At 35.3% G+C, this 129,531-nt stretch overlaps 2 protein-coding genes across 4 annotated transcripts in view; both read right to left on the reverse strand.

The window, feature by feature from the left end:
• The window catches only part of LOC136026924 (capon-like protein), a 235,660-nt gene extending 223,216 nt beyond the window's left edge, over nucleotides 1–12,444 (reverse strand). For 2 of the 3 annotated variants that reach the window (XM_065703771.1, XM_065703761.1), the window contains exon 1: nucleotides 1–92. This exon is cut by the window's left edge and continues 153 nt beyond it. Coding sequence is in view for 1 of the 3 variants with exons in the window: in XM_065703760.1 (XP_065559832.1) it covers nucleotides 12,279–12,401 (123 nt within the window). In the remaining 2 variants the exon portion in view is untranslated. Of the gene's footprint in view, nucleotides 93–12,278 lie in introns of those variants that run through there. The other variant, XM_065703760.1, reaches the window with a different exon arrangement.
• A 13,113-nt stretch (nucleotides 12,445–25,557) lies between these two features.
• Nucleotides 25,558–101,573, reverse strand: LOC136026926 (uncharacterized). The gene is made up of 10 exons (XM_065703772.1): nucleotides 101,428–101,573; nucleotides 93,440–93,562; nucleotides 90,564–90,713; nucleotides 87,585–87,686; nucleotides 55,492–55,803; nucleotides 50,236–50,446; nucleotides 43,559–43,740; nucleotides 38,235–38,506; nucleotides 32,126–32,230; nucleotides 25,558–25,792 (listed from the first exon to the last, which is right to left on the reverse strand). Exons 1-10 carry the CDS (start codon nucleotides 101,464–101,466, stop codon nucleotides 25,750–25,752), a joined length of 1,539 nt encoding a protein of 512 aa, XP_065559844.1. The 5' UTR covers nucleotides 101,467–101,573; the 3' UTR covers nucleotides 25,558–25,749.
• Between the last annotated feature and the right edge of the window lie 27,958 nt (nucleotides 101,574–129,531).

Here is a 129,531-nt window from a genome sequence, read left to right on the forward strand (position 1 = left end):
TTTAATTCACAGACACGCTATTTATTGAGTAAATTATTTCAAGACCACCCGAAGGAGTTGTTAAATTCCTCCGTGTCTCGCAAAAGACTAATTTCTTTAACAGAAACTGCCGAAGAGTACAAGCAGTGAAGAGACACAACGTCCTCGGGGAGATTCAGGCGCTCTGTAGATCATCGGAATTTTTGGAATTAATTTGTAAAACTCGATAAAAAAAAAGAAAGGGGAACAACCGATCGGGAAACAGTGAAATAAATTTCCCAAGTAAACAATGAAATATTGACTTTACGACAGTCACTAATCTTCTGGGTTTGACTAGTAAGTTTAACGATTTTGTGAGAGATGATGAAAGTGCTGAATAAACACTAGCTGGCCTGAGCGCTGAATGGTAGCTCTGGGTTAAACCCTATCCAAACTCACGATTTTGTCGATTTTTCTATTAGTTTTTTCAACAATTTTCCCATAGTTTCTGGCTGTTCTCGCAAATTGACAACTCACTAAAGATAAAAATTTGGTATGACGGAAATATATATTTCGGAAAATGGGGCAAAATTTCAAAGAGAAGTTCTGTAGAACAATTAAGAAATTAAAGTAAATTTCGTCCCCTTATATTTCAAGGGTGCTCAAAGACCACTCTTCCCTGGTACCCACCTGATGCCTACTCCAACCAGTATTTTTTCTAGATGGCACAATAGGTTCAGAAATTATAATTCCGTTGTTATATTTTACCCGTGGGTCAGCTAATTCAGGAAGGCTATTTGGGCAAAGCCGCAGGGCTCTGGTCCCTTGAGGTTGAAAAATACCAAAAATATGAGCCTAGATAATTCCACCATTAGCTAGTAATAAGGTTTTTTTCGGCAGGTTAGATCTTTTCGGAAAATTCTTCGATCATGTCCCTCCGCCATCTTAAACAAAATCTGGGTTTCTATCTAAATAGTTTGTTAAATTAGAGCCTATTCTCAAAATACAAATTTTAGCTATACTCTGTGTATTTTTAGAGCAGAATTGACTACTTAAAAATCTGGTGATCCTGGATATGTTAGAGTTATTAAATTTAAGGCTACTCACCAAAATTTACGAGCCTGAGGAAATTTGCCTGGTTTTATAAAATGGGGAACCTACCTCCATCCCCCCTCCAAAAAAGTGATCTTAATAAAATTACGCCATCAAATTCAGCATATCAGAGAGCCCCTTTGCAGAGGTTTACAAAAATGTAATTTTCGCCGAGAAGAATGATCACAGGGGTAACTGTACGGAACGAATGGTCCTATAAAATCGAGAAAGCATCATTCAAACGGCAATTAAAAGCTCTAGTGTCCCTTTAAAGTATCCAAAAAAATTGTGCCATAGCTAAGTGGCGTTTACTGCCATTTATTTATTTAAAGCTTCACTTAACTGAAGTGATTCATTTGAGGATTGATAAAAGTATACAGTATTGAATAACTGTGCATTGACTGCTATGCAGGAGTACTGGTGGATAAAGGGGCGGGGGGATCCACCCAAAAAATTTTCTGGCGTCCTCATTTCTTTTTTTCTGTTGTCAAGCTTTTTAAAAATAAACTTGTCATTTTGGTCAATTATCAGCACCCTTGTCACATTCCCCTCCCCCAATATTTTGCTTATTGTTACCCTTGTCACAGTGGACCCCCTCCCCCAAGATTTGCTCTAGATCCACCCCTTAAGGAGCACCGGTGTGTAGGTGGGGGAGGGGGTCTCAAATAGAAGCAAAAGAGTTTTTTGGCAGGCTAAGGGGTTAAACTTGGTCTCTAATTTTCATTCATCCATGGAAATATTAATAATTAAGCTAATTAAGCTAATTAAAATAATTAAATAATTAAGGTAGTTTGGGCTGAAAGCTCCTCTCTTATTGCAGAAAACGTGTCTATGTAACACACGCTATTACATTCTTGTGCAAAAAAAAAAAAAAAAAAAAAACAGATGCAAGTGGAATGTCGCAAGCACCAGGAAATTTTACTAGAGGGGGGAGAGGGAACTTATACCATAAGCTTCGTTTTATCGAAGTTTAAATGGTAATTTTTCTCACTTTACTAATTATATACTTTTTTCAAAATGTGTTCTGGCTGCCAGAGGGCATTGACGCTATACCCCCTATCGACACCCACGAAAGAAATTTTCTATAAACAAAAGACTCATTAGAAGATCTCACCTAAAAAAATTTTAAAAGGATGATATTATAATTCATTGATAGTGCTGACCCTCAAAATATTTGTAGGGATGGACTTTTCAGAGAGGATTATCGTCTTGAAGTATTCTTAGTGAATTTGAACTAGAAAGTAAAAAAGGGGGCTGAAGGAGGGAGTAGCAGCAGTTCTCAAATTTAAGAGAGCATTGGAGTAACCATTTAATACTAAGAAGCTCAGGGAGGTACCTTTCGATACGTGCCTGAACAGATGAAAAGTCTCGATATGTCACGGGGGTACAAAAGTGCTTACCCAACGAAAATGTTTTTCAAAACTGGTAAAAGGCACTGGTTTCAGAAGTTACACCTCATATGTTACATTTTGCTCATGAACATGTCTCTTCAGAGAGGCTAATTGGGAGAATCTCGAGGGCTATTATTCCCTAAGGCTGGAAAAGTGGTAAAAAAGAAAAGTTGTAAGAAAAATAAACCATCAACTAGATTTAATTCACATTATTAGTGCACAATCCTAGAACTCCCTCCCCATCACCCCCATGAAACCAAAAAGGTACGGGTAAATCAAGTCTTAACTTAAATCTTTCTTTCCCCATTAAAAGTTTTACTGACGATTTTATATTTTATTGACCCAAAATGACTCTCTTTAGTTGTAAGAGTTAAATATAAGAATAAATTCATTTTTAATTAAAAAAAATTAAGTAAGCAAAAAGAAACAGTGTTTTAAAATCTAAATAAAAAATTTTTCGAGACTTGACCAGAATTTTATTTCGGAGAGTACTTTACTCAATTTTGCGGCAATTCCATTTTGGGTAGATTTGTGGCAGAGGTATTAAATTCATATAAAGGGAATATAAGCATGTAAATTTTCCAATTTGGCTCCAAGTATTCTCCCTTTAAAATCCCCAAATTTGACCTTTTCATTACCTTTTTCGCTTTTTATATCAATTAAACAACCGCCACCATCAATAGATGCTTGCGGGCATGGTTGATCTGAACCCTCAGAATTTTACACCCCCCACTCCTGAAATCATTATCTGACAACGAGCAAGAACATAAAAGGATGATATTTTTTGTTAAAAGAGGAGGACGATAAAGAGGAAAAAACTTGCAAGAGGAAAGAGTGAGGAGGGCGAAGACTTTAAATATGGTAGTAAGGATAAGAATAATTTGGACACCTTTGGTGTCCAAAGGACACCAAAGGTGTCCTTTGGAGTAAATCAGCTGTTAGGATCTTTTCCTGCGTGCAGGCACTGGTTCATGCGTCATAAACCAAGCTGATAAAGAAGAAAAAAATTTTGAAAAAGAATATAAAAGAAGGAGAGATAGGTGAACTTATTTAACAATTTAAATTTAAATTAAATCAAAACAGCTAAACAAATCAAACTATTATACACCACCCACTACCCCACCTCAAGGCCCTTCGTCTGGGAATGTTGGTAGAAGAAGGTAGCACAGGGCGAATTAGTTTTTTAAAGGAAACGACGATTAGTTACTTATGCGGCAGAACAATTAACTCATTTCTCTGCTGTAGATGCTTAGCCTAGTAAATGTTCTTACTTCTTTTTGGGTCTCAACATGTTTAGAAGTTTTTTTTGTGTTTTTTAATATGTTGCATCAGTAGTGTCCCCCAATTACTTTAATGACAGCCATTGGGAGTGTATTATTGGAGCTACTACCCCCTCAAGCCTTAAGTACGCACACTTGGGTCTTGCGTAATACCAGAATGCACCTGTTTGTTATGTAATTGTATAACAAACCTGGCTGTTACGCAATAGGAATTTTTGTTTGTTTACTTATGCAAGTGTTTTCTCCAAAATATCTTTGGTTGCTGCATAACAGGAGTTGTTAGAGATCAGAATACACTAATCAACTGGGGAAGTCCCAGTTGCAAAAAAAATGATCTTGGTCCAATATTTACAAGTAATGATGATATAGTTTCACGTGACTTGTTTGGTTCCCATGGACCGTTACAGTCCAGCAAAACTGGTTTTGAAGGTCAACGACACGTGACATGATAGGTCTTATTGTTCACTCCCCTCAGTATTGAAAAAGAGATCAGTGCGTCAACATCGAGGATATCATTCTTGGCATATTCTTTAGTAATTGATGTTTTTACTCTACTGTATATTGAAGGCACTAGCAATGGCGAAATGAAACTTAGAGTGCCTAACGTAGTTGTAGAAATTACAAATGGTTGTCAGCTAGCCCTAGAATGGGACGAGATGTTTGCTCAATATTTAATAACTTTGAGAAAGTCCGTGTCGGAAGAACAATTATGTTTTGCAGCAAAAGTTAATATAATGCATATACAAATATTACAAGACGGATTAAATGCATTAGTGAAATATACTGAAGACAATGATCTAAATCAATCTTTATAAAATGAATTACTTCGCTGAATTTTGTTATTGGATATTTTACTAGCGGGAATGAATCTTTATTCTTTGTTAGTCTATAATTGGTAGTGAGAGTTTCTGCATTAAAAATGTCTAGATCTGAAAAACAAAATCATACGAAATGGAGTGACTTTGGAAAATTATTTGATTCTAGATGATGATTTTGCAGTTATCTCTTCAAAGGAAAATACTTTCTCAAAGAGTGCTTAACGATATAATGAGAAATGATGCTCCGTACTTGGGCTATTGTATAAAATAGTTACTTCATTGGCAGGATGCGTTTTCTCTATTTATTGACTTATTGAATTATTGAATTATTGGAACAAAACAAAATGATATTGTGGATTCGGTTTTAAGCACTAGCAAGACATGCCTGGAAGGATCACTTCTCTTCACTACTAAACCTGGATTGTGTTAGCCAGCCCGACCCTGACCCTCTTCAAGTTGCATCTAACACCCCTAAGGCCCTGTGTGAGAGTAAGCAGCACCCTTTCACCTCTACAGAAATCATGAAATCACCGAAACGGATGAAAAACAACCAAACCCCTGGAGCCTGTGGTATCCTTGCAGAACTCCTGAAATATGGTGGGGCAGCGACCCTTCTCTGGCTCTAAATAGTGTTCTTCATAGTATTTCATACAGAATGGATTCCAAAAGACGTCGAGGGGCATCATTCTGCCTCTTTGGAAACGGAAAGACAGTCATAGAATCTACTCGAACTATCGGGGCATGACGCTCCTCTCTGTGCCCGGGATGCTCTTTGCTATGACCCTCTTGGACTGCTGTACCACTTTCCTCAGAGGCCAACGAAAAATCCAACAAGTTGGCTTAATGCCAGGAAGGTCTACCATGGAGCAAATATTTACTATGCGTCAGCTGGTAGAGAAGAGTCGATAATTTCAACAAAGAGCATATGTTGCCTTTGTGGATTTCAAGGCTGCTTTCGATTCTATCGACCGGCAATCACTCTGGCTCGTACTGAAAATAAAGGGACTACCAGCGAAGTACTGGAGCCTTTTCGAGCGGCTCCACAAAGGGACAGAGAGCTGCGTGCAAGTCAATGGCAGATGCAGCACATCTTTTGAAATCAATACTGGAGTCCGTCATGGTGGTGCTGCTGCTGTAGAGCTCTTTAATTGTGACATCGACTATATTAGGACTTGGACCATAAACCAGCTCCAGTTTGGGTTGCAGTACGGTGATAGAGTACTTTCAGATGCTGACTATGCCAATGACCTTGCTCTTGTCTCTGATTTACTATCGAAGCTCACAGATGCCCTACAGATCCTTGCTGATGAAGCCTGAAAGTTGAGGCTGTCGATTAATTGGCACAAGACAAAAGCGATGTTTGTTGAGCCCCGTGCCGTAACTCACCACGTCCCCCACCAGTGTTAATGGTTGGTGTCACATCAGCTGAGATTTTTAAGGAATTTAAATACCTTGGCTCTATCCTCTCAAATGACTGATCAATCCTCAAAGATCTAATGCACCGAATCGTGAAATCCTCAGCAGTGGCGGAAAGACTAAGTGCCTTGTGGAGGAAACCTTCTATTAGCCATAGGACCAAAATGCGCATATAAAATGCTTCGGTGGAATCCGTGATTCTTTGCGGAGCCGAAACCTGGCCAGCCACTCAGTCTGTGCTTAGAACCGTAAATATAGCCCGAATAAATATCTTTGCCACATTGAAGGACTATGCTGGTACGATTTTGTTAGCAACGAGAACCTCCTGGAGTCAACTTCTCAAACACCCTTCTCAGTCAAACCCGCCCATCGAACACTATGTTTGTACAGACATCTGCTTCTCATGCCTCCCGACACTCCCGCACGAACTATTTTTAACTTTGATCCCGTGCTGCACGACAGAGAACGCCCAAAAGGTCGTCCCCAACCAGATGGAAGGACATGGCAGGGGTCTTCTTAGCCATTAAAAATACTCAGGAGGATGTCCACATCCTTGCAAGACACTGGTCTAAATGAAAACACCATGTAACATCACTCTCGACACCGGAAGCATTTCAGCAGGAGTATTAAGTCAAGACTAGCTAGATATTCGTTTAAGACGGCCATTTTGCAAGGCTACAGCAAATAAGTCAACATTTAAAAAAAATCCTGTTTAAACAGGATTGATTGATATGATTTGTGACGTAACTCGATTACTCCTCCTCCTAGAAGACATTCATTTTATCAATCGTGTGTCAGATCTTTTTTGGCAGTGAGACAGTCAATATTGAAAAATGTTTTACACATGTCTATTATGTTCGTATGCATCGGACATCTGGCCATCCTGTAAGAGTTGTACTATTGTTGATGACTATAATGAAAAGCATAGACTATGCAATCCAAGCAAATTGCATAGAAGATACGCATTGAAAATTAAAGACTGTACTTCCTGCCTTGAAGATGTCTGTAACTCTCACACTAGAGGTTTCCCATGCTCAGATTATCACTATGATAAACGTGATCAATGGAAAAGTACTTACCCTTTTATTATTGGAAAAAACCCTAATCGTGATTTCAGTTTATTTTTAAGAGGCTAGTATCATCGTTGTTTTAAATTATTTTGGAAGGAAGAACCTGTTCTAAGCTTCAATTGCTGGAGTAATAAGAGTCTCAGTTTTACGACATCGCTCTGAAGATTCGGAGTACCATTATTATAAGCCTACTGACTTTCATTTGATTGTTATTGAAGGGATTCTTCATATGAGAATATCGTATGTGATACTGCTTCAAATAGGCAACACTGAAACATCTGAATTTTCAAAATAGTATTACTGACTTTACGAAGAGACAATAAAAATGAAGTTACATTATATTGTAGAAAATGTGAGCCTGACTTTTCATGTCAAGATGAGTACAAGTTGAATCCTGACGATCTGGCACCACTTATCATTAACAACAGTTAACTATACGTAGAAAAAGAAATCACCTATACGCAGAAAAAGAAATCTAGAGAATGAAGATTCTTTTGTTCACACAAGTCTTTTTTATAAACCCATTCACAAACATTTTTAAAGCATTTTACTCTTGGGGCATATAAATTTATATTATACAGGTAGGAAAGAGTAGTTTCAACTAAAAAGTCGTTCAATCGAGGATTGTCCGCAAAAATACTCAGAAATTCAATGTAAGTATATCCGCGACATCGAAAAATAAAGTATAATAGTGCACAAAAGCCACAGCTTTTACTCGAGAAATCTAGTAATTGCTTCCAATTTTGAATAACAGATTTTCCACTTTGCTCAAGAAAATGTTTGATATAAGGTGTGTGGAATGCAAAGGGTAGGCCAAGAAAATTGAAAAATTCAATATTCTTCGCTATTTGAAAGATGAATAGTCAATGTACCGTTTTTACAGTTTTTTGGGCCACTATTAACAGTTTTAAGAGCATTGTTAACACATTGAATGTGGTCGAAGAAATCCAAGTTTGGACATGTGGGATCTAAACTGAATACATTGATCATTTGACTAGTGTTAATGGTACCAAGTCTAATAGAACGCTGCCTCCAGGTGTAATTTCCCAATATGTTTCAAATTGAATTAGCGGGATTAATGCTATACACCTTTTCAACGGTTCGGTAAAGGTAAACTATAAGCGTACTGTGCACATTCGGACATTACTTATATCTTGAGTACTGGACAAATCATACAAATCATATCGGATAAATGATACCATGAGTTTTTGCAATCATTTCATCGGTTATACGAATAGCTGCGAATTATGATCTAGGGATTGCATTGTCAATTCATATGGCGTCCTGTAGAATTTATCAAAGGATAAATTGTAGTGTGGAATTCCATTTACTTTAAATACAAGGGATGAAAGTCCAAACATTTCAAATTTATTTGCTAAGTTTGTCCATGATCCTATGGCACAGGCAATTTTTACAAAAGCCAAAGAAAGTTTTGAATGAATTTGGCCATTGATAAGTGCCAAATCCGTGTCGGTATGTGAAACCGTAGCAATATGTCGTTGATTCGTGATTGTATGCAGAACAAGCAGTTTGATATTATTTACACTAGCTCTTAATTTTTCAATTACCAAAGCAACAGAGCTCATAACCTGTTGTTTTCATACATGAAGTGTTGCCGAGGTGAAAGAGGCTTTTACATCACATGCAGCGGCAACTACCAGGCAAGTCGTAGCTTTATATGCATCTTAACATTGGGAGACATCCATTGAGGTATATTAAATATTTTATGATTTATTTCGCCAACCAAGTGTGAATCTTTATTTGTCATATCTCAAAGTATATTGCTAGTGCCCGTGTCCGTTCTCTATTCATCTCAAATGGGTAAACCTCTCAATTTCTTATAAGACATTGGAGTCATCAGCATGGATTGTATAGAACTTGAATAATTTGAAAGATTGTTGCTTAGCTTACCAGCGTTCCATTTATGTAGACACTGATTTGTCTAAGAAAATTGTGTAGTACACAATTTTCATATGATAGCCCTTTTGCTACACTTGGTTTTTCACTATTAGATTTTTTGACAATCATATGCAAATTCATATATGTGAACTTCAAATTCATGATATAGTCTTCACTGAAATATATTTGAAAATGAACATTTTCAGAAAGCCGTTGTTGCAGATAAAAATAGTTCATAGTAAACAAGTTTTCCAAGCAAATAAATATTTTCTGCATAGAAAAGATTTAGAGATGAGTTGAATGAAGGATGAAACTCTTTATGTGGTAGCTATGCCTTTTCTAGAAAAAGAAATCCTTTTTGGATCTAAAAATATTTAATCTTGATTTCTTTTTGTTTTCTGTCAAGAGTGATGTTTTTCACTACCTGCCTGAGTTGAGGCAGATGAGTGATTAGGTCTTTCTTGACCTTTTGGAACCTTTTCCACTTTGTCTGAATTTAAATCGCTCTCCAAGGGATCGCGTGAAGAACTTGAGATTCTGTGAAACACTTTCTTTAAAATTCTTCCCAAAGCCCCAATCGTTTAGTGTAGAGGACGCAAAATCTGTAGGAACCGGAGCAATTTATTTTTTAGCAAGAGGAAAGCAGTGCAAAAAACTTAGCAAACCAATTGCTGAGACTGCATCCGGACATAGTAGAGCTACCTTTGTGATGTTCTATTCCATGACCCAATTGTCTTGGTCTAAGAGTAACAACATAGCAATCAATATCAAGGCCAACAAAAGTGTTTTTATATTAGCCATCCCGTAATTGAATGGATCGAAAATGACATGTTAGTACGGCCAAACTGTTTTTTATTCCTAGATGATCGTCCATTTCACTTCTTAATGTTAATTGACAGAGTTCCGAATACGAAGTGTCAACTGGAATATATTGAAGATGCTTTATACTGTATTGGGGAATGTATTTCTGAGTTGTTTTTCGTTCAAGTACATGCAGGAGGGGGATATTGGTATTACTGACTCTCGATGTCTCAAAAAGAACGCATAATGAAAATAGAACTATGAGACGAGAAGCCGGGGGGACAGTCTGCAAAAATAACACAATCTATATCGCTGGTGCTCCAAGCAGTTTTACCATTGATTACATTTTGTTTAAAACAAAGAACATATCTCAGATTATCGTTGAGAATACCTTCTTATTGACAACGGGAGAACTATCTTAGATTTTGCCGTGGTCTATTGCATAGTTAAATTGAATGGCACCATGAACGGAGATTCTTCTGGTTTTAGCACAACACAAACAATTTTTACCGCCTAATTTTTTGAATGGTAATGTCATGAAGGGGCATTCACCTGTTGATTCTATCCATTCCTCGGTAGCGAGTGGCCAATCATGTGGTCTAACTTTTATGTCATGTATACGGTCTTTTCTCGGGAAATCATATGTATTTTAAAGAATACAATCAACAAGAGCAACTTTAAACATTCCCTCTAATTTTATAGCTGGGGACAGTTTTGTCAAAAGTCACTTGTTTTATTCAAATCAATGTATAGTGGATCAGAGACATAGGACATTAATGTCACATAGAAATCATTAGTCACTGTGAACCTCTTCAGCGGCAATCCAAGAATCAAAATCAGAGCTCTACCCTGACCAGCGAACATGAAACTTGCTTTTACCCTTGCGAGTTCGACTCTTTAATATTTTTTCAATTTGGTGCATTCCATTGTTTTTAACTTTTTGGAATTAATACTCGTAAAAGCCGACAAGAATCTCTTCGTCTTTCATATCAAGTAGATTATATGTTATAATTTTAGTGTCTAAGACTTTTGACTCTTTAAAAAGTTCAGTGGACCCCAAGTAATTCCGCTTTTCAAAAGTATTAGTTGTTCAATTAATTTGAACTGTATCATCGCAACGAAATTTCTTCTTTTTGGCTTGCCTCCCTTCAGTGGAATACTGATAGAGAACATTTAAAGTGTATTTTTACCGTGGTGAACTTCAAGAGGACTAAGATTGGACAGGAGTCGATGTGGACATTGGTTATAAATCAAGATTATTTTATAGAAATCTTGAACAAAAGTAGCAGTATTTTTCAATGTACAATATCTCGAAATTAATCGAACTATTATCTGACTATGACTGCGATAAAGTGTTGCATTGTATTTCAATAGGATCTTTTTTACTTTTAGATTAAAAAATTCACTTCCCCGATATGTTTGGATTTTTCTAAAAGAATCTCGTTCAAAGGTATATTCAAGGGCTCTATCAACTTCATCACCTCTCTTTCTGCGCAATGGAATGGCATATGCGAAGCGACTAAAAACACTGAGTGTAAGCAACACAACTAAAGACTGTAGTGACGTCTTTGAATCCCATAAAAAGCTAAAAGATCTGCTTGTAATATATGCAATGGAGAAAAGACTATAGTCCTTTGGCAATGACTTCCGCGAACTTTGTGATTTTGATGAAGAGCGTAGCTGGACTCACTCTGTAAATACTCTGTCCCTAACTTCATTTCAACTCCAGCGACTCGAGCAAGTGTGGGTGGGGAGCTTATACTTTTCCGCTTCGCCAATATTTTCATAAACATGTTTCAAAACTTGAGGATTTTTGAATGTAAGCGCGGTGTAAAGGGTCCGCTGCCCTTTTGCATACTAATAGGTGATGCACTAATATTAAGACGCCTTTGATTGATACTTTTTAAATCATAACCCCCCACTGGGCGTGCTAGTATTTTCCCAAATCGATTTTAAACATTTTTTTATATTGGACCATATTCTCTTAATCGATTTAAAATATGTTTACTCCCAATAAAACATTTTGGAAAGTTTGATAAGTAGCGTTTTGCTATTAAAAGTGGGCTATGTACCCGTCTCTAAAAAGGATAATAATCGATAAACGAATATTTTATTTTCATTGTTGTGAAAAACCCATTTCTTTGGGGCCAGGGGCCCCCAACAGTGGCATTGAACTAAGGAGCTATCTTTAACAGCCTGTAACTTTAGGCCAGTTTGGACTCTCGATGTTCTTATAGAGTGTAAAATTTACCTCGCATAAAAACCTATTTTTCACCGTTAAATAATGATGAAAAGTCCATTCCTTTTAAACCTAGGTGTTCCTCAAAACCCCTCAAAATTATCGACAGGACACCCTGTTATTTTCTCCACTATAAAGCTGAAAAGAAACCTATTTTATAGGATGGGCAATACCATCAAACCTGCCTCGAGGGATAGCGAACAGAGGTCCTCAGCATCTTAGCTGTTTCACCATACCATAAAATTAAGCTTTTTACCGCTAAGAAATTAAGCTTTTCAAATAATATCATGATTTGTCAAAGAATTCACGCTTACGCTGAGGGTGATCATCTGCGCATCATCGCATTGCATGGGGGTCGAAGGGGCAGCATTCTTGCCGCTTTGTTGGATGACCACAGAAGGGCCCACGTCATGGCCTTGTAGAGCAGAAGTGGACATATTCTCGCAGCTTCGGTGGGAGACTGCAGAGGGGGCTGCAATTTCGCCATGTATTGGGGACGCATTCTCGCTACTTCGCCTAATCCTCGGCTTCTTTGCTGGAGGGGCCCCTGAAATTAAGATAAAATTGTGAAACAATATTCATTTGAAGATATCAAAAAAGGGCTGCTTCCTCATCAACGCCGCTCTTTACGCTAAATTTTGACTCTTTCTCTTAACTCTATTCTTTAAAACAGAAAAACTTTAGCGTAAAGAGCGAGGCGTTGATGAGGATGCAGCCCCTTTCACATACGAAGTAATTTCTGTTCGTTTTAAGTTTTAATGTCGCTCCTTACTTTCCGTTAAAAAACTTATTTTTTTTTAAATGAAAATGAAAATGAACAAAAAAAAACGTTAAAAAACGTTTTTGAATCAATGCACGTTTGATTTTGGCTCTCCGCAGATGAATAATTAAAACGAAATTCGCATATTTATATTTTTTTTTTGGCTAAATGGCTTTCTCATAATTTTGATCGAATGATTTTGAGAAAAAAGGAGCGGGGAAGGAGGCCTAGTTTTCCTCCGATTTTTTGGTTTCTTAGAAAGGCAACAAGAACTTTTAATTTTTTACAAATGTTTTTATTAGTAAAAGATATACATAGCTCATAAATTAGCTTACGTAACGAACTGCTGCATTCTCATGTGTCTATTACGTATATGAGGGGGTTGACCCCCTCGTCAGTACCTCGCTCTTTACATTAAAGCTTAAATTTTGTCCCAATTTCTTAAGATTGACCCCTGAATCACAAAAGCCGTACAATAAATAGTTGAAATTACTAAAAAATGCTTTAAGGTAAAGAGCGAGGTATTAGGAGGAGGTGAGCCCATTATATGCGTAGTAATTTCTGTTCGTTTTAAGTTTTGATTCTGCTCCTTACTTTCAGTTAAAAAACTTTTTCATATTTATTTTTCATTTTTTTTAAATAATACTAGAAAACCCTGTGCTCCTTTCATGGAAATTTTCTTCCCCCATGATAAATTCCTCCAAGGAAAGTTCCCCCAGCATTTCCCCTATTCTCAACCCCCCGACCAAAAAATCCCCCTGAAAACGTCTGTACACTTCCAAATAACCATTACTATATGTAACTTGTTGCTTTGAAACTTGTAGCCCCTCCCACGGGGACTGTGGGGGAGTAAGTCGTCCCCAAAGACATAGTTATAAGGTTTTTCGACTACGCTGAATAAAATGGCTATCTCTGAATTTTGATCTGGTGTCTTTGGGAAGATAATTAGCGTGGGAGGGTGCCTAGGTGCCCTCCAATTTTTCTGGTTACTTAAAAAGGGCACTAGAACTTTTCATTTCCGTTAGAATGAGCCCTCTCGCAAGATTCTAGGGCCACTGGGTCGATACGATCACCCATGGAAAAAAAAACAAAAACAAACAAACAAACAAATAAACACGCATCTGTGATCTGCCTTCTGACAAAAAAAATACAAAATTCCACATTTTTACGATTCTATGACTTTTAGGGGTTGTTTCCCTCTATTTTCTAAAATAAGGCACATTTTCTCAGGCTCGTAACTTTTGCTGGGTAAGACTAAACTTGATGAGATTTGTATATTTAAAATCAGCATTAAAATGCGATTCTTTTGATGTAGCTAATAGTATTTAAATTTCATTTTTTAGATTTTTGGTAACTATTGAGCCGTGTCGCTCCTTACTACAGTTCGTTACCATGAACTGTTTGATTATATTATGAATAAATAAGATAGGATACCCATTTCCAAAACCTATGTCCCTGATAAAATTAGTTCTATTGTTATGTGGGAATCAGAACAAATGTCTAGGCCACGGTAGACGAGAGAGATTACGACAGCTCTTTTAGCTCGGAGGGGGGGGGGGGTAGTTTGATCTAAAATGCAAATTGTTATTGTTTTGTGTTGGTTTTCTGTAAATACTAAAATTGAGTTTATCTAAGGTACGAATAATTAAAACATCTAAGAATGAAATTTAATTTGTAATTTAAACATCTAAGGTAAATTTCTATCACATGTATTAAGGTGATCTAAAAAACCCCCACGTTTATTTTCCCCATAATTTCAAAGTCAATTTCGTCGCTATTTACAAATTATTGTATAACGGGAAACCTTTGTTCATGGAAAATCAGTATAGGATTACTCCTTGTTCCTGGAAATAGCGAGAAATTCCTTTGTTTGCCACGAACAAAGAGATCAAAGGCCCTGTGCATGAAACAGAAAAATATTGGGTTAAGAACAATTTGGACAATGTCACTACTTGGGAGGATTCCGAAGATTTTCCATACATCCTTAGGTTTGTAAACAACCAAAAACACTTTGCTTTAAAGTTTACGTTTGCACCTATACTTAGCGGGGACATGAAGGTATTTTCCTGGCCTTCGTGGGTTTTAAACATTTACCATAGCAACCGAAGAAATCTTGAAGAAAGCATTTGCATAAGTAAAAAAACAAGCATCTATTACGGAACAACAAAAGAAATATTGATTTGGCAGAGCCCTTGAAGGGTTTACCTTGCCCTTGAGGGTTTTAGACTTTATTCTACTGTGGCTACTAGCAGAAGTAGAACATAAAATTGACCCTATGCAGTTCGATTTTCGTCGAGGGCACAGCACAACATAATATCTGGTCAGATTACTTCATGATCTACTAGAGCACCTAGAAATTTCGGAGGCCCTTGTTGATATAATAATTTCTTATTTCGTCAAAGCTTTCGATCACCTTGACTACGAGACTGTTATCAGTGAAGCCCGTGCCCTGGAGGTCTCGCAGTTTCTGCTGTGCATTAGCGCAAGTTTCCTTTCTGGTCGTCAACAGTGCGTACAACTTTAAAACGCGGAAGCATCCAACTTCCAAGACATCACCTGTGGAGCAGCCTAAGGAAGCAAGCTAGGTCACATCTTATTTCTAATAGTAATCAACCAACTGATAAGACAACATAAACAAAGGTACGAGTTCGCAGATGATTGTTCAATAAGTCTACTACGATTCCTGTCACAAACACACGGCCAACTCGAGCCCCTGGTTGCAGAGCTTCGGGATCAAGCTGATCAAGTGAAGCTCCAGCTAAGTCACGAGAAAAGCTGTGTGTTGCGTGTCAACTTCTTTAAGAAGAAGAGCATTGACGAATCTGCACCTCTCCAAACAAAAAAATCAGTCAAAATACTCGGCATCACACTAATTGACGATCTTACGTTCGAAGATCACATCAACCAGATCACAGCAAAAGCAGCTGGTCTTCTAAAATCCTTCGCAAATCTCAGAAGGTTTGGAATGACAGAACAAATCCTTCTTTCGTGCTACAAAACTTATATAATGCCCATAGTCATGTACGGCTGTCCTGTCTGGCTCCCATCGCTCACAGAGAAACACAGAAGTCAGCTTGAAACAATTCAGACAAGAGCCTGTAAAATAATTCTTGGATCAAATTACAAAAACTACGAGGAAAGCTTGAGCGAACTCAGGCTCCCAACCCTGGATGAAAGGAGGCACGAAACGCTGATGAAGTTTGGAGCTGACATCCTGAAGTGCCCAACGCAACGAGATATCCTGCCTCAGTTTACTTCAGTGACCCACGCACACAAGACGAGGGTGGCAACTTTTAAAGAGGGAAAAGAACTGTTAGAAAGCCCGCCTACACACTCAACGACAATATTTTTAAACTCCTTTGTTCCATACTACGTGAAGCACTACAACGACAATATCCTCAAATCGAAGTGATAGCTCATCATGTGTGTTCTTTATGTTGCCTCTTTTTGCGCTTTTCTCTTGTTTTGTTTGACGATACCCATGTTATTGCATCGTGATAAAGGGAAAGAATAAAGATTATTATTATTATTATTACGTAAGTCCTACACTTAAATATATATTGATTTATGTACATATATAAGAAGGGAAGTGCAACTATTTATTCTTCAAATAAAACAGCAAACATAATAATCATTCTGAAAGACACGAGCAATTTTCTCCTGCCCGTAGTGCGTTCGAGCGTGTCTTGTCAGACTTATTGGTATAACATTTTCTTCCTTGGTTATTTTTAACAGATATAATCCGTTAAAGATAACAACAAATACTTATCCGATAACTCGTTAAATGAAACGCTATCGACAACGAGGCGTATAATAACATTAATCATTTGTACTCCACTGCAAACACAGCTTATTTGTAAATTTTAAATGTGTTCCAAATTTCAAAGCTAATGTCCCTTTTTTGTTTTCTGTGCATGATTTCGTGTTTTTTTTTTCATTTTTGAAAAGATTGTAAACATAAAAATACAGGAGTTTTATTCATTTCCAAAACTAAAAGGATATAAAGCAATAGGATATAAAGCATGCAATATGCTCAATGGATGCACTGCTTCGCATCCAAAAAGTGGCGATTCGCCACTTTTTCGCCACAAAAAGTGGCGATCCAAAAAGTGGCCTCATCCGATTCGCTTCGTATCAATTCACATTGCATCCAAAAAGATTATTCAAAGCAGTGAGGGATGCTTAATTGCATCATAATCTGAAATTTGACCAGTATTTTTTTTTTAATGTTGTTTTCTTGTTATTCTTAGCAGAGAAAGCTTCCTTTCCTCAATGGATCAACAAGGTCAGATTCGCATCTATATTAAGCTGTGATATCATTTTTGATATCACTGTGATATTTGTGATATTGACTGTGATATCATTTTTGCCGAGTTGATTTTTTGACGTATTCTAATAGCATTTCTATGTCTTTTGATGTACGTTTTTCAACTTTTGGTTAGTATGGGCTGTGATTTGCTCTTTACTGTGGCAGCTACTGCCACAACCATGATAAGAAACAAGTGCTCTGACCCACCCTGTATGCGTAAATTTATCTGGAGAGGACACAATATACCCCCTCTTTGTGTTAACTAGTTTAATTTCTAGATAAATTGTACTAGTTTTTATATGCTTCTAATGTTTCTGACATGTCAACTAATAAATCTGTCTTTTTTTCTTGATCAATATTACCGTAAGTTTCTTTTTTTGCTATGTTTGTTTTACTCTGACAATTGAATTGCATATCTTGATTTATGACAAGTCATTTTCTTGGAAATAAATCTTATCTAAGTCAAAATATACTCAGAGCGTTAATACATGAAGCTATAGGAAGAGGGAGGAACAACGTATGATTCTCAAGCCTATGGGGTAATTTTGTTGTTTTTTTTTAGTCTTTTTCTAAAAAAATGCCAAAAGAATATTTTTCAGAGAAAACACCAAAAACGGGTATTTTCAAACTGTAAGTGATTCAATCGCCCATGCCCCCCCCCCAAATTGGTGCATCTAGCACGATCCATCTTTTAAAGGGTGGGGGGAGCTTAACTGAGACAAAAGCACAAACAGATGCTTTGAATTGTGATTTTCAATAATTTTGGGAAAGCACTCCCATTCGTTTTGAGTGGGATCAAATTTGCCAAAAGAGGAAAAAAAGCTGTTTTCCAAAAAATATGAGGAAATTTGTAAGGATCTCTTTTTTGGTGACTGAATCTCAGTAATATGTTTGTCTTGAAACTTCTATGTTTTTTGGGGGTGAAGGTTCTTTAGATTAACCAGATTCAAAGACCAATTGAGGGGGAAGGGGAACAGGTCTAGGGACATCCAAATAACAGCAAATTATAGAGCATTACGGTTTAACCTAGATAAACATAATTACCTTGGCCTTGTTTTGTACTTAATTTTTCTACTGGAAATACATAAATAAAGTAATTTCAATAAATTAATGAAGGATACAAAAATAATAAGAAAAATGATATAAATAATATTAGTATATATACATACATATACATTATTAATAATAAATAATATTAATTATAATAATCAAATTAAAATTAACAATTACTAATATTAAGGAACTGATATTAGCGAAATGCTTTTATCGAAACGATACAAGGCCCAGAAGCTTTTAAGTGATTCAATGCGCTTAATTGGATTTATTTGGGCATTGAGATATCTAGTTTCACATTTCTGATTTTAGTTGCTAGTTGCAATTAATAGTAAAAATAAATAGATTGCACATCATTGTGGATAATTCTTTGCTATCACAGACCATAACCTCTGACAAATCTTGATTTTAGTTTCCCAAAACCTATTTTTAGATAAACACCTTTAGCTGATTCATTTTTTCTCAAACTGAAATCTAAGTTTCTAACGAAATTAATAACATCTACTACATTTTAAACATTGTTATGAAGGTCCTATGATTGAAATGATACCGGCTCAAACACTTATAATTGGTTCAATGTGCTTAATCGGATCTATTTGGACTCTTAGATATCTAATTTCATTTTTCTAATTTTTAGTTGCTAGCTGAATTCAATAGTAAAAATATTCTGAATTTTCCCAAAGAAGAAAAAAACTTCAACTTCAGTCCTGAATTTTTCCCATAGAAGAGAAAAAGTTAATTGTTCTTTCGTTTGGTCATACCTCTACTGTTGCCATCTACTCATCTGAAGTCATGGATGGTCATATTTTTGACCACCCCAAGTGCTACCATCTATAATGGCTACCAAGGAATATTCCTGACCGTGACCAGTGTTAAAACATAGTAAAAAACACGCTATATCATGATACCCCCTTTTGTGGATGCATAATAGTGAACTTTAAGCATTACTTTTTATATAAATCTGTAATATTGTACGTGCCATTATTTCAATTATAATATTTAATTGAATTAATTTTTTATGTTTCTAATATTTTTTGTGCCCCCTCCCCCTGTGGTTCTCTATGGTTGGTCATCGACAGTAGGTCTGCTTGTTTTATTGTATGTTTTTGATCAATATTAATTGTGCGATGGAAGGATAAACTCTTACATCTTATTTAAAAAGGTGAAGATAGAATATTTCAAGGTGTGTATACATGATAGTGTTAATATAGCATTGAATGCTGACAAATCTAAATGTTTGAACTACAAAACAAATACTAATGTTTGACACTATTGGCAAGGTATGCGTGTATTGTCATGACAGTGAGAGAACAAATTCCTTTGGAGGATCGACAAAATTCATCTCTAATGAAGATGGATATGTGAGAGTGAGGTCTCCAGAGATAGTAGCAATCAAAGTAAATGCAAGCATAAAAATAATAAATGATGACGAGGGGAAACCTCTTGTTAGTGCTTGTAGTAACACGTTAGTCGGTGATAAATCATACCACCATCTTTTGGTTACTAGCATTCAACAGAACGTAAAAAGAAAAAGAGCGTACTTTTCTATCAATATCATAAACCATATCTTGTCAACGTACCGGAACTTTTAGTTGTGTAAAATAATGTGGTAACAGACAGTGAAATCACAGGCAAAATAAAAATTGCATTGGCAGATAATATCGACAAGAAAATTAAAGGCAGTTCAACAAAAAACAAAGAATCGGTGAGCATTAATAGCATCAATGGTAGTTTTCCAACATGTACCATCATTGTACAGAATAATAGCAATGATGAAATGTATGATGAGCTTGTAGGTGAAACCGTGTTAAAAGTCGCGATTCCGAAGTGAAATAAGCGCAATTTTAAGATAAAACATGATGAATTCAGAGAATATCTTTAAATCCCATGATTATTTTGAAGCTATCTTAGTCAATCCATCACAAAAGATATGGATGTTCGACGGAACAGCACCCTTACCATGATAGAAATCATATTGCACCTGGAAATAGCCATTGTGCAACTTCTTAAACCGAATATTCGTGACACTAAAATCAGAGAGCTCGAACTTCATTTCAGAGTAATGAGTGATCCATTGTGGGAGCTGTCATTAGGGTTCTTCGCCCGTTTAAACAGGCGACGGTGATAGCTCATGATTATGATTATATTTCTGCAAGGAAAGTTGCGTTGATGATTGATGGGTTTCAGTAGCTTTACAGACACCAAATAGTAGTGCTATGACTGATTCAGTCAATGGCATGAAAGAATTATTTGCAATTCAGCCCAGGAGATGTTTTCTTTTACCAGTCCTAGGTTTGATATGCTACTCCACACACGAGCTGGCTATTTTCTACCCTGCAATTTATGAAAAAATTATAAATGAAAAAACAAATATTCAGCTCGTCAGGCCGTCTCCTCTCTTCTTCAGTAATTCATTTTCTAGCAGAGAAGTACAGAAGAACTCGCTCAATTCCAGTCGAACTCTTTTCCGATTGACGTCCTTCCTATCAAGAGAGAGACTAACCAAAATACATGTACAGACCTTTCACATACGGAGTATTTTCTGTTCGTTTTAAGTTTAATATCGCTCCTTACTTTCAGTTAAAAAAAACTTGTTTATTTTATTTAATTTCTAAACTTTTTTGAATTAATGCATGTTTTGATTTGGCTCTCTGCACATAAATAATTAAAACGAAATTTGCATATTGATTTTTTTGGCTAAATTGCTTTTTCATAGCTTTAATCGGAAGATTTTGAGAAAAAAAGGATCGGGGGAGGAGGCCTAGTTGCCCTCCAATTTTTTGATTACTTAAAAAGGCAAATAGAACTTTTAACTTTTTACAAACGTTTTCGTTAGTAAAAAATATACGTAACTTAAGAATTAACTTACGTAACGAACTTCTTTATTAGTATATATGAGGGGGTTCAATACCTCGCTCTTTACACTAAAGCTTGAATTTTGTCCCTAGTCCTTAAGAATGACCTCTGAATCACAAAGGCCATAGAATAAATAGTTGAAATTACTAAAAATACTTTAGCGTAAAGAGCGAGGTATTACAAGAAGGTGAACCCCTCATATGCAAAATAATTTCTGTTTTTTTTTTTTAAGTTTTAATGCTGTTCCTTACTTTCAGTTGAAAAAACTTTTCATATTTCTTTTTTTTATAATGCTTGATTCCCCTACGCCCCCTTCATTGAGATTCTCTTCTCCCATGACAAATTCCTCCGTGGAAAAATCCTCCCACATACCCCCCCTCAACCAAAACCAAAATAAATCAACCTGAAAACGTCTCTACCATTAACGATTACTATATGCAAACACTGGCCAAAGTTTGTAACTTGCAGCCCCCCCACAGGGACTGTGGGGGAGTAAGTCGTCCCCAAAGTCATAGTTATTAGGGTTTTCGACTATGCAGAATAAAATGGCTATCTCAGAATTTTGATCCGGTGAGTTTTTGGGAAAAAATGAGCGTGGTAGGAGGCCTAGGTGCCCTCCAATTTTTTGGTCATTTAAAAAGGGCACTAGAACTTTTAATTTAAGTTAGAATGAGCCCTCTCGCGACATTCTACGACCACTGATTCGATACGATCACCCCTCAAAAAAAAAAAAAAACGCATCCGTGATCTGTCTTCTGGCAAAAATGCGAAGTTCCGCATTTTGTAGATAGGATACGCTGAATCTGATGGTGTGATTTTTGTTAGATTGTGTGACTTTTAGGGGGCGTTTCCCCGGCAAATTTTCTCAGGCTCGTAATTTCTGATGGGTAAGACTAAACTTGATAAATTTATATTTTTAAATTCATCATTAAAATGCGATTCTTTTGATGTAACTATTGGTATCAAAATTCCATTTTTTTAAGTTTCGGTTACTATTGAGCCGGGTCGCTCCTTACTACAGTTCGTTACCACGTATTGTTTGATATGCATAATAATTAAATATATTATTGATAAAATAAATTGATCCCTTTATCAGGAATCCTTGTCGTTTAAAATTTACTGGATTTTGTTTCATTTTGCATGCAATTTAATTGCTCTTTTTACTTAAGTTTTTCCCTAAAAGTAATTAAAAATAAACCTATTCTTACAAAAAAATTCCATGAGACATATTCCCTGTGACCCAACCACCACTGAAATTTTGGCCTTTGCCCTCCCCCCATCCCCTTGAAAATTTTCTGCCGGCGCCCTTGAGCAATGGGCAAATTTCATGACTTGCAGGCCTTTCCCCAAAGGCTGTGGGGGTCATATTATCCATAAGACATAGTTACTAGACTTTTCAACTAAGCTGAATAAAATGGCAACTCAAAATTTTGATTTGACGACTTTGAGGAAAATAGGAGGGTGGGAAGGGAGGCTAATTGTCCAGCAATCCCTCCGGTCATTTAAAAAGGGCAATAGAAATCTTAATTTCAATTCGAGTGAGCCTTTTCTCGATATTCTAGGACGATTGGTTCAATGCGATCACTCCTGAAGAAAACAAACAAATAAACATCCATCTGTGATCTTTTTTCTAGCAAAAAAATACAAATTTCCACCTTTTTCAGTTGGAAGCTTAAAAATTCTACAATAGCGTTATCGGATACTCCGAATCTGATAGTGTGGTTTTTGACTTTAAGTGTATTTTCCCCCTTTTTCCAAAATCAGACGAATTTTCTAAGGTTCTTAGCTTTTGATATATAACATTAAGCTTAATAATTTAGATAATAGATAATTAGATAATTAATAATAATTTAGATAATTAGTTATAATTAGTTATTTATTAATTAGTTAATTAGTTAGTTATTTATTATAATTAGTTAGTTATTTAGATAATAACTTAATAATTTAGATAATAGATAATTTGTATTCGTGTTAAGCTTTAGCATCGCTCGTTACTTTCATTTAAAAGATGACCTTTTTTCTTTCTTTTCTATTCGTTTTCAGTAGCATACAAAACGTAATCCAAATATAAGGAGCCTTAGAGGGAGAGAGAGCGAGAAAGGTTTATTTAAACAACAATCGTAGCTCAAATGGCTAATTTGATGTTGAAATACAAAACATGTTATTATGCACTATATATATTGACGTAAAAAAATGTTCATGACTTGCAGGCCTTTCCCCAAGGGCTGTGGGGGGTCATATTATCCCTAAAGACATAGTTACTAGACTTTTCAACTAAGCGGTTTGTCCAAGCAAGCACAGGCACAAGTTTCAGCTTCTGTCTTGTACGGCTGACTATCAAGGCTTCTGGGGGTAAAATGTCACGGTGAGCAGGGTTAGACAGCAGCATTTTGTCAATCCTCAGGGTAAGATTACCCAAGCGAAGTTCCAAACTTTGGAGGTCAAGGGTTGCTAGGGCATCGTGGTAGGAAATGTCTTAGCCAACTGCCTTTGACCTTTATGCTAAACTTTTGCATGATAATGTTGGACCCTTGGGATTCTTAATGGGGGGGGGGGGGGGTACAGCTATAATTTTTTCAGTTATGTTGTTCAATAACAAATTGACATTTTGTCAGCATAAATAAGTTTGCGTAAAAGATATTTGACAAAAAAAAAGAAGAAAAACAATAAGAGTGATACAAGGGTAAAGTTCAGCCAATGGAAGAAAAGAAGCAACGAAAAGACAAAGCAGATGTTTCGGCAGGTATCTCCACCAAGCCGTCAAAACAAAGAGAGCTAGCTATAGAAAAAAAATTAACCATTTGAAGAAGACTGTAACAACAAAGAGAAATTAATTTTAATTACACAAAAGCCAGCCTACAATGCCCATCAATTTTCAATGTGCTCCATTCCCGAGGAATCTACCAACTGCCTAGGGGTATCATAGTATATGTAACTTTAATATTTAATTTTCCCCTAAAAAATATCAGCAACGATAGGGGAGTCCTTCCTTTGGACTCTATATTCCAAGTCCATCCAGTATATACTTATTCCAGTACCATCTTATTCCAAGTACATCCTTCCAAATGAGGGCACACTAGAGGTTAAATCAGATCTCTATATCACGGGAAATGGGGACGGAGACTCAATCCCTATCCAATTCAATATTCAATTTAACCACATTTCCCGTTGGCGCATTTAACACAGCTGGTGCTATATATATATATACTGACAGTGACTTGTTGGGCAAATAATAGAGCAGGTAATTGGTTGTGTATGGCCACTTCTTAATGCAGTATGTTATTTAGATAAAAGAACTCCATTGTAGATTAATGAATTAACACGAACTGACTGTTTGAAACATTATAAAAAAATATGTTGCATTAATTGCGAAGCAGCAAAGTTAGCCTGAAACCTCTGGTGTCACATGGAAATGAAAACTGCATTGATTGGAAGGGTTTGTCGTAAACACCTGAACAATTTGTCACTAAAGATTCAATTTAGATAGTTTGTACACCCTTTTCTACAGTAAAAATACCCACTGTTTGTAAGCAATACTGTATAACCGTTAATAAAGCTACATATACGTTCTATACAACAGCCCTTCATTTTTTCCGAATTGTGTATATGTTTAAGAACGAACGTGGCACCGTATGTCAGTATGACCCTTGAAACCGGGAAGCTGTGTCTAAATTTCTGACAGCTCTAAGCCGATTGGCTATCTTAGAATTTGTTGGAGCATAATCGCTCGATATCATTCTGGCACATCAGGCGATAATTTTGACTTTTGCACCACAAAATGCATAAATCGGCACCGTTTTGCGGAAAGATCTGGAACTGCCAGGTTATGTACAAAGCTTCCTAATTATTCTAAACCAATTAGTTAACCTCGGATTCATCATCCGATAGATTTTTGAACCTGTTTTGGAAGTAAATTTTCATTTGCAACACAAAATAGCAGAAAATTGGCAAAAGCAGAAGAGTCCAAACATGTTGAAACTTGAGGTTTCCATTTGAAGGAGCCCTCTCTCGATATTGTATGACCACTACTTTGATACGATTACCCCTATAAAAACCCCAAATTTTACGCGTTTCTTTGAAAAATGCGAAATCTTGAGTTTTTCTATGTAGGAACTCTTAATCTTCACAATAGTTTATATAAGCTTGAAGATGGAATTTTCATTTAAAATCGCATCTCATTTAGGGGGTATTCTCTCCCTTTTCATAAATTCAAATAAATTTCTAAAGCTCTCAACTTTTCATGTCTGATTTGATATTGACTGAAGCATCGTGAAAAGTAATTTTTTTTACATATTTATTGTTGTAAGAGATTCGTTTTTCAGAGTTTCGGTTATTTTTACCACCATTCAATCTTCACTTACGGCTCGTTAACAAAATGTTTGATCATCCATCATCATTATTAATTTTTTAAGGCACCCAAAAATCCCTAAGGCAACAACAATGACTTGGTTTTATGATAAATCGGTAGTGGTGGCAAACCTGGGTACAGCTATACTTAGCACATCATAATAAATAATTCCTGATTTCAGACTTTGGTGACCGGAGAAAAATATAGCAAAAGCTCCATAAAAAAATAAAATAATAACAAACCTATGGAAATAACAGAAAGAGCAACTTCAAGAACTAAAAACGTATTTTATATGGCTAAATTTTCGACACTAAAATTAGAATAAAAAATGAGCAAATTTCTAAGAGCTACAAATAAATACATCTCCAAGGTGGGAGGGCCCTGAACACATCTTTACACAGTAGAACAGTCAAGCCAAGATGGAAACTATCACATGTATTACAGGTCCTTTGCAATACGTTACGAAATCATCAAAGGTCGTGCTTCTTCGTTTTCACATAATCTAGAAAAAAACGAATTTTTTAGGAACTAGTCGGAACCTAATAGGCGTTTCTTGATAATCTTCATAATGGTATTTTACATACTTTTGGAATCACATCTATAAATTCTTAGTGCTTCCCTCTATCACTCTACCACCAACTAAACCCTCTCTAAAAAACTCATCCCCAGCGCCACCTCTTCCCAACTTTTCTGGCCGATGCCCACCATTTCCAGTCGCAATAGGAAAATCTTGGCTCTGAAAGATCAAGAATAACATAGGACAAAAGCTATAAGATTGCCAATTTTTAGTTTAGTATTTTTGCTTATTTAAGTCCTCAAGATATATATGGGAGCAATATTACGTGTCAAGTCATAGGTTAACAATTGAAAACGTATACCTCAGCCCTCCTTCCTCCCCCAGCAAGCTCCTCTCCTCCACCACCCTTCTTGCGTTCTTTTGCCATAAGGTTCACAAGCTTCAGGAGCGCTTTAAACAGAGTGCAACGCATTACTAGCCCCCTCTTGATCTTGGTAGAAAGGGTAACTTTTGCCTAGTTTCAGCGTAATTGGTCAACTCGTTTAGAATTGCGTATTAAACAGAAACACGAAAGAATTCATAATTATAGAAAAATAGTCACATAGAAAAGAAGTCACATTTTTGGCCACAAAACTGCCATCATTAGATAGAGGAGAAATTTTTTTACCTATATTTTTTTTTTAGGTTAAAAAATATGACATGATAGAAAATATAAAACTCTTCCTGTTTTTCATTTTTAAGTTTAGATCATTCCCTACAAAAAAAGTATGCAATTCTGACTCGATGAATAGATGGATCTGAAATTAATCAATCCCATAATATAGGTATCTTCTCTTCCAGGTTCGAGGTACAACTGCAGGCCTATCGTAAAATTGCATATTTCACAAGGAACATAAACCTTGCAGTTCCAAGAACACTAAAAATGAAATCTGACTCTTTGAATGGTTAAAGTGGACATTTACACAAACAAATACGTCTTCAAAAATTAGGAGAATCGAGAAACTGCATTTTTAAAGAAAGACCTCCATATGAAGCTAGGTTTTACACTTAGTGGGCCCCACGTTTAACAATAAGGAGCGTGCGTGAACACCCATTTGGGTGAAAACCCAGCACAAAATGAGCAAAAGAATATATAATCATGGATATCTAGAAGAGAGATCCAGAACTTAAAAATAAAGGGCGTATGTGGAAACCCAGCACAAAATGAGCAAAAGAATATATAATCATGGAGATCTAGAACTTAAATATAAGAAGCGTGTGTGAAAACCCAGCACAAAATGAGCAAAAAAATTTATAATCATGGAGATCTAGAAATGAGATCTAGAACTTAAAAATAAGGAGTGTGTGAAAACCCAGCATAAAATGAGCAAAAGAATATATAATCATTGAGATCTAGAAGTGAGATCTACAACTTAAAAATACTGAGCTTATGTGAAAACCCAGCACAAAATGAGCAAAAGAGTATATAATCATGGAGATCTAGAAGAGAGATCTACAACTTAAAAACAAGGAACATATGTGAAAACCCAACACAAAATGAGCAAAAGGATATATAATCATGGAGATCTACAACTTAAAAATATGGAGCTTATGTGAAAACCTAGTACAAAGTGAGCAAAAGAGTATATAATCATGGAGATCTAAAAGAGAGATCTACAACTTAAAAACAAAAAACAGATGTGAAAACCCAACACAAAATGAGCAAAAGAATATATAATCATGGAGATCTAGAAGTGAGATCTACAACTTAAAAACAAGGAGCATGTGTGAAAACCCAACACAAAATGAGCAAAAGAATATATAATCATGGAGATTTAGAAGTGAGATCTACAACTTGAAAACAACGAACATATGTGAAAACCCAACACAAAATGAGCAAAAGAGTATATAATCATGGAGATCTAGAAGAGAGATCTACAACTTAAAAACAAGGAACATATGTGAAAACCCAACACAAAATGAGCAAAAGAATATATAATCATGGAGATCTACAACTTAAAAATATGGAGCTTATGTGAAAACCTAGTACAAAGTGAGCAAAAGAGTATATAATCATGGAGATCTAGAAGAGAGATCTACAACTTACAAAAAACAGATGTGAAAACCCAACACAAAATGAGCAAAAGAATATATAACAATGGAGATCTAGAAGTGAGATCTACAACTTAAAAACAAAGAGCATATGTGAAAACCCAACACAAAATGAGCAAAAGAATATATAATCATGGAGATCTAGAAGAGAGATCTACAACTTAAAAACAAGGAGCATGTGTGAAAACCCAGCACAAAATGAGCAAAAGAGTATATAATCATGGAGATTTAGAAGTGAGATCTACAACTTGAAAACAACGAACATATGTGAAAACCCAACACAAAATGAGCAAAAGAATATATAATCATGGATATCTAGAAGAGAGATCCAGAACTTAAAAATAAAGGGCGTATGTGGAAACCCAGCACAAAATGAGCAAAAGAATATATAATCATGGAGATCTAGAAGTGAGATCTACAACTTAAAAATAAGGAGCATATGTGAAAACCCAGCACAAAATGAGCAAAAGAGTATATAATCATGGAGATTTAGAAGAGAGATCTACAACTTGAAAACAACGAACATATGTGAAAACCCAACACAAAATGAGCAAAAGAATATATAATCATGGAGATCTAGAAGTGAGATCTACAACTTAAAAACAAGGAGCATATGTGAAAACCCAACACAAAATGAGCAAAAGAATATATAATCATGGAGATCTAGAAGAGAGATCTACAACTTAAAAACAAGGAGCATGTGTGAAAACCCAGCACAAGATGAGCAAAAGAGTATATAATCATGGAGATTTAGAAGTGAGATCTACAACTTGAAAACAACGAACATATGTGAAAACCCAACACAAAATGAGCAAAAGAATATATAATCATGGAAATCTACAACTTAAAAATAAGGAGCGTATGTGAAAACCCAACACAAAATGAGCAAAAGAATATATAATCATGGAGATTTAGAAGTGAGATCTACAACTTGAAAACAACGAACATATGTGAAAACCCAACACAAAATGAGCAAAAGGATATATAATCATGGAAATCTACAACTTAAAAATAAGGAGCGTATGTGAAAACCCAGCACAAGATGAGCAAAAGAGTATATAATCATGGAGATTTAGAAGTGAGATCTACAACTTGAAAACAACGAACATATGTGAAAACCCAACACAAAATGAGCAAAAGAGTATATAATCATGGAGATCTAGAAGAGAGATCTACAACTTAAAAACAAGGAACAGATGTGAAAACCCAACACAAAATGAGCAAAAGAATATATAATCATGGAGATCTAGAAGTGAGATCTACAACTTGAAAACAAGGAGCATGTGTGAAAACCCAACACAAAATGAGCAAAAGAATATATAACAATGGAGATCTAGAAGTGAGATCTACAACTTAAAAACAAGGAGCATGTGTGAAAACCCAGCAAAAAATGAGCAAAAGAGTATATAATCATGGAGATCTAGAAGAGAGATCTACAACTTACAAAAAACAGATGTGAAAACCCAACACAAAATGAGCAAAAGAATATATAACAATGGAGATCTAGAAGTGAGATCTACAACTTAAAAACAAGGAGCATGTGTGAAAACCCAACACAAAATGAGCAAAAGAGTATATAAACATAGAGATCTAGAAGAGAGATCTACAACTTAAAAACAAGGAGCATGTGTGAAAACCCAGCACAAAATGAGCAAAAGAGTATATAATCATGGAGATTTAGAAGTGAGATCTACAACTTGAAAACAACGAACATATGTGAAAACCCAACACAAAATGAGCAAAAGGATATATAATCATGGAGATCTAAAACTTAAAAATAAGGAGCGTATGTGAAAAACCAGCACAAAATGAGCAAAAGAATGTATAATCATGGAGATTTAGATGTGTAACTTCCCTGACAGCTGGAGTCAAAGGCAACACTGCCATAAATCTAAGCTATGCATCAATATGAATGTTATTAATACTATTCACGATTAAAAACTTCAAATTACTAGTTAATTGACGTACCTAAAAACAAATCTTTTTAGAAGTAGGTTATGCTATTCTGCTATATATATCTCTTTAGTTACTCTTGTCATATAAATAGAATCACAACTTTCTTTTGATTTTAAAATAACACTTTTATTACTTAATTTTTGTATATTCCCACTAGTCTATACTTGTTCAGTAGCCCCTATTACCATTATTACCTTATTACAATATTAACATAATTGTTATATTACCCCATTGATTGTTTACCCGAAGATCAGCTGCAGATAAGCCGATATCAATATATCAATACATATATATATATACATATATATATATATATATATATATATATATATATATATATATATATATATATATATATATATATATATATATATATATATATATATATGTATATAGTCTAAACTTGTCTATAGTCTATACTTGTTATTAGCCCGAATTAACATAATTGTTATAGTATCTAATATATGTAATAATTGTTATATATAGTAAATTACAGTAGAATATCAGTCAAAATAGTTTAAGTGCAATTAATCTGCATATTATTAAGTAAGAATTTTTTTCTTAACACATTTCCTTCTGAACACCCCCAATTCTAGCCTTTTATCAATATATATATATATATATATATATATATATATATATATATATATATATATATATATATATATTATATATATATATATATATATATATATATATATATATATATATATATATATATATATATATATATATATATATATATTGTCTATACTTGTTTATTAGCCCGAATTAACATAATTGTTATATTACCCCAAAGATCAGCAGCAGATTATTTTGGCATTACAAACCTTTGTTTGGGCTTGCTTGTGAACAAAAAGCTTCCATTAGCCTCTTTCAAGATTCAGTTGTGGCAACAACGGAGAGAATTTACGCATCGAAAAAATCTTAATGTATTGTTTAACAACCAAAAGAAATTATTAGGAAAATCCTGGTTTTGAGGTATGAGTAGACCGAAGATGGAACAAGGGGGGGGCAAACAATGTTTGCCTTTTGATCTTCTAGGTACTTGAAAGTCACAAGAACAGCTTTCAAGATATAGGGCTAAACACTAAACAAACTTAAATCATATTCCTTACTTTTATTATAATTTTGTAATATAATAAAACACCATGTGTCAGTAAACCCCATAATTCAAAAAATTATCTACGATACTAGCAGGAACACCAGCTTAATTATTTGTCAATCTTCTTTTAATAGCTTCTCTAACCCCTCCTTAATAAAAAAAAAAAAAAAAAAAAAAAAAAAAAAAATCAGAATCGTAATTTTTCAAAATTTATAGTATCACTTCTACGTCGTTTTCGCTATTTCAGTTGAACATCTCTTTAAAACGTCCAAACCTTTAGCAACCTCAGAACTCTTAACATCATCTCTTAAAGATGTCTTTATCAATAACTGAAGTCACATCTTTATCTATTATTAAAGATAAAAATGGAGCAAAAATCGATATTTAGATGAATTCATAAATACTTTTATTTAATAATAAAAAACGTCTAGTCAAAAGTGGAGCTATGTTGGTATTGAAAATCTGTATTTTTCGAACATTGAACGCAGTAATCGAGGGATCAAGCCACTCATCTCAAGCCCCCAGACATGAGTTCACAATTAGGACTAAATTGTCTATATTTGGACTAATTGGACTCATCAATTTGGACTAAATTGTTTGAATTTTCCAGCTCATCGAGGTCTACTACCCCACCTTGAGAGCCACTGTACTGAAGGACCAGTCACTAAGACAAATAAAAAATAATTATCCCTATTTAATGACTTACCCAGTCTCTAGTACCGAAAGATATTGCAAATCATTTGTCCCTAATTTTAATCGGTATTTTAATAATATTACCTTAACAAACATTTAATGTTTGGTGGACTTGTTTCAGGTATTTGCCCGTGAGAGCTGTTGAATGTACCAACCATTTATATATTTAATATTCTAATTTATTCTGTATAAATGTTCACTATTTTAATCGTAAAAATCGATTCTTTACTTATGTAAATAAGTAAGCTTTATATCCCCTAGCCAGGCATAGTGGCACGGCTACCATACGTAGGGTATCCCTATCATAGGTGAGACTTGAGAGTAGTCTCAAAAAGCAGAGATACAAAAGAAGACCAGAGGCATCTTTCATAGTTTGAGGGCCTGATCTCCCTCCTAAATCAGACATACTTGAAATTTTTCAAGTCAGGATAAAATTGGAGTTAGCCTAAAGAACTTACAACTAAAAATCTTACCCGTGAAGGTGGTTGACTAGAGATATCAAATGTTGCGGTAATGAAAACAATGTAAAAGGGCTAACAAGGGCTAAAACGGGCTCAAATGATGTACCATCTGAAAACCTAAAAAATACAATTAATATGATTATTTACGTTATATTTTTACATTGTATTTTATTTTTGAGTTTTTATTTGGCGACGAAAACATGCCCCACCTCCTGCATTCATCCCCAATTATTTTTATCTGACAATAAACATGATTAATTTGGATTCTAATTATTCATTATTAGTTAGTTTAATAATTGGAAAGTGTCTGAATCAAAAGACCCCTTTAGACTTCAGTTCCATAGATTTGATTCGGTTAATAGGACCATAAGAAAGACAGTGTTTCCACTCTTTTTTTCAAAAAATTTGTAAAGACTAGGTGTTTTTGGTAAAAATTTGATATAGGGTTTTCAGGGTTCGGTAAAGCTTATTGGTCAAATATATACCCTGAATTACAAAACCCAAATAAATTTTCTATACGTGACTCTTTTCTTCAAACTGATTAAACGGCAAACAAGCAACACCAAAGTATAATCAGCGAATGAGCAAACCAGTCAGATTTATTCTTGTTTGAAAAACCCTTGCAAGACATTACCAAACCCTTTGAAAAACATTTGCAAGACATTACCAAAATGTTTTTTTTTCTTCAGTTTATTCGCTTATCTTTTACACATACATTTTGAGAAAAATAAATAAATAAAAGTAACTGCAGGGCAAAACATTTTCGTTCCCAGGCGGGGATTGCTAGTCTACTATTTATTTTTTAGCTAGTCTAGAAAACTACGACAATTTTCAGTAAAAAATTTGGTAGATGGCTCTCAATATTCGATAGGTATTTTTGAAGACCACACTGCCTTTCCTGATGATGGTCGCTGTTTATGTGATCGAAACAAATAGGAATTTTTATCATCGTTTTCACTGTTTAATAAAAGGATTTTTCCCTATTTGAACTTTTATTAGTACGTATTGTTCGGTAGAATTGTCGGTAGGGCTGTTTTTTATTGTATTTTTTGAGTTATTTGAGCAATTTGCGAGTAAAGTATCATATTGTAAAAGCTCAAAGAGCAGATCTACAGGGACTCTATGTAATTCAAGAAAGGAAGGTCGTCAACCAATTTTTGGCGGTATTGACTCAAACTGTTAAAAATGACCACAAAATATTTTTTTTTGTAAATTCAGATATTCTCGTTTTTTTTTTTTTTTTTTTTTTTTTTTTTTTTTTTTTTTTTTTTGTGTGGGATGATGGATTTAGACCTTATTAGATCTTCCAAAAAGTCGATAGAAGTGGAAACATTAAGCAAAAGTGGTTTATACCGTGTTTTAAAGGTTTTGTATACAAGTTCTACTTTTTACTAGTTGCATACCGAATAAGTAAATAAAAGTGATTAGTGATATGTAGGCAAACAATTTTGCGTCGGTTAAGATAGGTGACGAGATTGACTGGTTTGGTATTAAATCAGGAGTTAAGCAAACACACGCCCAATCCCCATTTATACGGACCTAATCCTGAAGAACATGGCAAAAGCTATAGGAGAACATAGTATCCAACGGGAAGGTGAAACTCTCCCAAACTTAAGTTATGTAAAATATTTGATTGTCCTAGACAAAAATGTTAAAAAAGTGAGTGAATATTTGGAGATTATCAGAGTTCATAATACAGGAGCAGGCTTCAACATTAATGTTATGGACATTAATGTTAATTAATTAACATTAATGTTGATTAATTTTAATTAATTAACATTAACAATTAATTAAATTAATTAACATTAATGTTAGTGGACAGTGCGGCTTAAATTAGAAATAAATGACGAAGAAGTGAAGCTAGGTAACGAAGTAGACAGCTTCATTTAATTGGGAAGCATGATTAGACACCTGATGGATGCATTAAAAATATAAAAAGTAGAACTACCTAGGCACAGGGTGGTTTTTCGCGGTTTAACAAGAATAGAAAAAAAGAAAATAAACCTGCGAACTAGGATGAGAACTTTGGAAGCCAAGTTAACGACAGCAAATGTGGCTTTGAAAAGCGGGCACTTCGAGATCCCGAGGAAGGGTTCAAGGTTCTTTTATTATAACCAATATATACAAAATATTAGGTAACTCAAGGCTGAGAGTATAGCTCGAATGCAATTGAGCTACCATTAAGAAACACTAAATATGCACAAAAATTAAAAACTAAATAGTTCTCTTAACCAATCTTGGCAGAAATAAATAAAAAACTTATCCCGTGCCGTACGATACCACTTCCATCCTCCGCGCACCATCCTGAGACACAATTAAATTTACAACTTAAAACCAAGTGAGTCATAAGACATCTGGAGGCCTCATGGGCGAACCCCGGAGACCAACCCAATACTTAAAAAAAAATAATACACATCCTTAAAAGAAAAAAAAACATTTTTTCATATTATTTAGATCTTTTCAACTTCCGTCTTATAGCATCTATGCTTACATTCAAATCAATCTCATTTTTCAATCTTTCCCAATGTAGAGGGATCAAATACCTCAGGCATTTGATTCCGGTGTTGTTAACACCAGAGAGATTTTTAAGGGTAGTTTTAGATGCTCGTTTGACTGAACACAAATCAAATAACAAAATGTTTGGGGAATTCGGTTCAATCTCACTTTTATGGCGATAATGTCATTTAATAGCTATTATGTTTGGTAGTTAAGTACCAAGGACAATGAAAAAGAAATATTCTTTAAATAGAAACTAACACACCATTAATATACTTAATAATTAAAAAAAATCCGGGAATTCAGTTTCTCATGAGAGTTTATTTTCCAGTTTTTAGGAATTCAGATTTCTAACTATTACTGTTATTAACTATTATTGTTAACTATTTACTTTATATTAGTTTACATTTTACATTACAATACTACATACTACAATACTACAATACAATACTTTACATTATATTACTGTTAACTATTACTGCTAAAACTAACAATTCATTGCAGCACCAACACATATGAACTATATTATTCTTATTTTTTAATTATTCTTTATTATTCTTTTATTATTTTTTATCTATTATTTTTTTCATTATATTTTTTATTATTTATTATTCTATTATTATTCTTTATTATTCTTTATATTATTTTTTTATTATTCTACATTATTATTCATTTACTGCCCGTCAAAAAAAGTACAATAGACGGAGCAATCACTAAAGAAAATAAAATAAAAAAAAGACACAAACGAACATTGAAAATTCAAATACATGATAAAAAACAAAAAATTCTTCAATACATATATTACATTATATCTTTCACAGAATCTTATACAGAATAAAAATAAATATCTTATACAGAATTAAAAGGAACAAGTGTTTCAAAAAAAGGAAGATAAAGGATTTAGCTTTCTAAGACTAAGGCTTTGTTTGGACTGCTATCAAGTTTCAATATCAAAAGTAGATATATAAGCCCATTTATTTCACTTTCAGTTTTTTACAGAGACCTCTCTATGAAGTTTTTGGTTGTAGGAGGAGCCACAATAATACCAAAGAACTATGGGTAAAAATCAGCAAACAATATGAGACGAAAACATAAGCAATTCTGACTATAGAGGTAATTATATCTAGCTACCTGAATGTTCTAAGGTAAAAGACCTCTTTCGGGAAATACGACTTTTCTTTTGCATTCTGGGAAAATAGATCCCCCCTTTTCACAACAGCATGATGCAATTTAAGCGAAGTAACTAGAGCCCTGCCTTCTCGGTGAAACTTTTACCAAAAACGTGACAGTATAAATTAAAAATGCGATTTCTGTTTTGACAAGAAATTTTAAAAAAAATTATTGAATATTTGTGCTTTTTAAAATAAATATCAAGCAATAAAAGTTACACTTATAGAATCAGAAGAAAATATGCTTTCTGTTATTATGTGAAAAAATTGAAATATTGAAAGGATATATAAATCAAAATAGTGTGATTGATATTTCCAAAGACCTAGTTCTTGTAGGTAAGTCAATAAACTAATAATTTTAAGTGTTTGATCTTAAATGATTTTAGAAATAACTAACTTGACGCATAGCTTAGATTTTTAGCTATTCATTGACATTCACAATTCTTCTCAATTCAACTTTGGTAACAAGGTGTGAGGGCTTTAGTGTTTACATAATTTCGATACTGAATTTGATACTGTTTCTTTTGCCCTATTAATATAGGCCTTACAAAGAAAAATTAAAAACCGAAAATTAAGGTAAATTTCGTTTTTTTCAAAATTTCAATAGGTATAGTTACCTGTCAAGTAGAAAAAATTTCTAAGACATATGAATCAGAAGAGGGTTAACATAGTAGCTTGGCGATACCTTCCCAAAGGGTTTTTGGCCCTAAATTCATTAGTAAAGGTTTAAAAAAAGACAAAAGGAGAAAAGGAAGACTTTTTTCCTAAATTAGTGATTAATATAGACCAGCACTTGAATGAGGCCTTAACCCTACTCATCCATACAATCACATAGGCATAGCCATAGCCATACAACAGCATAGCCATACACAATCAACCATAAAGAATAATCCATGGACAGGCAGTCATGTCGTCAATAAGTATAAGTTGTCATTTACCAAACAATAAAAACAATACAATAAAAAAAAGACAAATAATTCAGATGCAACAACACAACACAAGGGCTCATCAGGAGAATACACTTGCCTATAGGGTTTCGGCACTTTAAATTCTCTACCCAGTCAAGTGGTGTGCCTACCACAGAATACCTATGGTATCCCCGTGTATATATATATATATATATATATATATATATATATATATATATATATATATATATATATATATATATATATATATATATATATATATATATATATATATATGATATTACAATATATTACTTTATCCAGTGCAACGAATTGTTTGAAACTATACAAAAAACATTGAAATTTCACCATTTGGGTGACAAAAATATCCCTACAGAAGTTTAAAGCTAGGTTCTCAGAACAGAAAAGAGCCAAATTTCGCTTTGGTAACCCGACTTAACGTCGAATAAAAAATAATTTAATGCAGACGAATATTTGATCCGCGTCTTTTTTGCTCAGTTGAAAATTTTCTTTATTTTTCTGTTCAGTTGAAAAATTCGCTTCTTTTTCTTCAGTTGAACCATTCGCTTCTTTTTCTGTTCAGTTAAACCATTCGCTTCTTTTTCTGTTTATTTGAACCATTCGCTTCTTTGGCCGGCAAGATCTCGTTTAAGATATATAAAACCTCCCCATTCTACGCTTTTAAAAAAGATCTAATTAGCTATTTAAACCAGCTAACCATATATTTTCAATCTTTTTCAAAAAACTTCCTAAGAAAGCTTCCTTTCTTTCTAATAAAAGATTCTCGTTCTATGCTTGTAATAAAAGAGCTCATAAGGTTATTAACTACCAAACTTTTCCATCTTTTTCGAACGCTTTCTAAAAAGACCTTTGACAATATTGTTTTAAATCAGAAATATCAATCTGAATTCAAATATAGGAGTCACTGAGTTGATTCCAAAAATCGCATATATATATATATATATATATATATATATATATATATATATATATATATATATATATATATATATATATATATATATATATATATATATATATATATATATATATATATATATATATATATATGTAAAACTTAATAATTAATATTTTAATAAAACTTAGTAATTAAGTTTTAGGATTTTGATAGCTGATGATAGATGACATTGGTTTTTTCAGACACAAGCTTGAATCTACTCTTTAATATCTCCTCTCTTATAGTCTAATTTTCTTTCTCTTCCTTCCTTTCTTCTTATAATTTCATAATTTTACAAAGTTTAATTTTCTTTCTCATTTTCCTCTCTTTCTTTTTCTCTTTATCAGTTTTATCCGACCACTTACTTTATTTCTTATAAGATTTTAAATACTCTTCAGAAACAGAAACTTTTTTTGGCAACTCTATTTCATCTCTTAAATTTTTAATAAATCCAATTTCTTAATTGATCCTCTTTAATTTCTTTGATTTTCTTCTTAATTTCTCTTGAATACCAGCTTTTTTTTTAAAGGGGCAGTTTCAAAACACAGGAATATATCTTGAATTACAACCTGGCAAGAAAAATCCTTTCGTAGTCACCGCCATCTGTACCAACCAACGCCATTATTTCCTTCAGTGCCAGAGCAAACATGAACTCAAACGGATGTGGCTCACCATGCCTTATCTGTGGTCTTCCTTGAACAAGGTTTTTTTGAACAATCAGAGCAGATGGGGACGAGATGATAATAATGCGAATTGAAGGATTAAAAATTTTTGAGTTAACCCAATCGCCACCAACAACGGCCACTTCTTCATAGGCATCTTCGTCAAAGAAATCAAAAACCTGAAAAGATTAAAAAAAAAAAAAGATTGAACTGGGTACTATCACCTAGAACCTGTGAGCTGACGGAGGATTAAAAATGTCTTTAAATAATTCAAATTTTTCAATCAGATTTTTCAACAAGCAAATTTTAAACTGCCTTAAATTTTCTCGATAAATTTTCAACGAATTATGAAAATTAATGAAAAATAACAACCTTGAAGCTATGTATTAGCAGTATTATATAATGTATTGGGGAATAAGAAACATTAAAAAATGTCTATAAATAAGAAAATGAGAATTTTTCCACTTAAAATATCGACAAAAGCAAGGTTTCCGGTCCACATAATACTTGTCCACCACCAATTTCCTGGCAGTGCTTTTGATGTCCTCCATCCTTTTACTTTTTTTTGCCGGCTAGAATATGAATCTGATCTTTTAAGTTTAGACAGAATATTTTGTTGTCAAATTTTGAAGGTATTCTCCTGCTATTCTAGGATACCTCATAAATGACAGTGTGTCGGGTATCAGTCGAGGCGATTTTAAGAGGAATTATTTTAAAAAGAAGATCTAAATATACTCTGGACGTGCCAATTTACAGCAAACAAAAAATAGTAGTATTTTAGGGTCCATATATTTTACATCTTTTGTATAAATGCAAAAGATATTAACAAATATTCAACTATTCAACAAATTTTTACTAGGCTGCTTTAAATAAAAGCCAGCAGATCAAACAATTCGTGGCAACGAACTGTAAGTAAGCAGCAATGCGGCTCAATATTACCCGAAAGTTTAAGGACAGTCTTGATAACAACAGATACATCAAAAGGATCAAATTTGATGTTTATTCAAATATGAAAACCTATCAAGTTTAATGGTACCCATCAAAAATTACGAGCTTGAGAATATTTGCTAGATAGTTGAAAAAGGGAGAAAACACCCCCAAAACATCAAATGATCTTAATGAAAATCACACCATCAAGTTCAGCATATCAGAGAATCCTATTGGAAGTTAGAAGATACAAAAATGTGGGATTTTGCATTTTTTCCGAAAAAAAGGTCATGGACGCGTTTTTTTGTATGTTTTACCCAGGGGTACTCGTATCAAACCAGTATTCCTAGATGATTGGGAGAGGCCTCATTTGATCGTAAATAAAAAGTTCTAGTGCCCTTCTTAAGTTACGAAAAATATTGGAGGGCAGCTAGCCCTTCTCCCAAGCCTTTTTTTCCCCAAAGTCACCCAATCAAAATTTTGGGGTAGCGATTTTGTTTACCATGGTTGAAAGATCTAATAAATATGTCTTTGAGGATGACTTGAACCCTCACACTCCCCGGGGGAATGTCTGCAAGCTATGAGCTTTGTCCATTTTTTACATATAGCTTTGGTTGTTGGGAAGTATGCAGACATTTTTCGGGGGGGGGGTGTGTCTGACAGGGGGTGGTACGTGGAAGGATCTTTCTAACTAAACATTCCAATGAGGTTTACTCATCGAACTTTTTACCATCGTGTAGCAGTAGTTTGTTTATTGGCGCATCTTATGGTCAAAAAGGTTTGCAGGTTGCAGAGCAAACCCGCATAAATCTTTCCATTAATGAAGGATTAAAGATAAATGAAAATACTTTATATGCACGAAGAACTTTGTAATTATAAGATTGTAACAGCGCATCAACAATTTAAAAATTCAAATTTTCATTTGAATTCAAATTGACCCAATTACTATCCCAAATCAAATCATTAATCCATATCATATCAAAGGTCAAGGATGCGTTTTTTTTGTATATTTTCTCCAGGGGTGCTCGTATCGAACCAGTGATCCTAGAAGATTGGGAGAAGGCTCATTTAATCATAGATCAAAAGTTCTAGTGCCCTTTTTAAGTTAACAAAAATATTGGAGAGCAGCTAGCCCCTCTCCCATGTCCATTAGGCATGGAGGGAGAGGTAGCATCTCCCTCTCCCGTTAATCCATATCTTAAAGTAGATATAGCATTGTGCATAGCCTGCAAGATCCTTCCCACAAGGCAGGGCAATTTTAAAGTTAGTTTGTAAGCATTTTTCAGCGCAAAATTTTACTTTTTCATGAAAATAGTTCTCTGATAAACTTTACAAGGCTAGGTGCGTTTCAGCTCTCCTGTCCAACCCTCTCCCAAAGTTTGGCGGCTATGTATAGCCAATTCATAGGCATTCACAGAATTAGGAATTAAAATCTGCTGTTTGTCATTTTTTGGGTGACAGGGTTGCTACTTGTCCCTGTAAAAAAAGACCAAAAAACTGAAACGTCGATTTGTCACCGCATGCACCAGCAATGGCTGTGTAGGATCTTTTTTTTTCCTTTTGCTTTTTTTTAATGGTTGCTGGTGCCATTCAACCACAATGAGAACAATTTTTTTGCATGTAAGTAAAAAATTGTAATAAAAATAGAAATTGTACGAAAAATTGTAAATAAAAATGTAAACAAAATATAAATAATAAAACTTGGCTAAGAGCACTGACAATAAAAGCTATAAAAGCTTTCACATGACGGTATTTTTTATATTTGGGTGTTTTGGGCAAGGACATTTCGGTAGAAAAATCTTTCAGTAACTTTGCTCATATTTAGTAAAAATCTGTTTGTAAAAAGCTGTGTAGGATCTGTTTTTTTTCTTTTGCTTTTTCTTAATGGTTGCTGGTACCATTCAACCACAACTAGAACCATTACTTTTTGCATTTAAATAAAATTGTAATTAAAATAAAAACATTGTACAAAAAATTGTAAATAAAAATGTAAATAAGATATAAATAATAAAATTTGGATAAGAGCACTGATAATAAAAGCTATAAAAGCTTTCATATGATTGTATTTTTTGTATTTGGGTGTTTTGGGCAAGGACATTTTGGTAGAAAAATTTTTCAGTAACTTTTCCCATATTTAGTAAAAATCTGTTTGTAAAAACCTGTGTAGGATCTGTTTTTTTTTTCTTTTGCTTTTTCTTAATGTTTGCTGGTGCCATTCAACCACAATAAGAGCCTTTTATTTTGCATGTAAGTAAAAAATTAAATAAAAATAAAAATGGTAATAAAAAAAACAATTGTAAATAAAAATGTAAATAAAATATAAATAATAAAACTTAGCTAAGAGCACTGACAATAAAAGCTATAAAAGCTTTCACATGACGGTATTTTTTGTATTTGGGTGTTTTGGACAAGGACATTTCGGTAGGAAATCCTTCAGTAACTTTTCCCATATTTTTTAAATCTGTTTGCAAAAAAACTGTGTAGGATCTGTTTTTTTGTTTTTTTTTTTGCTTTTTCTTAATGGGTGCTGGTGCAATTCAACCACAATGAGTAACATTATTTTTTATATGCAAATAAAAATTGTAATAAAAATAAAATTGCAATAAAAATAAAAATTGCACAAAAAATTGTAAATAAAAAATAAATAATAAAAATTGGCTAAGAACACTGACAATAAAAGCTATAAAAGCTTTCACATGACGGTATTTTTTTGTATTTTGATGTTTTGGCCAAGGACATTTCGGTAGAAAAATCTTTCAGTCACTTTTCCCATTTTTAGTAAAAATCTATTTGAGTTCATTACAGGCATAGAGATATAAAAAAATATAACAGAGGGCCAACGAGCATCATTTAACACTAAAATATTTGCACAGGAGAAAACCGATGGCGGTAGCCGTTCAGGAAGTTTCACATGTGTAGTTTTAGCTTAAGATGAATTCATAGTGAATAATAAATTTGTTAATAATAAATTAGCTTGATAAACACACAGCGATAGATAATTTTGGTTTGCGAAAATGAAGCAATGTATTGGAAAGAAGCAAACGCATAGAATTAATCTTGTTTTAGGCCATGACAGATTCTAGAAATATATAAAATATCATTAGATACTATTTGATGCAATTGGTAAATGACATTTTTTTTTTTTTTTTTTTTATCAAACTTGTGAGCATGAAAGATTTTCCATCAGCGTTTTTACACCTTATAAGACAGCAGTATCACACAATTCTAACGCAAGTAAATACTTCAAATTTTTGCGGGACACGCAAGCATTTTGCAATGGTTACCTTGAAACCTCCTGGCTTGTTAAGAAAAAGCGTGTCAATACAAAAAAAAAATTGTTTTGATTTCTTTCAACCTCGAGTTATATTCCTGTATGTCACGTTATTTCCCTATTAACTTTTTAGATTTTTTTTCGATCCAGGAGTTATCTACCTGTATGTCATGTTATTTCCCTGCATGTCATGTTATTGCACTATTTTTTTTTTTTTCGATCCTCCAGTTATTTCCCTATATGTCATGGTTAATTTTTTTTTGATCCTCTAGTTATTTCATTGTATGTCATGTTATGGGCAGTGACCTGACAGTCAACTTAGTTTAGAAACCAACTGAAAGGCCTGTCAGACAGGCAATTTTCTACAAACTATGGGAAAGCTTGAAAACTACGAAAAATTGTCAGACGTGTGTCCAAGGAGACTTGCCTAAGGCACCTTAGACTACCTCAAAATGATCTTACCTTACCTTAAATTGAGCTAGTTATTAGCGCTTGCCTATTTATCTATTGGAAAACTAAAGCATAAAAATAATATAAAAGTACAGAACGTAAATAAACAAAACATTTGAAACAAAAACAAACATTTAAATTATTAACAATGACAATAACATGCAAGCATAACGTTATACGACAGAAGAAAAATTGAAAACTCCAAACACGAAAACTCTACAAACATAAGAGCTCAAAAACACGGTTGAACAATTCGTTTCTTTGTATGTTTTGTTCTTCCTACTCGAAAAAAGTGTGCGGATAGTTGATCCCTCAGTTCTAGTTTATGAGAGTCCTTTAATTTAATTTAACTCTTATGGGGCTTTTTATACTATACTAGCTAAAATTCGAGAGAGAGAGGAAGAGGGAAAGAGAGAGGGAAAAAGAAAGAGAGAGAGAGAGAGAGAGAGAGAGAGAGAGAGAGAGAGAGAGAGAGAGAGAGAGAGAGAGAGAGAGAGAGAGAGAGAGAGAGAGAGAGAGAGAGAGAGAGAGAGAGAGAGAGAGAGAGAGAGAGAGAGAGAGTAGAAAAAAGGGATTTCCGTACCTGGCACTTTCCTTCTTTACTGAGGAATCGTTTCAGAGATTCTACTTGGTCCAAAAATCTTCTATTTTCTCTAGAGTATAAAAGCAAGACAGGAACTAACTTAATATTTTCCCAAGCGGATACACAATCTTGAGTTGTCTTCCTTTCAGCCTGAGCAACTGACGTTGGTCCAGCATTTGAGGCTAAAAAAAAAAAAAATTCTTTTCAAAGTTCTCTGTAAATTAATTCGTATTAATAAATCTATAATCACCTTTCTTATCTAAGAAGTTTAATTCAACTAAATAAATAATTAGCATAAACAAAGAGGTCAAGTTATTCCAGGGAAACGTTCCAAGAAATCCAAAACATGGTCCCTGCAAAACCCATTTATCACTGATAGTAATTTACTTTAAAAGTAACAGAGTATAGAATAATAACAAATTAATGGATTAACATAATAGAAAAAAAAAATACTAGAACAGAACAATAATAGAAATTGCAAATGTGGTAATGCAGTGAAGATGTTAGAAGTAGAATGTCCAAGGCACAGGGTGTTTTTATTTCTAGAGTTGGAGAAAAGAAAAGGAGGCACAATCAGCAATACAAGATTGGAATTTTGGAAGCTAAAATGATGACAGTGGTTAAGTGCAGTTTTGAAACGTGGGCATTCCGAAAGACAGAGCAGGATTTATTTAGATGTTTTCCAAAACAATTGTATACAGATTGTTTTGGGTAGCCGACTGACTGACAGCATTTCAAACAGTAAGCTGGACGAGAAATGTGGTTCTATCCTGCTTTCCATCATTTTTAGAAAGGTGGAGATGGCTAAGGCACGTTTTTCGGATGACATTGTTGGCCAAGATCGTCATTGTTGGCCAACTAGCCAGGGGCAAACAAAGAGCAGATCGTCCCCAAAAGGGGGTGGGAAAAATCGTAAGCAAGGACCTAATGGGAATTGAAACTTCTTGGGAGTGTGTAAAGAGGGAGGCTTTGAGTAGATTGGGATGGAGGAGCATGGAGAAGCCACAAAACTAAATATTAGCATTAAAAATTTGACTCATAGAGTTGATAATAGACTCTTCCCAAGACCAAAGAGGATGCGAATTTTCTAAGAGTCAATTTTTGGCTATTTATCACGATAACACCAAAAATTTTGCAACGCCAGGATTCAAATCACCTAACACCATTTACAGTGTATCCTTTGGCCACTCCAGTAAAAAGTAAAAAGTTTCAAAGAAAATTGAATATTTAATAAAATAGCCAAATTTGATTTCTCCGATACAATAGGATTAAACCTGAATTATTTTGTAGGTGATAATTAATCAGCTTTTTTTAAATATTTTTTCATTATTTAAGTAAGAAACCAGCCTGCACAATATAGACTTAGGCTAGCTTGGAAATATCCTAGAATACTAAGCAGGTTAGTTGACTTTCAGATGGTAAGCCTATTGGGGATAGAATTATGCCTTCTTACCCTTCTCTGCATTTAAAGTACTCGAAGAAAACGAAATGCAATAGTTTTTGGCTCAAACAAAGCCGCCAAATACTAGATGACGTTGGTAATTTTTGCCAGTTTCAAATTTTATCAAGTTTCTGATATTCATTGGGCTAGACGTAAAATATTTAAGTATAGAGGACATTAGTGAGCATATGTGTGAGCCTAGAGTAGCTAATTTTATCACTGAGGCTCATCATAAAATCAAAATAGAACTTGTTTGGCCTGAAAAAAAGAGGAATATAAAGCTTGTTTAAAAGAAAATGCTGTTTTACATAAAAAAATGGAATGTGATGTTTTTTTTCAAAAGAAAAGGAAACGTGATGTTTTTTTTTTAAAGTAAAGAAATACGATGATTTTTTAAAGGATAAAAGATTTGAATAAACGATGTGTTTGAAATTAAGTTGTATTTTATCAAAAAAAAAAAAAAAAAAAAAAAAAAAAAAAAGACTGGGACACTTTTTAAGAAGAAAGAAATGTGAAGCTTATTTGGTGGAGCAGTCTTTTATAAGATTTAAATAAGCGACCTGTTTGAAATTTAGCTGTGTTTTAAATTTTAAAAAAATATGGACTGGGATACTTTTTTAAAGAAAAAAGAAATATGAAGCTTATTTGAAGTACTCTTTTTTAAGATTTAAATAAGTGACGTGTTTGAAATTAAGTTGCATTTTAAATGAAAAAAATGCAATATGAAGCTTTTTCAAAAGAAAAAGTAAAGTGAAGCTTATTCATAAAAACGGCCTTTTCTAAGATTTACATAAGCGAGGTGTCTGAAATTAAGCTGTGTTAGAAATGGATTGGGATATTTTTTTTAAAGAAAGAAGAAATAAAGCTTATTTGGAGGAGCATTCTTTATTAAGATTTAAACAAGCGAAGTACTTGAAATAAAAAAAAAAAAAATGAATTGCGATACTTTTTTAAAGAAAAAAGAAATATGAATCTTATTTGAAGGAGCAGTCTTTTTTCAGATTTAGAAAAGTGATGTGTCTTAAATTTTGCTATGATTCAAATAAAAAAAAAAATAAAGTGTAATGCTTTTTTAAAAGATAAAATAAATGTGAAGCTTATTTGGAGGAGCAGTCTGTTTTAAGATTTAAATCAGCGGGGTGTTTGAAGTTGTTATGTTTGAAAAAAAAAGGATTGGGGTACTTCTTTAAAGGAAAAAGAAATATGAAGCTTATTTGGAGTAGTCTTTTTTAAGATTTAAATAAACGATATGTTTGAAATTAAGTTGTGTCTTAAATAAATTTAAAAAAAAATGGAATATGAAGCCTTTTTAAAAGAAAAAAGAATGTAAAGCTTATTCACAGATACGGTCTTTTTTAAGATTTACATAGGTGATGTGTCTTAAATTTTGCTACGTTTTAAATTTGGAAAAATGAAATGCTTTTTTAAAAGGTAAAAGAAATAAGAAGCTTATTCAGATGAGCAGTCTTTTTAAGATTTAAAGGTTAAGGAAAAAACCTACTCCAGGTTAGACTGAAACATAATTAGCGTGAACGACCTACAAGGGAAATAGAATTTAGGACACTTTTTGTTGGCTTTAGAATATTTATTTGGGCTTTATACTGTGAACTAGTGGTAATCCTAAGTCTTGAAGGTATTTCCAAGCTGCTTTTTATGTGGCTTATTTAGAGGGAAGAGTGGCTAGAGACGTACTTCGTTGAGAATGTGAAAAAGTGTCCATATTTAGGATATTAAGTTCCTGGACGAACAAAGTGACGAATCATTTAATTCATTCAAGTCGCTAGAGACGCTAGAGTAGCTAGAGACGATGCTTTAAACAGGTTGAGAATGCGAAAAAGTGTCCATATTTAGGATATTAAGTTCCTGGACGAACAAAGTGACGAATCATTTAATTCATTCAAGTGGCTAGAGACGCTTGAGTGGCTAGAGACGATGCTTTAAACAGGTTGAGAATGCGAAAAAGGATCCATGTTTAGGATATTAGGATATTAAGTTCCTGGACGAACAAAGTGACGGATCATTTAATTCATTAAACTGGCTAGAGATACTAGAGTGGCAAATAAGTGGCTAGAGACGATGCTTTAAACAGGTTGAGGATGCGAAAAAGGGTCCATATTTAGGATATTAGGATATTAAGTTCCTGGACGAACAAAGTGACCAATCATTTATTTCATTTAAGTGGCTAGAGACGCTAGAGTGGCTAGAGACGATGCTTTAAACAGGCTGAGAATGTGAAAAAGGGTCCATATTTAGGATATTAAGTTTCTGGACGAACAAAGTGACGAATCATTTAATTCACTTCAAGTGGCTAGAGACGCTAGAGTGGCTAATAAGTGGCTAGAGACGATGCTTTAAACAGGTTGAGAATGCGAAAAAGGGTCCATATTTAGGATATTAGGATATTAAGTTCCTGGACGAACAAAGTGACGAATCATTTAATTCATTCAAGTGGCTAGAGACGATGCTTTAAACAGGTTGAGAATGCGAAAAAGTGTCCATATTTAGGATATTCGGATATTAAGTTCCTGGACGAACAAAGTGACGAATCATTTAATTCATTCAAAATGCAGCAGAATTTCTTAAACAAGCTGCGTCGCAAAGACATGACCGAGTATTATAACAGGAAGTTTGAAAAAAAAACAAAGGTAATATAAAAGAAACATGGAATGTTATACGTGAATGTATTGGTGGAAATGAACTAATCCAACTTGATGGTTGTGATTGATCTGATGAAGAGGGAATTGTAAATTGTATATAAATTCAAGAATTTGTTTTTCTAAAATTGGTTTAAATGTACAAAACAGTGTAAAAGACAGACTTAAAGAGCCTGGTGATTCTGGAACTGAAGACCGATGTAAACTGCTTGATTTTAAATTTGAACCCTGTACTAGTGAAGAGCTTGTGAAAATTCTTAAATCTTTGAAGCAAACACAAATTCTGCAGGAGTTGATGGATGGTGTCTTAGTGCATTCAAAGTTGATGCTCGATATATACTTCCTTGTCTGCTTTTTATTATTAATCTACCACTAGAAGAGGAACATTTCCAGAGCAACTAAAGACAGTCCTTCATAAAAGTGGTTGCAAAAAAGAAATCAAAAACTGGAGGCAGATATCTATTCTTCCCTTATTCTCAAAGCTACCGGAGAAAGTAGTACACAGTTGGCTTTATACTTCCCTACAAAATAATGAATTATTAAGTGAAAATCACTTTGGCTTCCGAAAAGAGCATTCTACAACAAAAGGTTTGCAACATCTTGTTGATTGTGTGAATAATGTGTTTGAAAGAGGGGATAAACCAATGTCTATTGTCATAGATGTCAGTAAAGCTTCTGACACTGTGGATTTTACAGGGTTGATTAAAAGGTCGGAATCGCTAGGTATTTGCAGAAATTGTTTAGGACGGTTTAAAAGCTACCTAACAGGGAGATCGGTTAGAGTTGTAATTAATAATGTTATGTCTTTGGCGTTGTCGGTTAGGAGCGGAGTACCTCAAGGATCAGTGCTCGGTCCATTATTATATTTATTACATGTTGATTCCATGCGTTTTTACCTGAAGAAAGCCTGCACATCATTTGGTGATGATACAGATTTCAATTTATTTGGAAAGTCTATAGATGAGTTGGTAAGTAAACCAAATCGTGTACTGAAAAGACTCGAAGTGTTCATGAATATAGGCTTTCTGTGTGTTAATGTTCTCCTGTTGATCTAAATGACCTGGTTACACTGTATAGAAAGCCTGTTCAGCAGGTTGGTAAACTGTGCTACCTAGGATTCATAGTGGATTGTCATCTGTCGTGGAGAAATTATAGTGAAGCTATTTCTGCTAAGATTGCCGGTGGTGTAGGCATACTTCGATGTTTTAAACATATCCTGCCACAGAAGATTTTTTTTACACTTTATCATTCATTAATTTACCCGTACATAGCTTATGAATAGCTTAATTTACCCGTACATAGCTTTATCTGGAGTAGCATTTTTTTTTTTTTTACTAATTGTAAGCGAATGCAAGTTCTTCAGAATAAAGGGATTAGGATTATTGGTAAATATGCTAAAGAGGTCCATGAAACTAGTGCCTGTTATAAATCCCTGAATTTATTAAATATTGGACAAATTAGAAATTTTCAAGCTTCTATATCTGTTTATCAGTGTATGAATGATCTAGCCCCTGCAATTTTTAAGAAGTTTTATTGTTTGAATAGCCAAGTGCGTGATTATGAAACGAGAAATAGTTATGATATAGCAATTGAGTCAACGGGTACAGTTACATCAGCATCGACGGTAAGATATATGGGTCCGCTTATTTGGAATAAGTTGCCAGTGAGTATTAGGATGGTCCTACTTAAATGAAAGCAGGACCTGCTTTCATTTAAGAAAAACAGATCATTTGTTAGAAATTAATTTTTTTTATTTGTCTTGGAGGGGGGGGGGAGGGCAGGGGTCTGTGGAATGTGGTATAGGGCGATTTTCGGGGCTGTCAAGTGTTTTTTTTTGTTGGGGGAGGGGGGTGAATATTGTGTTGTTTGTTTAAATGAGAGAGATTGATTTGAAGTTTGAGTTGATTATGGTCACGTTGTAATTTGCAATGGAATATATATTTTTACTTGTTACCGCCGTACGTCTACAAAACTATAAAGTTTTTCTTAGTGCGGCAGCATTTTTTAAAGTTGTTTTGGTTTTGTATGTGAAGAAAAAAAAAAGTAATAAGTCACAGACTATTAACACTAACAAAATTACCAACTTTGTCAAATTTATGTCTACAAGTAATGTGTTTCTAGTGCTTCTAAACAACAAAGTAAAATGTAATTGAAGCACTACGCAATTCAGAATTTAAAAAATATTGGATTTTGAAAAACGTATTGAAAAAATACTGAATATTGAAATATTGAAAACAATGAAAAAATATAAGCAAACTCTTAATAATATTTATATAGTACATTAGATAGAAAATATTAATATATTTAAGACGCAAATCCTAAGACCAGGGGCAGATCCAGAGGGGAGGATGTTTGGGTTTGACCCCCTTCTTCTCTGCCCCAAAAATATTTCTCTGGCCCGTAAAAAAGGTGGTAAAAAGGTGAAAAGAATACTTGTTTCTCCTAAAACACACAAAAAATTCTCCGATTGGTAAATTGTTCTTAAAAATGCAGGTGAAAAAAAAATCTGCTCCATCCCCCCAAAAAATTTCTGGGTATGGCCTTGTATAAGACTGAAAAAATAAAATAAAAATAGGACCTACATCGATTAAAGACAAACAAATTCGTTCTCGTTACTATATAGTAGAGTATCCCAGACAAAAGAAGAAGGAGAGAAACTAACAAAGCTGCAATGATAGAGGTGTCTCGTCCATTTGTGTTGCAATCTACCTGTGCCACGTAGTCCTCAACACCAGGTGGGGGCAGTTCATATGTGATACTGTGACGTAAACATGATTTAGCATCGCCCCAAATCTAAAAAAAAACAGTAATAAAAAAAACTCGTGTCTTTTTATAATTCTTTAAGAGGACGCTATGACAGCACTAATTCGAACGGTGTGTTATGTTCAAAGATATACACTTAAAGGAAAGCAGGAGCTGAAAAACCCGTTTAGGGTTTACAATTACCTCTTTTTAAGGTGTCAAAAATGTAGCAAAAAAAAGGTTATACCAAAACTCTATTTTTAAAAATGGGATACAACTCAAGTTGGAAACAAAGTACCAAAACTTCAAAGTAACTTAAAAGTAATTTGACAGTTAAAAGAAGATACGGGAATCAGACTAAACCAGTTGATAAAGCGTGGTGATTTTAAGCAGATAGACTATGAATATTAGTCAATCAGAAAGTCCTCTGGTGGTGAACCAGGATTGATACCTGCTTGGTAGTTCGATCTTAGCTACAGCAACCCTTCAGAGGGCCCGGAATTTGATAATATCATTCGAAAGCGTCTTTATAAAAATCCAATGAAGAAGAAAAAGAAGAAAATAAGAAAAAGTAATAGCTGAATTGTCAAAGCTGATTACTGATTAGTATATTCATGTATAAAATGCATCAAATTAAGCATACGATTGAACTTTTTATAGGGATGCTGCTTATGGTAGTATATACTTTATTGCTAGACAACAAAAACTTGTTATAATATACATAGAAACTTTCAAGTAGGTTAATCGGGTTGTTTTTTAGTTAAGATCACCTGAGTGACAGCTTTGTCAGACATAACTACGTGAAACAAGGAGTCAAACAGTTCGTGGTAACGAACTGTAGTAAGGAGCGACCCGGCTCAATAGTAAACAAAACTCTAAAAAACGGAATTTCGATGCTAAAAGATATATCAAAAGAATCGGATTTTTATGCTGATTTTAAATATATAAGTTTAATCAAATTTAGTCTTTGTCATCAAAAGTTAAGAGCCTGAAAAAATTTGCCTTATTTTGGAAAATAGGGGGTAACACCCCTTAAAAGTCATAGGATCTTAAAATTTTCCTTATTTAAGAAAATAGGGGGAAACACCCCCTAAAAGTCGTAGAATTTTAACGAAAATGACACCATCGCATTCAGCGTATCAGACAACCCTATAGAAAAAATTTCAAAGTCCAATCTACAAAAATGTGGAATTTCGTATTTTTTGCCAGAAGACAAATCACGGGTGCGTGTTTATTTTTTATTTATTTTTTTTTTCCCCAGGGGTCATCGTATCGACCAAGTGGTCCTAGAGTGTTGCAAGAGAGCTCATTCTAACGGAAATGAAAAGTTCTAGTGCCATTTTTAAGTGACCAAAAAAATTGGAGGGCACCTAGGCCCCCTCCCACGCTCATTTTTTCCCAAAGTCAACGGATCAAAATTTTGAGATAGCCATTTTGTTCCGCATAGTCGAAAACCATAATAACTATGTCTTTGGGGATGACTTACCCCCCACAGTCCCTGGGGGAGGGGCTGCAAGTTACAAACTTTGGCCAATGTTTACATACAGTAATGGTTACTGGGAACTGTACCGACGTTATCAGAGGGATTTGTTTTGGTTTGGGTGTGGGGTTCAGGGGAGGGGGCTATATGGGAGGATCTTTCCTTGGAGGAATATTTCATGGGGAAAGAGAAATTCAATGAAAAGGGCGCAGGACTTTCTAGCATTACTATAAAAAAAAAACAATGAAAATATAAACATGAAAAAGTTTTTTCAATTGAAAGTAACGAGAAGCATTAAAACTTAAAACGAACAGAGATTATTACGCATATGAGGGGTTCTAAAAATACTTTAGCATAAAGAGCGAGGTATATAGGAGGAGATAAATACTTCGCTCTTTATGCTAAAATTTTTTTAAGTGATTTCAACTATTTATTCTACGGCCTTTCTGATTCAGGGGTCATTCTTAAAGAATTGGGAAAAAACAAGATTTAGTGTGAAGAGCGAGGTATTAACGAGGGGACCAACCCCCTCATATATATAATCAAAAATATAAGAATATAAAAGTTTGTTACGTAAGTTAATTCTTAAGTTACGTATTTTTTTTACTAATAAAAATATTCGTTAAAAATTAAAAGATCTAGTTGCCTTTTTAAGTAACCGAAAAATTGGAGGGCAACTAGGCCTCCTTCCCCACCCCTTATTTCTCAAAATCGTCTGATCAAAACTAAGAGAAAGCCATTTAGCCAAAAAAAGAATTAATATGCAAATTTCATTTTAATAATTTGTGTACCTAGAGCCAAAATCAGACATGCATTAATCCAAAAACTTTCAGAAATTAAATAAAAAAAAAACAAGTTTTTGAAATGAAAGTAAGGAGCGACATTAAAACTTAAAACGAACAGAAATTACTCCGTATATGAAAGGGGTTTTTCCTCCTCGACGCCCCGCTCCTTGCGCTAAAGTTTGATTCTTTCTCGCAACTCTACTTTTTAAAACAATAAAAAACTTTAGCGTAGGGTTCGTAGCTATAGAGGCAAAAAAAAGAAAATAATAACCTACTTTTACGATGTCTCGTGAAAAAGTTCTATGATCATTACCCTCCCCCTTTCCTCCAAAAATCAGAACTATGAACACCTATTATCTATACTTAATTATATTGATACTATCTTGTTCAATACATAGAATTTTTTTTTGAATTAATACCAAATATCGCAAGAATTCATTCCATGATGCAAAATGTTCATAGAACTACAAAAGTTCCATGATCAATCCCCTCTCCCTTTCCCCAGAAAATCAGAAATATGAACACTTATCACCTATATTTAAGCGCATTTTGTGTTGTTTATCGGAAAGTTATTTTTTGAGTCAATACCAGACTACATAGGGATGTCATTGCATGATGTAAATCATAACTCTGGTTGACAAGTTTAGGCTTCGTAAACATAGAAAAAAATATCCTGTACAGATTCTTGTGAACACCTGTTTTGACGACACGGTAGGAAGAGAGTCCATGAAAATAGCTACATGTAACAGTTTAAATAGAATCCTAGGGCAGAAATCAGACAAGAATGGAGGGCTTTTCGAGTTGAGCGGTCATTAAGAATCTCGTAGCAGCCAGCGAAGATAATCCTTGCAACGTAGGGGCTACAAAGACGTACCTTTTTCTTCAGCGTTTGAAAAATGAACGTGTGAATGGTATGTTGGCTTTTTCAAAGAAAAGGAAGCATGCTTGGTGAATTAATTTAATTTGTAAAATATGTACACTTTGAGACGAAAATGTTCTTTGAATCAAGCTTAAATAAGTCAGCAAAAAAACGCCAAAAAAGAGCGTTTTGGAGGGTGATTGCATGGGTATATACTTCGACAGCAGGCATTAAAAATATACAGTTTCGTCACAAAAAAACCCTCCATAAGTCAGCACAAAAGAAAATATAATTAATATAGAAAAGAAAAATATAATAATAAAGAAAATAAAATATAATATAAAATGAGTATTAAGCTAGAAAAATCACTTCTAACCGGTGGTTAGCAATGCCCAAGGGGATCGACATTGAATTAGGTTCAACAAAAAATTTTTTTTCGCCACGATGGAAGTCAACATCTATCGTTACGATTCTTCGGCAACGTCGCACTTTTCTCATATTGTCGGCCAACCATCCAGGGCCAAACAAAAAGCAGGACATCCCCGAAAGGGTTTGGGAGGAGGTCATAAGCAAGGACTTCAGGGAAATTGGAACTTCTTGGGAGTGTGTAAAGAGGGAGGCTTTGAACAGATTAAGATGGAGGAGCATGCGTAGCTGTTGGCCTCAGACGGCTTGGCGCTGCAGGGAGTTGTTAGCAGTAGTAGTAATAATACGTTCCACTTTTTTCATACTGCTTTCAATCCATTTGGAAGATAACCATTTTTGTTTATTCCAAAAATATATTGTCTGGCCCTTCTATTTTGCGTTTCATTTATTTAACATTGCGGAAAAGAAACGGGGATCGCGAATATATTCTAAAAATCTAAAAGGAATAGCATCAGGGAGATATCGGATAGAACGGGTCTAGAAAGAACTCCTAATTCAAAAGCGGGCATAAAATATGCGTTTTTCAATAAAAATACAGCCGTTTTTAGCTAGAAAACGCCGTATCTGTCAATGAGCTGCACGCTCAGTTGAGCGCATAGCTGAACTGATGGAGGATTCAATTTACAGGCGTGCAAGTGGAAGCTGGGGCTAGCGTCAAGGCGAGAAATCACTAACGCCATCTAGCATTATACGATTCTATCCTTTCTTTTTAGCCTACCCTAAACTTCTCTACTTTTGCCATTTCACCTACTTTAGGATGTAGGGGAGGCTAAAAAAAGCCAGTCCTTGGCAGACCTACCAGCTGAATGTATACTTGCCTGTTAAATTTTTCCATACAGACTGCATGGAGACATTTCTCTATGCAGACTGGATTTGACCAAAATAATTCTTAAAAAACAACAACTTATTAATAATGCCTCTCGATTTACCCAATTTGAGTGTCTTAAAATAATATAAACCAGCACATCTAAATCCAAGGCTTTCCAGCCTTTTTTCTGTAATCTTGTAATCCAGCGTGACACAGATGAGGTAGGGTGATGAGGGGAAGAACAATGAAATCTTTAGGCTTCGCCACTACACTAAGACCAATCTAATATAACCTCCATTAAATCACAAAAAACACAAAGATAACTTTTAACCTCAATATGGCAAAATTGAACCCTCTCGAGTTAATATAGAGAAGTTCAACCCTTTTGAGTTAATATGAAAGACTCAAAAACGGGAAACCCAGCATACACCTACGAAAAGCCATATAGTCAACAAATTTTAATCTAACTAAAGCTAACTCAACCTGTGAGCCTCTCAAAGTTGTCCATAGATTGGCTCACAGAAACCCTGAAAGGGCATGGAATAGGTCTTATTAATGGTTTAGAGTGAACCCCCAAAATCTAAGACTTTTGCCTCCCAGATTTTCTATTTTGAGGCTATCCCAGGAACAGTGTCTGCAAAGAGTAAGAGAACAACTTTTACACTTAAGGAAACAATCAAGGAGATCGGGCTTATTCCTAGCCATATTTTACTAAATAAACGAAAACTAAAGAAATACCCAGTCTGGATGACATCTTTCGTCCAGAGGCTGAACAAAAACGCAGTAGTTTCCAGGAGCCAGGTTAGTAAACAAAACGTCCATTTTATCGGCTGTAGTGTCCTTGACGATTTTAACAGTTCCAGACTCAATCTCTTCACAGGAATGAGTCACGTGTCTAAGATAAACACGGTAGTATTCAAAGTCGATATGTGGCGGACCATTCGTAAAACGTGCACGGATAGTTTGCTCCTTACTATTAGTCTCTATGAAAAGTGTTGTATTCCATTTGGCAATATCGGGAGATACTAAATTGGTTTGGAATTCTTCAATCTGAAAAGAAGAAAAAAATGTTATCTGCAACTTAAAAAAGGTATAAACTCCCCCTCTGGATGTCCCAACAAGTCACTCAGGAATGATCGTGGCCTATACGTAACCCTTTCCTGCATTGGATCTCTCTCCCCAGAGTTTAAAAAACACCATATTATACTGGGGTTGTCTTCTTCAATTTCTAAAACAAAATCGATCTAAAAAATAGACTATCAAACTACAAAAAAAAAAATCCTTTTTGAGACTTTAGGCGTCTATGTAATACTACCCATACACTAATGAAACCTCAAATGAAACAACTCACTATGAAGCTTAACGAATTGTCTATAGCAACCTTTCATTTTGCATTAACTCCATACACACTTGCAACACAATGCGGCATTACTACTTTAAAACTGGGAAGTTACAGAAGAAGTTTCTTCGGTGGTTCTTACTCGATTGGCTACTTCAGGGTTTTTAATCGTTAGCATTTTGGTCCTATTCTGGTAAAATTCTGGTAATTCTGGTAAAATCGTTCTTTAGCAGCACAGTGCCAGAAATCGGTTATTTAACGTGGCACAACCTGTTTTATTACTTAAAACACTAGAACTCGATTTTCATTCAAATGAGTTCTCTCTCGATATTCTAAGACCACAGATTCAAAACGATGGCTGATAACTGGTTTGATACCATATTCTCCTTTGCATGTTCTTTGTGGTAATTACAATGGTAACTGTTTCTTTGTTTTAAGCTATATATTTTCTATAAATTAAATTTTCCTCGTTTTACAGTAAGTATTACTTATCTCTTTTTGTTGTAAAACTTATGTTTCTAAATTTAATAACAAGCCAAGAGCCGCAGACTTTCACACAAAGTCTAAAATTTGCTAAATATATAAATGCAATGATCAACTTATATGTTTATACCAATAAGGGGTAATTCTTCCCTTCTCTAAAGATACTTCTGAAGGACCGCCATCCGGGAGAAATGTTGGGGTATAAATGCAGGGTCCACTTTTACAATTCCTTAGCCTGTGACTCCCCCTCTCAAATATATGGGCAAGTAAGCCCACCTTCTTTAGAGTGGAGCCAAGGCAAGGCATATATATATATATATATACCAAGTTAAAATTTTACGTTAGCCTACCTGATTTAAAATCCAAATGAGATCCTTGCTGGAAAAACTCAAGGATCTTTAGATGTTACCAACTCTAATATTCGACTTTTACACAATAGCAGTTTCCATATGAACAATAATTTGAAGTAAATACAGTCAGGAGACTCAATCTGCGTCGGGTGTTTTTGATATCCTTTTAGATACGGTAAGACCCACCTTTATTGACATTGTTATGATTGGGAAACATAGACAAATAAACACGGGATTTTCCCTAAGGACTAATAGCTATCATAACTACAAATTTAGGGTATGATCTGAGAACAAATTGCGCGGGGTTGCCACCCCTAGTGATTTATCACTATTTCTAGTGATTTTTTATGCTACCTAACGCAAGAATCATTAAATTAGCCCATAAATCACAAGATTATTGAAGAAAATAATTAAATAAACCAATATATCACTAAATTCTAGTGATTTTTTTTCTTCACCGGGTGGCAATCCTGGTTCTCTGTCCATTAGTTTGGAATAAACAACCATGAGAATTACTCATTTTCAAATACCTTCCTAATTTTTTGTTTTAAAGACCCTTGCGTAAAACCACTCATAAAATAGTTTTTTTTTTCACTTTAGACAAATCACTGTGACTCTGAGGCCTTGATTCCCAACGTGGGACGCAGGCTCCACCGGTGGGACATGGTAATATTTTCGTGGGTCATGTACAAAACGTGCACCCTTTGGGTGACTATATTTTAGAGCTTTTATTTAGGGGAAAAAAAAAAAAAAAATTTTCATGTGAGTGAAGTCATATTCAACAAGAAGGTACATTCTACAAGTGTCGCATTCAGACAATATTTTTCATTAACATAAAATATGTCTCGAGGACCAACCAAAAAAACTACCAAGTACATAACCTTTTAAGTTTCCTTCTGGCGAATGCACAGAAAATTTTGAATAACAAAATTTAAGTACCACGAGGGCTTCAGGATTTTAGAAATGCCTAGGTGGGACATGGCCTATAATCAGCTAGGAACCGCTGCGCTAAGGGATATCAAGACTTAATACTTTTCTCCATTTGCGGGATATCAAGACTAAAGCCACTTTTCTCCATTTGCGTGTCCTTAAATGTTTTTGCGGTAAATGTTTTAAAGTAAAAAAAAGTGGGTAACATAAAATTAAAAAAAAAAATAATCAAATTCCAAATCAAAACCATTTAAGCATTTAAAATTCGTTTGATGGTTTGACAAAAAGTCAAACTAAAATGAGACCTGACAGTGTCTAATAATATACCTTATTGCATAAGGTTATTTCATAAGCTTTATCCGATTATTATTGAGAAACCTTCTGTTTTCTTTGAAGTATTGCAGCAACATCATTTTCCTTATTTGAATACGAATAATGTAATTTAATGGATTTCCACTGAAGTTTCGTTAGGAAGAAAGTTCTTTTTTTTTCAAAGTAAAGACTTTTATTGGAGAAAATCTCTTTCCAAGAAGCAACATAAGTGAAATATACTAAAACCAGAATAAACACACTAATCATTTAAAGCTTGAAGTGGAAGAAGAAAAAGCAGACTAATACTGAAAGGGTACTTGTATGATATAGCCTCTACCTCTTTCAGGTTGTTCGTTCATTTCTTACTTCTTAAAATGCAGAATAATTGTACCTAGCAGATTAGGCATGCAGACCCGCAATACTTTACCCCCCCCCCACTTAATGTACAAATATTGCCCAAATTTGTTTCGAAATATTATATTTTTTATCATACTTAGGTATGTTTCATTAGGATTGAGTGTCAGGGAAACATATCAGAAGAACATTAGGTAGGTGCTATAACATATATGTACCACTGAAAGAACTAACAATATTATGCTAACTCTACTGGGGGGGGGGATGAGCCAAGTATTTTCCTTTTCCCTCTGAAAGATTAAATATCCAAAAATATGAAGAGATATATAACCTTATGAAGAGTCATGGTAATAATCCGGAAAAAACAATCCTTTACCTTGCTCCTCCTCAAAGAAAATTCTACAAGCACTCATGCATGACTGTTAAAGACATCTAAATAAAAAATTACAACCACAGTTTAAATGAAAATAATCAACGCAATAGCGTCGACTTAGTGAAGATCTTCTCTTCCATGTATTACTATGTTTTCCATTTTCTTAGGACGGATGACCTGAGATTGTAGAAGATTGCTCGTTCGATTACAAATACTGAGATCTAGTACCCTTATGAACTGATGAACCCAGTCGGAGGGCACTCAACCGTATTTTGAGCCTCCAGATGCACCCACAGCCACACATCACATCTGATTAACATTCCGAAATAGCAATATTAACTAAAACGGGCAATAGGGGCAAAAACACTCATCCGGAGGCAACGTTACATACGCAGCCATGGACAAGGGCCCTGAATTATGCAAAAAGCCCATTTTAAACCAAACACTTCATAGACGAATCTTAGGCAGAAAATGATAACATTTACGTTGATATTACGCGTACAAACTATCATACTTCTTAATATAATTTTTACATTGACAATTAAATTTTTACAACAGACACAGGCACGCCCAAAAATACACATACGTACAGATATACAAATATGCATACATACACAGCCGAAGACACAATGACATATACGGAGACATACGTTTTGGAACGTTTAGAAAAACGTAAAAATAGCGAATTTATGTTGTAAATACACAAAACCATAGGAAATATCGTAAACTTGTTAGTTTTTCGAGGATTCAGGTCTGGAGCCCCCTTTCTCTTACATAAATGCATGAGGAAGGTTTCCCCTTAGGCAAGCACACACAAAACTGGAATATTTTGATATAGAATTTATCTGGCAAATTTGGAGCCACATTTTGATGTAATTTGTTCGAGGAATAGGCCTAGATCTCACTTTGAACATGTCTTTTAAGTAAATGCCCTGCAGAGTATTTCGATTCTTCAGCCGCTCCTTGTTAGGAGCAAAACTTTCCAAAAATTAATGAAACTTGCAGATGCACCTGTCTTAAAATTTGAAAAAAAACGAGCAGATCGATTCGGGGTCACCCTCAAAGTTATTCCTATCGATTGGGCATGCGATGCACATTTATAACTCTAATCTTGGTCGAACTAGACTATTGTACAGCTTGGTCATATCAGTTGGAAATCTGCAAGTGAATGCTCTTTGATTAAGCCAAGTTTCTGATTAACCTTCGCAGTATTCGCTTGCGCATGAATATTAAATCTTAACTTGTCGTCTACCAGGACACCAAGATCTCTCTCCGTGGGGCTACTGGAAATAGCTTTGCGGGGCCCATCCTCACAGTCCATATGATACTCAGAGTGAGTTTTTCTTCCCAAGGTGGAGACTTTGGTTGGGTCGACTTGATATTCTCCATTGTATCCGTATGACTCATAAGCTTCCAGTCATCAGCATAGAGACTTACTTTGTTGCTAAGAATTTCCGGCACGTCATTTATGTACATATTGAAAAGAGTCGGACTCAAGACAGTGCCCTGAGGCATACCACTTCCAACAGCGGCCACTTCGGACAAAAATGCCCTTCCATCAACGTGAAATATTTTAACCGTCAATTTCCTATTTGTTAGGAACTGCATCACCCAATCAACCGCATCCTCATTCATCCCAATAGCTTGGAGCTGGATTTGAAGTGATTTTATAGTAGACTCTGTCAAAAGCCTTTGCCAAATCCAGTAGTAACATGTCAACTGGGAGGCCTTGTCCTGAAAATCAGTGACATAATTTTAAGAACCAATCAGGTTTGTTTTAAACGATCGACCAGACCTTAAGTCATGCTGACATGATAAGAATAGTTTATTGGTTGTCTAGTTTTTCAGGATTGCAGTGGTAAAAATTGTTTCTAGTAGCTTCCCTACTGCAGAGGTGATAATAATTGGCTGGTCATTGCTTGCATCCTCTTTACTATCATCCTTGTTTATGGGGTTATGTGAGCCGTGCGCCAATCTTGCGAGATACACTTTTCATCAAGAGGCATCTGAAAAAGATGAGTGATCGGGCCTCATAATTCAACATACAATCAAAAAGGTCGTGGTTGCAAACTGTAAGTAAGGAGCGACCCGGCTTAATAGTAATCGAAACTCTAAAAAACGGAATTTCGATACTAACGGATATATAAAAAGAATTAGATTTTTATGCAGATTTCAAATATATACGTTTCATTAAGTTTAGTCTTACCCATCAAAGGTTACGAGTCTGAAAAAAATTGCCTTATTTTCGAAAATAACGGGGAAACACCCCATAGTATCTTAATGAAAATCATACCATCAGATTTAGAGTATCAGAGAAGCAGATTCAGCGTAGAGGTTTCAAGCTCCTTTCTGCAAGAATGCAGAATTTTGTATTTTTTGCTAAAAGAAAGATCACGGATACATGTTTTTTTTCAGGGCTGATCGTATCGACCCAGTGGTCCTGGGATATCGAGAGAGGACTCATCTAAACGGAACTTAAAGTTCTATTGCCCCTTTTAAGTGACCAAAAAGATTGGAGGGCAACTAGGCCCCCTTCCACGCCCAATTTTCCCCTAAAATTATCTAATCAAAATTGTGAGATAGCCATTTTGTTTAGTATAGTTAAAAGATCAAATAATTATGTCTTTAGGTGTAAAATAATCCCCCACAGTCGATGAAAAGAGGCCTGTAAGTTATGAAATTCGCCCATGTTTACGTATAGTATTTGTTATTCGAAGTATACAGATTTTTTTTTTTGGGAGGGGGATTGTGCTTGACGTGGATTTGTACGGGGAGAATCTTCCTTGGGGAGGGAAATTTCTGAAGGGTGAATATTCCAGGTGATATGTTACACTGGAGGATTTGACAGAATTACTATACGAAATTCTGTTTAATTGTCTTACATTCTCTTTGCCAAATTTTTCATGTGGAGGTGTTCCAGGGGAATTGTCCAGGGGCTTTTCCCCACATGTTTTGTTTTCTAGGAAATATTGTTCACGGAAGGGGGCATTTCTGGAGTGATCACGGAACTGATTAGAGATTAAAGTTTTATTCAAATGAAAAAATGTTACGAAAATTTTTCTAGGCTGAACCGTCCACAAGCAATTTTACAGGGAGGGGACTCTCAGCTAGGATGGAACTGTTTGAAGGGAATTTGACGGGAGGTGCACTTTAAGTTGGGTGAAAGCTCCACGGAAGAGTTTTGACGAGGGAGAGGGGTATATTACACAAAGGGTGAGCCAAATTTGCCGGCATTATTTGAAAAATGAACAGAAATTATTCCCTATATGATGGGTTGCCTCCCCCTCAATACCTTGCTCTTTACTCTAAAGTTTTACTGTTTACTGCAACTGAAATATGGGGGTCTTTTAATAGGAATAGGAATTTTTTTTTTCAAATCTAACAGCGTTAGCTAAAAGAGCAAGGTATTGAGGAGGGGGCAATCCTTCATATACGGAATAAATCTACCCAATCAAACCTATTGATTGCAATCGGGGGCGTAGGGGTTATAACGGCATAGGATGGGGGGTTAGGAAGAGGGGAATTGACTAAATACAGAAGACTATTTTCAGCATTGGTAATTCCTTTTCGGTCATCTACTAGTTGCATAATCGCTTAACAGAGTACCTGTCAGGTTTACGGGGCGAGACATAATTCAAAAAGGTTCTGGATGTGACATGCTTGCTGCTGCTATTCTGCAGCAGCAAGGAGGCTGCTATTCCGTAGCTGATATTCTGTTAAAAAAGCTTTCAAGAGGGATTTCTGACTATTATCTATGTTTGTCATGTATTATCTATATTCTCTATGTTTTTCACCAAAAAAGCCAACAATTTATCTATCTGGAGCAAAATTGTATCATAAATGTAAGCTGATCTAGAAATTCTTAAAACCATATGTTATAAAAACATATGGTGGTAAATATCACTACAACACAGAGTAAAAAAAATAGAGTTCAATGTTTTTACATTTTTACTGAAAAACGGCAAATTTCCATATAGGTTTTAACGTTGAAAGCTAGTATCTCAGTCGTGGCGTAATTTCGTCAAAATCCTGGGGAAAGGGGCAAAGTTGGAGCCAATTTTCCCAAAGAAGTAAAAAAGACAAGGAAAAATGAGTCACAAGTACCATAAAAGCAAACATACATAATACATAATACAAAGATACAAAGAAAAGATTGATCCATATTTCTGGGCACTTGATCTATGCAGGCTTACCTTAGATTTGACAAGATTTTTTGAAGAAACTAAATGACAGGTTATGGGGTAAACTATGGCCTGAGGAGGGAGGTGTTCCTCTCCGCTCCGTCCCATGGCAAATTAAGCCCCTGTATCTCAGGAAGTACCAATTACAACGATTAAACTTTTTGAATGTTTGTCTAAGCACTAAGGACAGTGAAATGAAACATGATTGTCTGAATTGATTAAGTGGAAATCTAATCCAGCCATTTATCTCTAAGAAAAAGGGACAAATCGAGAGCTCATTTTTAACAAAAAAAAAGACACCCATTGGCTGTTCATTTTTTTTTTTATAGGAGCGGGTTCCAAATTCAAAAGGAAGAAACGTGGCTGAACAATGAGCAAAATATAGGTAAAACATTCGGCACTAAGCAGTTTAAGAATGTCTAGCTTTCCTTTAAAGGTCTTATCATTTTTCAGAATCGACGAACTGTCAATGTATGAACTTTTACAGATGAAGTGCGATTCCAAATTAAGTATTTAGTTCTCTTATTTCTTTTTAGGGTTCAATTTGGCATTACTGACAAAATGTGGCATTGCCCTAAAAACTTCATAATTTCGATACAACCAAAAAAGATCTAAAAAAATCGCGGTTTTCAGGTATGATAGGCCTAAGATAAGTCCAGGGACCTGGAATGCCTTATTATGATGTCCCTGATGTTTTAAAATAAAGTGTCTACTATCTTAACCAGGGAAATAAATTTTCCTGTAGTGGTAACTTTTCTGATTTGTCCCAAAATAAGCTTCTTCAGTGCAGTCTATTGCGCAATCCCTCGAATGTGGCAAGAAAACTGAAACAAGCGACATTTGAACTCTTTGAAAACAAAACGCTTAAAAGTCTTATTTTATAAAGTCTGTGAAACTTAATGTTGCAAATTCAAATAAACAAACTGATGTCATAGTAACTAATCCTATTCGCTCAGATTTTGTGGTTAACAAAATCACTGCAAAACATTTGAAACATAAAATAATCATAATTGATTGAAAACTGAAAGTAATATGCTTCTTTTTAGAAAATAAATGAAATGACATTAATGATACAATCTTAAATGAAATTAAACAACAATTTTGGGAAAAAATTAGAATAAAAAACAATCCTAGTGAAAGTTGACCCCCAAAATGGGTGTTAATGGTATAATGTGACTTTCTCCTCCCCCCTCTCCTCCAAATCGCCAAACTTTTCGACATGGGAAAACATGTCTTACTCTTAAGTTATTGTATTCAATTTTTAAAAGGTAAGACTTTCATGAACGCCACTAAACGGTTTACAGGCAGGGGTTCCAGTTATGACTAAGTCATTTTAGCTAAAGAAAAAGAATTTTTTCGAATCTGAAAATTGAAAAAAAACCTTGGTAGATTAGGACCTTCGTTTACGTCTGTTCAGCCCGAATGACTCTCCCCTTGCCAAATACAAGTTTTATCAGTTCGAGGTTTTGTGACCAAAACGTGGAATATTCAAAACCAAGGAAATGTGGATGGGAATTTCTGCATCAAACAATCAATGCACAGTCAATTCCAATTAGTTGTGATGCACCTACAGCTCTTATCAATTGTCCAAAGATAGCTACAAGCCCATGCACAAGTGAAAGCAATTTACTTCGGCGTTGCTGCCGTTGTAAAGGCTTGTCATGTATATCTATCAACGGTGAGCAGGGTTATCACCATGGTCAGTTTCGAAAGTGCTACAATTACCCAAATTTGCATGCTACACAATGATTTTCAATGCTCCACTAAAAACAAATTGGTACAGAATATTCTGATATATATATTTTGATGTGAGATACATCATGTAATTACATTTTATATTTCTGTATTTTCAATATGGTCACATAAGAGAGAAAAAGCAACGTCCAATGTAGCAGGTGCTACCGTGCTACACATGATGAAATAGTGCTAAAATAGAACTTTCGTGCTACAGGTGGCAACCCTGTATCAGTATCACGGCGTAAACAAATCTAAAATAATGCATCTTGTAACAATTGGACCTGGCTTTGGATTACAAAAAAAATACACTTAAAATTACAATAGACCTTCAGAAGAAAAAACATAGAGGTAAAGTCAAAATTTATTTTTAAACAAGAGCTAAGAGCTCATATGGCACTTGTGACGAGGCAAGAAGAGCTAAGAGCCAAGATATCATATGGTATGAGCTCTAACAAAATTCTATGAATCAATAGATTGATTTAAAAAGGAAAATAAGAGGCTTAATACCGGTCAGAATTTAAAATAAGAGCTCTGAGTCACGATGTCCTTCTAAATATCAAAATTCATTAAGATCCGATCACCCACTCGTAAGTTATAAATGCCTCATTTTTTCTAATTTTTCCTCTCCCTTTAGCCCCCCAGATGGTCGAATCTCGGGAAACGACTTTATCAAACAAATACAACGTAGAGACAATAGGGAAAATTTCAAGACAGTGGAAATTATTTCTGTAGATATTTCGGCCCTATGTCCAAGGGCCGTCTTCAGCACAATACAAGAATAAGAGAGAAACTATATATATATATAAAAGAACTTACATCAAATTGTGAGGATTAAAACTGAATAATTAAAAACACTTTTTAAAACTTTTTTTTAAAAATAGCCCTAGCATCCTTACTTCAACGAATTTCAACCAGGACTGGCGAAAAGAATGAAATGAGAATATAAGCTCATTCAAACTGAAGAGAATAAAATGATTAGATGCAATTTCTTAAAGCTAATCTTGCTTATTTAGCAGCCTGTCTCAAAGGCTTTTTCGTAGTTGGTTCAGTACTATTATAAATCGGTTTAGTAAAATATTTTGTTGGATCATTTTTAATTAAATTTGAGTATAAAGAATTTAGTGAGTATTCCCCCAAGTCCCTGTTCAAAGAAATATTATTATTTATTTTGAGATTAATTTCGATTGATTCTCGAACCACCTGTTTTATTCCCAAATCATTACTAATGAGTGAAGAGTTTTCAAAAAGTATCATGTGGGCCGGATTATTAAATATATGCCAACCTAAAGCAGAATCAAAGGAGTTGTTGGAACTATTTGAAATTAAGGCCTTGTCTATGTCATTTTTATGCTGTTGTAACCGTTTGTCTAGATTCTGAATCTTGGAGAGTTGGAGGGTTTCCCCCTCCAACTCTCCCCAATGTCACAGGATCTGGTCTGAATTTAGAATTAGAACTTTAAAGCACAAGATCCTTCTAAATATCAAATTTCAATAAGATCTGGTCACCCTTTTGTAAGTTACAAATACCTCAATTTTCAAAATTACCCCCCCCCCCCAAATTCCACCAAAGAGAGCAGATCCGGTCCGGTTATGTCAGTCACGTATCTTTTACATATTTCTATTCTTCCCAACCAGTTTCATCCTGATCTCACCGCTTTAAGTATTTTCTAAGATTTCCGGTCCCCCCAACTGCCCCCCCCCCCAATTACGCTTGATCCGGTTGAAATTAAAGTAAGAGATCTGAGTTACGAGGTCCTTCTAAATATGAAGTTTCATGAAGATCCAATCACTCCTTCGTAAGTTAAAAATACGTAATTTTTTCTTATTTTTAGAATTAAGCCCCCCCCCCCCCCCAAATAAAAATACCTCTTTTTTCTAATTTTTCAGAAATAACCCCCCCCAACAACCCCAAAGAGAGTGGATCCATTCCGTTTATGTCAATCATGTATCTATGACTTGTGTTTATTTTTCCCACCAAGTTTCATCCCGATCCCTCCACCCTAAGTGTTTTCCAAGTTTTAGGTTTCCCCCTCCCAAATCCCCCCCCAATGTCACCAGATCCGGTCGGGATTTAAAATAAGAGCTCTAAGACACCATATCCTTCTAAATATGAAATTTCATTGAGATCCGATCACCCGTTCGTAAGTTAAAAATACCTCATTTTTTTAATTTTCCAGAATTACCCCCCCCCCCCCAACCACCCTAAAGAGAGCGGATCCGTTCCGGTTATGTCAATCATGTATGTAGGACTTGTGCTTATTTTTCCCACCAAGCTTCATCCCGATCCCTCCCCTCTAAGTGTTTTCCAAGATTTTAGGTTTCCCCCTCCCAATGTCACCAGATCCGGTCGGGATTTAAAATAACAGCTCTGAGACACGATATCCTTCCAGACATCAAATTTCATTAAGATCTGATCAACAGTTCGTAAGTTAAAAATACTTCAATTTTTCTATTTTGCCGAATTAACCGGCCCCCCCACTCCCCCCCCAGATGGTCAAATTGGGAAAAAGAGTCAAATTTTCTAATTAAAGCTGGTCCCGTCCCTGATATGCCTGCCAAATTTCATCGTCCTAGCTTACCTGGAAGTGCCTAAAGTAGGAAAACCGGGACCGACAGACCGACCGACAGAATTGGCGATTGCTATATGTCACTTGGTTAATACCAAGTGCCGTAAAAACTAGAAAGACATAAAGACAAATAACAAGGATTATATGAAAAAACAACAACCAAATACTCACTCAGACTAAGCCTACTAGATTCAAAAAAGGAGCGAAATTCGCTCATCGCCGAAATTTAATTGCTCAAGCAATTTTTCGAGATGGAAAAGCTCGACAGAAATCGGGTAACTGAGCGACTTTTCCAGCAATTATTGAAAAACAACAGGAATAACAAGTAATAAAAGACACAATTATTGTTGGGAATGATTTGACTGGGTAGCTGATTATGGCTGTCCAGTTCAACAAAATTATTTACCAAAAAAAAGATACACAAAAATGCAGTTTTCGTTCTGAATTAAAATATCGTCCTAATCTGTTTAAACCTCGCGCTTTAAAACTTGGATGTTTTGCTAGCAATGTTGGGCGACTTATGTGAACAATACGGCAATTACTTATTATATTTAATAAATAAAATTAACGATTCATGAGTATTGTCAACCACTGGAATTTTTTCTGTGTAAAACGAAGAGTTAAAGACTAAAGAATAAAAACGAATATTTTAAAAAACATCAAATGGAATGCGATTAAAATCAGCAAATTTATGAACTACAAGAGTGACCTAGAGGAACACTAAAATAAAATAGCGAAGAATAAAACTAAGAATACCAATAAGTAGAAACGGTGACTTAGAGAAAGGAAAAACAAATGTATTTGTGATATTTCATTGTATCCTTTTGCCGTAACCGTAACTCACACCGTAACTCACAAATTAGTAAAAATCTACAACCGCCCCCCCAGACTAGCCTTCAAAACTTGAAGCCCCCTCTGACTTTATTAAAATAGAAATAAAAAAAAAGTTTCAAGAACCGTAGTAACATACGATATATTTTATGACGTAAAGAATGAACGAATTCTGTTACTAGGAGAAGCATTCCTCAAAATCTCCATTTTTATCCCAATAAAAAACTTACAATGATTTAGAAGGGCTTTTCCCCCGTGCATAGTTAGGGTATCAAATAAGTGAATGCACCCAATGCTGTTGCTAGGATAGACCTTTCTTGACATCATGCCTTAGACGTCTTTGCAACAAAAGAATAATTAGTACTTCCATTGGCCTAGTTTTATTTTCGTCTTTTATGAAGCTCCTGAATGAAAAATCTTCCATTAAAAGAACGAAGAAAAGAAAAGACAACCTTAGTAACAGTGGATAAAACATAAAAACAATTCAACAATTCTTGGTAACGAACTGTAAATAAAAAGCGACTTGTGCCAGTAGTCGCTGAAACTCACTGTAATTCGAAAACAAATGCTTTATTTGAAAACATGAAACTGACCGCAAAAAACAAGATTATCTCTTGGGAGCAGAAAATTCCATAGATAGCAGGTAGAAAGGGGAGGATTATTTTCACAAGGCTCTTAAGAGTCTTTAACAGGTATCCCTAATTTAAGACACAGTTATAATCCAGTAAAAACCCAGCCATTCTAAGTTTGCAATAAAAACCTTAGTTCTTAGAATAATACGGATATTGCAAAATACCCCGATCCAGTCCGGTTACGTCAATTACGTATGTACGACATTTATAAGCGTTTTCCGACATTTCCAGTTTCCCCCTCTAACTCCCCCCAATGTAAGCAGATCTGGTCGGGATTTGAAAGCAGAGCTTTGAGACATGAGTTCCTTCTAATTATCAAATTTCATTAAGATCCGGTCACCCATTCTTAAGATAAAAATACCTCAATTTTTCTAATTTTTCCAAATTAATAATCCCCAGCTCCCCTAAAGAGAACGGATCCGTACCAATTATGCCAGTCTCGTATCTATAACTTGTGATTATTCTTCCCATCAAGTTCCATCCTGATCTCTCCACTCTAAGCGTTTTCCAAGATTTCCGGTTTCCAGGATTTCTGTTTCTCCCCTACAATCCCCTATGTCCCAGGATCCAATTCGAATTAAAAATGGAGAATCTGAAACATAAGATTCTTCTATATATCACATTAAGATCCGATAACCCATTCGTAAGATACCTCAATTTCACGTTTTCCAAGAATTCCGGTTTCCCCCTCCAACTCCCTTCAATGTAACCCGATCTGGTCGGGATTTAAAATAAGAGCTCTCAGACACGATATCCTTCCAAAAATCAAATTTCATTAAGATCCCATCACCCGTTCGTAAGTTAAAAATACTTCATTTTTCTATTTTTTCCGAATTAACCGGCCCCCACTCCTCCCCAGATGGTCGAATCGGGAAAACGACTATTTTTAATTTAATCTGGTCCGGTCCCTGATACGCCTGCCAAATTTCACCGTCCTATCTTACCTGGAAGTGCCTAAAGTAGCAAAACCGGGACAGACAGACAGACCGACAGACAGAAAGACCGACATAATTTGCGATCGCTATATGTCACTTTGTTAATACCAAGTGCCATAAAAACTGCCATTTAGTCACCTGTTTTCAAAATCTACCTATTAGTCAGAGCGCCAGATTCTGTATCGTGCACCCACCCATGCCGGAAGGTACAAAAATGCTGAGGACGGATCCTAGGGTAGTCGACCATGCTGAAAACGAATATCGTAGGGCGCATGTTCGCCGTTGGGGCGTTTCTGAGATATAGGTCAAGAACGCCAAATTTAGCCTATCACTAAGTGTGACGATTCAGGATTTTTTTTTGCGACTTATTGGGTTGAGGAATCTGGCGTAATGTTATATCAATCGAAAGAAGAGATCTAAATCTAAAAGAATATGATTTTGAAATTGAAAAAGAAAACACTATTTTTTTCTCTATTTACTGCAGTTTCAAAATAAGTGCTGTAAAATTCAACAAATATCTCAAGGAAAGGCTAAAAACTCGAAATTTCTTCAAGGTAACAAATTTTTTTTCCATATTCGAAAAGAAAGCGCATTCAATTCCGTACAATTTGAGATAAAAACATATAAACTATTTTTATTTTTAAAAGGTCTGCGATTTTTTTTTGTCGTGTCACTGAAATGATCATTAGCCGTATCGTGAAAAGGGACATAATATTTCTTTTTTTCTTCAAAGGGTAGGAATACTTCAAACTTCCTAACTTTTTGAAATTTTTAACTTGTACTTAAAAATAAAAATAGGTTTAAAAAAATGTTGACTAAAAAAAGTGTTTTTTTTTGTTTTTGTTTTTTTATAGAATGGACGAATATGTTTTCTGGTGTACTAAGGCGTCTGCAATTACCTTTTTTGGGACCTGATTTGCCAGTAATACGACTGAGCTATTTACTACATAAAAGAATTCTGCTCCACAGATGGATTCAGTCAGCGCATTGGAGTTGTCTTACTCGGCCTACCCGTAAAATTGCGTAACAGTAACTGATTAGGGACCTGTTGTAATTAAAAGTAAAAGGTATCAAATAAACTTTCACAAATATTCCTCATTTTCTTCTTCCGAGAATTCAGATGGGGCAAGGTCAGACTCCCTGCATGCCCTCCTCGTTCCGCGGCAGGAGCATAAGCTGCAGCATCCTTTCATTTTTGAGCAGCTACAGTCTTTCCTGCATCTTCCACTTTTGCATCTGCAGTAAGATTCCAGGCTTGATGCTTCTTTACAGTTTGAGACGACCGCATCTACTCCCCCTTCAGCCATCTTCCATCCAAGGAGAAGTGGATCTGGAATGCTCGGCCGAGCCTGTACTGACGACAAGATTATCCATGTAGCGAATATGGCTCTTCGTATGCATGGCTCGAAGGTGTCGTCAGAAGGTGGAAGTCTTTTCACATCTTGTTTCTGGCACCGAATGTAAGTCCTTACACTGGCCAGTGAATTGAACCCGGCCTGTTTACCGTATTGTTTACAATGACCAGGAATTTTGATAGGTCGTAAAATTCTCTAAACGCGTTGACTGAAAACTTCCCTTCTGCATCCTTGATCTGCTCCGTCACAGACACCATTTTTGAGGCAAAAGTTGGAGACACCGCGGTGTTTAAGAAAGAAGCTTTCCCGACGCCGAAGAAAAAGTTCGTTGTGTCACAACCTGGTCGGCAGTGCAAGAACGGTAACATAATCTGCTCCTCTTTGGACAAGTGGAATCCATCCGCTGGCTCGTGTACTGGGATAATGTAAGTCGGAAACTTCAAGAAAAGTTCGCTCAGTCCTTCAGCTTGAAGCTCTTCAAAAAAATGAACACAGGCTACTACCACGTCTGTGTCGTTGGCATGCACAACGATGCTACGATACTACAAGCGTAACGGCTAGCGTACTTGACATGTGTCATACGGCGTTGGTCAGCCTCTTCGTGGCTGGAGGACAAGCGTTCCTCATAGTAACAGTGTTCTGGTAAAGTTGGACAGCAGCGACGCTTGACCAGAGACACTTTGAATCACTCCTTGAACCCACCTGAGAGAAAAAGGTTCAGTGCATTCGGAAGCTGATCACTCATCTGCTCCCAGGTTTCATACAAAATTTCGAGGAACCGGCTTTTAGACGCTGAGCTTGCAAGTACGGCATCCCATTCTTCAATTGTGCTAAGAGCAGAAATCTGGAGGTTTTTCCCTTTCCCTCGTTGGAGTCTGCATGCTGATTTCAAGGAGATCAATTCTCCGGTGTCAGTGAGCTTCCCAAACAGCCCGTTGTACCGATGTGCGACAATGTGGACTTCAGGAATACCCACTGGAAGATAATTCAGCAATGATAGACATTGCTGAATTATGCAACAAGCTTGCTTTGCGACTAGCTTGAAAGCTTACCGTATTTGGTATTAATAAATAAATAAATAAATAGAAGCAATCTTTCCGCGAAGGATTTGACTGTTTCAAACCTGGAAGGCCGATATGACCTTATCTTAGACATTAGGTCAATGATACTGTAGCTGATGTTGTTTCTTTGGATTTCAAAGTGGCCGGCCAAGCTGAAAGTCCTCCTTTTTTTCTTAGCCATTTCAACAGCACAGCTTTGATCCCCGCCCTCATTTTTCAGCCAGAAGATGTCTTGGTTGTTTCTTGCGGAAGATGTTCAAAAATGGATGGAGGGAAAGGCAGAATCTATTTGAGTGGATTTTTGCAACGGCTTTCTCCTTTTCTTCGCCGTAGCTCAACTGAGCAGTAATGATTCTCTTCAAGGCTGTTACTTCAGAGCTCAGGAGATCGGTTTTAGGGACACCATTCACTTTCTAAGTTTTTCTCTCTGAAGGGAAAGTTCGGAGTACAACCTTTTTCACATCTTCTTTCCTGTTGCACAGAAAGTTCTCAACCACCTCTTTTCCTTTTGTGGCTACGCAAGTAATATCAGAAACAATCTTCTCATCGTCCACAACTTCTGAAGTCACAATATTCACTAGGTCGAAGTCCACTCTGCTGAACGGATTGCCACATGTAGTGAAAATGTCTCCAACTCTATCTCGTGAAAGTTGTAATCGCGTCGTCGTCGACTGATTGTCTTCGTGATATTTCAATGTCTCTGTGGATACATTGACTACTTGCAGGAAACCATTGCTGATGGAAGCGGAAATCAGTAAGGTGAGAATCCAAGCTTCAGTCTGTCTCTCATCCATTTGTTCTACTACTATTCTGGCCGTCGTCTTTGCATCCTTGTTCACTGTACATTCCAGTATCTGATTGGAACAGGTGGCCGTAAACCTGGTGTGTGTTCTCTTCACTGCGAAGTATCCTTTCATGAGCCTTCTGTGTACATCAGGAAAGGTTTGTGGTAAACTTCGCATGTCATATGGGTACTGTATGAGACATCTTGTATACTGAGGATGGTCAGCCACCACCAAGTATGGCAACATCCGAGAAGTTGCTGTCAAATGAGACTCCCAGTCACAGTCTCGTTCAGCATGATTGAATTGCATCGCTATTTCAAGGATTTCCAAGAACTACCACCAGAAAGCAAACGTGGGTGACGCATTTCGAAGGGTTTTGAAGGCATTCATTATGGGAGCCAAAGTGATTAAGGTATCGTTTGCCTTCTGAAGTGTAATTCGCGCGTTAGCACCGTTTGCCAATGAAGTCCTGAATAACTCAATGGCACTACCCAGCTGGTCCAGAAGGGATAAGTCTTCTTGTGCTTCGGAGTGACACTCTTCCAAGGACTCCCAGTAAAGGGCTAGCAAGACCTCGTACAGTATGCAGTAGGCATTGATATCTTGGTAGTAGCCGTTCCCTTGAAATACCTTTTCGCATGTACCAGGTAGCATCAGCTTTGCCTGCACTATAATCTCTTTGAGTCCGGAGCTGTCCATTATCTTACCAACTGCCTGTAGTTAGTTGAGCAGGAGGTGGAAGCCTCCCATCCGTAGGATTACGTTTTTGAAGTCATCCGGGTATTGACTTTTCACTCCCTATGCTAGCTGATAAATGAAGAGATCTTACGTGACCACGGTATCGTCACATCCGACAGCTTTACTTATCGGCGTGAACGTTCGCAGAGATTTTTCGACTGTTGCATGGTTGTTTGGTGCTTCATGAAGGAAAAGCAAGATATTAGATTAAACATTGACAAATCAATTTAAAATCACAGATGTTCCATTTGACAAGCATTTTCACTAGAACTGGAAGTTCCAATACTAAATCTGATTGATCAATGTAACATGCCTTTTTATCAGTCCTTATAAATCTAAATTAGTCAGTATCACCTAGTTTCTTGTGATATTTAATTTTGTAAATTACTTTCATTAAGTCTCTTACTTCTGCAAAAAAAAAAATTTACACTCATTTTTCCAGCCAACTTTACAACACCAAAAGTGCTTTTAAAAACTCTATTTCTTTAAAATTTGTTTTTTGATCTTCCAAGCTTGTGTCATATTCTTCATTATCATCCATCAGCAAATCAGTATTTGCCTCAGAATCACATGTTGAATCAACCTGAAGTAACTTTTTTTTTATCTTGGCCTACCTGACTCACTTTTCTTTTTGATCTTCTGCTTATCAATTTCTTCTGCTTAGCTTATCAATCAACATCCCGCTAGGTAGCAGGTTACTAAACAAAATTCATATTACGGGTACACTCGCTAAAAAAGTTGCAGACTTCCCAGATATAATAATTTAAACTTTTTTTTCTTGGCTCAATGTGTTCGGAATTAAACGGGCTTTCTTTTTTAATATAAAAAAAAATACTTTATCTTGAAAAAATTTCGAGTTTTTAGCTTTTCTGTTAGAAATTTGTTGACAAAAATCTGACTTTTTTTAAAACTGCAGTAAAACGTGTACTATTTTTAATTTTTTTTTACAAACAAAAATCATATTCGTGTAGCCCCAAGTCTCTTCTTTCTATTGATGTAAGAGTATGCTGGATTTGACTAATCTTATCTGTAAAAAAAAAAATAGAATCATTGAACCCCATTATAGGCCAAATTTGATATTTTTGGCTTATATCTCAGAAACACCCCAACGGCGAACATGCGCCCTACGATATTCGTTTTCAGCATGGTCGACTACCATAGGAACCGTCTTCAGCATTTTTGTATCTTCCGGCATGGATAGTAATCGAAATAAGCGAGATACAGAATCTGGCGCTCTGACTATATTCATGCTCAAGGCTTTCAACCTTGAGGGTATCTATTTCCAGATTGACGGTAACGTGTTAAAGTAAAAAAAAACTATTTCCTCATTTTTCAAGACTAGGGCCTCAAAACCACCTATATAGTATTTTAGACCGTCAAAAATCGATTGGATATCTTTAAATTCCCATTCTCTGGCATTTTTACCCTCTTAGAGCAAAAATTGGTGTTTTGACAAAAATAGGCAAAAACACCTCCTTGGTGTTTTTTGCTCCACTCCACTGTGGTAAAATCTTTTTTGATACTAAAAAGGCCACTAGATGTAACAATTTTCTTTCAAGTGAACATTCTCCCAACATTCTACAACCACTGGTTCGATACGATTACTGAAGGGAAAAAAAGAGGAGACATCAGTGCTTGCGTGAAAAAAGCAATTTTTCTTGTTATTCAAAACTGTGGATTTTAAATTTACTTTACGAGATTTTTTACCATGGCGACCCTAATGGTGCACTGATCATTTTAACTTCACGGTAGGGAAACTTTTTGTACGCACAATTTCTTGTCCGGCAAAAAATCAAAGGTAGTTTGGTAAATATCTAGATTAACGGAGTATTCAGATAGCTAAGAAACAAACTTAACTCTAGAATCCGAATTTTATCTTGAATCCAAATATGACATTCATTTCCATCGCTAATTCAATTTTGAGTCCTTTACCTTTACGGACCCTCAAATATGATACCTTTTTCTCGTAATTTACGGATTTTATATCAGTGTTGTTGTCAACCTTGTTAAAACCGGTACACCCGTACCGGTTTACGCCTAAAAATTGGCTTTTTTCAGGGGGGTTAAGCTCCCCTTCCCAAAAAACTACTTGTCTTCACCATAAATAGCTGGTACATAGCTATGCAATACTCCATAATCATTGGTTTTATGGAACAAAGGGTCTACCGTGTTTGCAGGGGTAACTTTAACGTATTAAAGAGCGAACTACGGCCCATAGTAAATCAACTGTGACAAAATCGAGAATCAATAAATGCATGGGAATAGTGTGGGCTATATATTTGGATAAGGTTAAAAAGGATCAGAGGCGCCATTTGGGGGAGGTCAGGGGTGGGCAAATGCCCACCCCTGATTTTCCAGGGCGCCCAAGCTTCCACCACAAAGGGCCCTTTGCCGGCCATAATAATCCCTTATGTCCAACATAATCCATTCTGTCCAATTGATTTGAAATTACTGCACGCCTATTAACCAAAGAGCGTAATTACTTGATGACCCTTGGGGTAATTATGCTATTTGCTATTAATTGTAAACTTTGAAAGTAGGTTAGATACATAAAAAATTCTCGAGTTCTGTCAAATGCCCATTTCCTAGATGATTACGCGACACGAAGTGATTCGCGGGGGGGGGGATGGAGTTCATGCCCACCCCAAGATTTGGTCCAAATGGCGCCTCTGGAAAGGATAGGTTAGGTTAAAACTGAATTTGCGAAGGAAATGAATGCCATATTTGGATTCAGGATGGAATTCTGATTCTAGAGTTAAGTTTGTTTCTTAGCTATCTGAATACTCCGCTGAATACTCCGTTTATCTAGATGTTTAGCGATAGATTTTAGATTTTTCTTTGTTGCCCTAGTCAGTGTTGACATGCATTGTCAGTAATAGCCTTTTGAAGCATCACACTCAAAACGGAAAATTCATAGTTTGTCAAACCTAAACAATTGTCTTGACTGATATATAGAAATACTGATTTTTAGCCAGTGTTCTATTTATTGGGCGTTCAATTTTTTTTCGTCTGAACATAAAATGAATATTGATTTTATTTACACCCAAAAACACCCAGCTCCAAAAATCCGTCCGCAAGGCGAGGGCCATGACCCCAGATTTCAAGTTTTCATAGCCTTTACTATAGTTATTATGTTTTCATAATTATTCACGTATTTTTAAGTTCTAGTTTAGCCCCCTCCCCTGAAACAAATTCCTGTAAGCGTGCCTGCGGTTCAGCATCTAAGCTGTGCTTCCAATTTCACAATCGGTTGCATTTCAAAATTCCTCGCCAAAAATCTCATGAATGGATAACGCCTAAGATTCCTTTAAAACAGCACAATAACTTAGAAAACAAAATTAAATAATCTTGATAAGAGTTTATTTGATAGAGCACATGTATAATATTTAAGTGGGACTCTATTGTTGCTAGGACAAAAGTTTCGCAATAATTTTTCGCAATATCAACAAATTTATGGAACATTCCGCAAAGTATATAAGAGTACAGCCCCATGGTAATTTTGAACCAACACCACACAAGCTTCACATATACGCATACTCAGCTCTTGGGTGAGGGTGGGGGAGGGGAGACTTTAGGCTGAAAAGCATTCTTTTTAATCTTGCTCGTTTGAACCCAGAAAGAAGTAACAACTTATCGAGGGGTGTCTAAAAGACAATGTAAAATCGGCCTGCTAAAAAAGTATTTAGACCCTTCTCTATTTCATCTTTTCTTATCCTTTAGATTTTATATATTACAAACATTATATATTACAAATGTAAATAAAAAAAATTATAAACCCAGGTAAAGGGCTTAAATTAATCGGACATTTTTTTTTATATGCAGCAATAAGATTAATTATACCCCTTTTATATTTCGAAAGTCCTAAAACATGTGCCAAAAGGAATAAACATTCAAAAACGGGATAGAATTAGCCTTTGATTCGTTCTTAACAACCCCCCTCCCCACCCAGGAAATGTAACAACAACCATTAAGAAACAAGGTCTTTTTGCTAATATTCCTAGCTACTTTCAGTTAACCTTACTTCCTAAACCATCACTTGCCAAAACATTTTTCAAAAACAATCCCATCCATCTTGTACATTTTCAAAATATAAACCACCCAATTTCATATCCGAATGTACTTGGTGCCTTCTTCTCTATACCTCCTATATATCTATTTGAAGCCCCTTCCCCCAAAAAGCAAAAAACGATTGGAAAATATACGTCAAAATTAAAATGAAAAATATTCCCATTTAAAGCTTGGTAAAAACCAAATCTGATTGTCCTCCTCCTCCCATTAGAAAATTTCTGGGTGGCGTATTGTGCCAATACGATTATGAATATAATCTTTCATGTTCCAAAGAAAAAAAATAAATACTACAAGCTTAGTAAAAAAAAAAAAAATATTCCATGACATTACGGCCCGTGTCTTCCGGCAAAAGTTGAAATCACTGATAAACTACATAGTAAAACTTGAAGTGTTTGGGTCAGTGCGATGCTGGATGTACTCAGTGGAATGGCAAAAACGAGGTTTGCCACACGCACATATACTAATCTGGCTACATATAAAAATTACTTCGAACGAAATTGATGATGTGATTTCCGCTGAAATACCTCATGAAAATGTCGATAAGGGGTTACATGATATTATTGTAAAAAATATGATACATGGACCTTGCGGTGCACTGAACGAAAATTCACCATGCATGGCCAAAGGAAGGTGCACAAAGCAATATCCTCGACTTTTAGTATCCAACACAATTACTGGCAATGATGGTTACCCACAATATAGAAGAAGATCTACTGAAGATGGCGGTAAAACAGCAATAATAAAGAAGCGTAACGGTACCACCATCGAAGTAGATAACCAGTGGGTTGTTCCATATTCCCCATTATTATCAAAAACATTTAATGCACACATAAACGTTGAATACTGTAACTCCGTAAAGGCAATCAAATACATATGTAAAGAGCGATTCTCGCACCCAAAAATATAGACGTCCACGAAATCAACAATATTGTTTTGACCAAGATTCGAGACCAGGCAGTCCTTTACAAGTCAGTCGACACAGTTTTGGAACCAAATGAAGCGGTTAATTATCCATCTGAATTTTTAAATTCCGTGGATCTTTCAGGGTTTCCACCACACGTGCTACAACTAAAAATAGGCGTACCAATAATACTTTTAAGAAATATCAACCCACCAAAGCTTTGCAATGGCACGCGACTTGCCGTAAAAAAAAACAATGGAAAACCTAATAGAGGCCACAATCTTTACAGGGCCTTTTAAGGGTGAGGCTGTTCTTATTCCTCGCATTCCCATGATTCCAACGGATCTGCCTTTTCAATTTAAAAGATTGCAATTCCCAATTCGATTAGCATTTGCAATCACCATTAACAAAGCTCAAGGTCAATCATTAGAAAAATGTGTTATAGATCTTAATACTGATTGTTTTTCCCATGGACAATTGTACGCTGCATGTTCGAGGGTCGGTAAACCTGACAATTTATTTATATACAGCGACAATTGGACAGCGAAGAATGTTGTATATTCGCAAGTTTTACGCAGTTAATTTGTATTGTATCTATCTATCTATCTATCTATATAAAAACGAGTTGTGTGTATGCATTTTTGTTTGTTTGTAAAAAGAGCGTTTGCATATGACGTCATTATTAGTACATACGGCTTTGTATATGCACAGACAATGGGAAAGCCAAGAATGTTGTATATTCGCAATTTTTACGTAGTTTGAAACACATATATAAATCTATCTATATTCACAGGTGGGACACAGGGACACAACTACAATGGCACGTAACTAATATGGCGCGTAACGACTTACGCGCGCGGGGGGGCTTGGGGGGGCGCGATTTTTCTAATGATTGACCTTGAGCTTTGTTAATGGTGATTGCAAATGCTAATCGAATTGGGAATTGCAATCTTTTAAATTGAAAAGGCAGATCCGTTGGAATCATGGGAATGCGAGGAATAAGAACAGCCTCACCCTCAAAAGGCCCTGTCAAGATTGTGGCCTCTATTAGGTTTTCCATTGTTTTTTTTTACAGCAAGTCGCGTGCCATTGCAAAGCTTTGGTGGATTGATATTTCTTAAAAGTATTATTGGTACGCCTATTTTTAGTTGTAGCACGTGTGGTGGAAACCCTGAAAGATCTATGGAACTTAAAAATTCAGATGGATAATTAACCGCTTCATTTGGTTCCAAAACTGTGTCGACTGACTTGTAAAGGACTGCCTGGTCTCGAATCTTGGTCAAAACAATATTGTTGATTTCGTGGACGTCTATATTTTTGGGTGCGAGAATCGCTCTTCACTTAGCCATTTATTATTTTTATAATTTTTTAGAATATTCGGAAATACTTTTTCAATCAATTCATTTTTGGACGTCACTAAATTACAGAAATCAGCAGGTAGTTGTATACGTCCTGAAATTGAGTCTACTGGGAGCTTTCCGTTTCCAATTGCCAGCAATTGATCTGAAAATGTTTGACCAGAGTCATCGTTTTGCAATCGGACACGCATATTTGTAGTTAATTTTAATATTTTTACGTGTGCCCATAAATTAGAATTTTTCAGGCAAGCATTCATTTCGTCTGCAGGAGTTGATCTAGGTATTATAGGTAATGTTTGCCTGAAATCTCCCGCAAGCAATATTAATGTGCTGCCAAAGGGTTTCGACTTCCCTCTCAAATCTTTCAAGCATTGATCCAGAGCCTCGAGCGATTTTTTGTGTGCCATTGTGCACTCATCCCAAATAATAAGTTTGCATTGCTGCAATACTTTACCCATCCCAGATGATTTGGAAATATTGCACGTGGGAGTTTCTGTAGAATGCAAATTCAGAGGCGATTTCAAAGCGGAATGAGCAGTTCTTCCACCAGGCAGCAATGTTGCGGCTTCCGGACGACGCAATTGCCAACGCTATATCATTTTTTGATCGAATTGACGCCAGAATCAGTTTTATCACAAACGTTTTACCAGTACCTCCTGGCGCATCCAAAAAGAAAATTTCTCCAACTTTGTTATCGACAGAATGCATTATCGTATCATAAATGTCTTTTTGTTCCAACATTAACTTGGAAATGTTATTTTGTACATACGACAATAGATCACTCGTACTGTAACTTTGTTCACGATCCAATTTTACACATGTCGAAACAGCAGCGATACGGTTAGGTGAAGGCATTCCCAAATCCTGAAGAGGTTTGCTTGCCATACGTACGCACAAATCTTCTATAATAACTAAAGTGTAGTTATAAATTTCTGATGTAAAATCAAAAGTCATATCTGACGTCTGTAACTGTTTTCGATGGAGTATATCTTCGGACATTTTTGACTTATATTTTTCCCATAACTCTGTAGGAGCTGATGGAGAGCAAGTTGTTAAAATGATGCCAAACAATGCACGAATTTGACTTGGGGTTGACGTTTCGCACGCGTCATTGATGCAGTTATCCCAGTGTTGGTCATTCTCCAATAAATTCAGAGCTTGGCATGCACTACGGTAAGTGTCATGTATAGTACCGTTTACAGTTCTCAAATACTCAAAGGATGTCGGACCGGGTACATTCACCAAAAGCAGGCGTAGAAAGAAGCATTCATGTTGATTGGGGGAACGGTGTAGAGTCTTCCTATCGTGGTATCTTTGAAGATGGTAGGTTGGCCGTCGACTGACTTACCCTGTTTTCGACGATCAAATACTTTATTTCTAGTATTCCACGTGTAATACGAAGGCACTTCAGTATACAGCAGTTTTTCTGCAAAAGAATCATTTTTGCAAAGCGGAAAAAAAGTTGTTAATGTTGTGTCCTATCGTGGTATCTTTGAAGATGGTAGGTTGGCCGTCGACTGACTTACCCTGTTTTCGACGATCAAATACTTTATTTCTAGTATTCCACGTGTAATACGAAGGCACTTCAGTATACAGCAGTTTTTTTGCAAAAGAATCATTTTTGCAAAGCGAAAAAAAAGCTGTTAATGTTGTATCCGGTGGATTCAGGGCTCTTTGTTGCACGTTGGTTTCCGTGAAATAAACACGTTGACCATACTGTAAATGTACCGCTAAGTGAACAACAGCTGGACTACGTTCATGTATCGGAAATGAAAGAATTCGCCAAACAGCTTCATTACTGCTTATGTATCTTCCAGCCTGATATTGTACGATTTCGTCGAAATATTTGATTTCGGGCTGCAAGCCAAAAACTGCCATGTCACTGCCTTTGTTGACGTATTTATATATGTATTTGATTGCCTTTACGGAGTCACAGTATTCAACGTTTATGTGTGCATTAAATGTTTTTGATAATAATGGGGAATATGGAATAACCCACTGGTTATCTACTTCGATGGTGGTACCGTTACGCTTCTTTATTATTGCTGTTTTACCGCCATCTTCAGTAGATCTTCTTCTATATTGTGGGTAACCATCATTGCCAGTAATTGTGTTTGATACTATAAGTCGAGGATATTGCTTTGTGCACCTTCCTTTGGCCATGCATGGTGAATTTTCGTTCAGTGCACCGCAAGGTCCATGTATCATATTTTTTACAATAATATCATGTAACCCCTTACCGACATTTTTATCAGGTATTTCAGCGGAAATCACATCATCAATTTCGTTCGAAGTAATTTTTTTATGTAGCCAGATTAGTATATGTGCGTGTGGCAAACCTCGTTTTTGCCATTCCACTGAGTACATCCAGCATCGCACTGACCCAAACACTTCAAGTTTTACTATGTAGTTTATCAGTGATTTCAACTTTTGCCGGAAGACACGGGCCGTAATGTCATGCCTATGAACCGCCGACTGTCCTGCAGTATCTCGTCCCAAGATTGATTACATGTAAATGTAATAAATAAATCTGGACGACCATAGAGACGAACATACGCAATAGCATCTTGAGCATATTCATGGATATGACGGGGACTGCCAGCATATGACGAAGGTAAAATTGTTAATCTTCCAACGTTTGTGGTATTACCGTCATTTATAACTGCATCTCGCATATGAATGTATTGTTCAGAGCGGAGCTTGGTCTGATTCAGGCGGATATATAGCAAACGTTCTGATTCAATTTTAGCATACATATCAACGACAAATTGGTGAAACAATTCACGGCATTTTAAAATATAATTTTCTTCATCCAGCCGAATCATTAGTCTATAGGAACAATAATGCATTGCGCTGCATTTCTTATTCATTTCTTTGTTAGTGGCTGGATTCATCAATTTAATATTAAAGTGATAGCCGTCGGCTCCATCCCAAAAAATGATAGGATATTGTAGGACATCGTAGCATCGATGAGTTTCAGCAATTCTTAACAACTGAGCGTTTCGCTAATGAAGAATAATATCTCGAGGTAAAAACTGATCACCGACCATAACGATTGCCACTTCGTCGATAGTTGGAGCATTGTATCTACGCACATGTTGGCCAGGAGGCGTTTTGTCAGCGGAAATAACGATTTTATGTGTATCAGTAGGCATCAAATCGATGGCTGTTTTGAACAGACGCACTAAATTATTATTTTCGTGGAAAAGATGTTGCAATTGGGAAACGATTGTCCTTTCAACGTTGGGAGAAATTTCGCAACGTGCATTCAATTCAGAATTTCTATCCCTGATGAAGTACAATTGTAAAAATTTATGATTCTCGCCTGAGAATGGTAGAAGGGACCCTGCTCTATGATAAATTTGCCCTTTTACTTTGAAAGTAGACATAAATTGATCTGGATTTTCGATTTGGGCTCCAAACGACGTCATTTGGAAACATGAGTTGTATTTTCTGTTTTGACAAAACACGCTTAGATTCTGACGTAGTTCCAGTAAGGAAAGTCTTCAATGGCTCTGGTGGTGCAGCCAATAGAGGAAGTTTAACTTTTCCTGAGGCGCAACACATTCCCATTGTTTCACCATTGAATTTCAAGGCCTTGCAATAGGGACAAATTTTAGACATTGTCCCGATTTGAACATATCTACTCAAGCTATAATCATCGACTGGGCTGTACCTGAATGCCAGGCGATAACTTTCAGGTTGCTCTGATTCCTCGGCACGCTTTCTTTTCTTACTTTCTCTATCAGCAGCAAGCCTGATTTCTTGCTGTTCTTGTGATTCCTCGGCACGCTTTCTTTTCTTACTTTCTCTATCAGCAGCAAGCCTGATTTCTTGCTGTTCTTGTGATTCCTCGGCACGCCTTCTTTTTTCACTTTCTCTTTTAACAGCAAGTCTGCTTTCGCGTTGCTCTGGTAGTTCCTCGGCACGCTTTCTGTTCTTTCTTTCTCTATCAGCCTCAAGCCTGTTTCCTTGCTGTTCTTTTGATTCCTCGGCACGCTTTCTTTTCTCTATCAGCAGCAAGTTTTTTGGCATAGACTCTTTGAGCATCTTCATCGGCTTTTGCCATTGTAAGTTCATCAGTCATTTTAAACTTAAACATTAATAGATTTCTACGTGAACATATATGTCTTAAATATCTTTAATGACGTCACCGTCATAGCAAAAATGACGACAACTAACTTCATGATTAAATATCTTTAATGACGTCACCGTCAGAGCAAAAATTACGACAACTAACTTCATGACGTCAGTCGACACAGAAACATGACGTCACCTGACAGACAGACACACAGACAGACAACTTATCTATCTATATAAAAATAAGTTGTCTGTCTGTGGATCTGTGGATCAGGTGACGTCATGTTTCTGTGTCGGCTGACGTCATGAAATTAGTTGTCGTCATTTTTGTTACGACGATGCTTAGTATATTGTAAAACACATTAATTTGGTTAATAATATACCATTTAAAACACCAAAATGAACATGCTGGAGTAGTCACTCGGTGAGAGAGGGTGTCAGAACGGAGAATGAAGGTCCCAGGTTCAAATCCTGGTTAGGCTAAAAAAGGTAAAAAACTAAAAACTAAAAAAAAAACTAAAAAAACTAAAAAAAGGTAAAAAACTAAAAAAAACTAAAAACAAAAAAAAAACTAAAAAAAAGGAAAAAACTGAAAAATAGAAGAGAAAAGAAAACTAATAAAATTAAGAATAAAAATAAAAAAAAAGTAAAAAGAAAAAACGAAAAAAAACTAAAAAAGCTAAAAAAAAGGTAAAAACCAATAAAAAACTAAAAAGAAAAAAAGGAAAAAAACTAAAAAAAAATTTCATCTAAAAAACTAAAAAAAAAACTAAAAAAGGTAAAAACTAAAAGAACTAAAAAAGAAAAAAATAAATGACGACACTCAAAGAGAAAGCGACCGGGACAAAAGGAATGTTCGATTAGCAATCAACAAAGCACCGGGACACAATGAGTATAAATGACGACCAGGACATAAGTAAAAAAAAAACTAAAAAAACTAAAAAGAAGGTAAAAACTACAAAAAAAACTAAAAAGAAAAAAAAAACTAAAAACTAATAAAAAATCTAAATAAACTAAAAAAGAAAAAAAATAAAAAGGAAAAAAATAAAGGAGAAAAACAAAACTAAAAAACGAATGTATATACAGACCGGGACACCGGGATACAAATGACGACCGGGACACAGGGAATATAAATGACGACCGGGACACAGGGACACAACTACAACGGGGACGCCGGGGGGCACAGGGGCATATAAATGACGACCGGGACACCGGGACAGGGAATGGTCGATTAGCAATCACCATCAACAAAGCTCAAGGGCAATCATTAGAATCATGAGGTATAGATCTGAATACGGATTGTTTTCCCATGGACCATTATATGTTGCATGTTCAAGAGTCGGTAAACCTGACAATCTATTTATATGCACAGACAATGGGACAGCAAAGAATGTTGTATATTCGCAAGTTTTACGTAGTTAAAAACATATATATATATGTATCTATATTCACAGGTGGGACATAGGGACACAACTACAATGGCGCGTAACTAATATGGCGCGTAACGACTTACGCGAAGCGCCACCCCAACAGCTAGTTTTTATATATATAGATAGATAAGTTGTCTGTATGTCGACTGACGTCATATTTGTGTGTCGACTGACGTCATGTTTATCGACTGACGAAATTACAGACCGGGACATCGGGACACAAATGACGACCGGAACACCAGGACATAGGGAATATAAATTACAACCGGGACACTCAAAGAGAAAGCGACCGGACACAAAGAATGTTCGATAAGCAATCACCATCAACAAAGCACCGGGACACAAATGACGACCGGGACACAGGGAATATAAATGACGACCAGGACACTCAAAGAGAAATTACAGACCGGGACGCCGGAAAACAAATGACGACCGGGACAAAAATGACGACCGGGACACCGGGACACAAAAATGGAATTTTGATACCAATAGTTACATCAAAAGAATCTCATTTTAATGCTGATTTTAAATATACAAGTTTTATCAAGATTAGTCTTACCCATCAAAAATGTTGCATGTTCAAGAGTCGGTAAACCTGACAATCTATTTATATGCACAGACAATGGGACAGCCAAGAATGTTGTATATTGGCAAGTTTTACGTAGTTAAAAATGTATATATATATATATATATATCTATCTATATTCACAGATGGGACACAGGGACACAACTACAATGGCGCGTAACGACTTACGCGCGCGGGGGGGCTTGGGGGAGGGGCGCGAAGCACCCCACCAACTAGGTGTTGGGGACTATGCATATACGAGCAATATTGTACATTTATTTATTTATTCTCAAAACGGCTCCATATTTTGTCGGGAAAATTTGCATCCTGAGATATTCTGGCCTAAGGAAATCATCTAGATAGGTCAGAAGTTTGGGAAAATTCGTTAAGAGTCTTAATTCTGGGAAAAAAAAGTCATGTAAATTACATCATATTTATGAATACATTCCAAAAGCATACATACGTCATTTGTGCCTCAGTAATGGTTGTATCGTTTGAATTGTCTATGATGAAGGCAAAATTACACAAGAACTTTTCAATAATTTCAAACCGATAGGCTATCTCCCTTCTTTTTCCCTCTTTGGGCCGAGATTGTTGGTTTATACCACAAAATGGTAGAAAACGCCACCTCGCTGGGTAAACATTTGTTAACTACTTAAAAAGGGCACTAGCCTTTTGATTTTCATCGAATGAGCCCTTTTCCAATATGCTAAGGCCATTAGTTTGACACAATAACCCTTGAAAAAAACAAAAACAAACGAATAAACACCTAATCGTGGTCATTCGTCTCGGATAAAATGAAAAATTTCAAAATTTTTGTAGAAAGGAGATTGAAACCTCTGAGAAGCTAAATTTGAGAGTGCAATTTTTTCGAAGACCACTCACACTTTTCGAAAATAAGGCAAGCTTTCTCAGGCTCGTAGCATTTAGTAGATAGCTTTAAACTTAACAAAGTATACACATCTAGAACCATTACAAAAACCCTTACTTGTACATATACTGTTATCAAAACTGATTTTTTAGGGTTTCAGTTACTACCGACACCATTCACTCTTTCCTTGCAGTTCTTTACCACTAGCTTTTCGAACGTCTTCCTCAAGTCTAACAACAATAAACGTCACAGTAACCGAACAATAAAACACAATAAACTCAGTAAACGTCACAATGAACGAACAGGAATTCTGTTCTGAGGGGGGAGTATTTCTTTGGTGGGGGGGGGGGGGGTAACAAAAAACTCAAAAGACATATGAAAAATTTGTTTATGTCCATTTTTGTTACTTTTCACGAGCGAGACAAAAAAGACCGGGGTTCAAACCCCAAACTCCCTTCCCGCCTCCCCGAATACGGCCTTAGACTTACGGCCAGTCTCTTCTTTACAGAGAATCGAGATCCATCCTCCCGGGTAAAAGTTGAGGGCTCAAGCCCCAAAAGGGCTTGATTCGCAAAAATTAAAAACAAAAACATACCTTATAAAAGGGTTTCCGTGAATTAGTTGACTGTTTGGGTATTATTCCAATACAGTAAATACCGCTATATACGTATGGAAACGTAGTCCAAATCATTGGTACCTATAATTAAATGTAAATTTATATATTAACGGAAACGCATCCAGGATTCGTTTTTTTCCCTTGGGGAGGGGGTCTAAAATTTTATATTCAAATGTGACAAGTATTTGCCAGAATTATCCCCAAATGGCAGTTGAATGTTAAATTACAACCAAATGCTAGTGATGTACGCTTTTTAATCGTGAAAAAATCATATCCATAGTACTGCAACAGCCAACAATTTGAAAATTATTTATCTCTAATTTGTGATTTCAGCTATAACTACTCCGTGACAAAATGCATGAGGGGTGAGGCTAGAGCCTTTCTACGAGTTGAGTTTAAGATAAGATTTTCCGAAAAATGTTAAAATAATTATTTTAAATCTAGCTACGCTCCCCAGAAGCTTAATAAGCTGATTCAACGAGGAGACATGAAAAAAGGCAGATTCAACCCGCTTCCAAAGTTTAAGATAAGATATTTTTGACAAAATATTAAAATAATCATTTGAAAACTAGTTACCCTATTGAGAAGTTTAATAAGCTTATTCAACGAGGAGACATGAAAAAAGAAGATTGAACCCACTTCCACATTTTAAGATAAGATATTTTTGACAAAATGTTAAAATAATCATTTGAAAACTAGTTACCCTATCGAGAAGCTTAATAAGCTTATTCAATTAGGAGACAGGAAAAAAAGCAGATTGAACCCGCTTCCACAGTTTAAGATAAGACATTTTTGACAAAATGTTAAAATAATCATTTTAAATCTAGTTACCCTACACATGTGCTTCTACACATGAAAAGCACTGTCAAATCTAAGAGATTAGTGTTGGTTATTTATTAACACTCAACGTGACAACACTGGCTGATAAGAAGAGGTTATGAAATCACAGTTTCCAGATATACATAGACCTAAAGAATAGACCTGATATAATTTTAATTAGCTTTACTCCAGGCCTACCTACCTTAAGCCTACCATAGGATAGATTATAGACTATCTATTAACAAGTGAAATTAATCATTTTTATACAATTCTAACAAACTTATGCCAGCTCTGCCTCTCAAAGAGACCATCTGTCTTGCCTTTACTCTAATTAGCCATGGCTCTTATGTTTTTATTCACTTCCACCGAGTTGAGCAAAAAATAATTTATTTTGCTTTCCTCTGTGCTTAAACACATAGATAAATATTACAGGGCTTATAACCCTCAAAGTATTCTAAGATCAATGATGCTAGTTTTATTATGAAAACTACTGAAGAAATTCGCCCCATTATATAAATATGGTTCCAGCTAATAAGAACAATAATCCCACATTCCTCTGAGGCAAAGTTTCCAAATTAGAATTTCAAATTTCAGGAAAAGGATATCAGTATCGTTTTTTTTATCTAAAAATGGCACATTATCAGCTTCTCGCTAAATAAATTTTAGAGCGTGTTGCATCCATACAATTATTACATCTAGAAAGAGTGTTGAATGATACATCGATGTTTACTCTTTCTGATTACGCTTTCGCTTTTAAAATAAAGCTTTTAAATAATCGCTTTTAAAAAATGCTTCATTGCTTTCAGAACAGCTTAGCAAATAGTTTTAACAATTGTCTTAGCAATATGAGAAGACCAGAAGAAACAATCTTTATTTGAAAAATCAGCGACATCCTCCTTCAGAAAAATAAAAATTAGCCCCCAGAGTCACTTAAACTACGTAATAAGAAAGCGTAATCACTACGCTTTCTTATTAAAAACAAATTTTTAGAGCGTGTTACATCTGTACCATTATTGCATTTGGAAAGAACATTGAATGATACATCGATGCATAACAAACTAATTAAAACCTCGACATATTTACCGCCAAGTGTCCCTAAACTGAAAAAAAAAATTACGAAAAATGCACTTTCAGGTGGGGGGCAAACCCCCTCTTATGCATAATAATTTCTGTTCGTTTTAAGTTTTAATGTTGCTATTTACTTTCGGTTGAAAAAACTTTTTTTTTTAATTCAATTTCTGATCGTTTTTTAATAATGCTGGGAAATCCAGCACCAATTTTCATGGAAAATTCCCTTTCCCCATGAAAAATTCGTCCATGGAAAGGTTCTGCCATGTAACCCCCTCCCCCCAGCCCCTCACCAGAAAAAAACTTGAAAACGTCAGTATACTTCCCAGTAACCAATGCTATTTGTAAACAATGGGCAGAAGTCCATAACTTGCAGCCTTTCCCCGGGGACTGTGGGGGATTAAGTCATCCTCAAAGACATAGTTATTAGATTTTTTCGATTATGCTGAAAAAAATGGCTATCTCAAAACTTTTATCGACTGACTTTAAAAATAGGCACTAACACTTTTGATTTACATTGAATGAGCCCTCTCACAATATTCTAGGACCATTGGGTTGATACGATCGCCCCTGGAAAAAAAATAGTCAACACATCCGTGATCTTTTTCTGGCAAAAAAAAAAAAAAAAAAAAAAAAAAAATTCCCCATTTTTGCACATAGGGGCTTGAAGCTTCTACAGTACGGTTCTTAATATGCTGAACCTGATGGCGTGATTTCCATTAAGATCCTATGACTTTTAGGGATTGTTTTCCCCTTTTTTCGAAAATAAGACACGTTTTCCAGACTCGTAACTTTTGATAGGTAAGACTAAACTTGATGAAACTTATATATTTGAAATTAGCATAAATCCAATTCTTTTATGTATCAATTGGTGTCAAAATTCCTTTCTTTAGAGGTTCGGTTATTAATGAGCCGGGTCACTCCTTACTTACAGTTCGCTACCACAAACTATTTGCTATCACTTTCCAGGATACTTAAGCAAGCTTCTATTTCGTACACTGGTAAATTATTAATACCACCAATAGTTTAATTAGAACTAAGAATTCAGTAATAATGCCAAGAGATACTTACATCAGAATTCTGAATGTGTTGATCCGAGTGTTGAGCCAAATTGTGATCATAACAATTAGCTGGCTTTTCGGTGAGTTCTGATAGATTACTCTGAATAGCAATGTGATATGATGTCAAATTGCAGAACTTTGGCAAAGGCTTGAAACCAATCTAAAACATAAGCAAACAACTACAATAAGGCAATGTGCGAGATACTATTTTTTTTTAAAGTTGTTTAGTTTTTTTTTTTTTTTTTTTTTTTTTAAGATTAGAGATGGCTGTTTAGAGATTGCATAGTGTTTCGTCTGTTTTTTTTCTTCTTCTTCTTCTTTGCATATTTCTTTGATTTTGAATGAATAGTTATCATGTATATGTTGTTGTTTCGCTGCTGAAGAGGGACATTTCAGGTCCCTAAATTGAGCAGCATATTGTTGATTGGAAGTACAATTTTGTATGTAGTTTCTTTTTATGAAATAAGCGCATACCTACCTACCTACCAAGAACCAAAAAACATATTTTTGAATTTATATAGAGATAGCTCAACTTACAGTCTGTTAACAATCAAGATATTTACAATATTCCCATGTAGAGAGCATGCAATGGAGAGCATTCTGTAATAACTGCATGAAATGCTATTGCCATTAGCATTTAATATGCTGAGACGCAGATAATCACCACCGGTTCTGACCTTAAGGGTCTAGTGCCGCATCCTTGACCTTTTTAATTTTTTTCTATTGCCACCACAATTCCTAAGTAGAGACTCTCAATGATCCAGCAACCAGCCTCTAGTCCCTTTGAGACTAGCTACCAGCCTTTTTGAGATTTCAAATACTACAATTACTGCATAAAATGATATTACCACCACAATTCTCAAGTAGAGGCTGTCATTAATCCAGCTACCAGCCTCTAATCTCTTTGAGACTAGCTACCAGCCTTTTTGAGATTTGAAATTTTACAATTACTGCATAAAATGATATTTTCTTTATTTACTCAAAACAGGAGAAGGCCATACAATTCTATTACCACCACAATTCCTAAGTAGAGGCTCTCATTGATCCAGCCACTAGTCTCTTTGAGACTAGCTGCCAGTCTCTTAGAGATTCTAAATTCTACAATCACTGCATAAAATGCTATTACCACCACAATTCCTAAGTAGAGGCTCTCATTGATCCAGCTAACAGCCTCTAGTCTCTTTTAGACTAGCTACCAGCCTCTTTGAGATTCTATGTTTTACAATTACTGCATAAAATGCTATTACCACCACAATTCCTAACTAGAGGTTCTCATTGATCCAGCTACCAGCCTTTAGTCTCTTTTAGACTAGCTACCAGCCTCTTTGAAATTCTAAATTCTACAATTACTGCATAAAATGTTATTTTATAAATTTACTCAAAACAAGAGAAAGCCATAGGCTTTTCGCAATGTTGCCAACAAAATTCCAAAGTAGAGGCTCTCAATGAACCATCTACCAGTCTCTAGTCTCTTTGAGACTAGCTAAAAGCCTCTTTGAGAATTTAAATTCTACAATTACTGCATAAAATGCTATTACCACCACAATTCCTAAGTAGATGCTCTCATTGATCCAGCTAACAGCCTCTAGTCTCTTTGAGACTAGCCACCAGCCTCTTTGAGATTTTAAATTCTAGAATTACAGCACAAAATGCTATCACCGTCACAAAGTAGAAGCTCTCATTTATCCAAGCGCCTCTAGTCTCTTTAAGAATACCTACCAACCTCTTTGAAATTTTAATCCTACATTTACTGCATAAAATAATCTTGCCATTAAAATTCTAAAGTGAAGGCTCTCATTGATCCAGCTACCAGCCAGAAGTCTCTTAGAGACTATGTACTAGCCTCTTTGAGATTTCAAATTCTACAATTCCTGCATAAAAGAATAGAGCTTTCAATAAGAAAGCTCTTATTGATTAATATACTAGCCTCTTGTAAACACTTTGAAATACTATGTTATGGTTCGAAAAAATATAGATACAGAAACAATTTAGCTATGTACTATATATAATTAGCTATTTACATCTGTTTCTTCTGAAAAATAGTAGAAGAAAAAAAAATCCGTTTAGCACAAAAAGAAAAATTATGAAATCAAGGTTTACTAATAATTGCTAGTTCCATGGCAATTTTGTTTGAAGATAGAATTCGATGATAGGGAGACCCCCAAAGCAAAATTGTTTTAAAAGAGCCAGAACAAACTGAAGTATATTCTTCAAAGCAAGCTCTTTTTTAATAAGACTTTTTAATAAGAATTATCTGATAGAAAAAAAAATTATACAAGTAAGATTGAATTAATACAAAGCAATGGCATTTTCAAAATAAAATATTTAGCAAAAATTCCCACCTATAAGTTTTTTGATAGAGAAAATTAATATAAGTAAAGTAATGATAACTTACTTGCTCTCTAAGTCAATCCTGTGAAATGTATCTCCCCTGACGGAAGGTAGAGCATATAGGTACTCACAAGTTTAGACTTCTGGGAGGTAGAATTTTTCCTAGAGGAGGGGGTAATGAAAACAGTTCCATTTTAGGTCATTATTCTTAATTTTTTTTCCAGTGGGACCCTTAAGAAAGTATGAAGGGAGGCCCCCCTCATTTGTGCTTTCAGGTATGCTAATGAATACGGTTTTAAGATACGGATACATATGTCATGTCAAAATACTTCTGAAGGAACTGATGGGTTACATTTTTTTAACACAATTTTTTCTTATCTGTAGCCTACTTATCCTACTAACTTCAGAGCAAAGATGCTACTAGTGTTTGATCATGGTACTTACTTCTCAAACATAATATCTTGACAATGAGACTACAGTTAAACAGCATAAATTCTTTTTTTTTATCCCAAAAGGGTGGATACCAACAAAGAGCAAACAATTTTGCACGCTCACCTGTAGTACTGCAGATTCATTATTATAAATAAAGACAGGCTGAGAAGACAGTGAACCAAAATGACAAGGATTCTCTGACGGGGTAGGTTTGAGGTCAATATCTAAAACAGCATTTGAAGATGCCTACAAAAAAAAACAAGTTGGTTAACAATCTGCATCTCAAATGGCTAAGTAATCCTCTGTTGCTTAAGCGCCAATAAGAGGTAACTGTATGTTGGATCCCTTTTTTAGCAAGATTATGCCCCATTTTATACCCCATGTATATTTTCTAATATTTTAATGCCCCGTTTACACTACCTCCAGTTGGTATGAGTGACCAGTGCATTGTTTGGATACCTAATAAAATTTATTCTGAACATGCTTACAAAAGTACGATGTAGAGGCCCTAATTATCAGAGTTAATAAATATCTACAAGGAATGGGTCTCAGCTTTCGACTTGCAAAATGTCCTACCATTTTCTAGTGGTGACACAATAGCGACTGTGTTCTGTAAGGAACTGTTGAAACAATATAGCAAAGTTTTCACACAGAAAAAGTGTCTAAGAAATCTGGCAGCCCATGGATTATACAATATACTTGCAACCTGACCAAATTGAGAAGAAATACAAATGCACGTAAAATAAGATGTTCATGTAGTCACTTAAATGGGAAACTTGATTGTCAGAGATGAATAGGTATCTCAGACTTAGCATCCAGGCTTGATTAAGGGCCAAACAGACAGACTTAACATTGTACACAAACAGCTGTAAAATTAACAGCTGTAAAAAAGACACAGCTACTTAACATATGATGAAGCACTGAAATTACTCAATTTGAATTTCCTTAAAGTTATATACATGACTTGAGACATCAATTTTGACTAAAATTGTTGAACCTTCAAACTCATTGTGGTTTATAAACTGGCCTTGAAAACCTTCCTATTGAAGGACCAAACACTAGATGCCAAAAATATAAAGCGAATTCGGCTCTTCGCCGAATTTCGCCGAATTTCGGCCATATAAAGCGAATTCGGCTCTTTAGAGCTTGTGATAGCCTTTTGCAAATAAATATTATCTTATCTTACCCTGGTGGTTGTGTCAACCTTGGAGGTATTGTTGTATGATGTTTGGATAATTATGAAAAAATAGAAATTTTGAAAATGTGATCGAATGTGTTTGTAGAATAGTGGGGTGCTAGTTGCCATCTGATCACTTTTGACGCTTAAAAATGGAATTAAACTTTTAATTTCCAATCAAACAAGCCTTGAAAGTTTATACAGTTACCCCTTCCATAAAAACCTTATATACCCCCAGGGCATAACTTACAACCCTTGTCCCCAGACTCAGTAAGTTTGTGTCAACCCTGGAGGCATTATTATATGATCTTTGGACTCTTTTGAACAAAATAATCTGACAGTGGCTATTGCAAAATTTTAACAGATGCATTTGGGAAAAACAGGGCAAGAGGGGGGGACTAGTTGCTTTCTGATCACTTTTGGCTCTTAGAAAGGGCACTAGAACTTCTGATCTCCCATGAAGAGCCTCCTCCAAAGTTTCTACAGCCACCCTTTCCATAAAAACTTTATATGTTAATAATGTGCAAGTAGCATAGCTTATAGCCATTGCCCTAAGGGTTGTGGAGGATTGACATTACAAAAGACATAATTACTGAGCCTTTCAACTATGTTGAACAAATTTTGTTTGGATGTGTTTGGGGAAATGATTAGTTTTGGTGGGAGGTTGATTTCCTTCCAATCACTTTTGACTCTTTAACAGGCATTAGAGCTTACAATTCCCAATAAAATAAGATCCTTTTGAAGTTTCTAAAACAACTCCTTCAGTACAAAGTGCCATGGTGAAAAAAATAACAAATAAGCATCATAAGTATTTCCTTCAAGACAACTTCCTTTTTGCTGTTTCCAATGAAAGAGATCTTTAGGTTATTGTTGATCACCAATTAAAGTTTAGCAGCCATGCTAAGTCTGTTTCATCTTCTGCAAATAAATCCCTTGGTATCATAAAAAGAACCATCTCCAGCCAACACCCAAGAGTTTTTATGAAGTTATATAAGGTGCTTGTATGACCACATCTGGAGGTTGGAATGTCATTGGCAGCCCTTTTTTCAAAAAAGATAAGAAGCTGCTTGAGGATGTCCAGTGTTGGGCCACTAAGAAGGTTAGCAGCATGAATAAATTTCCATACAAAGAAAGACTACATCCTTTGAAGCTGCCAACACTGACGTACCAACAGAAAAGGGGTGACATTATTTTAACCAAAAAAATCCCTTCCTAAAAACGCCCTTTGTGGTCTCTTTGCACAGCCCTTGCATTCTGGTACTAGAGGACATTCAATGAAGCTCCCCATGCAGTATTCCACGAGTAGACATAGAAGTCATTTCTTCAGCCAAAGAGTCATCAATCTGTGGAATCAACTGTCTGAGGAAACAGTTTCTGCAACTTCAACTGACACGTTCAAGTCCCACCTTGATAAGGATGGCTCTGCCAGGAGTTCCTTTACAATTGGGAAGCTACAAAGTCCTCCAAAAGAGTCTAGATCAATAGCCACAACCTACACCAAACAAATTTTTTTGTCACTGGAGCATCACATGGATTGAAAATCCTTATATTGCTCTGAGCTGTGATTTAAGGTAAATAATATTTAGAGCTTACAATGCTCTTTACTTAGTCAGTGCTATTATACTGCCAATGATTTTGCTTATAAGCTGAGACTAGATAGAAATAAAGAAAGACACACTTTTATTTCCAATTAAAGAGTCTTTGATAGACTAATCTATCAACAAAGGAAAATGGCATCATTTTTATACATTTCTAAAAAAGGCTTATGCCAACTATGCCTCTCACTCAGACTATCAACTGTCTTGCCTTTTTCTCCAATCACCCCTGGATTGGTGGCAACTTGATTTTAATTCAATACTACTGCCACAAATATAATAGCTACTGCTATCAAAATTGTATCCCAGCCCCCCCCCCCCTCTCCTTAGCAGGGCAAGATACAGTCTCAGACTGTAGACAAATGCTTGCAGATTTTGTGGGTTTGCAATTCTTTTTCAGCAACAGTTGGTTCATAATGCCAAATAAAGCCAATCTTATAAAAAAGCAGCAAACTTTGTATGCAGCCTAAAGTTATATCTGGCAACATTAGTGATCAATTTACAACAGTATGAATTATTATATTTGGAAAGAGCATTGAATAAGAAACCAAATTAAATGCAAATTATGAAAAAGTTTCAAAATAAACATCCAGTTCCAAAATTCGTATACAGGGTATATGAACTACAAATTAGTCCTTTCACCCTTTTGACTCCCAAAAAGGCATCCAGATAACCATAAATACTTCATCCTTGTCTGTAACCAAGCCTGTGGAAATAAATATGTCTTCCTGGTAAATAATAACCAGTAATCTTAATCAAAATTCTTAGTTCTATTCATTGGTGGTGGGAAGTGCTGGTAATTGAGCTACCTGTCCCAAGCAGTGTAAGGCCTATAGGCTGGCTGGTATCTATATGGTTCTTCCCATTCACTCCCACTCTCTTCTGCACATTCTAATTCATCTGATGAATCAACCCCTTTTCTATTGTTGTCATTGTACTTTAGTGATTGCTAATCAATTTCTCTCTTCTTTAAGATGCCAATAGATGCCTTAAATATCTTTCTATCTATGTGCCAAGGCAGTGCAGGCATTTGGTATATTAGCTATGCAGCAGAGGCACTTCAGGGAAATAGCCTACACACTCAGCACAAGCAGTTGACACATGGAACAACCTGTCTGAACCTTGCCATCCAAGCACCAAACATCAATAGCTTCAAAAACAGAGTTGACAAGTCCTGAGAGAAACATAACAACAAATTCAACACATTTGCTGAGTGGTCAACACAGCTTAAAGATCAACCAACTACAAACCCATCAAGCAAACAGAGGGCATCAAACATGTATTGGTGCTGAACAACTTTAAGTAAGTAAGTGGCTGAACATCAAATAAGACATACTGAATAATTTCATGTTGAGTAGCAGACACAGCATAGAGGGAAGTGATATAACTTCCAATTAAATAGCCAACTATTGAGAAGAAGGGCACCTGATTTCAGACAGTAATATTGCACTGTGTGTAATCTAGTATGAAAGGCACTCAATTTACTGAGATTAATATTAAATCTTTGCCTAACAATGTCTTGTGAATTGAGGTCAGAGGGAGGACTTGGGTTTAACAAAGAAGCCTTGGCTGCTATTAAATCAGCATTACATTTAATATAATGCTGCATTACATTGTGTCATTATATTTGATGCCTTTATTACTCAGAACACATTGGAAAAAAATCTGGTTGCCTTTGATCTGAAGGCTCAGAAGTTGTCTTCTAATATTGAATAAGTCCTTATCATTGGCAATTCTACTAATTTTTTGAGAAATTGTATTACCAATTTGGAGTCAGAAAGACAAAGAATGTTCTCATCTACAGTACTATAATTTATAAGAAAGTCTAGGGCCTGGTGAATGGCTCATAATTTGGCACACGAAATGGAAGATCCCAAAGGAAGGGGTGAATAAAGGTTAAGATCTAGTGATGGGATACATATTCCTGCTCCAGCTTTCTCACCTTAGACAGATCCATCTGAATAGATATTCCTGTGATTAGGGTACAACTTTGAAATCTGTTCAGCCAAAATAGTCTGTATCTTGTAATTGGGAATTGGGGTTTTTAATAATCAGAATAAGTTCTGCTTGACAAATAGGTGGACTCATTTCCCAAGGCAAAGCGTCAGTAAAGAGACATGCATAAGGGGAATATTGACCCCAATTTGGGACCTTCAGTTGAATTGGATTGCAAGATGAATGGCATTAGTTAATGCTGACTTCAAAGCAAAAGCCCATTTATACACAACATGCTTGATTCTATACACTTGAATTTGCAAGAAGTATTTCTTTCTTTAACTGCATGCTCTTTCACTTAGGTAGACCAAACCATACAATCGTTTTATTTTAGACAGTGGAGTATGCTTGTACAAACCCAGAGCAATTTGAACAGCAGAATTTTGTAAAGGTTCCAGGTTATTAAATGTAGAAGGGGGACACATTGAAAAGAATTGGATACCATATTCTAAACTAGAATAGATATATCATTTGTAAAAATTCAACATAACTAGGGTGGTATCAACATTTACTTTCAGAAAGTCTCTTTAGAATGCAACATCTCTGAATGATCATGGATTTCAGAGCAACGAAAATGGTCAAAGGTCTCAAAAAAATGCCATATGGAGAGTTTACATCCATATAGTATTTAATCCATATGGTATTTTCATATGGTATTTACCATAAGTGAATTTACATCACTTATCACATGAACTTCCTACTCTTGCATACTGGAGGAGACATGGTAACATGATTTTGGCCCACAAAATTATTTCCAAAGAAGTTCTCTCTCCTTGCCCCCCCCCACAGAAAATTCTGTAATTAGAGGGCATTCCAAGAAAATCTTCAAGAGATGCTCCTTAATCTAAGAAAGAAGCCATTTCTTCAGTCAGCATGTAACAAACTTGTGGAATCAATTCTCTGAAGATATAGTGGTTGCTGATTTGACAGGTGTATTGGAGCAAAATCTTGACAAAGAATGGCTACAGCAAGAGTTCCTGTACAACTGGGAAACCATTGAGTCCTCAGCCCAAATGCAGCAAGCAACCACATCAAACAACCTACAGAAGTCAAAATGAAGCATTACAAGGATGGAAATCCCTTAGATTTGCTCTAGGCTGTGATTTAAGGTAACTATGATGAAACAAGGGTAAATATGGAGCAATCCATATTATTAACCTTCAGATAAAGTGGACATACCACTTGATGACATTTTTATGCTGTTTCTGGGTAATAATAACTGCCTTTGTTGCAAATTTAATTTTAAACCCTTTTTGAACACTTAAAAATGGTAATTTCTTTCTATAACTTTGGGGTATAAAAAAAGGGTTAAAATATTCGTTTCATTCTTATTATTTCATTGTAAATCCATTTTGTCAAAGTTAGTCTACATAATTTAAAAACATTGATCTGTCATGAATTAAGTCAAATAAAAAATTCACAACAGTTCTACCATGTTTTCTTCTTATTCTGTTAGGTTGCCTAAAAAAATGCTGTTTCATCTAAATGTAGAAAAATATCAAAGCTGACAGAAAAAACATGGTAGATAGAAAAATTGAGAAAGTATTTTTATTTTTATTTTTTTTTATCCAACTTAGTCATAATGAATCAATATTTGTGAAATATGTAACTTTTATAAAATGAATTTATGAAGTTGATGTTAACTCCCCTCTTGCTGTTCAGCCTAGAGGATGATAAAATGAATTTATAATTGAATTCTAAACACTTTTTTTTATACCTAAATACAATATAAAAAAAAAAAATTTCAACAATATATAAAGGGCATAAAATTGAAGTAGTTACAAAAGCAATTAGGCCTAATATATTCAGAAAGAGCATAAAAATTGATATCAAGTGGTATATCCATTTTGTTTGTAGGTCAATAATATGGACTGCTCTACATTTACCAAAACAAGGACCAGAAAAACAAGAATGATGGGCTGGTGTGGAAATATGGCATATAAGCTAATTTGGGCTAGCATATAAAAGACAAGTTTTGGGAAAGATCACTTTTCTTTGGAATTCCAGAGAAATAGCTTTTAGGACCACCCCTATTTTACTATACCATTATGCAATCTGGGAAAAGCAGGGCCTAACAAGAACACTGCCTTTTTCTAATATTTCTAATATTAGAAAATAATATTCTAATATAAGAAATCTAATATTTGTGATTTAAAGAATAAATATCAAACAACAAGTTACATTTTGGTAAAATTCTAGTTAATTGACTTCTTGCTATCTCAGAAAGGGTTTAGGTTAGGAAAATGAAACTTTCAGGGATGAATCTACAGACTAAAGTATGTCCCAGGAAGGTATTTTGAAGCAACTACCTCCACTCCTTCTCCCTCTAGGCAGAGAAAAAGCAACTAGTAATTGAAAATTATGGTAAAATGTTGTTTTGTCAAAATTTCAATAGGTATAGACCTGTCATGTAGGCAAATTTCAGGGCCCTTCAGAGGGAAAAGGAGTGGAGGTGGACCTAGAGGGAGAAGGAGTAGAAGTAGTTGCTTCAAAATACTATCCCGGGACATACTTTAGCCCCTAGACCCTTCCCTGAAAGTTTTATTTTCCTAACCTAAACTGTTTCTGAGATAGCAGGAAGTCAATTAACAAGAATTTTATCTACATTTTTTTTTTAATCAGAAGAAAGTCAGCTTTCTGCTAATAGGCTATGTCAATAAAACTGAAACAGTAATAGGACATATACATCACAATAGAATAATAAGCATTTCCAAAAAGAGGTTCTTGTAGGAAAATCAATAAACTAATAATTTCAAGTGTCTGATCTAGAACAATTTTATAATAGGCTAACTATATTGATGTATAGCTTAGACTTTTAGATTTTCTCTGATATATACAATTTTCCCCAATTACTCTTTGGTAACAACATGTGAAGGTTTTAGTTTTATATAATTTTGCTCAATTGGACAGCCTAGCCTACTGGTTTTTTACTCTAGGCTAGGCCTATATATTTGAATATTGGGGGGTTGGGGTAAAGTAGAGTGAAGCAGTAGTCAAAATGTGCTAACTATGTTTATCTTCCTAGATGGATATCCATATTGTGGCTTAATTCCTTAAACTCAACTAGGCTAGGCCTAGCCTAGGTGAATTTTTTTCAACAACATGAGCAATCAAATATCCTGTTAGGCCAAAACTGGTTGTGCTGAATAGTTTTCTATTACTAATTTTCTATTACTTATATACTAAGTGTGTCAGGGTAATAATTCTAGACGATAGGCCAGAATTGACACTTTTTGAGGATATTCATATGGCACCTTTCTTATGAAAAGAACCAGGCTACAAAAGATTCCTCTAAATGGAAAGAAAAATTAATACAAAATGAGGTAAGAAAATTTCTACTTCACCTGGAAAAGAGTATAAGCTAGCACGAGTGCTAAAAGCATCTTGTTTCCCAAAAATCACATTTCCAACATGATGTTATTCAAATCAAAACTTTTTTAAACTTGTCTTACTGTTTCATCTAGAAACAAATTTTTCTAGAGCCGGTTATTTTCAAAAACTAGATGGCTCTTTATAACCACAAAGTAAATCCAATCATCGGTCAACAACAAACAACAATATCATCGGTGTGGCGACAAGGACTTTTTCTAAAAAAAAATTTTATTCGCTCTATAATTTTTGTTAAATCGTATAACCAGCAACAGTACGTAATTGATTAAACTAAATCACGTTGTAAAATTCAAAAATCACATTATAAATAACCAAGAGTGGAGTCATTAGACTCCTAAGGAAAAATCGTAGAGTGTCGAACAGCTTGACGTTGACATGCATTCTTAGGACTTTTGAACACCAGGCCGCCATTCGGTTGAATTCATATTGATTATTCAAGGCTAGGTAACCAAAGCAAAGGGGAGGCCGCAAACAAGCAGCCTTCTTAGAGGTTTTTTAATGTTTTGGAATGCGTATTTGTTACAGTGACCCTACTCAAGAAGTGAAATTACGTTAATTCCAATGAAATATACTAAAACAAGATGAAAATATAATACTTAGAAACAAATTTGGTTATATATTTGGACATTTGGGGATGGGGGTAAAGAATAGTGCATCTCCATCCAAAATGTATTAGAGAACAATGATTCTGCATATTATGAAGTATGAATTGTTTTCTCATTGTATGCTGTCTAAATATTTTGCCTACCTATCCCTCCCCCTAATGTACAGATATTTAGCCCAAATTAAACAGGTCTAATATATTCTGTCTCCCGTCACTTGTCTTCTTGCGTAAGCTAATTGTCTTTTAATACAGGTTGATAAAACTGGTTTGTACTCGAGATTTACACAGCGTAAACTTGAGTGTTGGCAGTATAATACATAAGTACCATTTAATCTATCACGTATTCAATTATTATGTTTTCAGGATTTATATATTATGCCTAAAACCTAGAGTTGCAATGTGTTCCAATATTTCCATTGTATTCTGTCTCCCGCCGCTTGTTTTCCACTGAGCGTAAGCTAATTGTATCTTAATACAGACATATAAAACCGTTTGTTCTTGAGTTTTACACAGCATAAGCTTGAGTTTTAGCAATATAATACATAAGTAGCCTTTAATCTATCCCACATTCAATTATTATGTTTTTAGGATTAATATATTATGCCCATAACCTAGAGATGTTATGTGTTCCAATATTTCCAATCTGTTCTCTCACCCGCCGCTTGTTTTCGACTGGTTGTAATCTAATTGTCTCTTAGTACAGACAGATAAAACCGGTTTGATCTCGAGTTTTACGCAGCGTAATTCTTCAGTGGGGTCACTCTAAGCGATGAGTACTTTTTTTCGTAATTGTGATTGCTGATAGATATTCATACTGTTTTTTTTTTTTAACGATATTTGAAAAAAAACGTCAGTACCCTGTTTAAAAAAAAATCATTTTTGGTGTAAGAAAAAATCATATTTTTATAGAAAGAGAGAATATTGGAATTTCCAGAAAGCTAAAAATGTAAAATACTGATGGTGACAACCCAAATAATCGAATTCGGTGCTTTGATTGCTTTTTGGAAATTTTTTGATTTTGCCTCTGACATTAGGCTTGTTTTTGGTTGATCAATCCAAGAAACGCTTTAATCTTTCGACCAAAATTATTTTCTCACGAAAATCTTAGTGTACTGATATTTTTTTTTTTCCTTAGGCTGTTGTTTTAAGAATATCGAAGTTCATTCAGCTTTGGTTAGTGACCGTCGTGGATGAAAAGAACGTCATCACAGTCTTTTTTCCCATGTCCTGTCGGGAAGAAATGTTTTATTTAAGTACTATTAACTAAGACTATTAAGCTCTCAGGGTATGGCATATTGATGGATCAAAATAATTATACGAGATCAGAAAATTTAAATAATAGAGACATAAAAGGAGAATATGTGAGATTCTCGCTAGCTGGCCTTTAATGTTTTATTGAAGGATCAATGTAAAGTCATAAAAAGTCTGAAAATGTCTCAACGTCGAATTTTTTTTTCTTAGTTTGAAAAAAATGTTTAAAAGTTCTTACTAATTTCTTATCTTCGTTCAAAAGAATAATCAAAAGAACTTCAATTACGGTTTTTTCAAAAACCCTTAGAAAATCTTTGCAAAGAAATCCAGATATATTGGCAGAATTCCCAACATCCTCAGTGACATGAGCAAAAAAAGTCAGCTAGAATTTGACAGTAAAATATCCAGAGCAACGCCGAGTAAAGGATAACAAGGTTTTGAATCGACCGCAGTTCAACTACGGTCAGTTAAGTTTAAGGTCAGGATACACTCTTTGTAAAATAACGAGAGTCCAGAATGAGTCAAATTACGAATGTTTCCTTGTGACAAAATACCTTTAGAGGATGCAGTACCTTAGAATCTTTTTGCAAGCCTTAGCGTACAAAACCCGAGAAGATAAATGGTTTTTCTAAGATTTCTGGGAGTCAACTTTTAACCTTCTTTAATTTACTTGGATTGCTTATCCAAGCTTTGCAAATTATGGCAACATATTCTAAATAGTTTGGCCACAAACACTCAAAAAGTTTATAATGGACGTAATAGAAAAATTGTTTAAGATACTGTATCCTCTTAAACTTAAAAGAAAAAAAAAATAAAAGGAGCGTTTTAGTGCTGGATTATATAAATTGTGAAGTCCAGTTTTAAGTCGTTGAAGTGCGGATCAAGAGAATTCAACAAAATTATTTTCATTTCTCTTCGAGCTAAACCAAGCGATGCTATAGAGTCTTTTTACATTAAGAGTTCAGAATGTTTTGCACACGGACTCTTCGAAGTTAAGTACACCAGAGTAGTATGGTTGAACACGAGTTCTGAAAGACCAAACCATGGGAATTCAAACCAATAGTCTGCACAGCTCATCCCAATCGTAATATCCAATATGCTCCTTCTAAAAATGTTTACGGTCATTTTCTGTATTTGTAATTTGGCTCGTAGCATAACAGCCACTGAATCATTTTTTATTTCGGAAACCAGGCATATTATTCGGCATATTATTTTAAATTCTATCATTGTGAGAAGCTGCAACTTGAGGAAACCTTCATAATCAGCTGTTGTCATACAAATTCATCCAATGATATCTTTTTGTAAGGCTACCATAGGCCTAATTTTCTGTCTTTAGACTCTATGAAATGTTCCTGTTTAGGTAAATTTTGCTATTAACTCAATAAAAGATAACCAAAAATAGACATAGGCCTACCTTTAAGATCTGAATTTCATCCTGAATCTAAATATAACATACATTTCCAATTGATATTGACTTTAACCTCCCTCTTATAGGGACCCATAAGCTGAATTCTAGGGGATGTAGGCTGCATGATCAAAGGGGCACTTATAAATCTCCTCTTAACAAAAATGTAAGGCAACATCAGTCAGTCAGGGGAGCTGGTGCCTCCCTTCCCCCCTTATGGGCACCCATGCCCTTGCCCTTAACATTCTAATATATACCCTGCATTTTATAGGCTATATGCACTGAATTCTCCATATGTCACTATTTTCTTCATAGTTTATTGAAATAGGGTAAACCCACCGGTTGTCGGTCACAGACTAAATCCCGGGCAGAATCTTTGATTGGATTGCAACATGCCCAATACTCGGTCTCTGAGCACCCAATACTCGGTCTCTCAAGTCAGAGACTTGCTATTTCTGAGTCACTTCCGAAAAACCTGTTTAGATATTCTTTGCTGAGATCTATGACTCAGGCTCTTTGTCTGGTTATTAGACATTTTAATGTCTTGAAATTTGTTATTTTAAATTCGATTTTCAGAGAGAAAATAGTGGATCCAGGATTTTCTTTGGGGGAGGGCATAATAGGTTGCTTAGATAAACTTGCAAACAAAAAAATGCCCGCAAAATAAAGGGAACCTCAACAATTATGCGTTGTAGGGTAGAGAAATAGTCTAAAGTATTAAAGAGTTTGGCCTTTATTTTAATGTTTTAAGATGAACAGAGGAGGTGATATGTTGTATAATGCGGAGCTTTGATTAGATGAAAATAGGCAGTAAAGTGGCCATCATTTCTCACAAAAACTTAAATTAATAAATTTTGCGCTTCTCGTGCATTTATTTTCTATTATACAAATTCGATAAAAAACTACTAGGCTGTGTTGTAAAAGCCACCCCTCTTTGCAAAACAAGCAAACCCAAAAAACCAAAACAGACTACCAAAAAAGTAATGATAGGCCTATCAATTTCTTTGCCTTAGTGCCATAGCAAGACAGACTCAAAAACAAATTTTTGACAGTAAAAAGAAGTTATGATTTTAATTTCTCCTCCTTGTTACTACAAAATGAAGATATTCGCCTTGCAGTTGGCTTTTGTAGTAATACGGACAGATTCCGTTGATAAACCTAAATTTAATTAAATAATTTTTGGCGGTATGCGACATTAGTAAAACTTAACAAAGACTGAAGGACTTTTCAACTGAAAGTAATGAGGAGCATTAAAACTTAAAACGAACAGAAATTATTACGCATATGAGGGGTTCACTTCCTTCTAATATCTCGCTCTTTACGCTAAAGTATTTTTAGTATTTTCAACTATTTATTCTACGGTCTTTGTGATTCAGGGGCCATTCTTAAGGAATTGGGACACAATATAAGCTTTAGTATGAAGAGCGAGGTATTCACGAGGAGGCGAACCCCCTCATATAAGTAGTAAAAACATACGAATATAGAAGTTCGTTACGTAAGTTAATTCGTAAGTTACAAAAACGTTTGTAAATAATTAAAAGTTCTAGTTGCCTTTTTAAGTAGCCGCAAATTGGAGGGTAACTAGGCCTCCTCTGCTCCTTTTTCTCTAAAATTATCCGATCAAAACTATGAGAAAAACATTTAGCCAAAAAAAAAATATATAGGCAAATTTCGTTTTAATTATTCCAGTGTGGAGAGCCAAAATCAAAACATGCTGTAATTCAAAAACGTTCAGAAATTAAATAAATAAAAAACAAGTTTTTTTTAACCAAAAGTAAGGAGCGACATTAAAACTTAAAACGGACAGAAATTACTCTGTATATGAAAGGGGCTGTTCTCTCTTCAACACCCCACTCTTTACACTAAAGCTTTTTAATGTTTTAAAAAATGGAGTGGAGAGAAAGCGTCAAACTTTAGCGTAAAGAGCGTTTACACTACCTCCAGTTGGTATGAGTGACCAGTGCATTGTTTGGATACCTAATAAAATTTATTCTGAACATGCTTACAAAAGTACGATGTAGAGGCCCTAATTATCAGAGTTAATAAATATCTACAAGGAATGGGTCTCAGCTTTCGACTTGCAAAATGTCCTACCATTTTCTAGTGGTGACACAATAGCGACTGTGTTCTGTAAGGAACTGTTGAAACAATATAGCAAAGTTTTCACACAGAAAAAGTGTCTAAGAAATCTGGCAGCCCATGGATTATACAATATACTTGCAACCTGACCAAATTGAGAAGAAATACAAATGCACGTAAAATAAGATGTTCATGTAGTCACTTAAATGGGAAACTTGATTGTCAGAGATGAATAGGTATCTCAGACTTAGCATCCAGGCTTGATTAAGGGCCAAACAGACAGACTTAACATTGTACACAAACAGCTGTAAAATTAACAGCTGTAAAAAAGACACAGCTACTTAACATATGATGAAGCACTGAAATTACTCAATTTGAATTTCCTTAAAGTTATATACATGACTTGAGACATCAATTTTGACTAAAATTGTTGAACCTTCAAACTCATTGTGGTTTATAAACTGGCCTTGAAAACCTTCCTATTGAAGGACCAAACACTAGATGCCAAAAATATAAAGCGAATTCGGCTCTTCGCCGAATTTCGCCGAATTTCGGCCATATAAAGCGAATTCGGCTCTTTAGAGCTTGTGATAGCCTTTTGCAAATAAATATTATCTTATCTTACCCTGGTGGTTGTGTCAACCTTGGAGGTATTGTTGTATGATGTTTGGATAATTATGAAAAAATAGAAATTTTGAAAATGTGATCGAATGTGTTTGTAGAATAGTGGGGTGCTAGTTGCCATCTGATCACTTTTGACGCTTAAAAATGGAATTAAACTTTTAATTTCCAATCAAACAAGCCTTGAAAGTTTATACAGTTACCCCTTCCATAAAAACCTTATATACCCCCAGGGCATAACTTACAACCCTTGTCCCCAGACTCAGTAAGTTTGTGTCAACCCTGGAGGCATTATTATATGATCTTTGGACTCTTTTGAACAAAATAATCTGACAGTGGCTATTGCAAAATTTTAACAGATGCATTTGGGAAAAACAGGGCAAGAGGGGGGGACTAGTTGCTTTCTGATCACTTTTGGCTCTTAGAAAGGGCACTAGAACTTCTGATCTCCCATGAAGAGCCTCCTCCAAAGTTTCTACAGCCACCCTTTCCATAAAAACTTTATATGTTAATAATGTGCAAGTAGCATAGCTTATAGCCATTGCCCTAAGGGTTGTGGAGGATTGACATTACAAAAGACATAATTACTGAGCCTTTCAACTATGTTGAACAAATTTTGTTTGGATGTGTTTGGGGAAATGATTAGTTTTGGTGGGAGGTTGATTTCCTTCCAATCACTTTTGACTCTTTAACAGGCATTAGAGCTTACAATTCCCAATAAAATAAGATCCTTTTGAAGTTTCTAAAACAACTCCTTCAGTACAAAGTGCCATGGTGAAAAAAATAACAAATAAGCATCATAAGTATTTCCTTCAAGACAACTTCCTTTTTGCTGTTTCCAATGAAAGAGATCTTTAGGTTATTGTTGATCACCAATTAAAGTTTAGCAGCCATGCTAAGTCTGTTTCATCTTCTGCAAATAAATCCCTTGGTATCATAAAAAGAACCATCTCCAGCCAACACCCAAGAGTTTTTATGAAGTTATATAAGGTGCTTGTATGACCACATCTGGAGGTTGGAATGTCATTGGCAGCCCTTTTTTCAAAAAAGATAAGAAGCTGCTTGAGGATGTCCAGTGTTGGGCCACTAAGAAGGTTAGCAGCATGAATAAATTTCCATACAAAGAAAGACTACATCCTTTGAAGCTGCCAACACTGACGTACCAACAGAAAAGGGGTGACATTATTTTAACCAAAAAAATCCCTTCCTAAAAACGCCCTTTGTGGTCTCTTTGCACAGCCCTTGCATTCTGGTACTAGAGGACATTCAATGAAGCTCCCCATGCAGTATTCCACGAGTAGACATAGAAGTCATTTCTTCAGCAAAAGAGTCATCAATCTGTGGAATCAACTGTCTGAGGAAACAGTTTCTGCAACTTCAACTGACACGTTCAAGTCCCACCTTGATAAGGATGGCTCTGCCAGGAGTTCCTTTACAATTGGGAAGCTACAAAGTCCTCCAAAAGAGTCTAGATCAATAGCCACAACCTACACCAAACAAATTTTTTTGTCACTGGAGCATCACATGGATTGAAAATCCTTATATTGCTCTGAGCTGTGATTTAAGGTAAATAATATTTAGAGCTTACAATGCTCTTTACTTAGTCAGTGCTATTATACTGCCAATGATTTTGCTTATAAGCTGAGACTAGATAGAAATAAAGAAAGACACACTTTTATTTCCAATTAAAGAGTCTTTGATAGACTAATCTATCAACAAAGGAAAATGGCATCATTTTTATACATTTCTGAAAAAGGCTTATGCCAACTATGCCTCTCACTCAGACTATCAACTGTCTTGCCTTTTTCTCCAATCACCCCTGGATTGGTGGCAACTTGATTTTAATTCAATACTACTGCCACAAACATAATAGCTACTGCTATCAAAATTGTATCCCAGCCCCCCCCCCCTCTCCTTAGCAGGGCAAGATACAGTCTCAGACTGTAGACAAATGCTTGCAGATTTTGTGGGTTTGCAATTATTTTTCAGCAACAGTTGGTTCATAATGCCAAATAAAGCCAATCTTATAAAAAAGCAGCAAACTTTGTATGCAGCCTAAAGTTATATCTGGCAACATTAGTGATCAATTTACAACAGTATGAATTATTATATTTGGAAAGAGCATTGAATAAGAAACCAAATTAAATGCAAATTATGAAAAAGTTTCAAAATAAACATCCAGTTCCAAAATTCGTATACAGGGTATATGAACTACAAATTAGTCCTTTCACCCTTTTGACTCCCAAAAAGGCATCCAGATAACCATAAATACTTCATCCTTGTCTGTAACCAAGCCTGTGGAAATAAATATGTCTTCCTGGTAAATAATAACCAGTAATCTTAATCAAAATTCTTAGTTCTATTCATTGGTGGTGGGAAGTGCTGTTAATTGAGCTACCTGTCCCAAGCAGTGTAAGGCCTATAGGCTGGCTGGTATCTATATGGTTCTTCCCATTCACTCCCACTCTCTTCTGCACATTCTAATTCATCTGATGAATCAACCCCTTTTCTATTGTTGTCATTGTACTTTAGTGATTGCTAATCAATTTCTCTCTTCTTTAAGATGCCAATAGATGCCTTAAATATCTTTCTATCTATGTGCCAAGGCAGTGCAGGCATTTGGTATATTAGCTATGCAGCAGAGGCACTTCAGGGAAATAGCCTACACACTCAGCACAAGCAGTTTACACATGGAACAACCTGTCTGAACCTTGCCATCCAAGCACCAAACATCAATAGCTTCAAAAACAGAGTTGACAAGTCCTGAGAGAAACATAACAACAAATTCAACACATTTGCTGAGTGATCAACACAGCTTAAAGATCAACCAACTACAAACCCATCAAGCAAACAGAGGGCATCAAACATGTATTGGTGCTGAACAACTTTAAGTAAGTAAGTGGCTGAACATCAAATAAGACATACTGAATAATTTCATGTTGAGTAGCAGACACAGCATAGAGGGAAGTGATATAACTTCCAATTAAATAGCCAACTATTGAGAAGAAGGGCACCTGATTTCAGACAGTAATATTGCACTGTGTGTAATCTAGTATGAAAGGCACTCAATTTACTGAGATTAATATTAAATCTTTGCCTAACAATGTCTTGTGAATTGAGGTCAGAGGGAGGACTTGGGTTTAACAAAGAAGCCTTGGCTGCTATTAAATCAGCATTACATTTAATATAATGCTGCATTACATTGTGTCATTATATTTGATGCCTTTATTACTCAGAACACATTGGAAAAAAATCTGGTTGCCTTTGATCTGAAGGCTCAGAAGTTGTCTTCTAATATTGAATAAGTCCTTATCATTGGCAATTCTACTAATTTTTTGAGAAATTGTATTACCAATTTGGAGTCAGAAAGACAAAGAATGTTCTCATCTACAGTACTATAATTTATAAGAAAGTCTAGGGCCTGGTGAATGGCTCATAATTTGGCACACGAAATGGAAGATCCCAAAGGAAGGGGTGAATAAAGGTTAAGATCTAGTGATGGGATACATATTCCTGCTCCAGCTTTCTCACCTTAGACAGATCCATCTGAATAGATATTCCTGTGATTAGGGTACAACTTTGAAATCTGTTCAGCCAAAATAGTCTGTATCTTGTAATTGGGAATTGGGGTTTTTAATAATCAGAATAAGTTCTGCTTGACAAATAGGTGGACTCATTTCCCAAGGCAAAGCGTCAGTAAAGAGACATGCATAAGGGGAATATTGACCCCAATTTGGGACCTTCAGTTGAATTGGATTGCAAGATGAATGGCATTAGTTAATGCTGACTTCAAAGCAAAAGCCCATTTATACACAACATGCTTGATTCTATACACTTGAATTTGCAAGAAGTATTTCTTTCTTTAACTGCATGCTCTTTCACTTAGGTAGACCAAACCATACAATCGTTTTATTTTAGACAGTGGAGTATGCTTGTACAAACCCAGAGCAATTTGAACAGCAGAATTTTGTAAAGGTTCCAGGTTATTAAATGTAGAAGGGGGACACATTGAAAAGAATTGGATACCATATTCTAAACTAGAATAGATATATCATTTGTAAAAATTCAACATAACTAGGGTGGTATCAACATTTACTTTCAGAAAGTCTCTTTAGAATGCAACATCTCTGAATGATCATGGATTTCAGAGCAACGAAAATGGTCAAAGGTCTCAAAAAAATGCCATATGGAGAGTTTTTAATCCCTATGGTATTTTCATATGGTATTTACCATAAGTGAATTTACATCACTTATCACTTGAACTTCCTACTCTTGCATACTGGAGGAGACATGGTAACATGATTTTGGCCCACAAAATTATTTCCAAAGAAGTTCTCTCTCCTTGCCCCCCCCCCCACAGAAAATTCTGTAATTAGAGGGCATTCCAAGAAAATCTTCAAGAGATGCTCCTTAATCTAAAAAAGAAGCCATTTCTTCAGTCAGCATGTAACAAACTTGTGGAATCAATTCTCTGAAGATATAGTGGTTGCTGATTTGACAGGTGTATTGGAGCAAAATCTTGACAAAGAATGGCTACAGCAAGAGTTCCTGTACAACTGGGAAACCATTGAGTCCTCAGCCCAAATGCAGCAAGCAACCACATCAAACAACCTACAGAAGTCAAAATGAAGCATTACAAGGATGGAAATCCCTTAGATTTGCTCTAGGCTGTGATTTAAGGTAACTATGATGAAACAAGGGTAAATATGGAGCAATCCATATTATTAACCTTCAGATAAAGTGGACATACCACTTGATGACATTTTTATGCTGTTTCTGGGTAATAATAACTGCCTTTGTTGCAAATTTAATTTTAAACCCTTTTTGAACACTTAAAAATGGTAATTTCTTTCTATAACTTTGGGGTATAAAAAAAGGGTTAAAATATTCGTTTCATTCTTATTATTTCATTGTAAATCCATTTTGTCAAAGTTAGTCTACATAATTTAAAAACATTGATCTGTCATGAATTAAGTCAAATAAAAAATTCACAACAGTTCTACCATGTTTTCTTCTTATTCTGTTAGGTTGCCTAAAAAAATGCTGTTTCATCTAAATGTAGAAAAATATCAAAGCTGACAGAAAAAACATGGTAGATAGAAAAATTGAGAAAGTATTTTTATTTTTATTTTTTTTTATCCAACTTAGTCATAATGAATCAATATTTGTGAAATATGTAACTTTTATAAAATGAATTTATGAAGTTGATGTTAACTCCCCTCTTGCTGTTCAGCCTAGAGGATGATAAAATGAATTTATAATTGAATTCTAAACACTTTTTTTTATACCTAAATACAATATAAAAAAAAAAAATTTCAACAATATATAAAGGGCATAAAATTGAAGTAGTTACAAAAGCAATTAGGCCTAATATATTCAGAAAGAGCATAAAAATTGATATCAAGTGGTATATCCATTTTGTTTGTAGGTCAATAATATGGACTGCTCTACATTTACCAAAACAAGGACCAGAAAAACAAGAATGATGGGCTGGTGTGGAAATATGGCATATAAGCTAATTTGGGCTAGCATATAAAAGACAAGTTTTGGGAAAGATCACTTTTCTTTGGAATTCCAGAGAAATAGCTTTTAGGACCACCCCTATTTTACTATACCATTATGCAATCTGGGAAAAGCAGGGCCTAACAAGAACACTGCCTTTTTCTAATATTTCTAATATTAGAAAATAATATTCTAATATAAGAAATCTAACATTTGTGATTTAAAGAATAAATATCAAACAACAAGTTACATTTTGGTAAAATTCTAGTTAATTGACTTCTTGCTATCTCAGAAAGGGTTTAGGTTAGGAAAATGAAACTTTCAGGGATGAATCTACAGACTAAAGTATGTCCCAGGAAGGTATTTTGAAGCAACTACCTCCACTCCTTCTCCCTCTAGGCAGAGAAAAAGCAACTAGTAATTGAAAATTATGGTAAAATGTTGTTTTGTCAAAATTTCAATAGGTATAGACCTGTCATGTAGGCAAATTTCAGGGCCCTCTAGAGGGAGAAGGAGTAGAAGTAGTTGCTTCAAAATACTTTCCCGGGACATACTTTAGCCCCTAGACCCTTCCCTGAAAGTTTTATTTTCCTAACCTAAACTGTTTCTGAGATAGCAGGAAGTCAATTAACAAGAATTTTATCTACATTTTTTTTTTAATCAGAAGAAAGTCAGCTTTCTGCTAATAGGCTATGTCAATAAAACTGAAACAGTAATAGGACATATACATCACAATAGAATAATAAGCATTTCCAAAAAGAGGTTCTTGTAGGAAAATCAATAAACTAATAATTTCAAGTGTCTGATCTAGAACAATTTTATAATAACTATATTGATGTATAGCTTAGACTTTTAGATTTTCTCTGATATATACAATTTTCCCCAATTACTCTTTGGTAACAACATGTGAAGGTTTTAGTTTTATATAATTTTGCTCAATTGGACAGCCTAGCCTACTGGTTTTTTACTCTAGGCTAGGCCTATATATTTGAATATTGGGGGGTTGGGGTAAAGTAGAGTGAAGCAGTAGTCAAAATGTGCTAACTATGTTTATCTTCCTAGATGGATATCCATATTGTGGCTTAATTCCTTAAACTCAACTAGGCTAGGCCTAGCCTAGGTGAATTTTTTTCAACAACATGAGCAATCAAATATCCTGTTAGGCCAAAACTGGTTGTGCTGAATAGTTTTCTATTACTAATTTTCTATTACTTATATACTAAGTGTGTCAGGGTAATAATTCTAGACGATAGGCCAGAATTGACACTTTTTGAGGATGTTCATATGGCACCTTTCTTATGAAAAGAACCAGGCTACAAAAGATTCCTCTAAATGGAAAGAAAAATTAATACAAAATGAGGTAAGAAAATTTCTACTTCACCTGGAAAAGAGTATAAGCTAGCACGAGTGCTAAAAGCATCTTGTTTCCCAAAAATCACATTTCCAACATGATGTTATTCAAATCAAAACTTTTTTAAACTTGTCTTACTGTTTCATCTAGAAACAAATTTTTCTAGAGCCGGTTATTTTCAAAAACTAGATGGCTCTTTATAACCACAAAGTAAATCCAATCATCGGTCAACAACAAACAACAATATCATCGGTGTGGCGACAAGGACTTTTTCTAAAAAAAATTTTATTCGCTCTATAATTTTTGTTAAATCGTATAACCAGCAACAGTACGTAATTGATTAAACTAAATCACGTTGTAAAATTCAAAAATCACATTATAAATAACCAAGAGTGGAGTCATTAGACTCCTAAGGAAAAATCGTAGAGTGTCGAACAGCTTGACGTTGACATGCATTCTTAGGACTTTTGAACACCAGGCCGCCATTCGGTTGAATTCATACAATTGATTCATTGAATTGATTCATTGAATTCATTGAATTGATTATTCAAGGCTAGGTAACCAAAGCAAAGGGGAGGCCGCAAACAAGCAGCCTTCTTAGAGGTTTTTTAATGTTTTGGAATGCGTATTTGTTACAGTGACCCTACTCAAGAAGTGAAATTACGTTAATTCCAATGAAATATACTAAAACAAGATGAAAATATAATACTTAGAAACAAATTTGGTTATATATTTGGACATTTGGGGATGGGGGTAAAGAATAGTGCATCTCCATCCAAAATGTATTAGAGAACAATGATTCTGCATATTATGAAGTATGAATTGTTTTCTCATTGTATGCTGTCTAAATATTTTGCCTACCTATCCCTCCCCCTAATGTACAGATATTTAGCCCAAATTAAACAGGTCTAATATATTCTGTCTCCCGTCACTTGTCTTCTTGCGTAAGCTAATTGTCTTTTAATACAGGTTGATAAAACTGGTTTGTACTCGAGATTTACACAGCGTAAACTTGAGTGTTGGCAGTATAATACATAAGTACCATTTAATCTATCACGTATTCAATTATTATGTTTTCAGGATTTATATATTATGCCTAAAACCTAGAGTTGCAATGTGTTCCAATATTTCCATTGTATTCTGTCTCCCGCCGCTTGTTTTCCACTGAGCGTAAGCTAATTGTATCTTAATACAGACATATAAAACCGTTTGTTCTTGAGTTTTACACAGCATAAGCTTGAGTTTTAGCAATATAATACATAAGTAGCCTTTAATCTATCCCACATTCAATTATTATGTTTTTAGGATTAATATATTATGCCCATAACCTAGAGATGTTATGTGTTCCAATATTTCCAATCTGTTCTCTCACCCGCCGCTTGTTTTCGACTGGTTGTAATCTAATTGTCTCTTAGTACAGACAGGTAAAACCGGTTTGATCTCGAGTTTTACGCAGCGTAATTCTTAAGTGGGGTCTCTCTAAGCGATGAGTACTTTTTTTCGTAATTGTGATTGCTGATAGATATTCATACTGTTCTTTTTTTTTAACGATATTTGAAAAAAAATGTCAGTACCCTGTTTAAAAAAAATCATTTTTGGTGTAAGAAAAAATCATATTTTTATAGAAAGAGAGAATATTAGAATTTCCAGAAAGCTAAAAATGTAAAATACTGATGGTGACAACCCAAATAATCGAATTCGGTGCTTTGATTGCTTTTTGGAAATTTTTTGATTTTGCCTCTGACATTAGGCTTGTTTTTGGTTGATCAATCCAAGAAACGCTTTAATCTTTCGACCAAAATTATTTTCTCACGAAAATCTTAGTGTACTGATATTTCTTTTTTTCCTTAGGCTGTTGTTTTAAGAATATCGAAGTTCATTCAGCTTTGGTTAGTGACCGTCGTGGATGAAAAGAACGTCATCACAGTCTTTTTTCCCATGTCCTGTCGGGAAGAAATGTTTTATTTAAGTACTATTAACTAAGACTATTAAGCTCTCAGGGTATGGCATATTGATGGATCAAAATAATTATACGAGATCAGAAAATTTAAATAATAGAGACATAAAAGGAGAATATGTGAGATTCTCGCTAGCTGGCCTTTAATGTTTTATTGAAGGATCAATGTAAAGTCATAAAAAGTCTGAAAATGTCTCAACGTCGAATTTTTTTTTCTTAGTTTGAAAAAAATGTTTAAAAGTTCTTACTAATTTCTTATCTTCGTTCAAAAGAATAATCAAAAGAACTTCAATTACAGTTTTTTCAAAAACCCTTAGAAAATCTTTGCAAAGAAATCCAGATATATTGGCAGAATTCCCAACATCCTCAGTGACATGAGCAAAAAAAGTCAGCTAGAATTTGACAGTAAAATATCCAGAGCAACGCCGAGTAAAGGATAACAAGGTTTTGAATCGACCGCAGTTCAACTACGGTCAGTTAAGTTTAAGGTCAGGATACACTCTTTGTAAAATAACGAGAGTCCAGAATGAGTCAAATTACGAATGTTTCCTTGTGACAAAATACCTTTAGAGGATGCAGTACCTTAGAATCTTTTTGCAAGCCTTAGCGTACAAAACCCGAGAAGATAAATGGTTTTTCTAAGATTTCTGGGAGTCAACTTTTAACCTTCTTTAATTTACTTGGATTGCTTATCCAAGCTTTGCAAATTATGGCAACATATTCTAAATAGTTTGGCCACAAACACTCAAAAAGTTTATAATGGACGTAATAGAAAAATTGTTTAAGATACTGTATCCTCTTAAACTTAAAAGAAAAAAAAAATAAAAGGAGCGTTTTAGTGCTGGATTATATAAATTGTGAAGTCCAGTTTTAAGTCGTTGAAGTGCGGATCAAGAGAATTCAACAAAATTATTTTCATTTCTCTTCGAGCTAAACCAAGCGATGCTATAGAGTCTTTTTACATTAAGAGTTCAGAATGTTTTGCACACGGACTCTTCGAAGTTAAGTACACCAGAGTAGTATGGTTGAACACGAGTTCTGAAAGACCAAACCATGGGAATTCAAACCAATAGTCTGCACAGCTCATCCCAATCGTAATATCCAATATGCTCCTTCTAAAAATGTTTACGGTCATTTTCTGTATTTGTAATTTGGCTCGTAGCATAACAGCCACTGAATCATTTTTTATTTCGGAAACCAGGCATATTATTCGGCATATTATTTTAAATTCTATCATTGTGAGAAGCTGCAACTTGAGGAAACCTTCATAATCAGCTGTTGTCATACAAATTCATCCAATGATATCTTTTTGTAAGGCTACCATAGGCCTAATTTTCTGTCTTTAGACTCTATGAAATGTTCCTGTTTAGGTAAATTTTGCTATTAACTCAATAAAAGATAACCAAAAATAGACATAGGCCTACCTTTAAGATCTGAATTTCATCCTGAATCTAAATATAACATACATTTCCAATTGATATTGACTTTAACCTCCCTCTTATAGGGACCCATAAGCTGAATTCTAGGGGATGTAGGCTGCATGATCAAAGGGGCACTTATAAATCTCCTCTTAACAAAAATGTAAGGCAACATCAGTCAGTCAGGGGAGCTGGTGCCTCCCTTCCCCCCTTATGGGCACCCATGCCCTTGCCCTTAACATTCTAATATATACCCTGCATTTTATAGGCTATATGCACTGAATTCTCCATATGTCACTATTTTCTTCATAGTTTATTGAAATAGGGTAAACCCACCGGTTGTCGGTCACAGACTAAATCCCGGGCAGAATCTTTGATTGGATTGCAACATGCCCAATACTCGGTCTCTGAGCACCCAATACTCGGTCTCTCAAGTCAGAGACTTGCTATTTCTGAGTCACTTCCGAAAAACCTGTTTAGATATTCTTTGCTGAGATCTATGACTCAGGCTCTTTGTCTGGTTATTAGACATTTTAATGTCTTGAAATTTGTTATTTTAAATTCGATTTTCAGAGAGAAAATAGTGGATCCAGGATTTTCTTTGGGGGAGGGCATAATAGGTTGCTTAGATAAACTTGCAAACAAAAAAATGCCTGCAAAATAAAGGGAACCTCAACAATTATGCGTTGTAGGGTAGAGAAATAGTCTAAAGTATTAAAGAGTTTGGCCTTTATTTTAATGTTTTAAGATGAACAGAGGAGGTGATATGTTGTATAATGCGGAGCTTTGATTAGATGAAACTAGGCAGTAAAGTGGCCATCATTTCTCACAAAAACTTAAATTAATAAATTTTGCGCTTCTCGTGCATTTATTTTCTATTATACAAATTCGATAAAAAACTACTAGGCTGTGTTGTAAAAGCCACCCCTCTTTGCAAAACAAGCAAACCCAAAAAACCAAAACAGACTACCAAAAAAGTAATGATAGGCCTATCAATTTCTTTGCCTTAGTGCCATAGCAAGACAGACTCAAAAACAAATTTTTGACAGTAAAAAGAAGTTATGATTTTAATTTCTCCTCCTTGTTACTACAAAATGAAGATATTCGCCTTGCAGTTGGCTTTTGTAGTAATACGGACAGATTCCGTTGATAAACCTAAATTTAATTAAATAATTTTTGGCGGTATGCGACATTAGTAAAACTTAACAAAGACTGAAGGACTTTTCAACTGAAAGTAATGAGGAGCATTAAAACTTAAAACGAACAGAAATTATTACGCATATGAGGGGTTCACTTCCTTCTAATATCTCGCTCTTTACGCTAAAGTATTTTTAGTATTTTCAACTATTTATTCTACGGTCTTTGTGATTCAGGGGCCATTCTTAAGGAATTGGGACACAATATAAGCTTTAGTATGAAGAGCGAGGTATTCACGAGGGGGCGAACCCCCTCATATAAGTAGTAAAAACATACGAATATAGAAGTTCGTTACGTAAGTTAATTCGTAAGTTACAAAAACGTTTGTAAATAATTAAAAGTTCTAGTTGCCTTTTTAAGTAGCCGCAAATTGGAGGGTAACTAGGCCTCCTCTGCTCCCTTTTCTCTAAAATTATCCGATCAAAACTATGAGAAAAACATTTAGCCAAAAAAAAAATATATAGGCAAATTTCGTTTTAATTATTCCAGTGTGGAGAGCCAAAATCAAAACATGCTGTAATTCAAAAACGTAATGAAAAGGGCTGTTCTCTCTTCAACACCCCACTCTTTACACTAAAGCTTTTTAATGTTTTAAAAAATGGAGTGGAGAGAAAGCGTCAAACTTTAGCGTAAAGAGCGGAATATTGAAGAGAGAACAGCCCCTTTCATATATGGAGTAATTTCTGTTCGTTTTAAGTTTTAATGTCGCTCCTTACTTTCAGTAAAAAAAAAGTTTTTTTATTTAATATATCTTAAAACCATATAACAAATGTATCTTCACAAATTTAGGAAACATCCAATGCGCTAATTCAGCCACATCAAGGAGTTCTCACCACCTGCCAATGATCTATCTTGAAGATGCAATTAAAGAGATTTAAACGAGAAATAAAACCTAGTAAGAGCTGGCTCGACAACTTATGGTTGATAGTATATCTTCCAACTTAAAAAGAACAGAAAATATTCTGTATATGAAAGGGATTGTCCCTCCCTCATTGCCCTGCTTTTTACGGTAAAACTTCGTATAAGAATTCTAGCAAATTCCCTTGGTGTTAAATTTCTCCTGAAAATTTCACCCCCTAGAAACTTCCCTCTCATTGGAAATTCTCCCCGTGAAAAATTTTACTAGCAGAAAATCTCCCCCACTCATAAAATGTATGTATACTTCCCTATAAAAGACTATGTAAGCAACAGACAAAAGGTATGACTTAGACATATTCCCAGGAGGATCGTGGTGTTACGGCAAAACTTCGTGTAAGAATTCTAGCAAATTCCCCTGGTGTAAAATTTTGTCATGAGAAATTTACCCCCTAGTAACTTACCTACCATGGGAAATTCTCCTCGTAAAAAATTTCACTTGCAGAAAATACTCCCGCATTCAAAAAATGTATGTATACTTCCCTGTAATAGGCTACGTAAGCGACGGGCAAATTTAATAACTTAGACCTATTCCCAGAAGGATCGTGGTATCTCGAAAGGTATAATTGTTCGGCCTTTCAACTATTCTGAACAAAAAAATACTTCTACTACTAACAAATTACCGCAGCACCAAGCCCTCTGAGGCCAACACGGCTAAGCTCAGTCCTCTTCCAATCCAATATATTCAAAACTTCCCTCTTTACACTCTCCCAGAAAATTCCCATTTCATTTAAAGCTTTCTTTATGAAATCCTCCCACCCCAACCGTGGATGACCAGCTTTCTGCTTAGCCCTAGACCGCTGGTCAAAAAGGACAATCGTCGGTAATCTGTCATCCTTCATCCGCAAAGCGTGCCCTAGCCATCTTAACCTTTCTCTCATTAGAGCCATAGAAAGCAGGATGCTATCTCAAAATTTTGATTGGACTATTCAGATAAAAAAAATTCTAGTTGTGGATTCCTTCCAGAATTCTTTTTGCATAGGCTACGAATCCACCTCAAAAATAGCCTACTTATATTTGAAGAAAGATCTGTTTTCACTCAAGTTAATTACCCTATTTATTTATCTGACGGTTCAATGAGAGCTGGGATGTTTTGACATTAAAATGCACTGTTGTGAATCATCTCCCTGTCTAAGTACGAAACAATCAGATAACTAATCGCCTCGCGGGTGATATCCTATTGAATATTTTAAACCCAACAAGGAACCAAATAATTGCACATGAAACGACAACAGTAGCTTGTTGTCATTTCCTAGGTTAATTGAAATTCATTTGTTTAGCCTGAAACTTTGTAAAATTTTTAATTTCCCAATGGTTTCTTGGGATTTCTGGCAAAAATAGGACGTTTATTAAGAATTAGATACATTTGTGAAGCCTTTTTTGGGGGATTTTACAGCATGCAATTATCCAGTCAAGTCACTGCCCAATTATTAATACGTTTTCTGTCCAACTTTTTACCCTCTTTGAAGTAATTAGCAATTGTACTGTTGTTGTTTTTTTTATAGAGAGTTTGCTTTCCACGGCAAAATAGAATTATCCTTGATACTAGGGCGTTTATCCCCCCTTTTCAGGATAAAGTACAGCTTTTATGGATCAATTTTGGAAACTATTATTTTTCATTAAAATCTACGTTTTTGCATTAGGAGAACTACCCCCTGCAACACCCATATCGCACTGTTAACCCTAAAATTTCCCTTTCAGTGGGATATAATAGATTAATCACTGATTCTAAATCGCTATGAACACAACCTGAGCCTAAAACGTACTTTTGAGGCTCCAGTCTTCTTCCCCCCATCCGCTACAATACTACAAATTAAAGTTAATCTGTATTTTCCGATATACGTGCTTTTTGCATTACTAAATAAAAAATTGCTACTTTATATCTGCTGTTTCGAGGTTCCCCCCCCCGAAAAAAAATTTCTTGCGTACGTGCCTGCTATATATATATATATATATATATATATATATATATATATATATATATATATATATATATATATATATATATATATATATATATATATATATATATATATATATATATATATATATATATATATATATATATATATATATATATATATATATATATATATATATATATAAATCCTCCCCATATTCCCCATGAATCCCCATATTTCTTCATGAAATCCTCCCACACCAACCGCGGATGACCAGCTTTCTGTTTAGCCCTAGACGGCCAGCCAAAAAGGACTGTATTTGGTAATAATTCATCCTTTTTCCACAAAGCGTGCCCTAGCCATCTTAACCTTTCTCTCATTACAGCCATAGAAAGCAGGATGCTATCTCAAATTTTGGATTGAAACATTCTGATAAAAAAATTCTAGCTGTTAATTCCTTCCATATTTTTTTTTTGCATAGGCTACGATTCCAACTCAAACATAGGCTACTCTTGTAGCATACTTATATTTGAAGAAAGATCTGTTTTCACTTAAGTTGTGATCCTTTTTAAGATCATGAGGGATCCCAACGTGCGACAAATATTTTCGGGAAATCGAATTACAAGCTAGAAAAAAAAATTCTTAGAAAAACAAGTTAGAAAAACAGTCCCCTCCCTCCAAAAATTTCTCCAACACAAAGACGTTTAAAGTATAAAACGTGTGAGATCCAACGTTTAATGTATAAAAAATTTTATGGTCAGGGGAAGTGGGATACGTGAGAGGATGTTTCTATGGGTGAATTTACCACAGGGAAGAGCATTTTCATGAAGAGTTGCTGGATTTTACAGCATTATTTAAAAAAAAAAAAAACATTTTTGGTTACTTTTTAAGTAACCAAAAAAAAATCGGAGGGAATCTTCCACGCTCATTTTTCTCCCAAAGTCAACGGATAAAAATTTTGAGATAACCATTTTGTTCCGCATAGTCGAAAACCATAATAACTATGTCTTTGGGGATGACTTACCATATCTACGTCTTTGGGGAGGGGCTGCAAGTTACAAACTTTGACCAATGTTTACATACAGTAATGGTTATTGGGAAGTGTACCGACATTTTCAGGGGAATTTTTTTGGTTTGGGTGTGGGGTTCAGGGGAGGGGGCTATATAGGAGGATCTTTCCTTGGAGGAATATTTCATTGGGGAAGAGAAATTCAATGAAAATGGCGCATTATTTTCTAGCATTACTATTAAAAAAAAACAGCAATGAAAATATAAACATGAAAATTTTTTTTCAATTGAAAGTAAGGAGAAGCATTAAAACTTAAAACGAACAGAGATTATTACGCATATTAGGGGTTCTAAAAATACTTTACCACAAAGAGCGAGGTATTTAGGAGGAGATAAATACTTCGCTCTTTATGCTAAATTATTTTTAGTAATTTCAACTATTTATTCTACGGCCTTTCTGATTCAGGGGTTATTCTTAAAGAATTGGGACAAAACTTAAGATTTAGTGTGAAGAGCGAGGTATTAACGAGGGGACAAATCCCCTCATATATATAATCAAAAATATAAGAATATAAAAGTTTGTTACGTAAGTTAATTTTTAAGTTACGTATATGTTTTACAAATAAAAACGTTCGTTAAAAATTAAAAGTTCTAGTTGCCTTTTTAAGTAACCGAAAAATTGGAGGGCAACTAGGCCTCCTTCCCCACCCCTCATTTCTCAAAATCGTCTGATCAAAACTAAGAGAAAGCCATTTAGCAAAAAAAAAATTAATATGCAAATTATATTTTAATAATTTATGTATGGAGAGCCAAATTCAGACATGCATCAATTCAAAACTTTCAGAAATTAAATAAAAAAAAAATAAGTTTTTTGAAATGAAAGTAAGGAGCGACATTAAAACTTAAAACGAACAGAAATTACTCCGTATATGAAAGGGACTTTTCCTCCTCAACGCCCCGCTCTTTACGCTAAGGTTTCTTACTGTTTTAAAAAGTAGAGTTAAGAGAAAGGGTCAAACTTCAGCGTAAAGAGCGAGGCATTGAGGAGAAAAAGCCCTTTCATATGCGGAGTAATTTCTGTTCGTTTTAAGTTTTAATGTCGCTCCTTACTTACCGTTACAATAAACTTTTTTTTTTTTAATTTAATATTCAATGAGATCCCAGTGGTCGATTCTTCTCGGCGAGTTTATTTATATTTGGTTATATTGATGTTAATGATAGTCGAAGATCACCCCTTTTCACAATGTCAAGTCTATTGCGATCTTTTGATAACATTTGAGAAACACGACTAAATGCCGCTTCAACAAGATAAGACATAGGAAAAGCAAAGGGTACTTTGTAGCAATGTCGGTTGTTTTCCATATATTGTACTTTTCATCTTTGAATTTTGCATGCATTATTTCATCACTTTGTATTTCATTGAATTCGTTGAATTCAATGAAGGGGGCGCAGGATTTTCTAGTTTTATTATAAAAAATCAATGAAAAAATAAATATGAAGAAGTTTTTTCAACTGAAAGTAAGGGATAGCATTAAAACTTAAAACGAACAGAGATTATTACATATATGAGGGGTTCATCTCCTCCTAGATACCTCGCTCTTTACGCTAAAGTATTTTTAGTAATTTCAACTATTTATTTTACGGCCTTTCTGATTCAGGGGTCATTCTTAAAGAGTTGGGACAAAATTTAAGCTTTAGTGTAAAGAGTGAGGTATTAACGAAGGGATAAACCCCCTCATATACGGAATAAAAATATAAGAATATAAAAGTTCATTATGCAAGTTAATTCTTAAGTTACGTATATTTTTTACTAATAAAAATGTTCGATAAAAATTAAAAGTTCTAGTTGCCAAAAAATTGGAGGGTAATTAGGCCTCCTCCCCCACCCCTTATTTCTCAAAATTGTCTGATCAAAACTAAGAGAAAGCCATTTAGCCAAAAAAAGAATTAATATACAAATTTCATTTTCATAATTTATGTGCGGAGAGCCAAAATCAAACATGCATTAATTCAAAAATGTTCAGAAATTAAATATAAAAAACTAGTTTGTTCCCTTCTCAACGCCCCGCTCTTTATGCTAAAGTTTTTTACTGTTTAATAAAGCAGAATTGAGAGAAAGAGTCAAACTTTAGCGTAAAGAGCGGGGCGTTGAGAAGGGAACAGCCCCTGTTATTCACGGACTAATTTCTGCTCGTTTTAACTTTTAATGTGGCTCCTTACTTTCAGTTACTAAAAAATAGTTTTTTTTAATTTAATTAACTTGCAATTCAAATCAAAATATGGCTCATTCTTTTTTATATTTTTTTGGCAGGCCACACGACTCTACACAACTGCTCATTTATTTCATTTAACTGCATAATTACACCATGTGCATCTTTTTCATTGTCCTCTAACGCTTTCAACTTATTTTTTACATGCGATTCCAAGAGCTCTCTTTTAAATCCCTCAATATCTTATCTGTTAAATAATTTCTAATTCGTTTTTCTAAACCTACTTTTCTAAACCCCACATTGTAGAAATTTCTTACTCGTGGGACGCGGTCCTGAAACTGCCCAACCTTCAGCTGAAGCTTAATAGCTCTACGATCAGATCTAACTAAAGCTAATGTTCCCATATTAATTGATTCAGGTACAAATTGCGTTTTAATTAGCGCATAATCTACAACACTAGGAGTTGGTCCCGAAAGGCAAGTAATCATCAGATCATGTTCCCCACAAAGCGCCAGGAGCTTTCTTCGCCATATATTTATTTTTGTTTTTTCATCCTTGTTACTTCGTGGTATTCTACAACCAATTGGGACAAAATCACCTAAATCTGGGATCAACACATCTAAGATCTCAGCCTCCATACCGGTATTCGCATTAAAATCCCCCATCAACACGCACTCCAGATCTCTCTAACTTTCCTGTATTAACGATAATTTTTCTTCAATAATTTCCCTAGTATTTTCTCGACTGTACGAACTATTCCGTGCACGTAAATTAATTGCTTTGGGAGTAAACCCAAAATTAATTGCTTCCCATATTCAAAACAATTACACAGTCAAAGCGTTTTCAGATCTACTATTAATTCTCTCACAACTTTCAATAGCAGGTGCTTTGACCAAACCCGAAATGCCACCCTAATATTTATTATTTCTTGATACATTACGCACAAACTTTATTCGTTATCTTTCTGGTCTTGTCGGTTTAAAACCATAACCTGTCATCGGATCTCAAAATGCAATTTAGAAGTCTATTAAAAGTTTAAAAAAAAACTTGGGTTGGTTTATTTTAACTTTAATACCATTTAAGGCTTGCTGGGGGGAGGGGTTGCAAAAAGAATCCTTAAAAAACAAATGTATTTTTAATAAGTCTCTTGTGTTGGAGAAATTTTTTTGGGGGAGCAGGAAGGTCTAATCCCTTCATCCTCCTTTATGGGTTCAGTATATGAAAGGGGCTGTCTCCTCATCAACGCCCCCACTCCTTACGCTAAAATTTATCTCTTTGTCACAGTTGTACTTTTTAAAACAATAGAAAACTTTAGCATAAAGAGCGGGGCGTTGAGGAGGGGACAGCCCCTTTTATATACGGAGTCATTTCTATCCGTTTTAAGTTTTAATGCCGCTCCTTACTTTCACGGAAACAAACTTTTTTTATTTAATTTCTGAACGCATTTGAATTAATGTAGATTTTGATTTTGGCTCATCGTAACTGAATAATTAAAACGAAATTTGCATATTATTTTTGTATGGCTAAATTGTGTTTTCAAACTTTTGATCGGACAATTTTGATCAATAAGGGGCGGGGGAGGTGGCCTAATTTCCCTCGAATTTTTTGGTTACTTAAAAAGTAACCAAAAATGTTTTTTTTTTTCAAATAAAGCTGGAAAATCCAGCATCCCCTTTTTGGAAATGCGCTTCCCCGTGATAAATCCACCCCTTAGAAGGATCCTCCCACGTATCCCCCTCCACCCGACCATAAAATGTTTTATACATAAAATGTTGGATTTCACACGTTTTATGCTTTAAACATCTTTTTGTGTTGGATAAACATTTTTTGGAGGGAGAGGGAGGGGACCTAGTCCTGGTTCCTGGGTTCGGTCTTGCTATCATTGATAGCCTATATTTTTATGGCACTTTGTATTAACCAAGTGACATATAGCAATAGCAAATTCTGTCGGTCTGTCGCGGTTTTGCTACTTTAGGCACTTCCAGGTAAGTTAGGACGATGATATTTGGCAGACGTATCAGAGACCAGACCAGATTAAATTAGAAATAGTCGTTTTCCCAATTTGACCATCTGGGGGGGGGGGAGTGGGGGCCGGTTAATTCGTAAAAAATAGAAAAAAATGAAGTATTTTTAACTTACGAACGTGTGATGGGATCTTAATGAAATTTGATGTTTGGAAGGATATTGTGTCTCAGAGCTCTTATTTTAAATCCTGACCAGATCCGGTGAAGTTGGGAGGAGTTGGAGGGGGGAACCTAAAATCTGGGAACACGCTTAGTGTGGAGGGTTCGGGATGAAACTTGGTGGGAAAAATAAGCAGAACTCCAAGATACGTTATTGACATAACCGGCACAGATCTGCTCTGTTTGGGTGAGTTGGGAGGGAGGGTTAATTCTAAAAAAAATAGAAAAAATGAGGTATTTTTTACTTACGAAGGAGTGATCGGATCTTAATGAAATTTGAAGTTTAGAAGGATATCGTGTCTCAGAGCTCTTATTTTAAATCCCGACTGGATCCGGTGACATTGGGGGGAATTGAGGGGGGAACTTAAAATCTTGCAAAACGCTTAGTGTGGAGGGATTGGGGTGAAACTTGGTGGGAAAAATAAGCACAAGTCCTAGAAACATGATTGACATAACGTAAATGGGCCCACTCTCTTTCGGGGAGCTGCGGGAGGGGGAGGTTAATTCTGAAAAATTAGAAAAATGAATTATTTTTAACTTACGAAGGAGTGATCGGATCTTAATGAAATTTTATATTTGGAAGGATATCATGTCTCAGAGATCTCATTTCACATTCTGACCGGATCCGGGGAAGGGGAAGTTGGGGGGCGGAGCCTAAAATCTTTGAAAATGCTTAGAGTGGAGGGATCAGGATGAAACTTGGTGGGAAAAATAAGCACAAGTATTAAATACGGGATTGATATAACTGGGACGGATCTGCTCTCTTTGAGGGAGTTGGGGGGGGGGGAGATTTAATTCTAAAATATTAGAAAAAATGAGGTATTTTTAACTTACGAAAGAGTGATCGTATCTTAATGAAATTTCATATTTAGAAGGACCTTGAAACTCAAATTCTCTTATTTTATATCCCGACCGGATCCAGTGTCATTGGGGGGGGGGGTGGTGGAAATCTTGGAAAACGGTTAAAGCGGAGAGATCAGGATAAAACTTGGTGGAAAGAATATGCACAAGTTATAGATACGAGTTTGACATAATTGGTACGGATACGTTCTCTTTGGGGGAGCTGGGGATTATTAATTTGGAAAAATTAGAAAAATTGAGGTATTTTTAACTGGATCTTAGTGAAATTTGATATTTAGAAGGAACTCATGTCCTAGAGCTCTTATTTCAAATCCTGACCAAATCTGTTGATATTAGGGGGAGACCGGAATTCTTGGAAAACGCTTATAAATGTCGTAGATACGTGACTGACGTGACCGGACTGGATCCACTCTCTTTGGGGGAGTTAGGTGGTGGGGTTCAGTGCTTTGGCGAGTTTGGTGCTTCTGGACATGCTAGGACGATGAAAATTGGTAGGCGCGTCAGGGAACAGTACAAATTGATTTGATTTCCTTGATTCCCCGATTCGGCCATATGGAGGCTGAAGGGAGGGGAAAAATTAGAAAAATTGAGGTGTTTTTAACGTACGAGTAGGTGATAGGATCTTAATGAATTTTGATATTTAGGACCTCGTGACTCAGAGCTCTTATTTTAAATCCCAACCGGCATTAAGCCTCTGATTTTCCTTTTAAAACAATCTATTGATTCTTAGACTTTTGCTAGAGCTCATGCCATATGAGCTCTTGGCTCTTCCGACCTTGTCACAAGTGCCATATGAGCTCTTAGCTCTTGTTTTCATGTGTATCCCAAAATGACCAGTAAATTCAGGAAAAAATTTCAAGAGAATTCAAGAGATCCAATGAATTAAAATCGAATAGTTGCTGACGTCAAACCATGGCTAATCAAACAGTTCGTGGTAACGAACTGTAGTAAGGAGTGACCCGGGTCAATAGTAGCCGAAACTAAAAAACTGAATTTTTATAACAATAGTTACATCAAAAGAATTGCATTTTAATGCTGATTTTAAATACATAAGTTTTATCAAGTTCAGACTTACCCATCAAAAGTTACGAGTTTGAGAAAATTTATAAAAAATTTGTTTATCCAAGCAGCCTATTATGCGCCCCCCCGCCCCAAAAAAAATTTCCTGAATCCACTATTTTTTCTCTAAAAATCCAATTTAAAATAAAATATTTCTCAAATTTATCCAAAAATAATTAACCTTTTAAAAATTAATATGTATTGAGACAAAGAGCTGATGCATTGAGCAGTTTGAACGGTTTGTATTAAATAATGTATTAAATATAACCGGTTGTATTAAAATAAAGGCCAAACTCCTTACCACTTTAGACCATTTCCACTACCTAGGCCTATGTATGACGCATAATTGTCAAGATTCCCTTTTAATTGCAGGTATTTCTTTGTTCGCAAGTTTATCAAAGCACCTATTATGTGCCCCATCCCCCCAAAGAAAATCCTGGATCCACTATTTTCGCTCTGAAAATCCAATTTGAAATAACAAATTTCAAAACATTAAAATGTCTAATAACGAGACAAAGGGCCTGAGTCATAGATCT

This window comes from Artemia franciscana, chromosome 5 (assembly GCF_032884065.1).
Source record: "Artemia franciscana chromosome 5, ASM3288406v1, whole genome shotgun sequence".
Classification (NCBI taxonomy): domain Eukaryota; kingdom Metazoa; phylum Arthropoda; class Branchiopoda; order Anostraca; family Artemiidae; genus Artemia; species Artemia franciscana.

Bases quoted from the DNA above. Each gene is read 5' to 3' on its own strand.
- LOC136026926 (XM_065703772.1), bottom strand. From the start codon at position 101,466: ATGCTTTTAGCACTCGTGCTAGCTTATACTCTTTTCCAG. The intron at 90,714-93,439 runs GTGAGCGTGCAA...CTTATGTTTTAG, and splicing joins ATGAATCTGCAGTACTACAG to ATTGGTTTCAAGCCTTTGCC. The intron at 38,507-43,558 runs GTACGGAAATCC...TAATCTTTTCAG, and splicing joins GTAAAGAAGGAAAGTGCCAG to GTTTTTGATTTCTTTGACGA.